At 37.5% G+C, this 121,896-nt stretch overlaps 4 protein-coding genes across 7 annotated transcripts; 2 read left to right on the top strand and 2 right to left on the bottom strand.

The window, feature by feature from the left end:
• Positions 1–214: 214 nt before the first annotated feature.
• LOC146000025 (ribosomal RNA processing protein 36 homolog) lies at positions 215–24,621 on the bottom strand. 2 transcript variants are annotated; one of them, XM_083137334.1, is made up of 7 exons: positions 24,524–24,621; positions 21,011–21,240; positions 18,689–18,834; positions 14,922–15,039; positions 12,634–12,762; positions 8,053–8,170; positions 215–916 (listed from the first exon to the last, which is right to left on the bottom strand). In XM_083137334.1, the coding sequence occupies exons 2-7, from the start codon at positions 21,212–21,214 to the stop codon at positions 789–791; spliced, it is 843 nt and encodes a 280-aa protein (XP_082993460.1). In that variant the 5' UTR covers positions 21,215–21,240; positions 24,524–24,621; the 3' UTR covers positions 215–788. The 2 variants fall into 2 exon arrangements, with proteins under 2 accessions (XP_082993460.1, XP_082993461.1); XM_083137335.1 differs by having other exon boundaries at positions 21,011–21,235; positions 24,524–24,599.
• A 48-nt stretch (positions 24,622–24,669) lies between these two features.
• On the top strand, positions 24,670–54,692 carry Wdr92 (dynein axonemal assembly factor 10). The gene is made up of 8 exons (XM_083137332.1): positions 24,670–24,962; positions 30,577–30,677; positions 33,405–33,535; positions 37,544–37,645; positions 39,370–39,485; positions 43,203–43,337; positions 46,058–46,155; positions 54,088–54,692. The coding sequence occupies exons 1-8, from the start codon at positions 24,786–24,788 to the stop codon at positions 54,293–54,295; spliced, it is 1,068 nt and encodes a 355-aa protein (XP_082993458.1). The 5' UTR covers positions 24,670–24,785; the 3' UTR covers positions 54,296–54,692.
• A 5,189-nt stretch (positions 54,693–59,881) lies between these two features.
• Positions 59,882–60,331, bottom strand: LOC146000555 (uncharacterized). Its single transcript, XM_083138301.1, has one exon. The coding sequence runs from the start codon at positions 60,329–60,331 to the stop codon at positions 59,882–59,884; it is 450 nt and encodes a 149-aa protein (XP_082994427.1).
• Positions 60,332–96,767: 36,436 nt separating this feature from the next.
• LOC146000023 (uncharacterized) lies at positions 96,768–116,373 on the top strand. Of its 3 annotated transcripts, none has more exons than XM_083137329.1 (4): positions 96,779–96,873; positions 99,901–99,941; positions 112,383–112,614; positions 115,991–116,373. In XM_083137329.1, exons 2-4 carry the CDS (start codon positions 99,909–99,911, stop codon positions 116,110–116,112), a joined length of 387 nt encoding a protein of 128 aa, XP_082993455.1. In that variant the 5' UTR covers positions 96,779–96,873; positions 99,901–99,908; the 3' UTR covers positions 116,113–116,373. The 3 variants fall into 3 exon arrangements, with proteins under 3 accessions (XP_082993456.1, XP_082993455.1, XP_082993457.1); XM_083137331.1 differs by lacking the exon at positions 99,901–99,941 and adding an exon at positions 109,105–109,202 and having other exon boundaries at positions 96,782–96,873; positions 115,991–116,372; XM_083137330.1 differs by lacking the exon at positions 99,901–99,941 and having other exon boundaries at positions 96,768–96,873; positions 115,991–116,369.
• Positions 116,374–121,896: the final 5,523 nt, after the last annotated feature.

The raw sequence follows: 121,896 nt of genomic DNA, 5'->3' as shown, positions 1-121,896 counted from the left end.
GCTCAGTGGCCGCATTCCACGGCTGATTTTCGTCTGCTGCATAACATAAAACCATAAATTGAGTTACATAAAGAGAATTTCTGTGTAATTTTTTGAGTGTCACATAGAAGAAGAGTTGCTTTCATGTTGTTGTACTTTTCATATGAATACATAGCAGTACAAGAAAGTTATAAAAGTTTTAATAAGTGACAACTCTTTATTTTTTTAGCAGTGTATTTAAAATCTGGCTTCAGTTTCACTGACATATTTAAAAGTCTTTTTCACACTAGATATCTAGGATGATGATAACCTATAATTGATATGCAACGTTAATTGGCTATTATGCATTGTCTAGTGCTTTTAAATATACATGTTTCGAGAAGCAGCTTTTCTGGAGATTGAACCTATTACAAGTTTGTGATTACTACAAATCTTGTGCACTAAACAACTACTTCACAGATCTCCCTAGAATCCTGTCCTAATTCTTGCTGCACTCATCCTGAATGCCGATTTTCTCATTTTTGAGGAGAGGGGACCATATTTGCTTGAATTCTACACTGCGATGACTTATAGGTTTTGGGGCATTGCTATGAAGGCTCTGGTTATTTGGTTTCTAATATAATTAAAAGCAGTAGACACGTGGAAATGCCCAATTAACTTTGCATGCTAATGTAGAACCCTGTCAATTACATTCAGAGAAGTAACATATAATTATGTTTAGCACTGCCGTTTCATTTGAAATGTCAAATTTCAAACAATAATAAAAATAATTTATTAGCCAATTAAAGTTTGTACACAAGTCTTAGATTTCAACTTGTAAGCTTCCTGTTAATTTTCCCCATTTGTCTTTTTCTGTACTTTTGCAAGTGCTTTTTCAATTTGCCAGTCTGTTTCAACTCTTCATACTTGTTGACTAATTCCGTCATCCTCTTCTCCGCTGAAAGACAAAAGAATGCATGGAATTAAATGAGAGTTAAATTTTCAATATGCTGTTATCAATTACGAAAACTTGCAAATTTTTAATTTCAACATGTACTTATATTTTTACTTTTGACCACATGTAAGAGATTGTAAGTAATTACTCTGAGTAAAATAAGTATACATCATGCACCTTTATTTAATGACATACATACGAGTAGGGCCCGGATAGTTATGCACTAAAAAGGTACACAATATTCAAATAAATATATCAATTTAAGAACACACCTTACTTTATCTAAATATTTTCCATGAGCTATCACAAAAACCCTACATGTAAACAGATATGTATCGTTTTTTTTCCCAGCTGATACGATTTAGCAAGTAATATATGTAAAAGTTCGAGTTCTGAATTCTTCCACACACTCTTGTTTAGTTTCCACTGCTGTTTTATAAATGAAAAAAATTACATCCCTTACAGATCATGATTGCACTTAATTACAACATGATATCTCAAATTTCAGCCTTGAAACTTCTGTTTTCGGCAAGAATATTTTCATACTCAGAAAAAATTTGCTCTACTTCACAAGATATAATTGGACAATATTTTAAGGTACAGTATGTGACACATTAAGTTCCACATCATCTATGGGCAGTCCATTGCATTGTTATCATTTCTCTCAAAAAGAGTAGTTGTCGAGTGTTACTGCAAGGATGTAAAGTAAAAGTAAAGTGCTCCCCTGTGCTTTGCACTACACCATGAAGGAGTATAGGGGGTGTGGCGTTAGGGACCCACACTTTCTTGATCTCGGCCAAGCTGGGGGTGATGTGATCAGCACCATGCCCCTGCCTGCCTTTACCCCCCAGAGTTTCCTCCAGGTACCCACTCTATACGACGCTGGGTGGACGACGGAGCCGCTTGAATAGGTTGAAAAAGTCCCAGTTCTCCCCTGCTGGTGATCGAACTGGGTCTCTCGCATGGTAGTCAGACACCCTAACAGCTGAGCTACCCCTGCAAGGATGACAAAATCTTATCTCCTTTTTTTTAAAAAAAAAAAAAAAAGTGTTGAATAAAAAGCAGTGACAGAAGGAAATTGGAAGTTCTTTTACTAGGCAGATCGGAAAGTAACGCACAATATTTTTTTTCTCCCCAGATATTGCAGCTGGAATGCTGAAATTGTACGACGAGAGAGTTTGAAGTTTGCACCACAGAGGGTATTTTTTCCCCTCTGCAGCTCTAGCGAGAGAAGCCTGAACTACGAAACAAACATGGCGCGCATGTTACTGTCGTCCACGTGTGAAGAGCAGCAAAGTGTGGTTCGATTTTTGTGAGCCAAAGACCATACACCGAGTGAAATTCACAGGGACATGCGTGGGGACGACTGTCTGGACCGTAGCAATGTCTGTGCATTCTTTCAAGAGGGCCGTGTGAACCTTAGTGATTCGCCACGCTCCGGGCGGCCAGTAACAGCTTCAACTCCGCAGAATATCCGCGCCATTGAGGCAGCAATTGTGAAGGACCGGCATGTGCACCTGCGAACCTTATCGCATACGTTCAACATTTCCTATGGTTCGGTGTACCACATTGTTCATGACACGTTGAAATTCCGTAAAGTTAGTGCTCGCTGGGTGCCTAAGATCCTGACAGACCACCACAAGGGCCAGCGAATGATGACAAGCATGGATCACTTAATGCGTTACGCCGCAGAAGGGCATGACTTTTTGAAAGGAATCGTCACTGGTGATGAGTCGTGGGCGTACCACTACATGCCCGAAACCAAGCAGGCCTCTATGGAGTGGAAACATGCTGGTTCCCCAGTACGAAAAAAATTCAAAGTGACTCGATCTGCTAGGAAAGTGCTTGTGACAGTGTTCTGGGACATGTTTTGTGTGTTATTGGTGGACTTTGCTGAACACGGGACCACTGTGAATGCTGCAGCCTACATTAAAACTTTAGTTAAGTTGCGTCGTGCCCTTCGTGACAAACGCCGCAACATTCATGCTGATGGTGTCAAACTTCTTCGTGAAAATGCCCGTCCCCATGTTGCTGCTCCTGTTCGTGAGAAACTCATCGAATTTGGGTGGGAGGTGCTCCAGCATCTACCATACAGTCCGGACCTGGCACCATCGGACTTTCATCTGTTTGGTCCCAAGATGGAATTCCTGTCCGGCCAACACTTTGTGACAGATGCGGAAGTGAAATCAGCAGTCCGCAGATGGCTAAACTCCAACCAAAAGGACTTCTACGAACAGGGCATATTGAAACTGGTACCACGATGGGAGAAATGTGTTGAGAAACTTGGTGACTATGTAGAAAAGTAGGTCAAATATGTCAGTTCATTTGTGATTTGTTTGGTTTTTGTTACATATTAAACTTTTTGCGAAAAAAATTATTGTGCGTTACTTTTCGATCTGCCCACGTATTAAGAAAATATGCTCAACACACAGATGTAAAATACAATTTCAGTAGCAGTTGTTGGGTCTATGCAAGAAGTTCATATATACAGTCAGTAACAAAAAAAAATAGCACCACTGCGGTGCTCCGCCATAAATTATGTGATCTTCTGGCAACTGGACGATACAGAAAAAAAAAAAATGTTTTGTTCCGAGCCTGTGAACCCGACAATAGCAAGGGTGGAGCCATGGTTGCATACAGGGTGGATAAAAATCATGATTTTTATTAATTCATGCTAAACATGTTTTTTTAAGAATGGTGCTATTTTCTTGTGGCGGACTGTATACGATTCACATATACATTTGCATATGCAATATGCAGAACTATCCAGGCCCTACATATCACCTCTCTCTCTATTGTAGTTATTTGAAACTTCCACTTTTAAAATGGAGAACTCATATGCTATTATCTAACGTATCCAAATTATATTAACAGGAAAAAACAAAACCAAAGTTAGCTAAGCATTAAAATACAGGCTTTTCAAATGCAAGTAATAGCTTTTAAAAATTCATAGAATGAGAACTATTCATTGTAGTGTGTTCATGTTTGTTTTATTTTGTATGGAATGGTTAGGCCTTTCACAGGAGGTACAACATTGACATGTTGTCTCTATATACGAGGTGCAATCAGAAGAAGAAGGGTGATTTACTCAAGAAATCCCTTTTCAGAGAGCCCCTGCAGCTGCCACATTAATCCAAAGTGAATAGATAAATTACAAAATGTAGCACTACTATGTATGGAGATTTCATGCTAAGTATAGTTACAAATTAATTGTCCAATAATTTAACGGGGGTGAGGGGAGTATTATACAACCTTAGTGACAATGAAGTTCGACCAGTCACAAATATAGGAGTGCGTTGTGAAAGAAGGAGAACACATGCATATGCTGAACATATTTTTTTCCAGCAGGCTACATGGAACAAAGGAAAACATAAATTTCCGCTGCAACGCAGCAATGTGTGGTGTCCACACAAAATAAAACATTTTCGTCCATCTACACGTGACATTGAAGTTCGACCACTGTTAGAGGGGATCCTGCTTACCATGGTGCGACGACGCCCCGTCGGAGAATAACTGTGGCAATGCGTCGGGGCATGCTGCGGACGAGTCGTTCAAGGTATTCCACATCGATGCGGTGCCATTCCTCCTGCAGGCAGGCGATAAGAGCAGACACTGTCGTGGGTCCCCTCTGTTGCACACGCCACACATTCTTAATGGGCGAGAGGTCGGGACTCGATGGTGGCCATGGCAGAGTTCGCACGTGATGGCGAGTCAACCATTCTCTTGTCAGCCGCGCTGTATGAGGCCTGGCATTGTCGTGTTGAAAGATGAGATGCCGCCTGTGGAACAGGTGCCTTCGCACTGTGGGAAGATGCCGCTCCAGTATGCGTGTATAGGCGTGTGCATTCACAATGCCCTCACAGACGTGTAGTGGGCCAACCCCAGATGCCGTCATGCATCCCCATACGATCACTGACGCAAGTTTCTGTACCCGAAGTGCATAACATTTTGCTTCATTCTGTTCCTCCTTCCGCCCGACCCTGTGGCCGAGTGGTTAGCACATCGTGCTGCGACGCCAAGGGTCCCGGGTTCGAATCCCGGTCGGGCTTGGTTGTTTGTGAATGTCCATTCATCAATTTCATCATTTCATCACTCATCCCCATCTTCGCAAATTAGCCAAGAGGCACAAAACGCGAAGTAAAATAAACTAAATCAATCAATCAATCAATCAATGTTCCTCCTTCCGACAAATGACTGTTTTCCGTATTTTCCCGTACACAACATTGAAACTGGATTCGTCCGTCCACAAAACCCTGTTCCACTGCCGAAATGTCCATCACCGGTACATTCGTGCCCACCGTAGTCGATTGCCTTTTTCAACATGGAAAGGAAGGGTTTACGTTTCGCCTTGTACACTCGGTAACCGCATCGCTGTAGGTAACGGCGAATGGTTCTGGTTGACACTTCAATGTGAAAGCGTTCTCGAGTCCACAGTCGTAATTCGGCCACAGAAACATGATTGTTGGTCTGGATATAGCACCCAAATATCCGTAGGTCACGCACGCTCAGCAGGCATTTTCGACCGGGGGCCTTACCTGGCTCTGTAGTACCCGTATTTTGGTGGTGTTTGATGATGCAGTAGTCGGTTGACTTGGATAAGTTCAGTTGGCGCCCTATTTCCCGTTCACTGAGTCCATCCCGTTGCAACTCCACCACTCTTCTCCTCACGGTGTTGTCACTAAGTTTGCCCCTGGCCATGGTGATGATGCACTGCGGTTCCTCGGTGCACAGCACGCGTTTATATACTACGGCGGACTCCCTTATCGTGTCCGTGACGTCATGGTTCCGTCGAATGCGCCACTATCTGGAATTTACCGTATGGGTCTGGTGCCTGGTCGACGTTCAATGTCACGCATATAGTTCCCCATTTTCGTTCTTTACGTGACCTTGGGTGCAACATGCTGGGATCACGATTCTTGCCTGCTCACACGTCTCCTCTTACACACATGCGTCACTTCTGCGGGTCACCCATTCCACCGCCTATGCCTCTGTGCATTTAATCACGTATACCTTTCTGGTCGAACTTCATTGTCACCAAGGTTGTACAATACCCAAAAATGTAAACTTACATGTTTAAGTATTTCTAAGTTAAGTATTGGCATCCTAATTTCTTGAGTTTACTACAAATGACACTCTCTCAAACTTTTTTTTCAGTTCCAACTACCTATGGAAATTTTATATTATGTAACACGGTATAAGACGTAAGCGAGTTACTAAAGATATATCCGCGAAACTTACTTGTAAATGTTCTCTTAATTTTGGTGGCCTCTTCCACCATCCACATCGAGTTCCCAAGTGGATGGTGGCTGCTAGTGTCATAGAGGCTTGAGCATTTTACTTTATGCTCAGGAAATAACTATTCTACTTCACAGCAAATTATGAAATAAACTAATGTAAATAGTTCAAAATCACAACACCATTCTCTGGTGAATATACTTGTTATTTGCACTAATGAATACATTAGTTTATGCTTGATTTGAAGTGATTCGAACTACTCACAAACTTTCTTGTTATCTCCTAGTTGCTATGCAACAAAACAGTATGCTATAACATTTCTCTCTTTTTCTTTTACACAAGAAGTGATTATACATTTTACAATTTGAAAACAGTCACGTGGCAGAGGCCACCGAAATTAATAGAACATTTACAAGTAAGTTTCGCGAATATATCTTTAGTAATTCGCTTACGTCTTATATTATCAACCGCATTGTTTATTCCCCTCAACATTAAAGGAACACGGTATGTTGAAACAGACCGAGAGAGCTATGGGAAAATATCCTTGTTAACAAATTTTTATGGTTATGCTCTTTAGAAAAGGCTTTGAAAAAATACAAGATTGTAAATAAAATCAATGAACAAGAATAAAAAGAAAAATTAAGGAAATTGGTAACAATTAAATGCTGTCACATGTTCATTGTTCTGATGATCAGAGTAATTTGTACTTTATTTGCATTTTAGGGATGCAATATATCTTTGTATATTGGTACTTTATCGGTATCAACAAAAATGTAATATCTTATTTTATGAGTACTTTCTAGATTCATTCTGTGTAATGCTGTTGACCAGTACTGTTTTCCCCTTCCTAGCATATTCACAGCTTGTTTCTTGCCATGAGCATTCTCATAACTGCAACTTCTTTAATGTGCATTTCAGATATTTTTTGATGATTTTAGGTGCTTGATTACTATTTTGTAGCGATGGGCAGATATTAAATTTTGGCCGATACCGATAATGTACTGACATAAAATTTACCGATACCGATATTCTACCGATCTGATATAAAATAAGAAATGGTCCTTGAAGAACCTGAAAGGTTCATTGACACTCTTAATAAATGTGTGTTTCAAGGTGACTGCAGTGCAAAAGAAATTGCATATTTAGACATTTACTTTTTTAGAAAGTAGGGCATGGAGCTTATCCATAAAAATTACAACAAAATGGCAGAATTTTGCACTAAATTAACAGATATTTATCAATATATCGGATCAGTAAATTAATCGGTAATTTTACTGATAAACCGATATGCCTATATCGGCTGATACCGATAGAGTACCGATTAAAAGGTCCCATCCCTACTATTTTGCATACTTACTGCATTTTGCGTTGTCTGCTGTCCATGACTGCGAAAATAATAGCATTATCTTCACGCTTGGGGAAAATGTGACTTTACATTTATGCCAGTGCAGTGCTACATTTATTTTTCAGTCTACTTGAAGCTCACATAGCCTAATCAGGACTGGAACTTGAGTTTAAAATAGAATCTGAACCACTGTTGAATGTACCATCACCATGGATGGAACCTGGAACCTCCGGAATACAGGACACCAGTGTTACCACATGCCAGAAAAGGCTGCAGTGTGGCATACATGTCCAGTAAAAAATATATATAAAAAAACATGCTACCTAGTGAAAACCAATTAACATTTTCAATGATTTTAGAACTGGGTATACAACTTCAGTACAGTAGTACAATGAAATTTAGGAAATGGAAAATGCATAAATGAAAAATTACCACCTTACTGTCCACTGTAAGTGATCATATAGCTACAGCACCTCATCAAGGAGCTAAGTTATTCATAGTCAAAAATCTAAACAAGAAGATTCTACATTAATTATGCATGTATTATAAGATTACTCACATTTTTTGGGATAGTAGGGTGTCTTTCCTTGTTTCATCATTTCAATTCTCTCCTTCACTTCTTGCTGCTTCTTCTCTTCCATTTTCTTATGGCGTTTCTCCTCTCTTAGTTGATTGTCCTATAAAGGGACCACATTGATATGATATTCAACTTAACTCAATTATTCCATAACACTCTTGTTATAACAAGAAGGTACACACAAACCCACTGTTATTAAATTATTCAACTTCATGTTTATCTACTAATATATTACTTGTGGGACTGCATTTTAGGGCCAATCAGATTCTCAGGATTTGGAACAGGAAGAGAGAAGTAGGACATTTTAAAAAATATCTTGAACTCAATCTAGATGTTCATTTAACTCTGTGTTTGTCGCACATGGTCTCTAGTTCTGGGTGTGTGGTTTTAACATCGCCATTTATCAATTAATGTTTTGACAACACTCTTCCTCTGTCTAGCCGAGTTTCTAATCTTCATCCATTATCCCACGATTTTGTTTTGTTTAGTCAGATCTTCAAGCTACTAACTGCAATGCCCTGGTCTCTGTGCACGACTGACTGTGCCTAGTTTTGACTGAAAACCTGGTCAGCCTTTTCGTGCGTGACTAACGAAGAGTATTTTTTGTTTATTTGTATGTTTGTGATTTCTATTAAACTGTCATATTTGTGCAACTGTACTGAACAGTTGATGTAATAAGATGGACAGAAGGGAAGACTGGAAATTCCGACAGAAAGTGGCTCAATATATGGACAGTTTGATTCAAATGATCAATGTGACCCATCAACATAACATTTGTAAGAGTGCCGAGATAAATAGGAAAGACTTTCAATCACCAGCTATTTTATTTGAAAAAGAAACTAATTTTTCCAATTACCTGCCTGATATCACAGCGGCAATATTTTTGCCTTGAAATCAAGGAGTCCCAGGTTCGATGCCCAGTGCAGGCACATATTGGTTCAGTTCTCACTTTAAACTGTAGATCAAGTCCTGATTAGCCTCTCTGCACATAAAGTTGACTTAAAACAACAACTCAATTTTACAATTATATGATACCATGCAACATTCAAATTTTCATTATGTGAAACATTCCTTATTTTGTCCTGTGTATATATTTTATTAACTAAAATGTACATTTCATAGTTTTATACAATCTCAATTGTTTGCAAAAAAAAGATTTAATCATAATAATTGACAGTTTGGCATTTTAGGCCCTTAATTTATTTCGTGTTTTAGGCCCTTAATTGAACACTGTGTGTGATCCCCAGTAAAAGCCCTATCCTTTCCCCACAACAACCAAAAAAAAAGAAGGATTTCATCTCTCTACAACAATTAGTTCTCACACTACGATTTTTTTTACATCGTGCCATGTTTGAAAAGTGCACACCTGGAAAGTGTCGTCCAGAAGAGGCTTTCAAGTGGGACAGGTTCTCGTCCTCTAAAGTTTAATGTGTTTAGAGAACATGATTTATACACAAAATTCACAATAACGAAATACTAAACAGCAAAGACATGACAATGAAGGGATGAAAAACAATTACATTTTTTTAATATATCACACACCAAAATTGCCAAATTGTAGAAATTGTTACTGTAGATTGAAAGTGAATCAGAATCAAACAAATGAAATATTAGATATACACTGTAGAATTCTGAACAGATTTTAAACTTCAGGCCTCTAAAAAACATTCGAGGGCAGGTTGAAAAATTCGCCGTCTATGCTGGTTCGAGTAAACTAACAGTTGGGCTGAAAAGTTCATAGGCTGGCTCAGAGATGGCGTTACTAGAATTAAATCCATGTGATTTTTAGTTAGTACTAACCTTCAAAAGATACGTGTATAAATTTCACAGCTGCCGGATAATTAGTTCGTGAGATATAGCATTGTGAGTGAAGCAGCTTTTGTTATTGTGAAAAAATGGATAAAAAAGAATTTCGTGTGTTAATAAAGCATTGCTTTTTGGCGAAAAAAATACTGTTGAAGCCAAGGCTTGGCTTGATAAACATTATTTGGACTCTGCACCAGGAAAATCAACCGTTGAGAAGTGGTTTGCTAAATTTAAACGAGGCGAAATGAGCATCGAAGACGATGCACGCAGTGGATGCCCCAAAGAGGCTGTTACCGACGAAAACATCAAAAAAGTCCACAAAATAATTTTAAATGATCGTAAAGTGAAGTTGATAGAGATAGCTGAGACTTTAAAAATATCGAAGGAACGTGTTGGACATATTGTGCATGAATATTTGAACATGCGAAAGCTGTGTGCAAAATGGGTGCCGCGCGTGCTCACAATCGATCAAAAGCAACAACGTTTTGATGATTCGGAGCAATGTTTAGCGATATTCAACCGTAATAAACACGAATTTTTCCGTCGATATATTACAATGGATGAAACATGGCTCCATAACTACACTCCAGAGTACAATTGACAGTCAGCCGAGTGGACTGCACGTGATGAACCGAATCCAAAGCGTGGAAAGATGCAACAGTCGGCTGGCAAGCTTATGGCATCAGTATTCTGGGATGCGCATGGTATTATATTCATCGATTACCTCAAAAAGGGCCAGACCATCAACAGCAATTATTACATAGCGTTGTTGGAGCGTTTAAAGGATGAAATCACGAAAAAACGGCCCCATTTGAAGAAGAAAAAAGTGCTGTTTCATCAAGACAATGCACCGTGTCACAAATCAATGAAAACGATGGCAAATTTATATGAATTAGACTACGAACTGCTTCCCCATCCACCATATTCTCCAGATCTGGCCCCCAGTGACTTTTTCCTGTTTGCAGACCTTAAAAGAATGCTCGCTGGAAAGAAATTTAGCACTGATGAAGAGGTGATCGCCGAAACTGAGGCCTATTTTGAGGCTAAAGAGAAATCGTACTATAAAAATGGCATCAAAAAATTGTATGACCGCTATAATCGTTGTATCGCCCTCAAAGGCAACTATATTGAATAATAAAATCGAATTTTGTCAAAAAAATATTTTTTACTATGTTAGCCTACGAACTTTTCAGCCCAACTGTTAGTACACAAACTAGCACCATCAAATTGAATTTGAATTTAAAATTTTGGGTGCGTTAGCACTTAGGTTACCTTGCAGCCATCACATTATATGGGGTCCAGCCCCTTACCATAACTAAAATAGCATAATTGCAATGTCGTGTTTCTGAAATATTAAAATATTCTGACTTTTGCTAACAGCTGAGGCTGTAAAGAGGCCCTCAGCACACATAAGGACAAAAAACAGGACAACACACAGAATTATACTGGCAATAAGGCCAGACGCCAGAGCCTCATTAGTCTGCAAAATGCAGTCCAGGGTGTAATATGTGGAAGTGAGGTTGACAATTGGGTGTACTACATGGAAGATCGATCACCCCTTACACCCCACCGTCAAATTGAGGATGTCAGCCCAGATTCCAGTCATTAGTAAATTTGAACAGCATTTTTCATCAAGTACCTTAAGGGGTTCTTGCCAAAAGATCCATAATGACCTGACCACGATATTGAGGGTTAAGACACCACTGTGCCTTCACCTCCGTGTAGAAATGGGCAGGAATTTTCACACTTGGGCAATTTGAGCTGGAGGATGACCAAGGTCAGGCTAACCACACCTGAGATGATTATGCCATCCACAGGATGATTCCTGACGATCGCCAAATCTTACTCAGACAGATAGAGGAGGAACTGCACATCAGCCATGAATGGTTGTGGAAAGTTAGTCATGAGGACTTGGGCATGAAGGTTGCGGCAAAATGGATTCCAAAAATTTTGAAAGCCAAAGCGTGAACGGATAGAGAAGTGCAAGAAAGTTTTGGCCCGATTTCAAGTATATAGCTCCAGTTTTGTGCAAAGACTGGTAACAGTGGAAGAAACATGGTTGTATTGCTATGATCCCATGACAAAACAGCAGTCAGCAGAATGGAACCACAGTGGTTCTCCATGCCCACAGAAGGCCACAATACAGTGATCCACTGCAAAAGATCTGGATGAGGTCTTCTGGGATTGTGAGGGAATCCTGCTAGCAAGTACCTCCAATGTGGCATAACCATCAACTTATTACATATCTCTGCTGAAAAAACTGAAGGTGGCAGTCAAGGAAAAGAGACACAGAAAGCTGACGAAAGTGGCCTTCTTTCTGCATGACAGTGCATCCGTCCATAAGGAACGTCGAACAATGGACAAACTGGAGCAACTGCAGTTCCAGATACAGGAGCATCCCCCATATTACCCAGACTTTGCACCATTGGACTAATATATCTTTTCAAAATAAAAAATGGTTCTGAAGGGTATGCATTTTGATGGCGCAGAGGCCATCATTAATCACATAGAGGCAGAGGCTTGGTTTGCAGAGCAATCTTCGAACATCTATTTGCAAGGTTTGCGAGCATTGCAGCAGCGATCTAAAAAGTGCATTACGTTAGGAGGAAAATATGTTGAATAAAACCACCAAGTACTGTTGGGCCTGTCCTTGTCTTATAGAGGAGGCTGCAAATTTATCAACCTACCCTCGTATAATCAAGATTCTGTTCTATTCGAAAGTCTCCATTCTAGAAATACACTTGAAAAGTTTCTTACCATCCGTTGAACTACGAAGCGAATCTTTTGTTTTCTTTCTGGATCAGTTTCAGATTTTAATTCCTTTTTGAGTTCATCTCTTTCTTGGAGCCGCATATCATTTAAAAAACTATAATTTGATTTCCAAGCCTGAAATGATACAAAACTCAAGCTTATACATATATATATATAAAAGATGCTTAGATGCTTGGTTATAAAAAAAATTATATAATGAAATAACAAATAATTAAAACCATATTTTTTTCATGAAAATAGCAATGTATGTCCAATATATTGTAGTATTATACTTGTTACAGGTACAGGGGTAGTTTCAGAAATAAAAGGTCAAGTCAGGTTTTTAACTTCCTTGGTTATCTCTGCCCTGAATGACTGTTCTGTGAAGGAATTATGGTAGTAATAGGTGTTGGTGTTAAGTAACTCACACCTTACCATGATATGTCTCTGAGACTGGTTCTGCATGCCCATCACCTATCTGGTGGTAGGAATCTGGTTTCTCACTGTAGTGTGGTGTGGCCCTGGTGCAGTTGAGCAGGATGTGTGAAGCACATGAAAACTCCTTGAGATCGGTAGGACACGGAAAGTTATTCAGTGTTGCTTTTCTGTCACTTTTGGCATATCACAATATAATTTGTACGTAGGATATGGCAAGTTGACAAATGATATGCACAGGTCAAAGTCAAAAAATTTCCAACTGCAATGTCTAGTCCATACAAGTGAGAGCACTTGGTTTAGCAGCTTTTCTTTTACTTGCTACCCTGACTTAAAAAAATTGACAAGCAATGGCTTGCTTTGTTAAAAAGTGGGAATCCAGTAATTTATAAGATCAGGCTTACACCTATCGCTTACCAGTTTGCATAATGACATTTGAAAGCATGAGTGAGATGTCAGGTAATAAAATGTTCGATCCAGAGTTACAGATGTCTACACATGATTTTTTACAACCCAATGACTGGGATCTTATCACAAGCAAGATGTGTACAGACCTAAGCAAAAATTCCAAACAAATTCCATTTGAAAATGTTAATAGTGGAATTTCTCATCCTTTCAAGGGATTACTGTCTGTCAGGGTGAAGGGAAAGGTCAAGATGATGATTTCCTGACGTGAAGTCAATATTTTGTTCATTGTGCATTTGGTTACTGTGCAGTAGAACCAATGCCAGGAAAGAGTGGCGAAATTTGCTATTTTATTTCAGTATGTAATTCAGTGTTATTGGAGCTACGGTGGTCTATAGTCAGTAGGGTATCTGACTGCAATGTGGGAGACCTGGTTCAATTCCCAGGGTGGGTGATCAAAGGTCGGAATTTTTCTGGCCTTGTCTCTGCATAAAGTGACTCTAGGGTTCACCCAACATAAAAAAAAATGGGTACCTGGGGCAACCCGTTGGCAGAGATGGAAAAGGTGTGGGGCCCTATTCCCACATCCCCTAAATGTGCCTTCATGCAAAGTAAAGTAAAGTGCTCCCCTGTGCTTTGCACCATACCATGAAGGCATATAGGGGTGTGGGGTTAGGGTCCCACACTTTCATGATCTCGGCCGAGCTGGGGGTGATGTGATGAACACCATGCCCCTTTCTGCCTTTACCCCCCAGTTTCTTCCACCCACGACACTGGGTGGGTGCCGGAGCTGCTTGAACAGGTTGAAAAAGTGCTGCCGGGATCGAACCTGGGTCTCACAAGGTAGTCAGATGCCCTAACGACTGAGCTACATGGCATGGTGCAATATGCATGGGGAACCTTACCTTTACGTTAATCCTATCAGTGATTAAGAAAATTCTTTCGGTTCAGTGTTGAAATAACAAGACAAAGGCCTCAATGATGGCACAGTGGTAACGTCATCATCATCACCTTGCAATCAAGTGATCCTGGGTTTGATACCAGGTGGAGGCACATAGTGGTTCATATTCAACTTTAAACTGTAGATCTAACCCTGGTTAGCCTAGGTTTTAATTTAAAAAAGACAAAGACAATTCTCTATGAACATGAGGTATATAATCTTATGTGTGATGCCAAAACCACAAAATAACATTAAGATTAATCTACTATAATCTGTGGACAACAGCAGAGAAATATTTTACACCAAAGTAAAGTTAACACCAAATAAAAGGACAAAAAAAAATGATCATTTACATTCTTCTTAATGGTGCACAATGTTGCTCATAATCAATAACCAAAATTAAAAATAAAACAAAAAGTCTTATTTTGATTTACATTTTGACTATTCAATAAACTATAAGTGAAAGACAAAGCTGAATTCACCAGGATTAAGAAAGAGGAAAAAAAATACTTGCATGTTCCTTGAAGTCTCCACACAAACTGTCAAATCTTGGATCGCGAATCGTGGGTTTTTTAACAGGAACAACTTCCCTATATGCAGATACATGAACTTTGGAAGACATCTCCCTTGGTCTACAACGAAAAAATTGAAACAGTGGAAATTGGAAATATATTTTACTGGCTGCAGGTATAAATTAGTGCTCTTGCAAAATTAATACAAGGGACGTTCAAATGAAACATAGACAAGCCTCGAGAAACCAACACTTTATGTATTGGTAGAGCCACATCTTTATGGTAAATAAAAGATCAAGATATATCAGTACAAAGAACTGGGCACATTTTGGGATCAAAAGCGGAATATAAAATGATGAATAAAATCCTAGTTTGATTTAAAAACTACACTTGTTACAGAAAATTGACATTTCACTTTTAATAGTACATCACTGTATTAAGTTTATTCCTGTGTAAAGGAATCCATTTTTCCTTCTCAAATATTTACAACACAATTAATCACTTTTCCATGATTTACATAACTCACAGGATAATTCAGACCTCAGAAGGTGTCATGTCAGTAAATAAACCCTAACTTTCGTGTTTTAAGAGTTTATTTCGCATCATTTTGTGACAAAACATGGTAGCAAAATGCACCTCACATCTTTCAAAAACTCAAAAAATTAACATCACAATGTGTTACTTCACATTTTGTGTTTTCGTCAAAAACTAAATATGCACGCCCCAATGTATTGGACATCATACACTATATCATAATGACACCATACTGAGAATAGTTCCAGTGAGTCATAGGCACCCTCCACCATTTTGGCAGTGGTTCGAATGTTCAACAAGTTTCTGTTCACCCACTGCAAAGAAGGATGCTGGTGTGAGATTCTGGGGTATCCATTGGGCACTCCAGATATTTCTGAAGGATACAGTGAATAGACCCAGCGCTAAGGATCAAAGCTCATGTATGGATTAATGACGATTTTTCTTTACCATGTTCACAGCTTCAATTGTTTCTCGAGGTGTAAGGGGTGACCTGGTAAGCCACCCAAAAGTCAACCTCCCTTCCACGTAGTACACTCTGGTAAGTGCTTCTTGCAGGCCAAGGAGTGTCTCGCACCTGGACCTATGGCCAAGGTGGGATCATGTTGTCCTGTGTTTGTCCTGATGAGTGCCTCTTTACAGCCTCAGCTTTTAGGCTAGGTAAAGAGTAGTTCTTGCTAAGTAATGAATGAATTAGTTAATTTTAAAAACTGAGTAAGGAAGTTTTCCAGAGACATGTTTTATTTTCTTGATAGGGATCTGTCCTCAGTTTTACTTTAGTTAAGGGGGCTTATCTCTGTATTGTGTGATGGGTGCAAATATGTAGCCTATACATGTGCTGATGTGCCCATACTATATAAAAAACAATCAATTGTTTCTTGAGTCATCACAGGTGCCTGCCCCTAATGAGCGAGATCCGTCATGTTTAGCAATCCTCCTCGAGACACCATTTCAACACAGTATTATGTTTCAATTTCACATCCTCATATCCCACTTGCATTCAGCAAAATACCTGATGCAACCAGGGGCGGATTAAGACGAAATTGGGCCTGATGCTTGAAATCTTAGGTGAACAATAAACACAACGATGTTATAGTTACGTCACGGTGCAAAGAATAATAGTAACTGTATAATAAGTAACGCTGTGTCTAGGCATCCGAAATTGGGGCTCCAAATTTCATTCTAAGATTTATTTTCAGGTTAATATAACAAACAAAAAAAAAAAACTGTTCAGCTTTTCGAAAATTCTCGTCTGTTTCCATGTGGGCCTATTTCAGGAATTGGCCTAATGTTGCAGCATCAATAGCACCCACTTTAATCCGGCCCTGGATGCAACACCTTATTTGCACAGGAATTGGAGCACGACATGTTGTGCCCGCTTGGATGTATTCATTACACACCCCTGTGGCAACAACATCCTCCTCTACTTGACAGACGTTTTACGGAGACTGACAACGTTCTGTATTGTTGCCATGCCTACAGTGCTGCCACTATCTATCCACCCTATCAAATGTTTGCAATCTTACCAACTCAGTCTATGTTTTACTTGAACAACCCTTACATATCAATGGGAGACTGCACACTGCAGTGACAGGCACCCAAGTGTTACGCAACATGTGCAGCATGTCATGCCACTGAGGTGTGAAAGGCTGCAATTCTTTAAGGTTTCTTGTGACAAGTCTCTCGGATGCTAGACAGCATGTTATGTGATACTTCTGTGTGAAATTTCCATAGAATTTAGCACACGTGTGTAAGATATCTTTGTAACCCACAAGAACATTATGAAATACCCCTTAAAGCTAATAATTATTCACAAAATATAATTTGCTACACAATTCTAGCCCAGAATTCATAGATATTGTGCATTTGGTATCATGCACAGAACCTTGCATATGCTGACACACAGCATCTCTGATTAAAGATGAAACAATCTTGTCTCCTGGATACAGGTACCAATAACATTGACTGATACTGACACATCAGTATACACCCAGCCCTATATACAGTCGAACCTAGATATTGTGTTTTTCAGGGGACAAAGTTGAAAAAACTTATTAAAATGCAGGAAAATGTAAAATCGAGGAAAATATTATGACATTATACTATGTTGGGACCATCAAGATTGAATGTATAATGCAGGAAGATGTAAAACCCTGAAACATAAAATCAGGGTTCCACTATGTATATATATATGAGGGGCGTACTATAAGGATTTAGACTTTACTTATTTCGAGGTCGCATGGTCCACCATTCGAGAAGTGAGGACTGGCATATGAGCTATGAGTCTAGTCTACAGATTGCAGGCAGCAGTGCCCAAAAAGGATTCCCGGTGTTCACACAGCAGCACGTTCTGTACGTCATTGTCAGCGGACTATTGGACAACATGGAAAGCGATTATAATGGTCAGCGTTGGACAAGTTGGTTTGTATGGAGATAGGGTGTGAACACAGCAGAGATTTGCAGACGATTGGTATCAGTGTGAGGTGAACATGCACCTTCACAGAAAACAGTTTATAATTGGGTGGAAGGCTGGAAAACAGGATGCACGTCAACAGAAAAAGAGACACGTTCTGTAAGGAAAGTGACTGTGACAACACCAAGAAACATTACACGGGTTGACCAAGTCATTCTTGAGAACAGGTGCATCACGTTTTCTGAAATGGAGGTAACCATGGGCCTGTCCAGAAACACCCTGCAGCGAATCGTGCACCATCACCTTAATATGGGGAAAGTGTTCGCCAGATGGGTTCAAAAAAAACGACCAGGAAAATGGGCAAAAGGAGTGCTCCTGCAACACGACAACGCACGCTCCCACATCAGTCGGGAATCAACCACAGCCATTGCTGAAATGGGGTTTGAGGTCCTGCCACACCTCACATATTCTCGTCTGTAAATATCTGCTGTGGTCACACCCTCTCTCCATAGAAACCAACTTGTCCAATGCTGACCATTATAATCGCTTTCCATGTTGTTCAATGATCTGCTGACAATGATGTACGGAACGTGCTGCTGTGTGAACACCGGGAATTATTTTTAGGCACTGCTGTCTGCAATCTGTAGAGTAGACTCGTAGCTTCATACGCCAGTCCTCACTTCACGAATGGTGGACCATGGGACCTGAAAAAAAAATAAAGTGTAAATCATTATAGTACGCCCCCTCGTATTATATGAATTTTTAAATTAGAACAGATTCCTACCACTACGCATGCAAATTTCTTCATCAAAGTATATTACGTACCTGTTCTTGTTAGCTCGTTTAAAATCTACTTTCTTAACATTCGTGGTTCCAAACATTGCTTCATTATACACCTTAGCACCAAGTTTTTCCTTGAGTTTTTGAAGGTCCTCAAAACTCATTGTTGAAAGTTCCTTCCTGATGGCTGTCTGAAAAAAATAAAATGCCAATTAAATATTATTATGGACTAATATATGCACAATGATAGAATAGTAATGGACAATTTACTTTTATTTTCCAAAAATCAGCAAAAAGTCAGGAATTTCTAACACGTGTAACAATTCTGCAAGCATTACTTTCGACACAGAATGCTTACTAAATGCACAACTTTATGATCAAAATTACCACACACAATAGTTTCTTATGCTGCTTTTTAATGGTATTAAGTAAGAGCATGTTAAAACAAATAACTAGATAAGTGAATTTAATATTAAAGTAAATTACTTAAATCTTCTAAATTTTCTAGAATGGTTCTCAAATCTTCTACGGGAATGGAGAGTATATGTATATTGTAATTCAACAACACTGTCTAACTATCCTGATTTATATATTTCACATCCTCCCTCTCAAACTTTAAAATAATTTGCAGAATCTATACACAGAATCAGAAAACACTGTTAAATATTAGGAAAATAGTTCCTTTCCATTATGTGTGCCAAAAGTTAATTATAATTCAGTGGAAAAAAATTACAATTTCTTCCAGTATGTTCTTTTACAGACATGTGACCCAAGTACTTTTGTGTACAGATCATTACATACAAACTTCTAAACCTCACATCTTCCAAATTTTATTGAATTTATTAAATGTAGGCAGTTGGTGAGGAATGTGAAGTAAAGTAAATGTGAAAATTTTCAGAGCTCTGAGACCAACACATTTCCAGCAACAGGGTTGCAAACTATGAAAAATGAAATGTTTGAACATGAACCCAAACAATAAAATAATCATTAACATTTGTCATCAGTAACAGAAGTCACATGTTAGGCTTGTTTTGAAGCTAAAAGTGCTCTTCTCACAGAAATTGGCAATTCAGAATAACTATATTGCACATTGTTATGACGACCAGTGGTGTATTCTCTCATGTTACCTGGTATACTTGCGGTAAACCAACTTTTTTGAAATATATAAAAAATGCTGCAAAATTTGAAATTGTCAGACTTCTGTTTTTGTTTTTCTTACGTGCCTGCACTGTCCTTTATTTGTATTATATCTAATTAACATATACAATAAATAAGAATTGTTGTGGTAAACCATGTCAAACTTTCAGAATATGCATTCTTTCCTATTCATCTCATTTTTGGAGACCTATGGGAACTGTGATAATAAAAAAGTAATGGTCAAAATCGATGTGAACCTGCAACAAATAGTGTAAGAATGGCTATAAAGTATGCTCTTTCTTTCAGTCAAGTAAAGCTATTCAATTTTTCCCTTTAAGTATGCATAAATATTACTCAAATTGGCATATATGTGCAAAATAACTATACTAACTTAACTAAAAAAGTAACAATGGAAGAAAAATGTCCACCACTTTGGTCCAAATTATGAGGTTATGTTTATTAGTCGTCATGCTGTAAAATATATTGTATACCTGAGTACTTTGAAAGTAATTTTACAAATTATAATGACTAACATTTTACAGAAAAAGTTATATAAAATAATGAGAAATTTTACTGTTATATCATTAATTATAATGGTAAAACAACCCATTAATTCTTTATTACAGTTCTATTCTCCAGCATTTTCTACACATTCTGATGTTAGCACTAGATGCTGTAGAAAATAGGTACGTTGTGGAACTTTGTTCTGTTAATGTGGCAACACTGCTAGTAGTAATAAAGTAGTGCTGGCTTTTATTTTAGTGTCCTGGATCTCTCTCAAGCCACCTTATCTGTGCATAAAGTGAAGTTAAAAGAAACTTCTTTCTCCATGACTTTATAACATGTTGGTAATACACAGTATGTAGATTACATATCGCCGGCTGAATTCTATTTTGTCTTATGTCCATCTGCAGGAGAGCTGATTATGTGGATTTTGATGCACTACAAGATTTGTGAAAACATTTTATTAATGCTGATAATTTACACCACTTCGCCAGATACATCGCTATGGAACATGTCATAGTAACACGTAAGGAACATGATAATGTCATCAACTTATCTACCATGAAAAGTAGAGGTGCGACAAAACAGCATTCGTTCAACCAGCGATATTTTAAGTGACACATCATCCATTATGAATTCAACAAATTTAGCTGTTTCTCTGTTCTCTTCAAGTTCCTATCACACTTACACTACTTCCAGCAAGATAGGAAAAATGTAATACTTTACCCTTTCAGCATCTTCAGCATCACAAACATTTTCATTGTCTGCAAGCTGTAATGAAGTGTGTTCCTTTTTTTCTGTAGACAGTAACATTTCACTGTCTGATTCTGAAGAATTGTTCTCTGACAGCTCGGTTAATTCCATATGTTTCTGCTCTCTCGTTTCCTCACTATCATCAGAATCGTAACTGTCTTCAAGATCTTTATCCATTGTAATGTCTTTTCTTGTACTCTTCTCTACAACAAAAAGAACATACACATTAGAAAGACTTAAAACTTTTACATTTTATGTAAATTCAATGTAATTGGACTGTGGATGAAATTTGCTTCAAACCAAGTGATAATTTTCCGACCTTGTTAGGTATCATGATAATAGTAATTATAGTTATTCTTCAATTTTCCATGTGTTTTGTGTGTGTATAAGAAAAATTAATTTTTAAAAACTGGTGAAAGTGGTCCGGTGCAAGAAATTGAACGTGCCGGATGTGGCCACATTTCAGGATTAAATACTATTTGCAGTTTCCGCATGTTGAAAAAAATTTTAAGGCATCGTAAACCATCAAAATCTGTAGACTCAGGAAAACAGAGTTGAAATGTTCGAAGGTGTACAGCTGGTCACCAGCCCCTAAATTGAAATAAAATACCATTACATCATGCTGCTAGAATATAGGTCAGAAAGGATTTGTGCCTTGTACTAACTTTTTTGTGTACTACTACTAACGATGTACATCTCTTGCAACTGAATTATAAAACCCTTACCGTATTATATATTTCGATTTGATTTATTTGGATTACCAAATTTCAATATTCCTGGCATGACAGAAAACTGCCCAAGAAGAAAAATTTTATGCTTGTTCCAACAGGATAGTTCTAATTTTTACTGACCCTATCAACTGTGAGTTGATCTTAGTCATCTTGTCTGAAGTGTTGGTTCACTTTGTATTTGTTATCCACAGAAAGAAAAGAAAGGGGGATACTGTTCAGTGTTCACTAAATCGTAAAGTTACATCTTCTGGCATATCCGTAAAGAATCCACATAATAGAAGGATTGGAATCCGTGAGGAGGGTAATTAGGGATACAGGGAATGGAACACCATGATGGGGCAAACCATTATATAGTTTGTCTCGTTCTCTATCAAATTCTGGGCATTGTAGAAACAGATGTGTGGCATCTTGATTAATTTGGTAACACTTTTGTATAGCAGAAATGGATTTCTTACTTTTTACATAAGAAAGTACGGCCCAAGTTCCTTTTGTTTTATTGCAATTTCATCATGCTATGAATGCAATTTTTACATGGTTCGATTTCGATTTATGTCTGGTAACACATACTGCAGAGTTTTAGCGATCACTTAATATTTTGTTCAATATATGCTTTTGTGGTTAGGTTAGGCAGGTAAGGTTCGGTTCCCTTAGCATTACAATAAAGACCCTAAATGCATTGTACTAAGGTTCTGATTTACTTCTACATTCATTCCAACTAGTCTATGATACTTACAGTCGATTGTCAACAGCAAAAACATTGTCCATGGGAAGCGTGCATGCTTGCGTAAGGTAATTTTTAAGCTTTTTGTGTCAACATAAATAACTTTTTTTGAAATCCAAGCAGTACACATTTACTTTAAGGAAGGTTCAAATTTCGTGTGACAATGATTTCCAAAATTCTACGATAATTAGTCTTCCTGCTAGGAGAATTTAAAAAGATTCATAAAACAATCGGAACCGTTACCGAAATTACTTAATTACGCAAATCATTTTCTTTAGCGTTGTTGAAGTTCGGTAATGTAGTTGTGATCGATTTTAATGCAAAATCATGTGTTTATCTGCGAAAATATCTCTCAGACACGTTATTGCTGCTACCGCCATTTGCTTTCTGCATGTGAGCACAATGTTCCGTGTGTTCCCAGTAAGTGTTTCAAACCTCGCCGTGTTTTCACTATAACATGACGTGTCAAGTATTTTTTTTTTTTTTAAACTATGCTTGCCTAACCTAACCTTAATGGAAAGGGTTTGTGGGACTAACGTCAATGGTTTGCGAGGTATTAGCATAATTTCAAATCCGGGTACGAAAGTAGGGGTAAACTTTCCATATCCGGAAAACAGATTTTTTAAAATTGACAGGAGAAATTACTTACCGAATGCAGTTTCTTGTGGAAGTTTAAGGAAGTGTCTTCTCGCCTCGTTCATTGAATTTTGCCAGTAAATCATGTATTATTCGATATAAATGTGTGAACGTTGCACGAAAGCTGTTGAATCCATTTCCTTCCAGCCAAATGTTGCCTGTGTGTGATGACGTAATTCCGGTCAGTGTTTCCAAACACGTGTTTCTGTATCTGAAGAAGGTACGTTTTCGCAAATGGTTTGTGGGGCTATGTGCCAGTGGTTTGTGGGGCTAAAAACAACGTTGATACACCTTAAGGAATGTTCCACGAAGCAGATACGTAAGTACGAATGTCAAAAATTGACGAAACGAAAAAATAAGAGGTGTCCGAAGGATAGTAAATTTTTCCCGAAATTCCTTACCGAATGCAGTTTCTTTAGAATTGTGGTAGTTCGGGGAAGTGTTTTCTCGCATCGTTCATTCAATTTTGCCGGTAAATCATCTATTTTTCGATATAAATGTGTTACCGATGCACGAAAGCTCTTGCATCCATATACTTCCAGGTGGATGTAGCCTGTGTGTGATGACGTAATCCCAGAGTCAATCCCGGCCAGTGTTTCCAAAACGTGTTTTTGTAACTGAAGAAGGTATGTTTCCACAAATTGTTTGTGGGGCTGTGTGTCAATGGTTCATGAGGCTATGTGTCGATGGTTAGTGGGGCTATGCGAGAATGGTGTGTGGGGCTACACATATTCTTTTTGAAACCAATTTTTAACTATTGTAACCTATACGTGACCCTAGCTAACCTAACCTTACCGGAAATGGTTCGTGGGGCTATGCGTCAATGGTTTGTGGGGCTACGTAGGTATTTTGTGGTGGAGTGGGGTTGAAACACTGCATGCCGACTAAGGAGCGAAACTGTGACCGCTATTTAGCGTCAAAACTTACTTCATACGTCGAAAATATAGATTATTTCAGTGAAAAAAAACGAAATGGCACCTTCAAGAATCCTTAGGAATGCAGAATACGTAAGTACCAATGCAGAATACGTAAGTACCAATGTGAAAAAGAAGAAAATAAAGGAATTTCAGGCGTTTCGGGGATACTTAACATTTAATAAAGATTATAACAGATTTTGCTAAATTATATGAATAGAACCAAAGTTTGATTTGTGAATTTTCTACAACCCATTTATGACTGAGAAAAACAGAGTTGAAATTTTCGAAGGTGTACAGCTGGTCACCAGCCCCTAAATTGCAATAAAATACCATTACATCATGCTGCTAGTATATAGGTCAGAAAGGATTTGTGCCTTGTACTAACTTTTTTGTGTACTACTACTAACGATGTACATCTTTTGCAACTCAATTATAAAACCCTTACCGTATTATATATTTTGATTTGATTTATTTGGCTTACCGAATTTCAATGTTCCTGGCGCGACAAAAAACTGCCGAAGACGAGAAACTTTATGCTCCTTCCAACACCAAGACAGTACAGATGTTCGCGTAATTGAACGTCAACTGTTTTTACAGTGGAAGTTGTTTACAAACAAATGAAAACTAGGTCGCGGATCAAGGATGATTTTATGCTACAAAGTACCTTGTTTCAGTTGATTGAAAGTAGTTATTTTTACCCATGTGACTGTTTTATTGCATGATTATTTTATTCCGTGTAACATATGATGGATAAACCTCAAATTATATGCCACATTGAAAAATCAACTAACTATACTGTGTTTGATGCCAAGTGGATACCATGTTCCGCTAAATTTGTAGTATTAGGTTCACAACCTCGAGGAACCGGAATAATACAAGTGTATGAAATATGTGAAGGTGAACTGAAGTTAATTTCAGAGGTATCGTCAAACATTTTAAATTTATTCTCTTGAGTGTACATATATTTTTCTGTATGTAAGATCTCTCAAGTTGTAGAGCCCAACTTTCGATCGCTGAATGCATGGCGTTACTACCCCCCGCTCCCCCCCCCCCCCACCGATATAACTAAATTATTTTTTTTAAAAGAAACTCTTAAATGTACATTTTTTGCAACATAATTTACATTAAGGAAGACGTTTTTCATTTGGAAAATCGCAGGGAGCTCCGATTTTTCTTTTTAGAAAAACTATAATCTTGGAGAATTATGCTTGAAAGAACTTGTAATATTACAAGTTTAGAAATTTTTGTAACAGTTCCGAGTGTTTAATGATTTTTCGCAATTTTTATAGAAGAGTACTGGAAATAATTTAAGAAGTAAGTTCCAAACTGACAGTTAAAGGCTTCACTAAGTATCATTTACCAGATAAATTATAGTTGGAAAATATGTTTACGTGAGCATCCACACTTTGCAGCAAGCAGTTGTTCTTGGTTTGTGGTTGTTTTCAGGTACAGAGTTCTAGCAGATTTTTATGTCGAGGCTCAATGCTGGTTTTGTGCTAAATACCAAAATATCAGATGGATATATTAAGGGACACTATTCTAATGTTAAGATCCTATGCCTGACCCACCTAACCTAACAACAGAAGGATTTAAGGATGGGTCAATCCCTGTCAATGGTAATAATTAGAGCCTAGATAGTTATGCACTTAAACTATCTAGAATATGCATGAAAAATGTACAAAATATGCAAATAAATATGCACTTTAGGAAAACAACGTACCTTTTTTATGTTTTCTTTCAGTTACTTTAAAAAACCCTACATGTAAATAGATTTTTGGCCTTTTTTCACCTTGTATACGATTTAGCATGTAAAAATTGCAGTTCTGAATTCTTCCACACTCTTGTTTACTTTGCACTGCTCTTTTATAAATTAAATAAATATTACACTCCTTTCAGATCATGATTGCACTTGATTAGAACACTATATCTTACCGGCATTGTATTTAACAGTTTGAAAGTGGTGGTCATATTCATATACCGCATTCCTAATTCAGATTTAAGGTAAATGTCTCGTATCGGACAAACGGCTGAAATTTGCTAGTTCATTTAATTTGAATATTCGTACTTACGTATTCTGCATTGAGAAACATTGCTGAAGGTGGCATTTCGCTTATTTCACGGAAATAAGCTCTATTTGCGACATATTGAGTAAGTTTTCTTCGTTTCTTTTTTGCCTTCGGTAACATGCAAAATGGCGGTCACAGTTTCACTACCGTACTCGGCATGCAGTGTTTCCACCCCACCCCACCGCACCAAAATACCTACGTAGCCCCACAAACCATTGATGCATAGCCCCACGAACCATTCATACATAGCCCCTAGAACCATTTCCGGTAAGGTTAGGTAGGGTCCCTATAGGTTACAATAGTAAAAAATTGGTTTCGAAAAAAAAATATGCGTAGCCCCACACACCATTCTCGCATAGCCCCACGAACCATTGACACATAGCCCCACGAACCATTGATACATAGCCCCACAAACCATTTGCGGAAACGTACCTTCTTCAGTTACAAAAACACGTGTTTGGAAACACTGACCGGGATTATGTCATCAGAGACAGGCTACATCCACCTGGAAGTAAATGGATGGAAGAGCTTTCGTTTATATCGAAAAATTGATGATTTACCGGCAAAATTCAATGAACGATGCGGGAAAACACTTCCCCGAACTTCCACAAGTCTAAAGAAACTGCATTCAGTAAGTAATTTCTCCTGTAAATTTGAAGATATCCATTTGTCCGATACGAGAAATTTACCCAGATTTAAATATGTTTTTGTTACAATAGGAAAAACTTACAAGGTTCATTGATAAGTATAAACAATTTGATGTTGTTTACTTATGAGATATAAACATAAATGTTGTAATTGATAATGCTGTAAAGAAATCATTCTGTGATACTCTCAGGTCTTATGATTATTATTATGCTAATGATCAAGTAACTAGAATGAAATCTTGCATTGATAATGTGATCACTAATGTTAACAGAAATATGATATCCTGTGGAACTATTGATCCCTGTTTATCAGACCACAGCGATCTGTGGCTTATTTTACCAATTTTAATTTATACCCCCCCACCACAAAAACTACAAGTTTAAGATTGCTTGCTCAAACTAAGATAAGAAACCTTAGAGATAGCCTTAATGAAATAAATTTTTATGAATTGTTAAGTACTTGTAATAATTTGACTGAAGCATGGAACAAATTTACACATGCAATTGTTGATATTTATAATGAGTGCTGTCCAATAAAATACAGAACTAGCAGCACTGGTAAGAAGAAAATGAGAACACATCTAACATGGTTCCCTCCTAAATTAGCGAACCTTAGAGCTATTATGCTCAGACTACATGATAATGCCAAAAATGGCGATCAAACTGCTAAATTGAACTATAATGAGATTAAAAAAATTTTAGAAAGGAAATAAAATTAGCTAATCTAAAAGCTAATGAAGAGTACATAGCTAAGGCAAGTAATAAATGCAAAGCTGCCTGGTCAGTAATCAGAAAGGAAACTAAGATAACGTACGAAACAAAGTTGCCAAATATCACCCAATGAGTTTAATAGTTTCTTTATAAACAATGAAGAACATTCAAACAAAATTCCTGTGAACTATGAAGACAATGTCAACAATAACCTTAATGGCTATCTTGGGAGGCAAAGTTTCCCACAATTTAATCATATAAACCTTAAGTGGATACAGATTAGTAAGGATGAAATTTTAATTATTGTGTCGAAAATTAAAAACTCCTATAGTGAAGATTTTTCGGTCTATCAACATTTATTATAAAGCATATAATTGACATAATAGCACTTCCAATTACATATCTTATTAATGGGACATTAAATGATGGTATTTTTCCTGATAACCTAAGAATATCTATAACAGTCCCTATCCACAAAAAGGGTGATAGAGATAACCCTGGTAACTACCGGCCTATATCCCTTGTTCCAGTGTTTTCTAAAATTATATAGGCCTAGTATTATATAAAAAAGTAATTGACCCCATATTTTGAACAGAATTCACTTATTAATGTAGCCCACTTTGGATTCAGATCGGAGCTATCTACTATTAATGCGATAGAGACGGTCGTAAATGAGATAATTAATGGTTTCGAGTCTGGCTCATATACATGTACTACTTTGATAGATTTAAGTAAGGCCTTTGATACAGTTGCGCAAGAAATCTTGCTGAAAAAACTACAGTATTATGGTATAAAGGGTATTGAATTATCTTGTCTTAAGTCTTACCTCACTAATCGGCGACAGATAGTAAAATTTAATAATAAGAAATCTGAAGAGCTAGACGTTTTGTCTGGAGTCCCCCAAGGATCACTATTAGGTCCATTTTTGTTTTTAGTTTATATGAATGACCTACCTAATTGCCTACCGTATAAAACAGCTATCTATGCTGATGACACTACCTTTATTACAAATGATCATAGTATTCGTAACCTTAGTATCAAAAATAAAGAAATGTTAAATGCTTCCTCTTTATGGTTTAAAACAAAATAGCTTGGTATTAAATACGACAAAAACAGAAACTCACTTTTTCTACTTAAATAACCCACCATGCACCTTAAATAAAATCAGGATTATGTAAAATTGCTTGGCATATATTTAGATACAAAATTAAACTGGTCAGTTCATACCCAGGAACTTTGTAAGAAACTTGCCCGTGTCTTATATGTATTGCGGAAATTGAAAAGGTCTGTAAGTGAGGAAATGATGATCTCTATGTACTACGCTCTTTTCCATTCACACTTACTGTATGGAAATTTACTATGGGGAAACTCTACAGGTGCAAAGGAAGTCTTTAAATGGCAAAAGAAGGCTATACATTGTATTAAAGGAGTACAGGATATGGAGTCATGTAGGGAATTCTTTAAGGAATACCGTATTATGACAGTGCCCTCTATAAATATTTATCATAGTTTAATGTACCTAAAGGAAAACCTCCCCAGTTTTAGGTTGCGATCTAACGTACATGACTATAATACAAGGCACAATCTGAATATTGAAATGCCGTACGCTAGACTATGCAAGACTCAACAAAATTTTAAACATAATGGAATGAGATTATTCAATTTGCTACCAGCTTCTATACGTAATTTGGAAAACAAGCAGTTTGCTAAATACATTAATAATATATTAGTACGATATTGTATATATAGTGTCACGGAATTTGAAGAACACTTCCGTCAGGGCCTGTAAAATGTAAATGTCTACTCATAATACATCACAGAGCTGTAAAATGGGTTTTTGTACATGTTTTGTATTGTAATCAAAATAGAGTACTATTTTCCAATTGCTTTCGCTGTAATAAAACATGTAGTTTAATTTGCAAACTGTATTGTTGAATGTGTATTATTTTAATATGTATTTTTAATTTTCTTCTCTTTTGTATTTTTTTATATTAACATTTATATACTTATTAGGACGAAGTCCATTGCAATCATGTTGTCTAATGACTAATAAAGTATTCTATTCAAATTTTCAACCTTGAAACTCCTACGGTTTTCAGCTAGAATATTTTTATAAGTACTAAAAAAAAAAAAACTCGTTCTACTTCACTAGATACAATTGGACAATATTTTGAGGCAACAGTATCTGATGCGCCAAGTTTTTATTTTCTTTTATTATACTTCATTTTAAAATGGTACCATGTTTGTACACATTTTTGGCCTTTGCACATAGTTATGATAAATTTGATAACTCAGCTGAAGAAAGTTATAGATAACTAGGATAAAAAAAAAACTTTGTTTTCAGTACATTTCAAGCTACATTTTATGTAGTGTGCTTTTTTCATTTTTAATCATCAATTATGCAAATAGCAGAAATTAAGTGCCAAAACTGATATTCACCTTTCATCAAAAATGTAAGTTTAAGGTTTTTTTAAGCAGGGAAGTAGTGTAATGTGTATAGGAAAGAAAGTTTTAGCAGAATGTATTTGAGCTCTGTTACTGGTTTTCTCTTTTAGTTGTAGCTGTTTGGAAATGTTTGCTTTTTGTCAATCCTGACAATGAGAATGAGAATGAGTGATGATATGATGAAATTGATGAAGAGACATTCATAAAGAAAACCCGTTCCCAGCCTGGACTACTGGCATCATGTTTTCAATGTTGCCACATCTTTGTCTCATCACCATAAAACATTTAAGAAAATGATTGTAAAATTTTGTGCACAATAAAACTAAATCACTTTCTTTGCAGCCTTCTCATTGTTAGTTCACTCTCTTCATTTGAAGAAAACAGAACTGGTCAATTATAAGCAAAATCACTGGCATTTGTTTTATATAGAAAGATTAAGAATTCACTCACAGGAACAAATAGACATTTGAAGCAAAATATGAACTTTAATTATGAGGAAGAAGTTTTACTTGAATGTGGTGGAAGATGTTATCTTGATTGTTCTAAACTAGCGTGATTTTCCTACCTTTGTTACTGTACTGACTGCACTGTACAATGCTTATTTGTTACAAACTATTTTTATTCATCCTGTTGCATTTCTACATGTACTTTTATTAATATTTCAGACAGAAAAGTCAAAATCCTTCAAGTGTGGAACTTTTGGTGCTTCTAATTTAAAGGAGAGGTACTTAGCTACAGGTGATTTTGAAGGCAGATTAAATATATGGTAAGAATATATTTTATTTTAAATGCCTGTATGACAGGCAATTGTAATACAAGATAGTACGTTTGAGTGGAGATAATTTTAAAATGCTGTGGTTATGTAGTGTAACAGATAAAATAGATAAATATGCAGCAAGAATTACTTTTGATGGGACTTTCTCTAAGACTCTACAGGGTGTCCCATGTAACTTGACAAATTTAAATATCGCGAGAATTATGCATTGAACGAAAAATGTTTCATATGAAAGTATAATAGTATTGTCACCTATACTACAATGAACCCACCCCACCACCCCCGGCGAGGTGGGGCAAGGTGCAACCTTGAAATGTTAAAAGGGAACCCCTATTTTTTATTACAGATTTGAAGTCGACGTCGGAACATACGTCCAACACATTTTGTTCCACTTGTGATACATAGATGGCGCTGTCCGTTTGTCTCTCACCGTTGGGGTGCTTGTTTTGGGTGAGTCCCCTTGCCTCTCTCCATCAGGGTGCTAGAAGCAATTATTCCATGCAATACTCGAAATGATGTCCTCGAACTTCAATGCATTTGTTCATCCGTTGTTCAAATGATTGAACACAACACAGAAATGTATCTGCATTAATGTGTGCGCAAGCATTTCTTATTCATTCGATCATGTTTGCACGGGTTGTTAGCACATCTTGATATCTTTAATATCCCCACAAAAAAAAATCCGGCAATGTAAGGTCTGGCAATCTGGCAGGCCAATACACCGGACCACCTCTACCGATCCAACGAGCATTGTACATGTGGTTTAATTCCTCCCGTGCTACTATTGCATTATGAGCTGGACAACCGTCATGTTGGAACCACATGTGCTGTCACAGTGCAAGGTTTACGTCGTCAAGCAATGTCGGTGCAAAAACATTTGATATTTGTGCCTGTCCAAGGTACCGTCAATAACATATAGACCAATCAGTTTGTCGCCTATTATTCCACACCACACGTTAACTGACCAAGGACGTTCACGTTCAACTTCACGCAACCAATGTGGGTTTCCCACACCCCAATAATGCATATTGTGACGAATAACCTGACCGTGGTTTGTGAAGGTTGACTCGTCGGAGAAAATTACTCTACGAAAGAACTGCTGGTCAACTAGTATTTGTTTGTGTGCCCATTCACAAAACACCACTCGATTGTGAAAATCGTCACCATGAAGTTCCTGATGCATGGACACATGATAGGGATGAAATTTGTGACATTTCAATATTCTACAACCACTATTGCGAGAAATTCCTGACTGCGAAGATATTACTCGTGTACTCGCCTGGGGATTATGAGCCACCGCGGCTAGAACTGCAATTTGATTATGCTCTCCAGTGGCAGTTGCTCTATGAACCCTTTTTTTAGGTTGTACACTTCCTTCGGCATGAAACTGTTTGACAACTCGAGCAAACGAAGAATGTGATCGTAGCCTGTCAGGAAAACATTCCGCATAAAGGGTCACAGCATCATCGATGTTCTTTCTGCATTCACAATAAACTAGGATCATTTCAATTTTTTCTTCTACGGATAGATAATCCATGTTGTTGAATAGCCCACGTAACTATGTCGTTCGACTCTTTGTGGCCACACTGCACTGATCATATAATCACTGACTACTGAGAGCATGAGCACAATGCTTCTAGGTCACAGTATCCCTCCTCACACACTTGCCAGCCACTGCATTTATGAGACACAACCAAGACTTGCGCTTCTATCTATCACGAGTGGGAACAATATGTGTCGGACAAAACCTATGTATTGGGGCCTCCCCGATGGTGCAGTAGTTGTGTCCTTGCCTTGTAATCAAAGGGTCCCAGGTTCGATACCTGGTGGAGGCACATAGGTGTTCGGATCCCACTTTAAAACTGTAGGTCCAGTCCCGATTAGCCCTACTGTGCATATAGTGGACTTAAAAACACCAAATCAATCCAAAACCTACGTATTTTCGGACGTCGAATTCGAATCTGCAATAAAAAATAGGGGTTCCCTTTTAACATTTTAAAGTTGACCCCTCCCCCTCAGGGGGGTGGCAAGGTGGGTTCATTGTAGAGTAGGTGACTTGCCCCCACAATACTATTATACTTTCATATGGAACATTTTTTGTTTGATGCATATTTCTCATGATATTTCGATTTGTCAAGTTACATGGGACACCTTGTATATGACTCCCCTTCTGGTAATAATAGAGTTCATACTGGGTGCTCGCTGACCTTCCGTGGCACAGTGGTTAGTCACATTGTGCTACGACGCTAGGGGTCCTGGGTTCGAATCCCAGCCTGGGCATTGATGTTTATGACTGTCCCATTCATCAATTTCATCATATCATCACTCATCCCCATCTTTGCAAATTAGCCAAAAGTGGCACAAAAAGTGAAGTAAAATAAATCCAATCAATCAAACGTACTGGGTGCTAAGTTCTTTTAACACATTTTCTAGCATTTCCAAGGTGTTATTTCATGATATACATCAAATGAAATATGCGATTCCGAAGCATTATGTTATCATACTTCTTTCATGCCTTTAAGATTGATCATATTAGTTTACATTATCATAGCATCAAATACAATAACTTATGCAATGGTTGCATTATATGATACTTGTTATTCTATCGCCCCTCTCCTTCTCTCATTAATTAAAATTGTAGTTTCATAGTGTGATATTTTCATAATTGGATGAGTTTTTAATGATGACCAACTCTGACATTACCACTTTGTTCTCTAGGAATTTGGAAGACACAACCTTTCCTGTGTATTCTGCAAAAGGACACAAAGAAATTATCAACTGCATTGATGCAGTAGGAGGATTAAGTATAGGGTGTGGAGCACCAGAAATTGTAACTGGAAGTAGAGATGGTGAGTTTGCTATTTGGTGCTGTTACTAACTAAAATTAACTTACAGTTCTTAGCTTGATCAGGTGCTTAAATTAAATTTAAGTCTTTTTGTCACTTTTCCCTGACCTTTCTTTTAGCTTTGCAATGGACCTCTGAACTTTCACTCTCTACTGTATTTTTTTAAAGTTTTATCTGATTTTTATGTCATATTTTACATTCTAATTTTAATGTTTATATAAAGCCCACATTCTTCTAATGTGTGCTATTTGTCAGTGGCGAAGTGTGACATTCTTACGTAGTCATCGCAAGATTTGCCAAACGCCAGGGCCGATCTTTCAACGGAGGTGGAGGGGTCACAATATTTCTTTGCAATAAACGCCAAGGTCATTGCCAATTCAACGGAAAAGCTCATACCACAGACCTTACAACTACAAAAACACATAATTCTATCCCATACGACGAGAATTATTAAATATGAAGGAACCTGAAATGCAAACACCTCAATTGTCATGTTTAAAGGTAAGAAGAATCAGCTTTTTAGGCTACTTTTTGTTTTCTTTCATACTGAACGTGATGACGCTTACTTCACCTCGAAGCGATGGCCCACGCGAATCGCATGAACCTCAGCTTCGAGGTGAGGTAAGCCTCACTGAGCTCTGCTTCATTTACTATCAACGTGCCATGCATCTGGGACTTGTTTAAGCTCCCCGGCAGGTGAAGACAAGCTTAGTGGTGAGTGTCCCGTTTCTTAACACCTGACGTGACTGGAGCATGGTGATGCTTACCTCACCTCGAAGCTGAGGTCCACGCAAACCATGGTTCACCGCAAATTCTTTTGATAATGAAAAGCAGATTTCATATCGTTCCATGCGTGTTTTTCCTCTTAACAAGTGGATTTTCGAAGGGGAAGGGGTTACATGTACTTTTTAGTAGTCATTCCTGAATTCCTCATTTTGCCATCTTTTTCTGCCTTTTGTTTGTTCCTTTTTTTAAAAAAAAAAAATAACATTGAGCGTAAGCCGGGATTATGACCCTCACCAACCCATCCTTGAGCACACCACTGGAAACTCGGAAGAATCTTGATGACTCCAGAGAAGCTGTGGCTGTAAACTGTAATCATGGGGGCTGAAAAAGGGCCTGTTATGACCCAGACATTCCAGAGTGAGGGAAAGTACAGGTCGTTGGACCTTGTAGGGTGTCTGCCTGTTTGGAAGGGTTTGGCTGTTCTCGGCACCGGCAGAGACCAGGGAGATTCGCACCATTCTGCGATCAGCTGGGCCATCGAACACCATTGCCTTCAATAATAAACTTGGCAGGAGGGATCGGGACGAGAAGTAGTACTGGGGGCCTCATTTCGATGCACAACAACAAGCGAATCTTTTGCGTATTTCGAGCTGTTTCATGCTGTCGCTTGGCTTATTTCGCACAAATATGGTAGTATTCTGACTTACTTTTTTACTTCTTCTCTAAAATATACAAAATGCAATATTTTTATTATTTTGCTTGGTCATCGCTGCATCTCCCGAATGCCTCTGGTATTTGTCATGTTTTAATGCAATCTGATGTGTTTAGTTATTGTAATTATTTTTTATTAGAATTTTTTTTTATCCATTTCTTGCAATCGTAGAATGGAATGTGCATGCTGCACATGTGTTTCACATAAAAAAGTAAAGTAAAGTGCTCCCCTGTGCTTAGCACCACACCATGAAGGTGTATAAGGGGTTTGGGGGTAATGCCCCACACTTTCTTGATCCGGTCGTGAGTGGGGGTGATGTGATCAGTATCATGCCCCTGACCGCCTTTACCCCCCAGGGTTTCCCCTACGTACCCATGTCATTCGATGCTGGGTGGGTGCCGGGTCTGCTTCCAACGTTAGAAAAGTTCCCGGATTTGAACCGGCCAGGATTGAACCCGGGACCTCTAGCATGATAGTCAGATGCGTTACAAACTGAGCCACCGTGGCCACTATGTATTTCACATTATTGTTATAATTATATATATATATATATATGTATATATATGTGTGGGGGGGGTTTCATGTTCTTATTTCTTATCAATTTCAAATTCATTGTACACACACAGGTACGAGGTGTGGCTAGAAAGAAACCGGACTGTTGCTACAGATTTTTTTATTGGTTATTTTGTACAATACGAACATTATCCCCTTCAAAGTACTCCCCTGTACTATCGATACAATGCTCCCTACGAATCTTCCATTGCTGGAAGCAGTGCTGGTAATCATTTTCTGAAGTCATGTTCATGACCTCAGTCGCTTTTCTTTTCACAGATCCTACGGTCATAAATCTGGTTCCTTTCAGTGCTAATTTGACCTTTGGGAATTAAAAAAAGTCGCACGGAGCGAGATCCGGCAAATAGGGTGGATGTTCTAAGACTGGGATCCCATGATTGGCCAAGAAAGCCTTGACTGACAATGCCGTGTGGGCAGGAGCATTTTCCTGATGAAGAATCCATGACTTGCTTTTCCACAAATCAGGTCGTCGTCGTCTTACTCGAACACAAAGGGTCGTCAGCACAGTAATGAAATAATGTTGGTTGACAGTTTGACCTTCGGGTACCCAATTCGAATCAATTCACTGACATTTGCAATGTTTGATTCCGTTTTTGACGTGAAATGCCGTCCAGAATGCAAGTCGTCCGCGGTCACCTCTCGTCCCTCTTTAAACCTTTGAAACCCCTCAAACACTTGCGTGCGTGATAAACACTCATCTCCGTACACTTCCTTCAACAAACCATAAGTTTCTGTGGCGGATTTTTCGAGTTTCATAAGAAACTTCACATTGATACGCTGTTCCACTTGCACACTTAACATTTTTCCAACGGAGCACAGATGTACGGTTCACTTCGTCCACAAGCTACAGCGGCACTGACTTCCGCACACCCTGGGCAATCACACAGTCGATAGGCAGGATATCACGTTATACACTCATGCACCGCTTGAGCTTGATGTGCTTGCCGTTTGTCGACAGCAATATCAATCCGGTTTCTTTCTAGCCACACCTTGTATGTCAATGGATCAAAAGTAATATCTTTGTTTAACAGTTAACTGCCATGTCGATCATAATGACCGAAACTGGTGAATACCAACTACACCATGTTGGTCATTATGACCGAAGCATGTGTCTTGACTGGCTTAACTTTGTTGTTCCTAGGGAGTCGTTGGTCACGAGTACTCATATAACAATGATGCGCATAAGGCTTGGAAGTTGAGTGCACATTAAAAGTTTTTTGACTGTTCTATTTTTTACAGGCGAGAAAGCAAAGTTTTTTGAATTTGTGAAATAAAGTCCAATAACCACTTTGACGCGGGAGGCAAAATTGGTGAAATCACTCTGGCAGTTAACGCGTTAAAAAGAAAACTAACAATTTCTCTAATTGACATTTTCCATGCTCTTTCACCAAAGGTCTATGTCTATGAATATAAATAAATATTTTGTCAACCTTTATCAGGAGTATCTTGCTTTCATTTCTCTTTCGATTACTGTGTGAAGCTTTTCGACCTCGGGGTAATTGTGATGCAGTGGATGATGGAATAAACACATTGATACACAAGCCTTACCCAAGGTCAAACTGGGCACCTCCTGCTTCGTAGCATGTTGCACTGACCATTCTGCCATGGAGCACTGAGAGTATTGGTTGGGATTTAATCTACTAAATTTCACAGGAATTATGCAAAATATTACATTTTCAGTAAGTTTGCACCAAAACTGTGTGGAGAATTAGTTTTTTGCACTGTAATGGCAGCAATTTGTATGTTATGAATTCTCATGTGAACATTTTAAAGCAAAGCTCCCTGGTAGATACATATATAATGTCAATAGAATATTTGAATGTTAAAATGTTGAAGCATCATTATTGGTGGGAATAAGAAAGAATATAGGCATCAGTATCAGCTAAGCCCTAATAATAATATAATGGTAGTGTTATTACTATATGTAGATTAAAAAATGGGTACTTTATGCCCATGTCATTGCTAGCGCAACCCTTCATCATTCCTGTTTATTTTTCTAGGTACTGTGAAAGTATGGGATCCTAGACAGAAAGACAAACCTGTTGCAACAATACAACCAGAAGAAAAGGAAGCTGGCAGAGACTGTTGGACAGTTGCCTTTGGTAATTATAGTGTAGGAGAAATTCAGTATTTCCTCCTACATGGTGAACGTAGATGTAAGTGTTCAGCATAAGAGTTCAGTAGGTACCTGCATATTGCCTCATTTGTGTTCCATTCTCATGGCAAGAATTGCACTTACTGCTGGGAGAAAAAATATTCTAATGTAAAAACTGTTTTTTGTTTTTCTAAAATTCCCTCAAGCTTTTCAAAGCAAAAAATATATACATATATATAAAACCTAATTTTATATATAAACCTATATAAAAACCTAATTTTCATTTATCAAGTAGAAGTAGATGAAAAAGATCTTATTTTTTTTACGAAATTTATACTTCATCAGGCCCCCACATATGCAACGCCAAGACATAAAGTTTTCAAAATGGTACTAGCAATTGCCTGTTTGATATATGTTCCATTCTTGTGGCAAGAATTGTTCACATGCTGCTGATACATTCAGAGAAAAAAATATAATGTAAGAGCCATTTTAAATATTTTTTTTGCTTCTTCTAAAATTTGGCCAGAACCAAATTTAACGTTACCAATTACTATTAGGATGCCTCAAGGCTCGTGTAGGATGGAAATCATGTATCTTCAAACATTACCTAAGTCACAGTACGTTCCAAACCAAAAGCATTATGTCCATCCCGGCATTATCGACCGTACCTAAATGTGACATCACATCTTGGTATTTAAAGGTTAAACACCTATTATCATTTTTCTTTATCATTAATTAGGGTGACCATGTGTTCAGTTTCTCATTTTAAAGCTCTCTTCTTGATAGTTATGCACTAGAAAAAAATGGGGCGGGGACAAAGGATAGGAACTGTGAAAGTGATTTGTATTTTGGGAGAGGCAGTCACATTTTATTATCGCAAAAAATATCACATTGAAGTGGGTATGTGGTGTAAAAACTCATTTAACCCCTTCTCTGCGGCGACATTGAAGGGAAGTGCTTCCAAAAGAAAATAATCTATGTATAGATCAACTGGAAATTCGTTTCATCATAAATAATAACTGTAAAAAGACTTGCTTCATAGTGAAGCTAAGGATATATATATATATATATATATATATATATAAATCAAATAAGGTAAAAGGAAACACTCACCGGACAGTAGGAAAATTCAAAATGCTATAAATTAGCGAAAATTTTGAATTTTCCTACTGTCCGGTGAGTGTTTTCTTTTACCTTATTTGATTTTTACTTAGCCCTTTGGGCCCTCCTTGCTTTTATCCATTATATATATATATATATATATATATATATATATATATATATATATATATATATATATATATATATATATATATATATATATATATATAGATATATATATATATATATATATAGATATAGATATAGACACACACACACACACACACTCTGACGCAAATTGTAAAACTTATGAAAACATATGTTCATCCTTTGCCAGACTCGAATCAATGGTGGTACCGGGTTCGAATTCCAGCCTGGACATGGGTGTTCTTTGTGTGTTCTTCATCAATTTTATCATATCATCACTCACCCTCATCTTCGCAATTGGACAAAAGTGTCAGAAGTTCAAAGTAACATATACCAAATCAATCATAATCAGTGTTTTGTAGAGCAAACATTGTGACAATTTATGATGCACTTGTGCTTTTAGACTATTAGGTTATGTACTGTACATATTTAATAGAGAAAATAGAGCACTTCATTGTTGTTTTTGCCTTTCTTGATTTGCAGGAAATGCACATAACATGGAGGAGCGCATGGTGTGTGCTGGCTATGACAATGGTGATATCAAGATGTTTGACTTACGGACAATGGCTCTGCATTGGGAAACCAACATAAAAAATGGGGTCAGTATAGTGAGCATTATTTGGTATAGCATGTGGTTATTTTTGTTTGATGGATCTTTAGAATATAGCACATGAAATATGTTAAAGCACCCACTGTATTTACTTGTTCTGTAGATAAACTTTAAACTTCAGTAGACAATATTAGTTTGATACTTCATTGATGCTGATACCCTTAAGTAAGACCTTTTGATCCTTGAATATTTCATTAACGTAAAATCACTATATATTGTGTTTTATACTACTACACTGGATTGTTACAATGCCAGTTTACCAATAGATTCTGGCACCAATAAAATAAATCAATTGATAAAAGAAATGTCATGTTCCAGAGGCACGTTGCACACCGGTTCGGATTTCACTTAAACTGTAGGTCCAATCCTGATTAGCCTATCTGTGCATAAAGTGGACTAACTAACTAACTCTCTAGCCTTCTTAAACCCGAAGGTTCATGGCTGCAGCAACACATGCCTTTCATCTGTCCCTGTCCTGAGCAAGATCTATATACTCTTTTCCATCCCTACCAACTTCCTTTAGGTGCATCCCAACATTATCCCTCCATCTTCGTCTTGGTCTTCCTACTGGTCTCTTACCATCAGGTTTCCCAACAAGAATCCTGTAAACTCTTCTTTCCTCTCCCATCCATGCCACATGGCCTGCCCACCTAAGTCTTTTTGATTTAATCATTCTAATAATATTTGGACATGAATACAAATTATGTACTTCTAAATTATGTAACCTTCTCCACTCACCTGTCTCCTCATCCCTTTTAGGTCCAAAGATTTTCCTAAGGATCTTATTTTCAAATACTCTCAATTTATGTTCCTCTTTCAATGTAAGGGACCAAGTTTCGCATCTGTATAATAATACAGGCAAAATTACTGTTTTGTATATTTTAACTTTTAGTTTCTTAGATATTAAACAAGAAGACAAAAGTTCATGAAGAGAAAAGTAACATGCATTTCCTGAATTAAGCCTGCCGCGTTGGCTCAGTCAGTAACGCGTCTGACTACCATGCTAAACGTCTCGGGTTTGATCCCCGGCTGGTTCAAATCCGGGACTTTTCTAACGTTGGAAGTGGCCCCGGCGCCACCCCAGCATCGAATAACATGGGTACCTGGGGGAAACCCTGGGAGGTAAAGGCAGTCAGGGGCATGATGCTGATCACATCACCCCCACTCACGACCGGATCAAGAAAGTGTGGGGCGTTACCCCCACACTCCCTATATGCCTTCTTGGCATATTGCTAAGCACAGTGAAGCACTTTACTTTTTTTATTTCCTCTTTCATATCATTTTCATTTGTTAGTATTACTCCTAAGTACTTTAATTTGGAAACTGGCTCAAACAGGTTATCAATAATTAGATTTTGATTATTACCTAACACTTGGTTTCGGCCTGTAAGCATATATTTATCTTTGCTAACTTCCAAATCTATCTCCTTATCTGCTTTGAAAAATATTTTAGTATTATTCTTTATTGTATTTGCATCATTCCCCAGTAAGTCTACATAAGTGGACTTAAAACCCAATTCAAACAAACAATGATGATTGCTTCACCCAGTAACAGCTCATGATCTGGATCTCTGAGTGTACATGTCAGCAGGAATTTCATTTGAGGGCATTGTGTGTGTGTGTACAACATTTTTCCATTCAGGTATACCAGCATTGATTTTTAGGAAATAGCACTGATATAGCAGGACAGGTACAGTAGGATGCACAAGTATTGCTTGGCAAATTGTCCATGGCTGGCTTCATTATTTTTTTTCATGCATCCTATGTGGTTTATACGATTGTATTTTTCATGTGATGATGGTGCAGAAGATATCAGCAACTTGTTTTGCATTTTGTTTCACTTCTTGAAGCTGTCATCGAGTAAAAGAAAGGAAATGAACATGGCGATGGACAATTTGCTTGGTAATACTTATGTATCTCACTGTACATGCCAATGGATCTTTTATCATGATTTGCTCCAGTTGTTCTAAAAATTGTGATACATGAAAAGATTATAATATCTACTTCACTTTCTACTAGAATAAAAAAATCTCCACATACTGTGTAATAAGTATTAGGATAGATTGAAAAATAAAAATAAACTTGTGAACAAAAAATCTTAATTTATTAATCAGTAACACACTTCCAGACTTGCCTTGATTCAAAGACACTGTTCAAAAATACACTTACTATTTTACAAGTAAAATAAGTATATAAACCACCACATAAAAATTACATTCTTACGTCAGAACATTTAAATGTATCCAACATTGGTAGAAAGTATTACCCCTACTAAACAGCATCCACAGAAGAAGCCAACACTACATGATCACAATCTGAATTTGAGGTTATTAGTAGTGAAATAATGACATTATTAGACACATAAAGACATTTCTAGTTGTATTTGTAGTTAAAGTAATAAGGAGAGGAACTTATTCAATTCAGTATTATGTAATTTGTAAAGGAGCGAGTCCAGTTGAGGTTTGTGGCTATATGCACAGTCCCAAAAAAAAAAAGTCTGCAATTTACTTAGTGCGTGGCTGTGAGGTCTAAGGCATCAGGCTTTGGGCTCCATCTAATGGCCATGCACAAGTTCGAGTCTCCTGGGAGCAAGTGTAACAACTTTTCTCCTGAGATTTCGACCTTGTATGGGACCGGTGGCCATCCACCATCATGAGGAAACTGGGGAGCTATGAATGTGTAGCATAACCTGGTCATGGAAACCTACAACAACGACTGGGGGTTCGTCGTGCTGACCACACATCACCCCGTAATTGCTTGGATGATCTCCCACCTCGGTAGGTGGGAGTGAGGCCAGCAGTCGGTAGTTAGGCCCTGGCCCTCACCAGCTGTTGCACCACGGGTTATTTATTATTTCTTAATAATTGACTTAGTTCCGAGATTCTTCTTCACTGCAATAATGCTTCCTTCATATATTTCCAAGCCAACATAGCTACAACATGAGTCCCAGATAGTTTGCTAATGGTACTCAAATTTAAAGGAAATCACAAAATCTCTTTTAAATCATGTTATATTGCTTTTATTATCATTTAAAAGTCACAAGCATCCTTATAATGAGGCAAAGAGATGCAACCCCACCCCCTCCACAATAACTCAAAAGTAACAATGCTTATATTAAATAAAGAAAATGCCATAGAGGCATTCCATCGTTACGTGTGTGACATTCACACATAAAATGTAAGGTTCTAGATATGCAATTGGATTAGAATATTCATACTGAACTGATTTAATTGAATTATGAAGTACTTTGAGTAACAAATCAAAAGAACTTGGGTATGGTGACATAGCCTGAATGCATGAAATGCATTAACGAAAATATGTTACATGTGTGGCGATTTAAGAATGTGGCAAAGTTTGACTTCATTTGGCTCAGAAGCATATAGGCTACAGATGTTTGTTGGTGAAGTATGTAAATTAAATGCATTCACAAACATTTATACCTTCATGCAATTATAAACAATAATAATTTCCAGGTTAATGCAATTTGTTATATACATATCGGAATGAATTATGACCACTTTTTGTGGATTGCACCATACTTTTTTTTAAAATTATTTATTTATTTATTTAGTTTGAACTATTGGTTTTGAAGTTCATTGACCACAAGTGAATTTTTGTATTTATTAAGAATTGCCATAGCTCCTAGGATTTTTTTCATAAATGATGCATCTCTCAATTCTCATAGGTCTTTATTATGTGTTTATTAGGTGTGCAGCCTTGACTTTGATAGGAAAGATATACAAATGAACAAGCTTGTGGCTACATCACTGGAGTCAAGATTCCATGTGTTTGATTTGCGAACTCTGCATCCAGAGAAGGGTTTTGCTCACTTGACTGAAAAGGTGAGGATTCATATTTTACATCTCTCTCTATTGTTGCCTGTGCAATTGTCAACAAATCTGGAGATAGTAGTTGAGTACTGCTGATATTTGTTCTGTGTAATATAGAATTGTAAATAAGCCAGCTTTTTTTTTGATTGTTTTGCTAAAAATGGATGATGATTATTATTATTATTATTATAAGGAAATTTTAACTTCTCTTGCCAACCTATTTCACTTTCAGTTCTTAGTTTAGAGGTTCAGAAGGCCATATTTTTAGACCCACATATTTATTGTGAATAAAATATCAAGGTTTTTGGCACAGAAACTAGGCATATTTTGGGATCAAAAGTGGAATATAAAATGGCATCATGGTGTTAAAATGGTGAATATAATCCCAAATTTGATTAAAAAAATATACTTATTACATGAAGTAAACGTTTCCCTTCTAATAGCACATTTAAGTAGCTAACAGAGTATTAAGTTTATTCCTGTGTAAAGGAGTCAGTTTTTGCTTATCAAATATTTACATCAGAATTAATCATTTTTCATGATTTACATAACTCACAAGATATTTCGGATTTAAGGAAGTGTTAAGTCAGTAAATAAACTCTAATTTCCTAAAATAATTTCCTGTTTTGTTTAAGAGTTTATTTTGCAGTTCATTTCGTGATTAATCATGGTAGGAAAATGCACCTCACACCTTTCAAAAACACGAGAAATTAATATTACACAGTGTAATTTCACATTTTGTTGTTTCTCTAACTAAAATATTCATGCCTCGTACATATTTTGCAACTTCCTCAATAATCTTACATGACATAGCAGCTACGAGACAGATATTGGCCAGTGCTTCTAGTTACTGCTTTGTTGTGTGTGTGCCTACCCTATGCCATTATCAAGGAATACTGGACTGATCCCCAGTGGAGATATATTGCATACTGGTTCGGACTCTATTTTAAAACTGTAGGTCCAATACCAAATATATTGATTGATTTAGTTTATTTTACTTCGCGTTTTGTGCCTTTTGGCTAATTTGCGAAGATGGGGATGAGTGATGAAATGATGAAATTGACATTCACAAACAACCAAGCCCGAGCGGGATTCGAACCCGGGACCCTTGGCGTCCCAGCGCGATGTGCTAACCACTCGCTCACAGGGTCCGGCCAATACCAAATAGACTATCTGAGCATGAAGTGGACTTAAAAAAACATTCACATGTCAAATTTTAATGGTAATGTCAAAACAACTGTTCATATCAACCCATTAGATGTTTCAGGATGATTAAAAACATTACTAATTGCAATATGTATGCAGAAGTACATGTATTACTTGAATGCATATACTCGTACTACTCTACTTAATAAGATCAGTTTGCTAATACAACGAAGATTAAGATTGTTTTTTGCTTTTTTTAAGATTATGAATCCCAAATATCCTCGGGCAATTCAAAATCATCATTGCTTTCACAGAGATTATTGATGTTTCCCGTTATATTATATGTATGTGAAAAAGAAAACTCCATAGTGGGTCTATGTTACCATTTTCATTATTTAATTTATTCCAGTGTTCTTCTGCAATTAATGAAGCTTCCAAGACATTCAAATCTATGTTTCCCATTACTGTTTTTAAAATCCTCCTCTTTTTAATCATATTCTTCTCGTCGATGACGTGAGCTGACAAACCTGTTCTTGGGTTTAAATTTGTAATGTCCAAATCATGTTCGTGCCATCTTATTGCCATTTTCCTTGTTGTTTGTCCTACATAATCCTTTGAACATGAACAACTTATATTATATATTTCTGTCGTTTCCACATCTGGTACAGATTTCCTCATTTTGTATTCATTAAATGTACATTCCAAACTGCTTGGTGATATGAAAACAATTTTGAAATTAAATCTTCTAGAATTTTTTGCAATTTTATGTGAGAATCCCTTGTGGAATGGAATACAAACAAATTTATTATCAACAGATTTCTCATCCTTGTCCTCCATTTCTTTTTTCTTTTAGTTTTCTTGTAACTCATTTTTTGAATTGGTTTATTCTGTTAGTGCTAAAGCCATTTTTTTTTTTGCTATACTGAAAAGCTTTTCTTCTTCATTTTTGATATCCTTATTAAAAAATCATTTTGTTCAAAAAATTTTATCTGAAATTATATATAAAAGAGACTGCTTATTTCACAGTTAAGTAGTTATATTACAATATAACATTGACAACATCCATTGTATAACTGATTCTTTTTTGTTAAAAAATTTTAACCATTGTTATAACTGTATCTTTAATCAAACTAAAGTTAAATGTCTGATGAAGGGAGCGCGTGTTCTCCTGAAACGTCACAACAGAAAAACTGTTTTTTGCTTGTAATAACTGTAGACTACAAGAGAAATAATTCTACAATGCAAGCAATGCGTACATACAAGAAAAATATCTTTTTTTTTTACTGGAAGCAGGCAATGGATTACAATACAATGCAAGCAATGTGCACATACAAGAAAAATCATTTTTATTTTACTAGAAGCAGGCAATGGATAATATATAAATTCAAAATTTAAGTTTCACGTGCAACAAGGTGTGTAAGAAAGTTTTGGAGTTATGTGCAGTGATGAAGAAATTTAAATTTCTTCATTTAATTTTTGACTAGAGAGAATTTTGCTTCAAATCAGTAATATTTGTGTGATAAATTCACATTTCTTATTATTCATTATTAACATTAAAACTGTGGTTTTCTCTAACAAAATTTCAGGCACATAAATCTACTATCTGGATGTGCCGGCATCTCCCTCAGAACAGAGAAATTTTCATGACTTGTGGTGGAGCAGGAAGTTTGTGCTTGTGGAAATAGTAAGTATATATGGTTTATATCAAGCTCCATTTTTTTATTTTGCTTACACATCTGGTGGTATTACCAACACGTAGATAATAATAAGAGACGAGAGTCTGCATGGCCGAGTGAACGTGTGTAAGTTGCGCTCCCAGAATTTCGTTATACAAAGGCAGGTGTAAAGAGGATAAGCGGTGTTGTTTCATAGAAACTGTTTCGTAAGTGATAGTGTGAACGATTTCTGTATAGAGATACTTTCCCACCCCAGTCACTCTATAGAAATATTGAATAGTTTCTCTCGCTTGTGAACGCGAACAAAGCAGCCAGCAGCCATGGCGCCTAGAAAACGCGGAGCATCAGCAGCAGCTGGAGGTCAGTCACCCCTGCAGGACACAGCGGCCTTCGTCAGGGAGATCTGCGAGCAAGTGAAATCAGCGGTGCAAACCCCAGAAGTGCTAAAACTGATCACAGATTCCATAATTGAATCGATCACAAAAGCTGTGGTGGATCGTTTGACAGAAACGATGAAGTTCAATTCGGAAGAAGTCAACTCCCTTCGCGCGGAACTGGCGGACAGAGACGAAAATATTCGAAATTTGCAGGAAAAAACAGAGGATCTGGAACAATACCAAAGAAGAAATAGCATACGTATCTTCGGAATTCCAGAGACCGAAGGGGAAAGTACCGACAACATCGCCCTGTCTCTTTTTTAGGAGCATTTAGGGGTTCACGTAAGCAACGGTGATTTGTGCCGCACCCACAGGGTAGGTCCGAAGTCTCCCGGGTCGCACAGAGGCATCATCGTGAAATTTACTAATTACAGGGCAAGGTCGCTGGTTTTCAGGAACAAAAGGAAACTAAAAAACTCTGGAATCTCCATAAGAGAAGATCTCTGCAGTGCACGGCTGCAGCTTCTCAGGAAGTCCATCGAGAAGTTCGGTCTCAAACAGGTGTACACGGAAGATGGGAAAATAGTGGTCAGGAAAGGTAACACGAAACACTATGTCACATCGTGTAGACAACTGTCAAACCTGTAAAACAATCTAGCCGTAATACGTGAAAAAAACAAGAAAAAACTCTGGGATAGCAGCAAGTGCCTCCTATGTCGCTCGTAGGAAGTGTATTCTACAAGAGCCATGAAAACTAATAATCTAAATATGTTTAATTCTATTTTGCCATTAAAATATTATGTGTTTGTGTCTTCGTCTCAAGCAATAGTGTGTGTAAATGTGTGTGTGATTGTGTGTCGTTGTTTGTGTACTCGTTTCCACCCGATGAAGAGAAGAAATAACCTGGATATGTGTCTTAGAAATTTTCGTGTAAGTCAGGTAAGTGCTTGCCTTGATATATTGTTCGCTTTTTCGATCAAAGAATGTCCCCACAGCTACGTATTCCGATCGGCCGCAGAGAGAGGGGAGGGAAGGAGAAACAGAAGCGCCTTTTTCTTTCAAGAATGGGTGAAAACGTCATGAGAGGGAGCGACCCCTACCCGCCTGACCATCAAACAGTCTCAACCCCCGTTACTCGGTCAAAGACCCACGACACCCTGGTTCGGAAGCAGAGGTTGCCAAATTTATCCGACCTCAGCATAGCACACGCAAACGTTCGTTCTTTAATCCCGAAAATAGACGAACTGAGGTTCGTGGTACGCCAACGTGCTTACGATATCGTAATAATAACGGAAACGTGGCTCTGTAGCGCAGACGGGACGAACGAAATCAACATCCCCGGTTACTCGGTTTTCCGTAACGACAGAAACAAGAAAGAAGGCGGGGGCATTGCCATATTTATCCGCTCGGCGCTGGCAGTAAAATTCGTAGACTTCCGACCATCCGAAGACAATGATATTGAATATATTAGCATGATAGTTAGTGTAAGTGACTTAAAACTTGGCATTTGCGCATTTTACCGTCCACCAAATGTACCCTATACAAATCTCGCCATCATAGAAGAAATTATTTCAGATAACTATGCCAGTGTAGACACTTTCCTTATGCTAGGCGATTTTAATTGCGACATGCTCAGCACACAAAAAGCGGAGACCCTGTTTCTTAAAGATATTATAAAATTGTATAGTTTAACACAATTGATTGATAAACCCACTAGAATAACAGAATCTTCCGAAACATTGTTAGATTTAATAATTGTTGACAACCCCAACATTGTATCTTCTTTCGAAATCGCGAGTCCAATCGGAACTTCAGACCACTGCTTGACGAGCGTGTCACTGCATTGAGCAAAACCCAGGGATAAAGCCAAGTATGTTACGAACCGAGATTTTAAGAAATTTGAATATGAAAATTTTTGTCTAGATGCTGTAAACATCAATTGGAATGAAACGTTTAAACTTGGAAACATCGATTCTAAAATAGAATTTCTTGAGAAAAATCTCGTCGACCTGTTTAACGTTCACGCCCCATTACGAACGGTTAGGGTGACGAAAGAGCCAGCGCCGTGGCTAACAGATAATCTTAAGCTGCTTATGAAATTGAGGGATGGTGCGCTGCGTAAATACAAGCGAAGCAAATTAATTTTACATTGGGACGAATATAAAAGATTAAGAAATTTTACCACCTCTGTTACGAGGCAAGAGAAGAAAGCTTATTTTTCTTTTATTGTAAATAACAATAAGAGAAATTCAAAAAATATGTGGAATAGCCTGAAAACAATTGGTATCGGTGGCAAACGGAACGCGGGAGAACTTCCGCCTCACCTGAGCAGTCCCTCTGAAATTAATAAACATTTTGCAAATGTCTACGACAGTGTTCCTCGAGACAACGCCATTATTGCAAAGGAGTGCAAGTATTTCTTAGAGAACTGCTTTCAAAACGATGCAAAAGAATTATCCTTTCGCCAGGTTCAAGATTCTGAGGTTGAAAAGGCAGTGTACAGTATTCGATCAAGTGCTGCAGGAGTGGACAACATTACGTGCAAAATGCTTAAACTGGCCCTTCCCTTCATACTTACGGCACTCATGCATACCATAAATTTTTCTCTGAAAACCAGCCAATTTCCAAATGCATGGAAAGAAGCTCGAATTATTCCGCTCCCCAAAAAGCAGACGTTAACCTCTCTAAGCGATTTAAGACCAGTCAGCATTCTATCAATATTTTCAAAAGTCACAGAAAAGATAGTATCTATACAATTAAAAGAGTACATTGCAAAATATAAAATCTTACCTGATTCTCAATCAGGTTTCCGTACTTCTCATAGTACAACCACGGCATTATTATCTGTCACGGACAATATTTTACGTTCGATTAACGATAAAAAACTAACTATACTAGTATTATTAGACCTTTCTAAAGCTTTCGATCTTGTCAATCATAACCTTCTCCTAGCAAAAATTAAATACTACAGTTTTTCGAAGCCTGTAATAAACTGGTTCCAATCATATCTACACGAAAGAAGACAAAGGGTTTTTTACCCTGCCGACACCGGATCATCACCGATAACATTAAATGGAGGAGTCCCGCAAGGTTCCATTCTGGCCTCCCTTTTATACACCTTATACGTCGCTGATATATCAAAGACCATCAGCCATTGTAATATACATTGTTACGCAGATGATACGCAGTTGATGATATCGTCATCACCATCGGATTTGTTAAACAAGATAGATAATCTAAACAATGATCTACATACCCTTAACAAGTGGCTCACTGCAAATGGGCTCGCAATTAACCAGAATAAATGCGTATACACAATTTTAGGCTCTAAGTATTATCTTGAAAAAGTAAATTATGATACAATTAACATCAAAATTAAAAACCAAAACATAATTTATGCACCAACCGTTAAAAATCTAGGCCTTACTTTCGATCCCAAACTTTCCTGGGCAGGGCATATTTCAGCGCAATGCACAAAAGCGCTAAAAATAATGAGATCACTCTACAGGAGGAGAGACTTTTTCACTAAAGAAAAGAAATTATATCTCATCGAAACTCTAATATATCCTATTTTCGATTACTGTGATGTGGTGTACGGCACGAATTTACAACGTAAAATATCGAACAGAATACAAAAAATACAGAATTCTTGCATTCGTTACGTTCTCTCCATCAGGAGAAATCAGCACATCCTACCCTTGCTCAATACATACAAAATCCTTAACATGTCTAGGCGACGCCTCCTGCATCAGTGTTCTACAATATATAACGTATTAAAATTGCAAACACCTAGCTATCTCCACGAGAAATTGATATTTAGAAATTCCATACATCCATACAATACTAGAGGTCGGCGAAAAATAGACATTCCCCGCCACTCTGCTGTCAGTTTCGAAGACTCCTTCTCCCTCTGGTCTGCAAAGGTTTGGAATGCCCTTTCTTTTGCTACAACACCCAAAAACTTCAAAGAACAAGTCGTATTATTTTTATTGCAAAGACAACAATTGAGCATTAGCTCGTACGGCTAAGCAACAGGAATCAAGTAAAGTAAAACCATGTATTTCGCAAACACTTATCTGACACAACAAATATTTATTTCATCCTGTGTGCATGCTATTTTAGTATCGATTTGGAAATTGCGTATGTACACGTGTGTGTGTGTGTGTGTGTGTGTGTGTGTTAATGTATCTGTCATTGTATTCTCTTATAATTTTATTATTTTTCATTTATGTCAAATTCATTCATGTTATGTTATCTGATTTCAGTATTATTCAGTATTATAAATGTATGTATTGTAACTTTTATTCACCAGAGTTAGGTGGTAGAGCAGCCCAGGGCTGAATCTCGCTCTGTAGTAAATAAAAAGACTTTTCAATTCAATTCAATTCAATTCAATTCAATTCAATTAAGAATTAAAACTATAATTTTAAAGTATATAATTAATGATAATCATTGAATATGTGAAGTGCATTGAGAAAGTAAAAGGAAATTGCACGTAGACCAAAAGGACATTTTGTTATGTGTATGTGGCTACATTAATTTTGAATTTGACCCTTATGGTTTCTCCCTGTGCTCATTCGGCAGTGCATTGTTTGAGTAATATGAATTCCATCCTAAAACATCTAAATGTGCTGCATTTACCATTGTCACAAAACTAGTGATGCCTCCATAAGTAACTACTATATTAAATATTATAAAGTTTTCATTAAAACCATACAGTTCAAGTGTTGATATGATATTGCTTGGATTTTAATTTATTATTCTATTAAAATGTAGTCTAGAGAAAAATAATCAGAATTTTAAGCTGTGGCAAGATAGAGAAAATTTTACTTTTTTCTACAATCATGAATGGGTGGACTGATTGTGTTCAATTGCAATAAATTACCAATACGTTATAAGAAATTCCTTAAGCCAATAAGGTTTAAGGTATTAAAATGTCAGCTTGAAAGCTTTTAATCTACTACCCATCTTATATTAAAGGTAACCAAGAAAGTTCTGTCGGATTTTCACCAGACATTTTCAAATTCCAAAAGTGAAGTGAAATGTACCCAGGGTTGCTACGGTTTTTTGATTGATATTTCCCAGTTTTCCAGTTCAAAAATGAATTTTTTTCAGACATGTTTTGTCATCATGATTTTTGCTTTTGAACCTTGGGTTTTTCAATTAAATATATAATCCGTTAATTATTATGAATATTCACTTTCACAACTTTCTTGTTAGCAAATTTCATTCTACACACACAAGAACACGTGAAATTTCGAAGACTAAAATGTAAAATTACAATTGGCATCAAATGTATTGGGTGCTACAATCACTTGCATCTAGCCTTTAGGCTAAGGTAACAGAGGTACATTATTTCACCTTCATTATTTCACTATAACAGATCTCCACAATATAAAAACAACAGAAAAAATTCATAAACCATACATAATTTTTCATTTTCTGGCAGATTTATAATGTAGAAAATGCTGCTTTTTTGCTTATATAAGTACAGAGCATCTGCAGAAATTTTTGTTGCATATTGGAATTCTATAGGAAATTCCAACAAGACTAAGATCTATAAAATAATAGACGATAACCTCATCTTCACCAACCTTTCCGATAATTATGATCATATTGTCAATATACTTTAGTTATCAATCAGATATCTGGACTGAAAGTTTAACTTTGATATTCTTTCTAATATCTAGTATTATAAAACTGAAAATTTATTACAGAAATTCGAAGGAACCATAATTTTGCACAAGACTGAGAATCATAAGAACAAAAGAAACAAGTTTCTAAACTGAATCTTTTTTGGGAGTGGAATCACAAGAACCAAATTCAGAAGTGGAAGTGGACTGCTTGTTCATTTTGCAACTTTTCTCGTGCAGACTCCAAAATGCACGTAAATTCCAGACGATCTGCAAAATTCACTGACATTTCCCTGACAAGCCAATTTCCGTGACATTTCTGTTTTCCAGATGCATTGCAATCCTGTGTACCTGACAGGTCAAACATATTCCCATATAACCTGTCTCAAACAACTTATTGAATGGTGTCACAGGTAACCATAGCCACATGTGGCCTCCCATTATTCACCAAGTAGAAGATACCTTTGTGTTTCACGAGTGCTGATGCCACATTTTGCAGTTTCCCATGAATGTGTTCCAGCTGCCGAGAGTACATAGTTGCATTGATTGTCTGGCCAGGTGGCAGAGGTTCCCGATGAATGTTACCTTGAGCAGGCCATCAAACATAGAGTCTAACCTTCTTTTGTGCCATATATATGATTGTTTGTTTGTTTTGGAACAGGTTCATGTGATGCTTACAAAAAATGACGACACCATAGAGTATTGTAAAGACCTTACTTCTCATCTCATGTCAGCACTGTCCAGAAAGGGTTCCTTCTCCAGATGTGACAGGAAACACAGGCATCTATCTGTTCATGTTGCCTTCTGAGCTGCAGTTAAAGCATGTGGGTCCCATCAACCCATGTTATACTGTTTTTCAAGTTCATAGAGGTGGTGTCAAGTGGTCAACTAGATGTCTCATCATGCGTGGAGGCAATTTCATCCTCTATTCTCTTCCCCCCCCCCCCTCTCATGATTGATTTGCTTTATTTTACTTCGCTTTTTGTGCCACTTTTGCTAATTTGCGAAGATGCGGATGATGCTAACCACTCTGCCACGGGGGCTCCCCTAATCCACCCATGAAAAGGTATGAACAGCGTGGAAACATTTGTGATAAAATAGAAGTACCTGCCAAAATAGAAATTTATTTGTGGTCCTCTCATCTCCCACCATAATTTAGATAACAGGAAGAATAAACGGCATTAAATAAGTCAACAGACCATCAATTCTTTCTCTTGTAGTCTACAGTTATTACAAGCATAAAAACACAGTTGTTTTTTTCCCCCCGACGTTTCAGGAGAACACACCCTTCCTTCATCAGACATTTATTTTTAGTTTCATTAAAGATGCAGTTATATCAGAAATAATTCTACAATGCAAGTAATGCGTACATGCAAGAAAAATTTAGCATAAATTCGCTGGTTATTTTATTTATCACTGCTTGTTTGTACCATTATGTTAATCAGAGCAGAGAGGAGCAAGAATAGTATGGAGTGGGTTACATGTGAACAAGTGCCATCACATCATTGATTGGAGAAATTACCAGAAAGCTTATTTCTTTGTTGGAAATGCATATATAATGAACATAATAAAAAAATGTAGTATCAAAAAACATATTATAATAATTACAAAAAACAGATCTATGAGGAAAAGAGATTGTAAAAATCGGTTGTTTCAAAATATATGTCCATCTCTCTGTGTGTATTTAGAACTAGGACATACAAATTATATGTTTATATATATTATAAAATAATAATAAAATGACAGAACTTTTCACTAAATTACAGGTTATGTATACATATATATCAGATCAGATAATTTTAGTGATGTGCCTATATTTGTTGTAACCCATAAAGTAGTGACAAGTCTGCCCAACCCTACTATATTTAAATAGGGAAAAACAGTATTTCCACTCTCGACTGCAAGGTGTTTTTTTTTTTTTTTTTTCCAGCAATTATCCAGAGAGACGTGTAACAAAGGACAGCAGTGGTTTGGAAGCTGGAGTTCCTGGCAGTGTTGATTTGTTGCAGAACTGTACAATGTCTTCACAACCTATATCGAGTTTTGACTGGAGCTCAGATAAACAAGGACTGGCTGTGTGCACTGCCTTTGATCAGGCAATCCGTGTTCTCATTGTAACGAAGTTAAATTTGTATTGAAATAAGATTAAGTACATGTTTATACTTAGTTTCGTCATCTGCATGTACCCAACTAATAATATTATAACGTTAGCCAAGAACTTTATATTTATTTGTCAATGAATGGCAGAGGTATGATGTTTATGTATCACAGAATGCTTGTGTGTGTGCAGGGCAGGTGATGTGAATTTTGCATAACAGATATCTTGAAACTTCAGCTTAGATAGTCCAGTATATGCAGTACGTCTTTCACAAATGTTGTAAATAATTGTAAAGGAAACAGGTTTTGTGCTGCACCATAAGAGAGTTGTGTCAATGTGTCAGTGAAAAGATAAACATGTTAGTAATGAATGTGATGTCATTAAGCTGCATATCTCATGTGTAACTGTACAAAAAAATGTTAAAACAATAAAGAATTTGTATTTTGGAAACATATTGAGTTCAAGTTTGTAATACCAATCAAGAACTCTTAATTTCTCAATAGATTCGTCTTGTGTAATAAAATTCATTCCACTGCCACTGTAAACATAATTGGAAATGGTAACTTTGTGATTGAAAGAAATGTACGAAGTTCTCTGTGGAATTAGATATGTTTAGATCCAATGCTATTTAGGCTGATTGAGAACATGAAACAAATACTGATTGCTATGAGTGTATGGTGTTTTTTTTTGTGTTTTTTTTTGTCGTCGTCGTCGGGATAGAATTGTTACAGGAAATTTTTACAATTGTAATGTTGGCACCACCGTGATTCTTTGTGTGGGACCCAAAAGACAATAAATTTGTGCTGACTCCCACTCTATTGGTTAAACTGAGAATGGCTGACAAGAAGAGGGTAGACCGTGGCAGGGAAACTTGTCCCGGTTGGCATATTTGCTTTGGCGTGGAACAAATCCACAGTTAAAATAGAATTAAAGAACTGGAGATACTTTTATTTTTACTTCCTCAAAACCCAGAGAAGTGATTTACCGATTATTTCAGATTTTACCACTATGTCAATGTGCCAACAAGTTTCAAGTTATTATTGTTTGAAATAGTAGTGCATGGGGCTTCCATACAAGTATTATATTTGTAGTTTACATAAAAAAATCCACTAATAGTATGAATAACAGTCACAAGTACTGAAATCAGTATCTCTCCTTTGAAATTAATCAAGACATATTGAGAACTAATATGTGTTTTGAAAGATGTAAAAGAAGAGTGCTCATCCAGGATAGTATTTAAAGAGGTGTGATGGGAAATCTCCCCTCTGGTTGCTAATTTTTGGCTCAGAAAGTGGGGAAACTAAGTATAATTTACATAAATGTCTTGATGCATCAGGAATAGTGAACTGAAATCCCCTTCTTCCAAAGGATTTTTTTCCAAAAACACACACTCTCAACAGATTATCGACAAAAAGTGATGTGGTGTAAAAATTCAATTTCAAGGGCATGATTGTAGTTGTGTGTTCTCTACATTAATTTCCCTATACGAGGGTCACTATTTATATTTTGAGCCTAACAATGAAAAACAGGAATTTGGCATTGAAAACTGCTTTATTGTTTTTCGAAGTATTTTCCTTTATGGTCAATACACTTTTGCATTCGTTCGAACCATTTGTCAAAGCAGTTTTTCCAATCTTCTTGAGACACCTCCATAATATGGTTTTTGAACGCATCAACGGCGTCTTCCGCCGACGAAAATCATCGTCCACGCAATTTATTCTTGACATTCGGGAACAAGAAGAAGTCATTGGGTGCCAAATCAGGACTGTACGGCGGATGACCCATCAATTCGATTTTTTGACTGTTCGTAAAGTCGGTTGTTAGACGAGATGTGTGACAGCTGGCATTGTCTTGATGAAGAATGATCCGACGGCGTTTGTTTGTTTTCCGTATTTGACCGAAGACCTCTGGCAAACAAATTGTTGTGTACCATTCAGAGTTGACCGTTCTACGTTCCTCTAAAGGCACAGTTGCCACATGACCAGTTTTCCCGAAAAAACAGGCGACCATTTGTTTCGATGTGCTTCGAGCGCGAACAACTTTTGTTGGATTGGGTTAATCTTGAAACACCCATACAGTCGACTGCTGTTTACGTTCCGGCTCATATGCATATATCCATGATTCGTCACCTGTTACAATCTTATATACGTCTTTTGAAGCACCACGATTGTATTTATTGAGCATTTGTTTGCACCAATTGACGCGAGCGTCTTTTTGAGTTTTTGTCAAATTGTGTGGGATCCAACGAGAACATACCTTTCTCACAGCTAAATGATCATGTAATATTTTATATATGCTGGTGGAACTAATGCCTATGGTTGCCTCAATCTCACAGTATGTCACATGACGATCTTGCAGTATTAGGTTTTGCACAGCATCAATGTTTTCTTGAACAACAACTGATTTTGGACGACCTTCGCGAATCTCATCGGTGAGCGAATGGCAGCCATGATTAAATTCGTTATACCAGCGTTTCACAGTGGCAAAGGATGGGGCTTCATCGCCAAATGTGGAAGTAAGTTGATCGATGCACTCTTGTCTTGATTATAATCCACGTCGAAAATCGTAAAAAATCATCGCACGAAAATGTTCACGAGTTAATTCCATTTTATTGTTGTCGTGCAATCTCCAAGGCAACATAAACAACACAAATGAAGCTATTGACAAAACATTTGAAGTACGTTATGGTCAATAATGCCAGACAATTTCGTGCAAACGTCAAATCGTGCCTAACTTCAATCAGTGTTGCCAAGGCTCAAAATATAAATAGTGACCCTCGTACCATATCATATGAAATGTTCATACACTTTCACAAAACCAATGTGTAAAACTGTGCTTGAAGTGAAAGTTCGTAGGTAGAGTATGTTGTTCAAGCCCCAGGGGTAGCCTAGGAGGTGCAATTTGCATAAAATAGGGAAGTACCATGTCCATGCACCCCCCCCCCTTTCCACTTAAAGCAACTGTAAAGGTTTTAAGTAACACACATATATATGGATATACTTGGTGTCTCCGTAAGACAATGACGAAATTCACAAATGTAGAGAGCATCAATGTGAATGATATTTCTTGATAATATTTCATTCATTGAGGTTTCATTTCAACTACAAGTCCCCAAGAAACAGCATTTTTATCCTGCATGCTTGCAGTCATGCATTACATTCATGGTTGCGACTAGCATTTTCTTTCCACCAGAAAGTGAGAAAATCTTTAGTATGTGACAGCATCAGAATATGAAACATTTCTGAATAAAACTTAATGAACCTCTAATGAAAAGGTATAAAATGTGCTAAACAACAATGCATGAAGTGAACTAAAGTGTTAATATGAGCTGGTTTCATTCTAATGTCTTCTCTGCTAGCATGACTGATAGATTGAGGTTTCATTTTAAGTCCACTTTATGCACAGTAAGCTAATCGGGACAGGACCTACAGCTTTAAGTGGAGACCAGACCACTATGTGCCTCCACCGGATATCGAACCCTTGATTACAAGGCGACGATGTTATCAATATGCCATCGGGGAGGCCTGCTAGCGTGATATTCTTCTATAAAGTACTAACGTTGGTAGTATGTTTTCTGACAGAAATAAATTGCAGTGACAACAATAAATCTCTAGTATATGGCTATATACATGGAAGATTAAGTATATTTTTCAAGGGCTGGTAGTGCCAAACTATCAAAAAGTTATGAAGAAAAGTTTATCTCGATGTCCTTTATGCTAGATTACAGTTCATTTTCAAACTTGACAATAAAAATACTTCACATGAATAATTTTCTTTCTTTGTCAAATGCATTTTCAAACTGATGGTCATTGTGGAAACACAAAGCAATGGAATCGTAAACATCACGGATCATTTTGTTCGGTGTTTGGGTGCATTCTCGTTCAATGGTTGACTTCCATAAGACAAGTCTTGCCAGTTTTATACACTAGTGGCATGAGGTCTGGTATTCTTCTGAAACTTCATCCAATCCATCTGTTTGGCACATTTTGCCACTCACAAGACTACACTCTCCAGTCAGGATCATCTGTATTCAGAGCATGTTGTCTTCTTTGGAATGTAACCCTTCCAATTGCAGTGCTTCAAAATGCAATGAGCCAGTGGCGTTCCTAAGCGGGATTGGTAGGAATCATACTCTCCTTTAGAAAACTTCAAATGCAAGGAAAAATGGCAAAATGAAAATGAAATATATACTTATATATAAGAGTTGAAAGAGTTATATATATATATATATATATATATTATATATATAACTCTTTCAACAACGCTTGGGTGCTGGTAGAAATCATAAAAAGAAGTAACTTTTCCCTATAAAGTTTACCTGGAAAGCGCTTAGTTTCTGCGCTATAAGCGCTTAAAATCTATCCTGTACGTATGCAACCCAACACAGCAAACGCTTGCTCTGGCATAACTACCAGGGGCACGTGGCAGGGTTGCCACTAGCATTCCTCGTTAAGAGAGACGACTTGAAAACAACAACTTGAAAGTCTTGCCTGAGCAAAATCAGAAACATTAATGGTACTTGCGATGTTGTAAGAAGCATTCACAGTAGGGGAGAGCGGGGTCAATTGTAACAATTTTGACAAATGATGCATTTCCTATGGAACTATTTATCTTTGCAGCGTGAAAATCGGCATGGAAACACTACAATATGTTGTTATTGATATTATGCAGTCACGATCCCACCATATATAATATGCTAATCATAATTAATGTTTTAAAAATGTGCGACAAATGTTACAATTGCCCCTTGCTCCGGGGCAAATGTAACACACTACAGGGGCAAATGTAACATACTAACATTTACCAGAAATACAATTTATTTTTTTGCTGGAAATAACATGTACCCTCACACAATGATTAACAATTAGCTAACTGTGCTTTTGTTAATAAGTAGGCTAATCGAACCATACCAGGTCCCAAACACTGTTTCTAACAAAGATATATCTGATCATTCTGACTGACAGTTATGACAAATGTAAAAGCTGTCTCCTTTGGTACATTTCTCATGTGACCAGTTGTCACAAGTTAAGCACTGCACCCATTGCTCACCAGATGCACTATTGGACCACTTCTCAAGGCAAACTAAACAAAAAACATTCGTCGCCTTCAGAGCTGCTTTCCTGACACCTTCTTGCGCTTCTGCTTGCAGTTCTCTTCTTTGATTGACGACTATCACTTCTGTCGAACAACCTCTTTTTCCCTTTGCTGTTTTCTGGTCTCGATCTTTGCTGTGCCATAAGTTGTTCTTTTTCAGGTGTATCTGTCTATATAGCACTTTTCTTTCTTTACCTTCGAGGTGCTGATTCCTTAGATTCTGCATGAGGCAGAGGTCGAATGTCAGCCGGAGAAGCAGCTGTTGAGGTGGACGGAAGAGGTTCATTGCAAGGGTTGCATTGCTCTTTGTTCTGGGTACAACAAGTTTCTTCCAAGTTACTTGATTGTTCTGTTTCATTAACTTCATTGTCATCATTAGTAGGTGCCTCGTTGGGGGTTTCTGTTCGTGCCGCAAAATCAGGCCTATCAGTGACGCTGGAAGGGGCAAATTCGTGCTCTTGAAATATGCATCGGTTGAAGGGGAATATTCCTGTACATTTGAAGCCTGCTTGAACATTGGATGGTGTAATCGCTAATGGCAGACAACAATTCCTGGCAAGTTGTATATTGTCATGCGAGTACCGGGATGGGTTTTTCTCCAGCCGTCAGCAAAGGTGTTGAAAAACTTTTTGAACGGACCATAAACACTTCTGTCCAGTGGTTGGAGCTTGTGCGACGTGTGAGGAGGGAAAGAAAGGAGAACAATTCCATTCTGTCGGCAAAAGTCTATGACTGGAAGTTGAACATGCGAGTCATGGTTGTCCAGAATAACCAAAACCTTTCTCTCAACACTCGGCTTGGCATACTTCCTAAAATGTTCGAGAAATTGTAAAAACTCTGGTGCCTGCATCCACCCCGAACCATTTGCTGCTCCTGTGCTTCCTATTGGACCATTCTGGAGAAAATGATCCCGAAAGTTCTTCCGTGGAAAAATGAACATGGGTGGAATGCTGTTGCCTATGGCACTAACGGCTAAGCACATCGTTACCAAGGTGCCCCTCTCATGAGAATTAATTCCTCCAACTTGCTTGCTTCCCTTTGGTGCGACTATCTTGTCTAGCTTGGGGGCTGTTGATATGCCTGTTTCATCGACATTGTAGATGTCTTGAGGTTCGAATTGATATTGCTCCAAAACCTTCGATAGGTTTTCAAAAAAAAAATTTAACATTCTCTTTATTAAAGTTCATGGCACGCGCTAAGGATGTTGACTCTGGGGTCCTTATTGCTAAAGTAGGATTTCTCTTTATAAATGCGGTAAACCAGTCTGCACCAGCCATTTGACGATCTGCCCAGGACTCTGGAAACTTACACTGATTTTGGTTTGCATATTGGTAGGCTAGCTGTCTGACTTCTTTTGGGGTGAGTCCATAAAATATATTTGCACATCTCTTTATATACTCAGTTAACTGGGTCTCCATGTAGGCAGAGAACACTTTATTGTGTGGTTTATAACCCATTACAGGATTCCCTTTTTCTTGTCTCTTCTTAACAAAACGGGTCAATGTCACATGACAAATATTGTGCGCTTTTGCTGCGTGTCGGATTGAAACATTGAATTCCAAAACTAACTTTGCAGCTTATTCCATCTTATCTTGTGAAGGGCCTCGTTCGGTAGTTCTTTTTCTGTCTCTCACCATTCTGAAACATACAGAATGTAATAATTCAGGATGGTTGAACAATGTTTTTTATTTCAATGCAAGTGAATATTTTACATAAGAAACGCATAAGGGGCAATTGGAACAGTGTTACAACTGCCCCGGTTACATTTGTTACATTTGCCCCATCCTGACGCCATATTGTTTGCTGGCTTGCAACTACTAACCCCGACACCAGAAATTGATCACAACTATCTTAACAAATACATCAAATATTGTGTATTGCGATGATATATACAAACCTTGATCAGACGACATCGCGAAATCACTATTAAAAAATAAAAAGGAACCTTATGTTTTTACTTACGTGTTGAAAATTTGAAAAACTACCAATAATAGCCGGAACAATCGCTACGTAAGCACCACCGCCACATGAGTCACTCCCAACTGACGTCTCCTTTCTACAGGTTTGAATAGTTTTAAAAAATACCTCACGAGAGCAGCATAGTAACGATTGTTACATTTGCCCCGTGTTACAATTGACCCCGCTCTCCCCTATTTATAAACTGACCAAGACAAATAATGGGCAGACTGAAATTCAAGATTACTCATTCTAAAATATCTCCATAATTGATACATTGATTTGGTTTATTTTAATTTGCTTTTCTGCCACCTTTGGCTAATCGCGAAGATGAGGATGATATGATGAAATAACAAATTACAACAATGAATAGATCAGAATTTAAACCCGATACACCTGGCGCCGTAGCGAGCTGTGTTAACCACATCAGCACGGAGTGTTTTGTGTATCAGCAATAGCAAGGGACATGTGAGGTACGGGAAATCCACGAACGAACAAATGTAAATAAGACTCAAATGTGCAATACGAGTGCCCTTTACAGTTCAGCGCTTGATATAAGTATGCATTTCTTGGCTTTGGTTTTCAATAAGCACTCGTTTTAATGTGTGAATTTATTTATGTCTAGACGACGTTTTTAATTAAATTGAAAATCGAGGTTCGTGGCAGAGTGGTTAGAACAACGATGCCAGGGGTCTTGGATTCAAATCTCAGCTTGGGTATGGATGTTTGTGAATGCCTAATATAACCAAAAGTGACACAAAAAGCGAAGTAAAATAAAGTAAATCAATAAATCAATCAATCATTAAATTAAAAGAGTTTCATTATGAGACGAACACGATTCGCAATAACGCTAGCACAGATAGGAATAATTTCCAAATAAATTGTAATAACATTACAGTTTGCATGTTCGAAACGAGGCAGCAAACACATCATGTTTACATTTGTTCGTTCGTGGATTTCCCTATTTCACATGTCCCTTGCAATTGTTGATATTGCATGATACACAAAACACTCTGTGGTGACGTGGTTAGCACAGCTCGCTATGGCGTCAGGTGTCTCGATTTTAAATCCTGGTCTAGACATTGGTGTCTTTGTTATTTCATCATATCATCCTCATCTTCACGATTAGCCAAAGGTGGAAGAAAAACGAATTAAAATAAAGCAAATCAATCCATTATGGACATATTTCAGAATGAGTAATCTTGAATTTCAGTCTGCCCAATATTTGTCTTGGTCAGTTTATAAATACTGTGAATGCTTCTTACAACATCGCAAGTACCATTAATGTTTCGGATTTTGCTCAGGCAAGACTCCCAAGTTGTTGTTTTCAAGTCGTCTCTGTTAATGAGGAACGCTAGTGGCAACCCTGCCACGCGCCGCTGGTAGTTATGCCAGAGCAAGCGTTTGCCGTGTTGGGTTGCATACGTACAGGATAGATTTTAAGCGCTTATAGCGCAGAAACTAAGCGCTTTCCAGGTAAACTTTATAGGGAAAAGTTACTTGTTTTTATGATTTCTACCAGCACCCAAGTGTTGTTGAAAGAGTTTTGTGACACCCTGTATATATATATGTGTGTGTGTGTGTGTATATATATATATATATATATATATATATATATATAATGGATAAAAGCAAGGAGGGCCAAAAGGGCTAAGTAAAAATCAAATAAGGTAAAAGGAAACACTCACCGGACAGTAGGAAAATTCAAAATTTTCGCTAATTTATAGCATCATCGGTGTGAGAAGAAACAGAAGACGGAACCGGAAGTTGGTTCCGTCTTCTGTTTCTTCTCACACCGATGATGCTATAAATTATATATATATATATATATATATAATGAGAGAGTTCCACCAGGCCCAATTTTTTTAGAAAAGGGCATAAAAGCCGTGCGAAAGTGTACGTGGAAAGTGTCCTGGACCCTCTCGTGACACTGTTGAACCAAACAATGTTTCACAATGAATACTGGATGTTCAAGAAATATTCTGCCTCAGCTCATAAGGCAAGGATGACTGGAGACCAGTGTACTCGATTTCATCTCCACTTTTGATTGGCCATCTATAGCCATGATCTCAGCCAGACTACAAACTGTGCCCAGAGCTAGAGCGGACTATCTGCAAGAAGAGGAACCCTATAATTGAACAGTGACGTGCGGTGATGTCGACACTTGGGGTAGCAATCAGTGGAGTGTCCAAGGGAGGTTGTTGTGGGCATAATCCCCTCCCCCCTTTAGGGCCCAGTATTCCTAAAAATAGAACGTCAAAGAAAGGAAAGGAATGCAAAATGAGGAAGGACTACTGAAAAGAAGCAGGTGTTAATCCCACCCACTTTCAAAAATCCAAAACATGTTGATTTGACTATTAAGCCAGAGATCCCGGGTTCGAACCCCGACCTGGACATGGACGTTATTTGTGTTTGTCCCTTCATCAATTTTATCGTACCATCTTGACGATTAGCCAAAAGTGGAGGGAAAGCGAAGTAAAACAAACCAATTGAAACAATCAATCAATGATTTGATTTATGCTACTTATATATAATCGTACTTCCAGTTCCGATTAGCCTATGAGTCGATAAAGTAGACTTTAAAATGCATTTCTTATCACTAGGTCTCGGAAGTTGATGGCAGATCTTATTTTTTTCTCTCAGCCATGAAAACAATGCAAAACCTCATATCAGTCCGTTTCCCATAAGTTAGAACTAGAAAACATGTATTTTTCATTTTTCAAAGCAATTTTTTTGTATTTAGGTCATTTTTCAGATTTTTTTGCATTTTCATTCATTTCTTAGGTTTATTTTTCTTCTCTGTTGTTTCGTGAATTTTAAATGCATTTGCTAGCATAATTTATGTATTTAAATTTCCTGGCATGGTCTCTTTAGCAAGTTAGCCATTAATCGAAAATGCGGTCAATGGAAATACACAAGTTTACTTCTAACTGAAAGTTTTGCAATGCATTAAATAATTAAATTTGTGGTACATTTATTTTCCCTACAACATTTAAAATACTTTGTCAAGCCTACCTTGAAGTTCCCTTGCTGGCGCCTATACCTGATGTATGCGAAACACAGGTGTATTTTCAGATGCTGACCGGCTAATGTATCGTAAAAGGCCTATTCTGAAAGGAGGCGAATGATATAAGCCGGCTTTAGACAAATGCATTTCCTTTAACATTTTTTCTAGCATAAATGCTACGTAAATGCTTCCAAAAAATCTTATGACAGATAGTTCTTTACACGAGAGCATTTTATGGAACATTTCGGTTAGCTGTTTGAATTACAATGTACGATACATACAGCACGTAGAGTTACACCGTCAATGCAGTGTGCACGGTGTTTATAATTGAAAAAGCTAAAATATTCTTCCATACGAGTAGTGTGATTTGTGCTATTATAAACTCGAGAAATGATGAACCCTCCTCATGCAGATTTGGCTACACTTAAAACTTGCTCAACATGCCCATATGAGCTTTTTGCTCAAGTGTGGTACTCTGTCTAATCCAAGATGTTTGTAAAAATGCCCTCAGGAATTTCCTGTGAAATGATGAGCCCCCTCAGATTGATTTGTCTACACTTACAAAAGGCACTTCTGTGAGATTGTTGTCCATAAGCTTGTTAAAAATATGCCCCTCTTGATATTTTTTTTGGCTACATGTAAAACTAAGCCAAGATACACACACACACACACAAAAAGCACATTGCTGAACCCAACTGATATTTTTTATTAAATATAGAATTTTGATTTGAACCCCAAGAAATTTTATATAAATACCAAAGCCAAAAATATTAACACACATACGCACACACACACACACTAAATATACAAAACACACTGCTGAACCCAACTGATATTTTTTTATTAAGCATAGAATTTTGATTTGAACCCCAAGAAATTTTATATAATAAACATAACAAAATTCTAATATTTATTTTTGTTTAACAGGTACAACAAGTTCTGAGCACATAAGCAGTTTCTGAGGAATACAAGGCAGCACCAAGCAAGTAACTTATAGAAGGCAGTGTGTATTCTATCTAATTGCATGGATAATCTTGACACAGGATTTTTTGAGAGAAGATGTATTTCAAAATACATAAAATCTAAGTCACTTGTTGATGATTTAAAGCTTAGATTCTTTGGCCTGTCCGAGTATGACTTGTTTACAGTGCAAAATGAAACTGAAATGCAGTGGGTGCTTGCCAGTGATAGGCCATTCCAATGCCTGTATCTCAACTTTATCAGCAAGTTTGAAAAATTTATGTACAACAGGTACAAGAGAATTGTTGGATTGTTTGTTAATTTTTATACAGACAGGTGCCATTATAATTTAAGGTTGAAATTGTTTGACAATTATTGGTTCAACAATTGCTATGAGCATTGTTTTGAGAGGATGCCCATGATTGCATCTCAGAGTTTAAATTGGAGACATTATAAATATTCAAATAAAATTATTAACAGGATATCTAAAGATAAGAAGATTGAATTTGTTACAACTGATAATGGGAATTTGTACAGTGGTGAAGATTTCAATCCAGAGTTTGTATCATATTCCAACTATATATATTTGAATGAGCTTGTCATGTATTTTATAAGGCAAAAATTTAGAGATTGCACTTATGATTGTATTGTTGAGGCACTGGGGCAGAATAATTTGCATGACATATGCAACTGTGGGAGAGTTTTATCCAACATCTTAGTGTGATTTCAGGCACAGGAATCTAGCAGTTGGGAATCAACCCGCAGCAGGCAGCCCTGATTATTTCAGCAGAGACAGCAATCAAGGTAAATAAATATTTGCTGCAAGTGTAAATTGCATGTTTTCCGACAAGATAGCCTGAAAAATACAGAAACATAAAATCAATAAAACATCTTATACACCCAGATTATTGCAGCTTGTCATATATTATAGAGGTAAGTTTTGAGTATAATTATATTCTGTCAATAATGTCTGAGTTGATTACAACAACAAAATTCAATTACCCAAAAATATTAAACCGTGAAAAATATGTATATCCTGTAAATCCCACAGATGAATGGGTTATGACTGACAGCCTAGATTGGTCCCACATAGGCCTTGTGTATCAGGAAGGATCACCCACTGTGATTTGTAGCAGGAAAAAATACAATGTTGTAACCAACTCGGATAATTATGCAGAAACAATTCACCCTGCAATGCAGAAACTGTTCAAACTTATCAATGCCGGTCTGGGAGATACAATTGTTGTGCATGGTGAGGTGATAGGACCCAACATCAAAGGCAACATATCTTACATTCCAGAAGGTTCACAGGTTTATGTCTATGACATTTGCAATGCAACAACAGGGCTGTTCCTGAGACCCTACACCAGGACCCTTGACATGTTGAGAGAGGCAGGGTTTCATCACATTGTTAGAGGAAAAATTGTGCACTCTGATGATAAATTCTGGGAGAGCATAGAATCTGAAAAATCAATCCTGTTCCCACACCTGAATCAGATAAAAGGATTTGTGTTCTGTCACAATACTGCCCAGCCTGTTGTATTGGATTCAAAATTCCATGAAAACATGTTCAAATACAAATCACAGTGGTTTATAAATTAAGTAGTGTGATTTGTGGTATTACTGGCGCGATAAATGATGAGCCCCTCTCAGGCAGATTTGGCTACACTTAAAACAAGCTCAACATGCCCATATGAGCTTTTTGCTCAAGTGTGGAACCCCGTCTAATCCAAGATTTTTGTAAAAATGCCCTCGGGAAGTTCCTGTGAAATGATGAGCCCCCTCAGATTGATTTGTCCACACTTACAAAAGGCACTTCTGTCAGATTGTTGTCCATATACTTGTTAAAAATATGCCCCTCTTGATATTTTTTTTGGCCACACTTAAAACTAAGCCAAACGTATTAACACACACACACACACACCTACACACCCACACCCACCTACACCCACACATATTTACTTCCGGTCCACTTCCGGTTCACTTGCGGTCCACTTCCGGTCCACTTCCGGTTTGCCTACTTCCGGTCCACTTGTGGCCTATTTCTGGTTTATTTATATTGCATCATGTTTTGCAACAAATTATTACCCAATATTAAGCAATAAACTATTAGACATGTGTTGTTTTCTGATTGGTTGGTTATGACATAATGTGATGATGTGTTATATTCTGATTGGCTTATTGTTTCAGATGCTTTCAATGCGGTCTGTGCTTAGGCTATATAAAGAGATTTTGCATTGCATATCAGCCAGTATTGTGAGAGTTGTTGAAGAGTAAGTGTGTGTTGTTGCAGTGTTGATCATATTTTTTTAAACACAAAAATATTGCAAATTTATATAAATTGAATTACAAATCTATTTGATTTAATAGACAGAATTTTTGACAACCTGTCATAGGTTTATTAAGTATAGAGTTTTGATTTGAACCCCAAGAAATTTTATATAAATACCAAAGCCAAAAATATTCACACATACACACACACACACACACACACACACACACAAATCACACTGCTGAACCCAACTGATATTTTTTATTAAGCATAGAATTTTGATTTGAACCCCAGAAAATCTTATATAATAAACAACAACAAAAATGCCAAATCAAAAATATTGTAATCAATGCAATAAGAATATAACCAGCCCCAATTGGGCCAGGCATCAAAGGAATTGTAATCCAGACAAATGCAGAACTCCCACAAAAATATGCCCTAAATGCCATAGAAAATATAGCATGGAATACTTCACTTATAAACATAAAGGTACTTGCTCTGCACAGTCATCAACATTGCCCCCTCAACCATCTACATCTGGTCTGAAAAGAAAGCATGAAACACCTGTTAATGCTGGACCGGCAAAGCAGCCACGCTATGAACCCATCCATAGCAGCTTTAATGGCCAACTTAGGGATTACCGGTTTGTATCAGAGCCAAAGTGTGACATTAAGAATTTTTTGAACAGTATAAATCCAGATGTGCAGGCAATTCTAAATGCACAAAATGGCTCTTATAAGCTGTCCCTCAAATTGTTTACACAATATAAGAAGCCAAATGGCACAAAATTTACACAGCCCCACATAACAGAAACTGTACCGGTATATTCAAATGCAAATTCAGACAAAATAATAAGCAGTTTGATAGATCAATTGAATATTAAACACTGAATTTGCTGCAAAAGAGTCTGGATGGAGCCTATGCGGATCTTCACACAAGTTATATGTTAATATTTCTGAATTCAGCCCATTACAAGGTTCCACTTATGTGCCTTTACCTGCCAATATTAAAAACAAACAAGCCGTGATTAATATAAAAAATAATGATGAGAAATGCTTTTTGTGGTGTATTTTAGCTGCTTTGTATCCAGTTTCAAGGGATCCTGAGAGAATAAGTTATTATAAACAGCATGAAAATCTTTGCTTCAACCAACTTCATAGTCCCCCCCCCCCATTCAAGGAGCAGTCCAAACTCCTTCCTCGACTTGTAATCCAGCATGAAAAGGAAAACACGCAACTTGCAATCTGTTTTCACCTAATGCGTATTCTAGGACCAGCATCGCAGTCGATAATCATTCGGGTTTGGAATTGGAATTCACTTTAAACTGTATATTTAGTAGGGATGGGCCGATATAAAATTTACCGATAGCGATAACCGATATTCTACCGATCCGATATAAAATTAGAAATGGTCCTTATCGGTGGTGTGTATGTAAGTGTCTTTTGTTGTAGTTGTGCTGTCTAGTATGTTTGTGTAGTAGTTGTGCTGTCTAGTAGGTTTGTTTTGCGTAGTAGTTGTGCTGTCTAATTTGTATGTGTTCGTCTTGTGTAGTAGTTGTGGTGTGTTTGTGTTTATATTGTGTTATAGTTGTGAAGTGTTTGTGTGTGTCTTGTGTAGTAGTTGTGCTGTCTAATGTGTTTGTGTTTGTCTTGTGTAGTAGTTCCTCCATTCATATTGGGGGTTAGGCGTAGAGCTGACAACTCTGCACTGTAAAAAGCCATGTCAAGAATCAGCAATATAAGGCCATGGATGTTCCCAAGGTAAAATATTCCGGAGGTAAAATAGTCCCCCGTTCGGATCTCCGGGTGGGGACTACTTTGGGAGGTCCCTGGACTAAGGATAAGATCTACGTTAGGAATAAGAAAAATATTAAATTAGGCACCTGGAATGTTCTGAGCCTTTACCGGCCTGGGGCATTTCAGTGTACAGTTAATGAGATAGTTAAGTATAAATTAGATGTAGTAGCTGTCCAGGAAGTTAGGTGGCCAGGACAAGGGAATTGTAAAACTAAAAATTATACTTTTTTCTATGGTGGTACTGAAAATCATAATTTTGGAACAGGCTTTTTCATAAATAATAGAATTATCTCGGCTCTTAAAGCAATAGAATTTATTAATGATAGGATATCATATGCAGTTTTACAGGGTAGGTGGTGTAAAATTATTTTAATAAACATACATGCACCAACGGAAGATAAAGATGATAATACTAAAGATGATTTTTATACAGAGTTAGAACAGGTCTTTGATAAATTTTCTCAGTATGATATGAAAATTCTGTTAGGTGACTGTAATGCACAGATTGGGAAAGAAGAGACATTTAAACCCACGATTGGTAAAGAAAGTCTTCATGAATTAAGTAATGATAATGGTATAAGATTGATTACTTTTGCAACCTCAAAGAATTTAATTGTGAAAAATACCACTTTTAAACATAAAGATATCCATAAATATACCTGGTCTTCTCCAGATGGTAAAACTCATAATCAGATAGATCATATTCTCATTGATAAGAGAAGGCATACTAGTATAATTGACGTTCGTACATATAGAGGTGCTGACTGTGCCAGTGACCATTATTTAGTAATTGCTAAATTAAGAGAAAGACTCTCAGTGATAAATCATAAGCAACAAAATCTAAAAGTTCTAAAATTTGATACAGGAAAGTTTACTGATGAAAGAATTAAGAAAGATTACCAAATTAAACTGTCAAATAGATTTGATGTTTTGCAGGATTTAAATGATGATGAAAATATAAATGAAACAGACGTAAATAAGAATTGGGAGCACATACGTAATGCAATAGAATCAGCAGCTAAAGAAAGTATAGGATACCATAAACCGAGAAAAAGTAAGCCATGGTTTGATAATGAATGTCATAATCTAATAGAAATAAGAAATCAGGCTAGACTTAGGTGGTTAAATAACTCTGATGATACAAATCTAAACAATTATAATAGAATAAAGCGAGAAGTTAACCGCACGTTTAGAAGTAAAAAAAGAGATTACTTGAAAAGCAAAATTAACGAAATTGAAACAAACAGCAAAAATAAAAATATCAGAGATTTATATAAAGGTGTAAATGAGTTTAGAAAGGGGTGGCAACCTAAAGTAAACTTGATAAAAGATAAAGACGGTGATTTTCTAGCTGACCCAAGCGATATTCTAAATAGATGGAAGAACTACTTTAATGACCTTTTAAATGTCCATGTAAGAGATAAATCAGAAGTGAATGAAGTACACACAGCAGAACCTTTAGTCCCAGAACCTAACTTGACTGAAGTTAAAGATGCTATTAAAAGGCTAAAGAATAACAAAGCACCTCGCATTGATTTAATACCAGCTGAGTTAATTAAATATGGTGGAAATTCATTAATTTGTCAAATTCATAAATTAATTTGTTTAATATGGAATAAAGAAGAAATCCCTCAACAGTGGAAAGAATCCATAATTGTTCCTGTGTTTAAAAAAGGTGATAAAATGAACTGCAATAATTACCGTGGAATTTCTCTACTCTCAACAACATATAAAATATTATCTAACATTCTTTTAACAAGACTAACCCCATATGCTAATGAAATTATAGGTGATTAACAATGTGGATTTAAACGTAACAGATCAACTACAGATCAAATTTTTCACATCAGACAGACACTTGAGAAAAAGTGGGAATATAATCAAAATGTCCATCAGCTATTCATTGATTTCAAAAAAGCATATGATTCGGTCAAAAGAGATAAATTATATAATATATTAGTAGAGTTTGGAATACCTAAGAAGCTTGTTAGTATGATAAAAATATGCACCAGTGAAACAGAAAGTAACATTCGTGTGGGTATTAATATGTCTGACAAATTTACAATTCATGATGGGTTAAAACAAGGAGATGCATTATCTCCATTGCTCTTTAATTTTGCCTTAGAATATGCTGTTAGGAAGGTAAACGAAACTAAAGAAGGACTAAAATTAAATGGTGTGACTCAGTTGTTAGCATATGCAGATGATGTAGACTTACTGGGGGATGATGTGAATACAATTAAGAATAATGCTAAAATATTTTTCAAAACTGCTAAAGAGATAGGTTTGGAAGTTAACAAAGAGAAAACTAAATATATGCTTACAGGCCGAAACCAAGTGTTAGGTAATAATCAAAATCTAATTATTGATAACAACTCGTTTGAACCAGTTTCCAAATTCAAATACTTAGGAGTAATATTAACGAATGAAAATTATATTAAAGAGGAAATAAAAAGTAGGCTTAATTCAGGAAATGCATGTTACTTCTCTCTTCATAAACTTTTGTCTTCTCGTTTAATATCTAAGAATCTAAAAGTTAAAATATACAAAACCGTAATTTTGCCTGTAGTATTATATGGGTGTGAAACTTGGTCCCTTACATTGAAAGAGGAACATAAATTGAGAGTATTTGAAAATAAGATCCTTAGGAAAATATTTGGACCTAAAAGGGATGAGGAGACAGGTGAGTGGAGAAGGTTACATAATTTAGAACTACATAATTTGTATTCATGTCCAGACATTATTAGAATAATTAAATCTAGAAGACTTAGGTGGGCAGGCCATGTGGCACGAATGGGAGAGGAAAGAGGAGTTTTCAGGATTCTTGTTGGGAAACCTGATGGTAAGAGACCTGTAGGAAGGCCAAGACGAAGATGGAGGGACAACGTCGAGATGGACCTAAGGGAAATCGGTAGGGATGGAAAAGAGTATATAGATCTTGCTCAAGATAGGGACAGATGGAAGGCCTGTGTTGCTGCAGCCATGAACCTTCGGGTTTAAGAAGGCTAGAGAGTTAGTTAGTTAGTTAGTTAGTTATATATATATATATATATATTAGTATAGGTAACTCCCTTCCTTTCGAAAATCCTGTGCATGCCTCTGCAATGAATGCTTCATTTTCCTTGTCGCATAGATTGTCTTGAACTCTGGCGATACATTTCCATCAACCCTTCTTGCTTGTGGAGCTTGTCCATGTTCATGGTATTCTGGAGTTTTTCTTGTTTACATTCTGAACAGTTCCATCTGCTTCAATTCGAGTGGAGGTAAGATGCTTAGGTGCATCTGTTTGAAACTACTCTTCAACTGTCTTTGCATTTCAACTGCATTTTCAGATTTCTATAGAATAAATTTCGTTTGTTCAAAGTTTACTCTACCTTGAACACTTCAAACTGATTACACTTGAAAAGATCAAGAAATTATGTGAATTATCAGCTGTTCAAATGTGTATACAATTTTGGGGGGGACACTCTGTATAATGGCGGTCATGATCAGTGGCAGTGGCGTATTCTGAAAATTTGACTACCGCAACCTATTTATTGTATGCCTTTAGTATATATTAATTATATATAATAGAAATAAAACACCAATGCAGTCATGCAAATAAAACAAAAACTAAAATCCGACAACTTCAAATTTTGCTTTGATTTGCCACGTGCGTGTTAGCAGTAAGAATAAGCGTCAAATTTGCTCCTGCCACGTAATTCGTCTGCTAAGAGGATGTTACAAATCTTAAGAACAGATGAAGACGAGAAAAGTGCAAGTTTATGACTAGTGGGAATGAATGTACAGGCAATTTAGAATATTTTTTTTTAGAAAGCATTTAGCGATATTATTTTAATGCTAACAGAACCTAACCTAACTATGAGAGCATGCTAAGGGACCTAATCTTAAAACATTTTTGTGTAAGTAATTGCTAAAACTTCACAGTATGTAACAAACGTAATTGCATACATACAGTATGTAACATTCTTATTCATACACACAGATTTTCAAAGAAAATGCTTTAATATCTGACAGGAAATACACTCTTTTGAAATTGTTTCTTTACAATTCAATAACTAATATCATTAGGAACATAAAATCTTCCCCAAATTCTGTATAACCAATGACAATAATAAATTAAATGAAACTGAAAGAGAAACATGCCATTTTTTGTAAAACTTTTCTATTTGTACACTTAATAATATAAAAGAAAAAAGTATATTCAGAGCAAATTGACTGACAGTTCTAATACTTTGATGCGTATCCTTTGGCTTTAATTACTGCTTGACACCTGTTCTTCATAGAATTAACCAGTTTCCGACATGTTTCAGAGCTTATTTTATTCCACTCGATTTGCACAACAGTTTTCAACTCTTGCTTGGACTTGACGCCTGCTATATGGACTCGCCTCTTCAAAATTGCCCATAAATGCTCAATGGGATTTAAGTCTGGACTTTGAGGTGGTGTTTGCAGTATTCCATATTAGGCAAATCATGTTAACTCGCACCTTATGCTTACTGTCATTGTCTTGTTGGAATCTGTAGATAGGCGGCATGTCTATTTTTTGGGCACTCTGCTTTACATTGTTCTTCAATATGTCCAAATAGACATATGCATCCATGATACCATCAATTAACCGGATGGTACCAACACCTTTGGATGACATATAGCCCCAAATCATTAATGACCCACCACCATGTTGGAACTGCGTTAATGTGATAATTGTCTTTCTTTGATTTTCTCCAGACCCTATTTATCCCATCTGGTCTGTATATATTAATCTGGGACTCGTCTGACCATATGACACTATCCCAAAATTCTTGGTCCTTGTGGATGTGCTCTTTCGCGAATGAGTCTATTCCTGTGATTCACCTTATTTACATACGGCCTCTTTCGTGGTATTCTGCCATGATATCCATGCTTCCACAAGGCATGTCGGACAGTTTGATCGGACATCATCCTGCCAGCAACATTTTCTACTAATGGTCGTAACTGAGGAACACTTAGTCAGGGGTTTTCATCACGTTTATTCAACCGTCTCTCCTTTGATTTTCTTGGCACATTCTGTGTTGAACCTTCCTCTCTAAATTTGTTTACTATGTATTGAACTGTGGAGTGATTTAGACTGTTTGTCCAATTTTTCTTAACGAATAACCTCTAAGAGGCAAATTTATAACAACATCCTTCAGATCGGAACTAAGTTCCTTCACCTTGCCCATTTCGAACACGCTGATATATAGACGATAGGCCTACAACAATACCTACACCAGCATTCCGCTTGACGGGGAGCGTGCCTGCATGTTCAAACTTGTTACGAAGTTGCAAACTGCACGAAATCGCCCGAATAGCGGTGTCGCTGTATGCGAGGAAGATTGAAACTCTTGCCTGTACGAATAACAATGGGTGCGTTCCGAAAGTCTTAACGAAACGAACGCATTCAACGAAAATAACTGGGCTCGTGAATCTGGTGAAACCAGTTATTTTACAGACTTATGGGACACGCTAAGCGAAAGCGCAGGCGCAGCGTTTTCTTTAGAGAAAGTTTCCGCATGGCGTCAGCGGAAGGAATGTCCTTATGGCAAAAATAAACTCTATTATGGCCACTGTTACTCATTTTAATCACATTCTAAGAACGGTCAAGGCATACTTATCTTGTGCATGTTGCTTCATATCGCTATCTGTTAAAATTATAATACATTTTCCGAACTAGTGCAGTTTCAATCCATCAGCACGCGCTTTGTCTGCAAGGAGCAGACGATTTTCACGGAACAAACCAGCATCCTGGCCCGTGCGTTTGGTGAATCTCGTTCATCCACGAAACGCACGGAATGCGACTTTTGGGACAGCATAATGAAACTCACGAAACGCACGGAAGCACTTATGGAACGGCCAGTTACCATAACTCGTTTAACGCGTTAAACTCGTGCGACTTTCGGAACGGGCCCAATGTTGCATGAAACAGCGGGTGTTTTTCTTTTCACACACATTATATGCTCTGTTTATTCACTTTGAACATACATTTTTATTGACATTTGTTGGTGAAACCTTCATTAACATTAATTTCCAGGTACATATGAAAATTATTATATTTACTAGTAGATATGACATTTTTTCCTCAGAAATTCTATGTGTACGAATAAGAATGTTACATACTGTAGCATGATGAAATCACGATAAAACAAATACCGATGCCCGGTCAGGGTTGGCAAAATTTGTGTTTTTTTAAAAAAGAACAAAACAAACTGTTTTTTTTGTTTAAAACATGTTTTTTTGTTTTAAACATAGTTTTAAACATGAGTTTAAAAAAACATGTTTTAAACATGTTTTAAACAAAAGAAAATCAACCTTTTCCCAGTTAATTATAGTTAAAGTCGTTAAAGAAAAAATACTCATTTTTATGAGTACAATGGCGACAAGGACAGTTTATTTACCTTTGGAGATAAAGTTTACCATACTGCAGGGTGTGCGGGACACAATTTTTTGGGTCGGGACGGGAAATTCTTTAAATCCCGACATTCGGGACGGGGAAAATTCTCAATTTCCCGACAAAGTCGGGAAATTTTCGGGACGGGATATGTTCGAAATTTCCCAAAGCTCTTGAAATCTCCAATTCTACCCGTAATTTCCATCTTAAGTGCTTGTTTTTGCACTTCTGGTACAAAACTAACAATTTCCGATAAGTTCCAGACATTTACAATGCAGAAAACGTCGAGAATTGACGACTTTTAAAATGACCATTCGGTATTTCCCGACTGTTTGGGGTCCCGAAAAGTCGGGAAGTCATTTCACGAAGTCGCCATCGGGCCGGGAATTTTTGCCCCCAGGCACGTAGCCAGGAATTCTTTGTAGGGGGGGGAGTCAATCCTAGAGGGGTAATTTCTTAATATATTGTGTCACATTGGCAGATATAGCAGGGTACACAGAGGCACTTGCCCCCTCCCCCAAAAGAGATAAGTGGATGATATCTTGAAACTGCAACGATCAATAAAAACTTCGAGCAGCATCAAATAGCAACATTTCGATAATGATCTTTCCAGATTGTCAAAGAATCAGTGGCGTGCCCAAGGGGGGACTAGTGGGAGTTATACCCCTCCCTTTTGGTCCAATATTTAAAAAAAAAATAATGTCAAAGGCAGGAAAATATGGCAAAATGAGGAATGACTACTTAAAAATGTAGACATAACCCCTGCCTTTCGAAAATCCTGGGCACGCCACTTCACTATAAGAATAGCAGATATTGCGAGCGAAGCGAGCAAGAACATTTTACGAAATGTATTGTTATTTGTATAAAATTTAAAATGGAGGGGGGCTATTGCCCCTTGCAAGTCCCCTTGGCCGTCTGTAAGAAAAATGCAAGGAACACGTAAAAACTAATTCCATCATGAATATCCAATTGTCCTGCTATTCTTAGATTCTCCTAGTCTTGTTTCTTACTTCAATGTTTGTTTCCCATAGAATGGACTTCCGTCCAAGGTGGAACCCATGCCCCCTGTGGTTTCGGCACTGTTTGTGAGTGTCTCTTCATCAATTTCATGTCATCAGTCATTGTTGCCATTAGCTAGAAGTGGCAGAAATGCAACGATACGTAACAAAACTCAAATATCCACTCCCTCTCTCTATCACATGAAGCAAAAATTTAAGCAGTTCCAAGTTCATAGCAACACATCCCAAGAAAAACATCCGACACCTTTACGCACTTTTAATACAATACTACTCAAAATGTCACAACTCTTCAAGATACTGAAAATTGCGAAATCATTTTCCGAAGTCTGAATCTGGAAGGGAATTCCCCCCTCCCCCCAATCATGATACGACATTATACGGAATCCCACACACCCTAATAAATCACAAAATCAATAAGAGTAGTGTAATTGGGGCGTTTCAAAGTAGTAGTTTGTAGGTATCCCTTTTTTTTATCAATTGAAAATCAGTTTTTGACATATTTTGACAATTTTTTGTCGATGTTTTAGCGTTCAGCGATGTTTTAGTACACATTTTCACTGCATTTTTTTCCCCCACTCGTACTTGGTAGGTATATCACGATCTTACGTGATATAATTTAACCTATCTTTTTTTCTTACGATTTTTTAATTTTTTTACGATCCTACGTGATATAACTTAACCTATCATTTTTTTTTATTTACGCACCGAACTAACCTACAAGGGACTCTGTTTGTTTTATTTATTTCAGTATTTTAAGGTTTTTTCACATATTTTTTATATACCCTAAAAAATGTGTAGATTTTTTTTAGTATGTGGCAATTTTTTTTTAAAAAAACTGTTCCGTCACCCTCTCGTTCTTCACGTCGTACGCGAAGGACTTCTCTGCGACGAGGATGACGCTGCACACGGTATCGGCGGGCAGCGCGTCGTGGAACTCGCAGACGACCTTGATGTTGGTGCGATCGTTGACCACCACCTGCTTCCTCTTCGTCGTGTTGATGACGAACATGGGTCTCCGTGCTTTGAATTCGCTGGGTGCGTAGTACACGTCGACGCTTCCCTCGGTCACGCGCTTGTAAGAGGTGTAAACTTCGTAAAGTTTGAGGTAATCGTCTTTGGTCATGTCGAGGTTGTAATTCTCGCGCGGGAACACTTCGTTCCTGCCATTCTTCAGATAAACGTTCTTGATCTTGCAGTCGTCGAATTTGCTGGAATCTTTTTCCTGATTGTTATCGCGCCCGGTCTGAAAGAGCACTACGACGAAATCTGGCATGTCGAACTGTATGTTATTGAACTGAGTCGTCACGTCGAATTCCATGTGACTTCCCGACGCTATCTTCTGCACGCACTGGTAACCGTGAAAGTGAATCGGCACCTGCGGACTTTTCAATATCTCCGCTTTGTACTTGAGGGCGTAGTTCGTTTCGTATTCCACGATCGGCATTCTCAACTCCATGCTCAGGATGACGCACTTGGCTGCTTCGGGTAAAGTGTTGGCTATCGGCGTGCCGTCGGCGTTCAAGTTGGTGTATCGCATCAGTGCGTCGTTGTCGTTGGCCGCCCTTCGAAATGTGACTCTCAGTCCTCCCTTCCACATGATCTCCTTGTAGTCCGAGAAGAATCCCGGAAGCAGACGCATGGGAAAGAGCACCGTGTGACTTCTCGTCGATATTTTGGTCCCCGCTTCGAATCCCCCCTCCTGATAGTATGCTGCGTCCGTTTTGGATAATTTCAATATTCCCACTGCCGTCGACGTGATGCCTGGATAATCGATTCTGTCGATGACGGTGTTGTGTTTCCTCACTTCCACCTGCGAGAACAGGTGAGGCACGAAGTTGTCCACGAGTTTCAAATTGGCATTGGGCGGAAACGCTTCTCCGCTTTCCTTCTTCACCACGTCGAATTGAAGGTAGAGGTCCGCTCTGTGAGGATGAACGAACCCGTCGCCTACGTCCACGTCGTATTCGATCTCCCGGTTCGCTTCGTTCAAATTGGCGAACGTGCGACGGTTGGGAGGAAAAGATTGCAATTCGTAACTTTCGATTTGTTCCATTTTCACTATGTGTATGGTTATTTATTATACGTTGATCTCCACGATGGCCGTCGTCGTGGCACCTGCGAAATCCACCACCTCTCCTTTCTCGTTCGTCACCACCAACTCTATGTCGTCTATGCGGTTGCGACATACTGGAAAATAGATCGGCGAAGAGGGCGTGTAGATGATCGGTTCCATGAATTCGGAACTGGGTTTGAACGTGGCTATGATTCCCGTCTGCTTGTGACTTCCCAGCAACCCCCCGTCGGATTTCGTGATCATGCCTTCCGCTACGTTGCAGTGAACGTTCAAAGTCTCTATGGCCAAGAATTTAGGAATGTTTGCTGCCGTGTGCTTGATGCCAGCTTCGAGTTTGGTGTCGTTCTCGAAACCTAAAAGTTCTCCTATGGTGCCCAGGTCCACGGTCTCCGACGCGGATACGATTTCGACTCTGTGCGTGACCGAATTTTGAGAAAGGTACGTGCCTTTGGGTAATTGAGCTTGCAAAGTGGAAAGATTGTATTGGCCTGGCGTGACGACGATATGTTCGCTTCCGACGCTAATTTTGTTGTTGTACTGCGTGACGTTAGGTATGAGGTACGTGCTGTAGAATGCACGCAGAGCCACGGATTTAGGATAGACGATGTCGTCGTGCAGCGTGAGTTTCAAGATCGAAGATTCGCTCGTGAGATGGAACACGCCCATCGTGTTTAAGTTTCCACAATGCTTTCTGGAAATCTTCCACCGATGGCTTATTTATTTTAGAGAGAAACGCGAGCACGGAGAGACAGAGATGACCGCAGTTCACGTCTCCGAAATTTTGAATGCGTTCGTCGTTGTAGTATATTGGATTGTTCGTTTTCAGATAATGAACTAAATTTGTAGGTGGAACACCTCCGAAAGAATCGAAAACGAATGCTTTCTCATCATTTTTGTGGTAACATATCCAATGCGTGCCTGGATTTTCTTGACCGTCCAAGTTGACTACGCGGCATTCTTTTCTTTTAACGGTTGAAGGTAACGAGTCGGACATGAAAACTCCTCTGAAGTGTTTGATTCGTAATGGTTCGATCAGAGATTCAATGTCTCGGTTGGTGAGTGCTGCTGTTTCTTTTTTTTAAACTTTTTCATCACGCCCTTCCCCTCTTTCTTCTCCATGGCCAGGTTGTGACGTTTCTGTTCTTCCAATTCCGCCTTGTTCTTCTTCGAGTCGATCACGGTTTTCGCGATGGCGGCGCTTCCGCCAGCCAAACTTCCCACGGCCCCCAATGCTGCCAGGATGGCCGGGATGCTGAATATGAAACCTCCGATCTTTTGCTGTTTCCGCGAACGCTGCAATCTTTTCAATTGAGGTGTGCTGAGAAGCAATTTCATTCCGTGTCCTTTCGTCAAGCAAGAACGTTTCTTCTCGCGTTGTTTCTTGGTGAGTAACCCATCGAGGGCACCCAGCGTTTTCAGATTCGAATATGGTATCTGGTACACGACACCTTTGGGCTTCATGTTGATGCTCTATATGTTATTTTCACGGTATGTTATTTATATATATAAATGTTCTGAGATTTTTTTTGTTTCCCTCTCGTGTAATTTTTTTTCAAGGTATGTTATTTATATATATATGTTCCGAGATTTTTTTGTTTCCCTCTCGTGTATTTTTTTTTCAAGGATATACTCCGCGCAGCCCAGTTACACAAATTCTATTACGTGCTTCGTTTTCTTACCAAGAAGTTCCTTTGTCCCCTTGTACACGATTCGAGTTTTGTTCTCAATTAAAATAGATAGCTTCTCGTCGGATAACATGATAGCGTATCGATCTGGTAAAAATAGACTGTATTGTCCGTTGAGCAACAGACGCACCTTGGGACCATACTGCGTAGAAACGATTGAACCGGAAGTTATCGTGTAAGGTTTGTCGACTTCCAATTCCTGAATTTTTACATACTCGACTGACAAATTTAGCATTTGTTTTAATGCTTGGAGATCACTCATTTTTTCAGTCGTCATATCGAAGAGAAATTTCAGGGTGTTAGAGAATTTTAATTTTTCACAATGTGTGTTATTTATATATACCGAAGAATTTTTTTTGAGATCTCGTAGAATTTTTTTTCACGATGTGTTATTTATTTAGTTTTTTTGTTTTGACTTGTACATTTTTTTGGCACGTACATTTTTTTTCTCTTGTACATTTTTTTTGACACGTATATTTTTTTGACATGTATATTTTTTTTTGACACGTACATTTTTTTTGTCTCGTATATTTTTTTGACACGTACGTTAAGGCAACTTTTTTTTTCTGACGATGATAATTTTTCCACGTCAACTTTTTTTTTGACACGTACATTTTTTTGTCTCGTATATTTTTTTGACACGTACGTTAAGGCAACTTTTTTTTCTGACGAAGATAATTTTTCCACGTCAACTTTTTTTGACAACAATTTTTTTTTGACGATAAAAATTTTTTACGATAAGGCAAGGCAACTTTTTCTCACGATGATAATTTTTCCACGTCAACTTTTTTGACGAGACATTTTTTTTGACGATAAAAAATTTTTACGATAAGGCAACTTTTTTTCTGACGGTAATAATTTTTCCACGTCAACTTTTTTGATGAGACATTTTTTTTGACCATAACAAATTTTTACGATAAGGCAACTTTTTTTTTCTGACGTTGTCCACGTCAACTTTTTTTTTTTGACGAGAAATTTTTTTTGATGATAAAAATTTTTTCCATGGCAATTTTTTTTTGGACATGTACATTTTTTTTTACGTATATTTTTTTGTCATATTTTTTTTGACACCTACATTTTTTTGACGTTTATATTATTATTTTTTTTCACAGTGTGTGTAAGAGGAAGAAAGCTTGTGCTTCGGAAAACGAGATGACGTGCGTTACAATATCTGCCGCCTTCTGTTCAGACTTGCATCAATCGTCCGTGTCCATCCTTTCGTTTAATTTTTTGGCTGCGGCCGAAAGAAGAGTGGTGAGATCACCGCACCTCAGGCCGCTGATCTCCCGAAGATGGTCCTTGAGAACCATTTCACAAGGGATGCGAAATTCAGGCGTCGTTCTTGCTATGATTACAAGTTTATGTACATCCTCACAAGTTGCATGTTTGAATATTTTAGATAGTAGCTCGGGTGGTAAGTCGGTTATACGAGACATGTTGTTTTTTACTCTATGTTATTTATATACCCCACCCCAATTTTTGTTTCGTGTTCATGGCGATGGTGGTACCCAGTGCGGCGACCCGTTCACCCAACGATGCGTCTCTGCTCACGAACCTTTCGAAAGCTGCGTGTTCCAATTTCTTGTCTGCTTCGTGACGTGCGTCCAGATCGGTGCGAGTGGTGTTGTAAGCGATGTCGTGATCTTTGCATGCGGCGTCCAACGGATTCACACCCTTGTCTCCTCTCTCCAATCTTTTCTCGAGTTTGGTACCCGGTCCGCAGTACTGGTAGCCAGGTAAATGCATCTCGAAAGGTAACTTGTTGATGATGTCGTTCACGAGTCCCTTTCCTTCGGCCACGTTCCAGAATCTCGGAGGCAGCGTGTTGATAATTTTGATCAGGTAACCTATACCCTTGTCGTCGTTCACGATGAAGTTGGAAAGTTTCGTGCTGATCATGTCCACGATGCCAACCTTCTCGTTGTAAAAATTACGATTGCCTGCATTTTCTTCGCCGGCTATCACCAACAATCGGTCCACGAGCTTCCTCACGTCGTCCACCCAAACGAATTCTTTGGGTAACGTGTTGTAGCGTTTGACGCCGCTGCCTGTTTTGACCTGATTCCAAATCGGTTTGATGAGATTCCTGTACTTCTCGCCGCTACTCGATTTCACCCTATTCTGCGGGACGTCGTTGTTCTGGTACAAGGCATCCGTCATGATCAAAATTTCCTTGTAACTCTGGTAATCTTCGTCGGTGTAATCTTTCGGCTGCTTTTTGGCAACAAGTTCCCACAGTCCCACCGTACCGGGATACCTGGTCCAACTATTCTTGTCGCCTAAATTAACTTTAATGTCGTTGCCTTCGAAGGTGACTTTCGATTTCCCAATCTTCCAAACCACACCGCCACCCTCGTTGGTTTCCATGCTCGGATACAATCCGAACACTTCATCCTTGTCGAACTTCCCCGTGCTCAGGTAGTCTCGTGCCAAAGGTCCCAACTCGATCTTATCCGAAGACGACGTGCTGCTTATGGCTCGACGTCGTGGTACGTCCTTCAGTTCGAACGGCGTCGAAGGAATGCTCGAAATGGGCGTGGGTACAGTGTAACTTTTAGCTGCGAGCGGCACGAGTTCGTTGATCAAATTTTTATTTTGTTCCGTGACACTTTTAATTTCTTTACCTAGACCGCTGATGGCGTCGATCACAGGTTGATCTTGACGTTTCTTCTCTTCGTAGAATCCGCGATTCTCGGATTTCCAACCTTTGAAGCGTTTCGCGAGGTAATCGCGAAGCTTAAGATTTTCGTCTTCGATTTTTCGTTTCGTCATAACGTTATTTTATACACGTCGTTTCTCACAACGTTGCAACGTTTAGAAAGTCGTTGATTTTGTTTCTGTATTTTCCGTCGTTGGGATTCCTCGTCATGTCGATCGTCGCGAATCCGAAATCGTCACTGTTCCAGCAAGAAGAGCAGCAGCGTTCCGAAAATTGATTGTAGTTCATGTCTCCGCCTACGTAGTCATCGTACGCGTGCTTGAGGTTGGTGTGATCTTGACGAAACAAACATATGAAATTAGCGTTGTCGCGTAGTAACTGTTTTGGAATTTTGGAAAACGTTTGAGCTAGGTAACAGCAATCCATTCCTTTGTGACGACCTTGCGTGAAAAAGTTGCGAATTTCATTTTGATTTTCCAGGATGACATCGTCGAACACAACGACTGAATTCTCGAGACAATCGTCGAGTGGAATGATTTCAGATGCGAACGTTGCAATGTCCAGACCATCGTACAGTTTCATCAGTTGCTGGTATTTGGTTTGCTCCAAACTTTTCGAGAACACGTACAGGTGCCTGTTCTTCCAATCTAACCAATTCGGTGCGAGGAGAAAATTGTCCACGAGCAGTGTCGTTTTCCCACACCCCGAAGGACCTACGATCAGACAGCGGATGCTGTCGGGAAGCAACTCGCCGTTCTTTTTTTTGTTTGACTTTCCGGATCCGGTAGACGCTTCACCACGTTCCACGTACTCACAAGATCACCTCGTTCGCGTCGATCCAACTCTTTTCCGGAAGTCCCAGCCATTTGACAAACAGTTTGTCACCTTTCCTACGTAATACTTTCTCGATGAGGTACGTGTCGGGGTGTTTCGTTTTAGAGAGTTCCTCTTCGTAAAATCTTCCTTTCAAAATCTCGCCGCTACTATCTTTTATTATATACGTGTGTCGGTTTCCGGGTAAAACTCGAACCACCGTAAAAAGTTCCGTGCTCCAATTTTTTGTGAATCCCTTCTCGAAGGTGCGTTTGAATTTGCTGATCCTCACCTGGTCTCCAATTTTGTATTTAGCTTTTTTTGTCGTGGGCGTGTACTTTGGACAGTAAACGGTAGAAATCAAACGCTGCTCGTCAGACTTGGTAACGTCAGCTGGCTTCATGCCTATCGTTCTGTGTACCGTATCATTATAGGTGTCGACGAGTTCCGACAGGATGTCGACCCATTTGTAATTTCCCCGAAGCGTGAATCGTTTCCACATGTGTGTTTTCAAGGTTCGATTAAATCTTTCCACGATGCTGGCTTTGATGTGACTGAAGGTCGAATAATGTCGGATGTCATGTTTTTGAATAAACTTTTGGAATACGGCGTTGTAAAATTCTTTACCGTTGTCTGTTTGCAAAAACCGTGGTCGTCTGTTGCTTTCGCGAAAAATTAATTTGAATGCTTCCGTGACGCATGTTCCCGTTTTCGCCTTCAAAGGTACTGCCCATGCGAATTTCGAAAATGTGTCTATGACGGTGAGGAGGTACTTGTTGCCCTTGTTCAATTTATGTACATTTTTCAAATTGCCGCTGCTCATCTCCACGAGGTCACTTTGCCAGAGGTCGTCGATGCCCTTGGTTACCACCGCCAAACGTTCGTAGTTGCGACGTGCAGGTTTATGCAATTCTTCGACGATGGCTTGCCTAGACATTTTGAAGATTACGTTTGAAGAGAAGCACCAGCGTGATGGGATTCAAAGAGGGTGGCACCTCGCTCGTGTTTTGAATGATCAGCTTATCGCCGGCACTCACGTCGAAAACGGTAAGATCTTCGTCTTCGTGTATCTACATGCTTGGTGTTGCCGAAAATGTCGTTAGGCATTTTGTTAACGGTTATTTATTAAAGGATAGACGATTCGTAATTCTACGAAGAGAGGAACGAGTTTGTCGTAATCTCCGAGGAGTTCCACGTATAAACAATCTCCTGCAGAGACATCGTACGCCATGTTAGAAAGTACCTTGTCGTGCTTGATTCGAAAAATGTTCTTGCCGGTAGATATTTTGATTTCGCCTACGTTCTCGGGATTCACGGTGATCCGAAGTTTCCCACCGATCGGAATTTCGTAAAAATGTAAATTGTTATTGAAGACGTAAAAAGTTTTGCCGACGTCTTCATCCAATTTCGTCCAAATGCTGTTGAGGTGAATGATCAACAGACCGTTGAGTTTAGGTAACACGGAAGGTAAGACTTCATGATCTGGTATGGTTTCCATGATGATCTGTTTTTTGAAACCGAACAAGTTCATAGGCATGCTGGTTATTTAAGGATACGGTCAAAGTTTTATTTTGTAATGACAGTCAAAGTGTTTTTTTTTACTGAGTAACAAAATGTTTTTTTTTTTGAGTTAGTGAAAATTGTTGTGTGTGGTGGTGAGTGCTAATTATTTGCACTGTGCGCAATTCTTATTTATTTCTAAACGACGATGTCCCCAAGGCAATGTGTGAATACCACACTCGAGGACGCACCTCTTATCGTCATCGGGATCCAGCGCAATTTTTCTAACTTTGTTTGTGGTGATGATATGGTCGACGCTCTGGATTCTTTGTTCTATACTTAGTATCGTCGATTGTGAGTAAAGGCAATCGATGTAATCGTGGAAGGTGAGTTTGTTCTCCACCGTATTTTTGCCCACACCTTTTGCTTTCTTCGTGACGCTACTCTCTGTTCTCATGGCATACATCTTCGAACGCAAACCCGCGAACTCGACAATAATATCACCGTTACATTCATCTTTCAGTTTACCTAGGACTTTTTTGTTACGAGATGGAATCCCAAATCTGTTGGGTTGAGGATACGCAGAAGTATCGAAATACTCGAGCATGGAAGGATTTTTTATGTCTTCATAGAGGTTAGGTGTTTGTATGCTGTAAATGAAGCTGTCGGTGTCCGTGTACAAAAGTAACATCTTATCATTGAAGAAGGGTTTCATCACGTCGTAATGAAATTCGAACATGTAAAGTTTCGACAAGTCGAGAACCGTTGCGCCAACGTAAATTGGTTTTCTGAATTTCATCAATTTTATATCAAAGTTGAAAAGTGCCAAATTCTCATTGTAAATTTTTCTCGACTTGAATCTAGGATCGGCTATCCACTTCCGACATTTATTCTTATCGGAAATTAATTTCACGTCTACGTGCTTTCTAACATTCTCCATGGTCTTTCCGTACACCGCATTGTTCATTAATTTAAAGAAGTCCTTGTCTAAATCGGAAGTGGCAGCTGTTCTATGTTGTGTGTTAGTTTCTATGTAAGGTCTTAACCACGTCGAATGTTTAAACTTTAGTATTCTTCTAACATTTACTATCTGAACACCCTTCCCAATCAAAAACCGGAGATTCTTGTAGTGGACGACGTATCTCTGTTTAGGGTCCAATGTTAACAAAAGCTTGTCTTGAACCGAGTCGGGTGGACATTTGATTTCGGGAGTCGGAGGCAAATCCGAAAACGTGTCGTGCAGGTGGTCGGAGAATTGGAGATCTACCTCTGCGAAGAAACCACACTCGCTATCGTCGAAATGAATAATGTCTATCGAAGTGGGATCTAACCATTCGAATCCCCCGTAAGGAAGTTTTTGAACCATGGCATGTCCGTAGAGATTATTAACGTCGGCGTAGAAGATGTAATTCGATGCTCGATTTGAATCGTAATCTTTTTTCATGTGTACGTTATTAGCTTTCGCATGTCTCTGTACGCATTGCACCATTCCACCTCGTATCCCTCTTTCGATGAAAAGTAACATGTCAACGTCCGATATCAGTTCCAGCTCGACCTTTGTCTGGAATAACATTGCCGACCACGCTAATCCCGGTAGACTGTAGAAATACGCTGGATCTAATTTATAAATATTCGTTGCCGTTTTCCTGAACGCTTGAAAAACATCCGCGAGTATCGTCACGTCTAATTTTAAGTATGCGCCGTGGTAGTCTCCGAGTGTCCTACATTCTAATTTCTTCCACATGAGTTGCGCGTGTTGGTATTCTTCGTCCGTGATTCCTTTCTCTCTGAGTCTGCTGTAAAATTCTCTTGGAAGTGGAAGAGCGTCGTCGTTAAATTTAGAACCATCACTAACATATTCGTAAGGATAAACCCCTTTACGTCTAACGAGTTCTATGTCTACGTTGGGAAAACTAGCTCTTGTTATTTTAAATTGATCGTCGGTGAGTTTGTTCGCCAAAGCATCCAGACTTGCAGAGAGAAATCTAGACGAATCCAGGAAGCGCATCTCGATTGTATTTTTCGTTCCCGGAATCGACACTTGCTTGCTGAGACTAATGTAGCGTTCTTCATTCTCGGCCAAGACACCTATACGTTTCGGATCGTAGCCAAGATGTCTCACCAGGTGGTGAAAATCATATCCGCTTCCGTTGTGAAAGAATATGGGGATGAATTTAGGTTTCTGGATTTTAAGATTGCACGTGTTGCAAATTCCACCTACGTAGTTTCCGCTGAAATGATCGTGGTGGAATATTTTTTTGTTCTCATCAGTGAAACTTTGATCACATACCGGACACACCTCAATGGAATTGTAATTTTGAAGTTCATTTTCAGTTAAAGGTGCCATCGGTTTTGATGTAAGCAGTACGCTACCAATTACCTCAACCTCCTCCACCATTTTTTCCAGGAAGTGTTCGATTACATTTGGTCCGCGGTATATATATGCTTCATTTATTTTATCACGTCGCACAACAACATAGCCGAAACTATTAGGTTGATGAATCTGGTACGGCGTTGTGGAGGAAATTTCAGGATCCGGTTCGCAGTAGGAGAGTGGTTTCAGGAAAGACTCGAAATCTGCGACGATGATTGCGGGATGTTCCGACAATGCCTTGTGCATTTTGAATTCTTCGACTTAGTTCGTTTCGGGCATCAACATTCTAGCCGGTCTGTTGTCGCCGCAATAAATTTTATGTTCGGCAAGTTTCTCGATAGCAATTTGACGACTATGAAGATTTTGATGAACACGTCGGTCACGATCGTCGAACGTGGTTAGGCATCTCGGGCAAACTTCGATGCAATGTTCATGCTTGGTTGTTTGACTTTTGACCAAACGTGATAGTGAACGAATTAGCGTGTAGTGATGAACATCCTCGTTTGAAATTAGAAGAAGATTAATCACACGAGCATCGTCATCGTCGATATCGCTTATCCTGACGGGATGCACGAGATATTTATCTGACGTGAAGGAATATACATTAATAGCGATGCGTTTTCCTGCACGATTTTCGAACTTTGTTATATCCGACAATGTCACCGGGTATTCAATGTCAGACATTACACTTTCAAACTCGGACTCGTATTGCTTGTAATTAGAAACCTGTTCTGGATTATTTGACCAATGAACAGGATGCAGTGCAGCCAATATACACCAAAGGAAACACTTTTTATCGCTGTTCTGTATATTTAACACAGCCCTCTTGTGTTGAATGTTCGGTGGAAGAGGAACGTAGCTGGAAGCGCGAAGAGGCGAGAATCGGTTCACGTAAACGGTTAACGTGTGAGGACTTCCACACAGAGACCATCCCGACCCTTTAGCCTCGAAATCGTCATGTTTCTTAACCAGCTCGTTGGAAACTTTATAATAGAAGTTGTCCAAATTTTCGACGTCGGCAAAATAAAGAGTCTGGTTTTTTGTACGATGATAAAAAATACTCGTTGTGCCATCAACTTTCTCGTATTCGGAAAACAGAACAACGTATACTTTTATAGAGTTGTTTTCAAGTTTATATTTTAAAATATTTAGTACAGATGTTTTCGTTTCATCCAAGAAACTAAGGATGTCACGGCCTGGTTCTGACTTAATTGAAAAATCCTGGAGTTGGTCGTTGAATGCAGATCTAATTGGTTTGCGTTCATTGGATAATTTAATTTGCTTGGAAGTGGAAGCTTCCGTATCTGCATTATCGATTTTCCTTTTCGATGCTTGTCCGGTCCATGGTTTGCAAATTTTGAGGTGTTTACTTAAATTTGTAATGCTGATCATCTTTCCGCATCGAGCACAAGACTTAGAAGGTAAGGAACGATTAATTCTCGAACCTGTTTCGCTACATCTTGCCCTGTGTACCGATAAATTGTTCCTTGAGATTAGCTTCCCACAAGTAACACATTCAGTTTTATCATTTTTACGATTGAAACTGCTGGTGGATGCCATTGCTTTTTCGAAAATCACAGAAATCAAAAAATCTAGTATATAGCGATACAATTTTCAGGTATGTTATTTTATATAGAATTTCTTGGGGTGAATACAAAACTCAAAAAATTCAATCTACTGTGAATACAATTTTCAAGTATGTTATTTTATATAGAATTTCTTGGGGTGAATACAAAACTCAAAAAATTCAATCTACTGTGAATACAATTTTCAAGTATGTTATTTATATAGAATTTCTCGGGGTGATTACAAAAATCAAAATTCAACTTAACGTGAATATAATTTCCAGGTATATTATTTTATATAGAATTTCTCGGGGTGATTACAAAAAATCAAAATTCAACTTAACGTAAATATAATTTCCAGGTATGTTATTTTATATAGAATTTCTCGGGGTGAATACAAAACTCAAAATCCGAGACAGTTCAGTTTTAACATGTTCATATTTGAAAAAAAAATGCAAAATACGCCTTGGAAATTTCAACCAATCCACTTTACTAGATTGGAGAAACCTCTAACTATTGTCATTTCGAACTTTTAATTGCCCCCCTTGTTATTTTTGGATCAATTACCTTAACCAAATTAACAACAGGACTGAGGCGGTTCCTAAATGACAATAGTTAAAGACATATTTTAGCGAATTACGCCGGCATAAGCTAAGTACGTGTTGCTAGAAGGCCTTCGTCGTTGCAAGTCACCTAACCCATTCACTAAGAAATAAGAGAGAAAAATGTTGACGTACTGAAAAAAGTTGACTTGTTCACCGAGTTCAGATGTTTACTCATACATGGCTCTGTCGTTGTCGTCTATCAAAAACCTAAAATCATAAGTGGAAAACAGTGAGAGATATCGAAAAATCTCTCCAAACACCACCTCCCCTTGTCGATTTTTTTTTGGTGACGTTAAGTACGCGTAGAGAGGTCGGGTTTAGTGCGTCGGTCGAGTCTCGGTGTCCTCTGTCCTCCCATACCAAAATAAACATAGGTCGTCATGGAACCAGCAATCGAAAATTTTCTAAGTCCACAGCGTTAAATTGCAAATATCTCGAATTTTTGACAAAAACCTACAAAGACAGAGACATGGACATTACACATAGACATTAGACATAGACATAGACATTAGACATAGACATTAGACAACTTAACCTAACTTAACCGGGAACACGAGCCCGGGAACAGGGACAGGGACCCCGGGAACACGAGCCCAGGGACAGGGGGGGGAACCCCCGGGGACAGGGGGTGGTCACTCCACCGCAGCAGTGGTTGAACGCAGCTAATGATCGAATATTGTTTCCAATGTGCTTTGGATACATACATGAACATCATATATATATATATATATATATATATATCAAGATCAACATATACATTAAACAACCCCGTTCAGAATCCGTGAGAACTCAACACAGAGAAGTCAATATACACGCTGATCAAGACTCCTAGACACGCTGAAAAACTTTCGACCACGACCGGGTTCGAACCTATAGGCCACACGTAGAACGAACAATGACAAGAACGAGTGAACGCCTTAACAAGCACGGCTACGGAGGAGAACCGAAAAAGGTCGTGTAAAATTGTTCTTTTATGCATCCACGCAGTGTTGCCACATGCCGAGATTTTTAGCCAAAAGAGAAATTTCGATTAAAAATACCACAATACCGCAACTGCACCACCGCTAATAATGCTGCTTTTTACTACCACAACTAATTATTATTCTATTATGTCATTTGCTTAGGTGAAGGGAAAAAATGGTCCAAAAAGGGAAATTTTGACCCCTTGGGAAGGCCCTCATAGTGTGGCAACACTGCGTCCACATCGCCGGTGCCGAAATCTAGTAGCAAACACTAGAACTATTTCCTCAGGTATCGTCTTCATGTTCTCGACTGAAATATTAAAACAAACAGAATCCAATGTAGGTTAGTTCGGTGCGTAAATAAAAAAAATGATAGGTTAAGTTATATCACGTAGGATCGTAAAAAAATTAAAAAATCGTAAGAAAAAAAGATAGGTTAAGTTATATCACGTAAGATCGTGATATACCTACCAAGTACGAGTGGGGGAAAAAAATGCAGTGAAAATGTGTACTAAAACATCGCTGAACGCTAAAACGTCGACAAAAAATTGTCAAAATATGTCAAGAACTGATTTTCAATTGATAAAAAAAAGGGATACCTACAAACTACTACTTTGAAACAACAAGTTTACACTTATTCTTGGGGCCATTTTCTAACATTATTGCCTGATATTAAAATAAGCGAAAACACACTGCTATGGTTAACAAAAAAAAAATTGAAAAAAAATGCAAAATACCCCGACAAGGTTTCAGCTACTAGGACCTCATTACCATGAGCCTAATCCTAGTAAGCCACATACACACCTGTTCTTCGTATCGCATATGCTAGTAAGTCAGATGACATCATGGGAGAATCACATTTCCCCCAATGATCCCACCACAACAAACGTCGCACATGCTAGAAGAAAACAGGATCAGGATATTTTATGCTAAATTTACGGCTGCCTGTATGCAGTTATAGGCAAATCATTAAAAGAGCGCTCTAATATACAATGATTTCTCCTACAATGTACCCTAACATACAATTTAACATAACAAGAAAAATTTCGATTCGTCTATATATACCCAACAAAACTCAGAAACTGTCATACGCGAGAGCTTATATTTTGCAACAACTATAATTACCCAACACTAGCAACAAGAACAAAAAAAATATATCAATTAATTGTATAATATTAATTAGTAACTTTAGATAATATTAATTATTAGTTTTCAGTTGTAATTAATTTTAAAAAAACAATTAATAACATGTTAGGTGATGATAACCAAGTGCAAAAAGCATTGCATTTTTTTTTTTACACTCAAACAAAACACCACTTAGTTCACAAAACCTCTAACAGATGGCAGATAGTTACATGGTTCTAGTTAGGATGATGATTGTTTGGGTTGTTGGATGGGGTTGAAGAAGACTATTTGTTGTAGTGACCACAGTATTGTTTTTTTTTGTGTGTGTTTTCTGTTCTCTTACGAGAATTAATATAGGTTGTCATAGAACCCTCCAATTCATGACTTAGGATAAATCAGTTTGGTGATTCATCATGTACACCTGTATGTGAGAAAAAATATGAATAGAAGCTATGTTCGGAAATCCAAAATGGCGACCGGAAGTGGGGTTATCTTGGAAACGGTAAGACTTAGGAAAAATCTGTTTGCGGATTCATCACGTACACCTACACGTGAGAAAAAGTATGAATAGAACCTATGCTCGGAAATCCAAAATGGCGACCGGAAGTGGGGTTATCTTGGAAACGGTAAGACTTAGGAAAAATCTGTTTGGTGATTCATCACGTACGCCTGTATGTGAGAAAAAGTATGAATAGAACCTATGATCGGAAATCCAAAATGGCGACCGGAAGTGGGGTTATCTTGGAAACGGTAAGACTTAGGAAAAATCTGTTTGCGGATTCATCACGTACGCCTGTATGTGAGTAAAATGTGAATAGAACCTATGTTCGGAAATCCAAAATGGCGACCGGAAGTGGGGTTATCTTGGAAACGGTAAGACTTAGGAAAAATCTGTTTGCGGATTCATCACGTACGCCTGTATGTGAGTAAAATGTGAATAGAACCTATGTTCGGAAATCCAAAATGGCGACCGGAAGTGGAGTTATCTTGGAAACGGTAAGACTTAGGAAAAATCTGTTTGCGAATTCGACGACTGCAAGATCAAGAACGTTTATCTGAAGAATGGCAGGAACGAAGTGTTCCCGCGCGAGAATTACAACCTCGACATGACCAAAGACGATTACCTAAAACTTTACGAAGCTTACACGGCTTACAAGCGCGTGACCGAGGGAAGCGTCGACGTGTACTACGCACCCAGCGAATTCAAAGCACGGAGACCCATGTTCGTCATCAACACGACGAAGAGGAAGCAGGTGGTGGTCAACGATCGCACCAACATCAAGGTCGTCTGCGATTCCACGACGCGCTGCCCGCCGATACCGTGTGCAGCGTCATCCTCGTCGCAGAGAAGTCCTTCGCGTACGACGTGAAGAACGAGAGGGTGACGGAACAGTTTTTTTTAAAAAAAAAATTGCTACATACTAAAAAAAATCTACACATTTTTTAGGGTATATAAAAAATATGTGAAAAAACCTTAAAATACTGAAATAAATAAAACAAACAGAGTCCCTTGTAGGTTAGTTCGGTGCGTAAATAAAAAAAAATGATAGGTTAAGTTATATCACGTAGGATCGTAAAAAAATTAAAAAATCGTAAGAAAAAAAGATAGGTTAAGTTATATCACGTAAGATCGTGATATACCTACCAAGTACGAGTGGGGAAAAAAATGCAGTGAAAATGTGTACTAAAACATCGCTGAACGCTAAAACGTCGACAAAAAATTGTCAAAATATGTCAAAAACTGATTTTCAATTGATAAAAAAAAGGGATACCTACAAACTACTACTTTGAAACGCCCCAATTACACTACTAATAAGTGTCTTTGTTATGTTGCTAGAGTAACACGTGATATAATTGTAAAGATTATTGAGAATTTCAGGTAGGAATGTGTTCTGTATTTTTCACAGGTGTGCCAAAGCAGGCTCTCAGGGAGGGGCAGTTGCCCCCCTGCCTCCCTCTAGCTACGGGCCTGTTTTGCCCCCGATCCCGGTTCCGACTTTTCGGGATCCCGCACACCTCTACTGCTGGGACAAAGATTGGGGGTAATAGCCCCCTTTTTCCGTCACTGTTGAAGTTGGTTAGGATTCATATTCATCTAAATTTCAAGAAACTAAATATTATTGAATTACTATCCTCGTCCTGGAAAAATCAGGGTGAAATATTTCCTGCTGCGTGAACAGTTTATATAGCAGAAAACAACCTGCAGTGTCATAATAAATTCTCCAGATCAATTTATCTTTCCAAGTACAAAATTATGTTACCAAAAGTAACCATCTGCGCTTCATTCAGTTATACAAACCGATGAATCGTATCGCAAGAGAAATAAAAATCACGTCATGATCAAAATCACGCATTGTGTATTCAGATATTAGTTTCCAGCTTCCACCTGTCTCAAACTTACAGGACGGTAGGAAACAAAGAACTGAGAAGTTTCGATTTCTACAGTAAAGCACGGACGTTTAAAACATTTGTAAAAAAAACAAAGCCTTGTGTTTTAAACGTTTAAAACAAAGTGTTTTAAACACTTTTGTTTTAAACATGCCAACCCTGATTATGTTAATTGGAGTAGGTGGATAATAATTTGAAAAGTTCGAAAGAACAATTCCCTACTACTTTGAAAGATTGCAAGTTACGTTGTGTAATGTCACAAATTTATTTTGCACTAAAGAAGAGTACAGGACATGTATTATCTATTTCTAGGACAGTTGCTTCATTTTAATTTTATCTCTTACGTTTTCTGACATTTTTCAGTTTAAAAAACAACATAAAATTTGAATGGTAGTTATAAGCAGACATAAGCATAAACACAATAAACCACGACTTTCTCCAGTTTCTATGTGATCCACTGGAAAACGGCGTGGACGACGACACCGAATATTTTGGTGAATAACTTCACCTTATACAAATTGAAATATGCAAAAGGAGGTTACATTATTTTAAAAAGTCATGCGATATTTTGTGTTTATGGTTACAGTGCATTAAAGGTGGAAGCCCAATATGCATTTTAAAAACACCACGTTCGTATAATTCCCCGATGGCGCAGTGGTAGCGTCGTCGCCTTGTAGTCTAGGGGTCCCGGGTTCGATACCCGGTGGAGGCACATGGCACAGTGGTTCGGATCCCACTTTAAAAACCGTAGGTCCAGTCCCGATTAGCCTTACTGTGCATAAAGTGGACTTAAAACACCAACTCAAACGTTCGTATAATTAACTATAAGCATATATTTTTGGCTCGACAGGCAAAATTAATAAAATTTGAATAATGTGTGATGATCACGATGCCATTATTGACAAAACTTTAAAAAGTATATTGATACAATATTTCTCATTTAACTTACATGTGATTTCTGATTTGCAGTACGAATTTATAATATGAAATACGAAATGGGAAAATTATTTTTGCTGTAGAAAGACATGGTATGGAAATAATGTGTTCAAATCGGTTTGGGATAACATTTCAACACAACAGCTGGCATACGCAATTTCTCCATCTTATTTCCGACACAACACAACGCGCTGTTAAGCACTTTCATGAAGCAAAAGAGTGCCTTTAGATTTAACGACGACATTAGAGGTCTGTTAGCCTTAACGAAGGTTGGAGAAATGCCTCAATGTGCTAATGTAGCGTTAACTTGATTTAACGCTTCTTTAAAATTTAACGCGCGTTGAGCGAACCGGGCACGAGTCTGCTGTCTTGCGTATGTCTCTATAAGAATTTACAATATAGAGAATGTCTCCAATTTCGTTAATATTTAGTATACTAACTAATTTTGGCCTTCTAATCACGAATCTGTTGTTAAAATGCGAGGGTTACGTATGAATATTGTACATTATGCACTGGTAGCCCCACGAACCATGCACGGGGGTAGTCCCACAAACCATTCACGGATAGCCCCACAAACCATTCACGGATAGCTCCACGAACCATTTCCGGTTAGGTTAGGTTAGGCAAGCTTAGTTAAAATTTTGTTCGTAAACAATGCGATACAGTTCTTAAAAAAAATTGACTTATATCCCGATTTCCACACGTGACTCCCGCATTTTAACAACAGATTCGTGATTAGAAGCCCAAATTTAGTTAGTATACCAAATATTAACGAAATTGGAGACATTCTCTATATTGTAAATTTGCTCCGATGTCTCTTTTGAGGTTACACCAGACAAAGAACCTGGCAGCAGCAGTCTTATCGGCGTTAAACCAGATAACATGGGATAATACGCCACTGATCAGCGACAAATAGACCACTTCTCCGCACGCCCTTGTCTCAATGTCTAATCGTGAAATATATTCATGCCCATAACAACAACAAATTTGCCAAGAGGCACAAAACGCAAAGTAAAATAAAATCAATCAATAACCATAAAAACAACTCGAGTTCTGTAGGAGGACTGTGGAATTGCTCGTCAATGTCGTCTTAGCCTGCTTTTCACAACCAAAAGTCAAATTGATATTTCAATTTGATCAATACCGCAGAGTAAACAACGACAAGTTAATTGAAACTTCATATCATACGTCATTTTGATTCGTGTCAGTATTTATACTGTTTACGTGAGGCAGCCAGAGGAATTATCCTAACAAAAATAATCACTTAAAAATGTAAACATTTGCACCTTCGTTTTTGCTGTACGGTGTTGGACAATTAGCAAGACACTCCAAGTATGAATTATTTCTGAAAAAGAGAGAAATCCATAGAAAAAGAAACATGTAAAGAATTCTCCTAAAATTTCCTGTTTGTAGAATTTTCCGGTACGTAAGGGTTATATTACCTTATCCATACATGTGATTCTGTCAATGTTGGGTAATTAATCAACATGAGTTCTAAATAGTTGCTGGAAGAACTTTCTCCCTTGCATTTATAGACACGGTTTGTAAACCCCCCTTCCCAAATAGATGAATAAAGCATAGACGGGCTTCCAAATGTTTACATGATACTCTGCCCGATATAGATCGTATCTGTCATCCCATGTGAAACTAACCAATAAAGAGGCACTTTTGAGGGGTAATAGTATGGTATAGGAAAACACATTTCACTCGTCCATTTCGTCATTTTTTACATTCGTACTTACCTATTAACCTATTATGCATTACGAAACATTGTTTATGGTGGGATTTTGCTTCTTTCACGAAAATAGTTTCAATTTTACACATGTCGAGTAATTATTGTTCGTTCCTCTCGCACTATGGCGGAGAAATGTTGACCAGCGTTGTCGATGATCAGGGGGTTTGCAGTGTTGCAACCTTCTTCACCGAAAAATACCTACTTTCGTGTTACTCATTTTGTATTTTTTTTCCGGGTTTGAAAACCCCACGAACCATGCACGCATAGCCCCATGAACCATGCACGTGTAGCCCCACGAACCATGGACACGTAGCCCCACAAACCATTTTAATAGTCCCACGAACCATGCATTCAAGGTTATGTTAGGCTCTGTTAGGTTAGGCAAACATAGTTAAAATTGTCATGTTCTGGCAAAACAATGGCGAGTTTGGAAACACTGACCGGGAGTTACGTCATGGAAGAATTGGTTCACATAGTCGAACGTAATGGAGGCAAGAGCGTTTTTTCATCGGAGAGACATTAATGTCGAAAAATACATGATTTACCGGCTGAATAAGTTGTTCGAAGGGAGAAAACACTTCTACGAGCTTTCAGAAGTCTACAGAAACTCAGCTCCGTAAGTAGTTTCTCCTGTAAATTTGAAGAAATGTGTTTTCCCTATACCATACTGTTACCCTTTTCAAGTTCACATATTTTGATTCATTTGACATACGCTACACTGAAAGAGGTAATGCTACACTGAGGTAGGAACGTATGCCAAGTTGGAGATCTATATTTTTTGTTTTCCGAAATTGCAGATGTGCAAAATGTTCGATTTCGGACAATTTTTTTCACCGTCGTGTTAATTTTAAATTACAATATTTCGGCAATCAGAGCACCCGTAGAAGTTATTCGCATGCTGTTGGAAAGGTCTTGAAGAGCTCTTTCATGTGATGTATTGATTGATTTATTAGCATCCATTCAACTTTACAAAAGTTTGGAATTGTCACATTGTACATGTACATTTGGAATACATTTATAAAATTATAGGCATAATATAATATAAAATACAATAGATAGCATGAGATACAAGATATCGTATAAAGAGAATAAACGCATGCTCAATGTTATTTTCTTGAGACATATTGCCTAAAAATATGTTTTCTATATTCAATGCTTGCTTAATTTGCTATGACATTATGTACACACACGTATATATATATATATACATACACACAAACATAAATTGAGCATTAAATAGTCACCTATACTTACATCTAGATAAATTAAATCGAACAGCAAAGGAAAAATAAAAAAATAATGATGATTGGGCAGTCCTACTTTGTTATATTATTGTTGCTATTCCTGTCACTTACGGTATCAATGTACTCTTGCACTGTGTAAAAACAATGTTCCTTTAGGAATCTTTTTAGATGTAACTTGTATACTGGCAATGACTTTATATTTTTGAATGCATTTGGTAGCATGTTAAATAAGCGTATACCATTATATGTTACCCCTTTTTGGTAGAATGTGGTATTGTGTAATTCCATATGTAAGTCATTCTTTCCCCTGGTGTTGTAGGTGTGGTAGTCCTTATTTGCTGTGTGTGTATTTTGACAAATTTTCATGCTTGTTAGGATTTCATATAGGTATATGCATGGAACTGGCAATATCTGTAATTCTTGAAATAATGGTTTGCATGGTGCATCTGTTGGAGCATTTGCCAGAATTCTAACAGCTCTCTTTTGTAGTCTGAATAATGTAATGCTTTTGTTCATGTTCCCCCAGAAAATGATGCCGTACCGTAATACAGAGTGAATGATGCCATAGTATAGTGTTTTTGCTGCTTCTAGATTTACTACATTTCTTACTGTTCTTATCGCATAACAAAACCCACTAACCTTGTTTGCTGTAGCTTCAATGTGTAGATCCCACTTTAAATTTTCAGACAGTTGTACGGCAAGAAATTTTATGTTAGATACATATTCTATGTCCTGATCTTGAAAGTTAATTTCTGGAGTTTCACTGCTACAGCTGTTGATTTGAAATCTAATTGCATTTGTTTTTTTAGTGTTTACCACAAGACCATTTTTTTCTATCCACTCTGAGATGTGAGTGATTGTATTCTTTACGTTGTGTTTTAACCGTTCTGTGTTTGTTCCTGCTATAAGAACAGTTGTATCATCAGCAAAGAGAGTTGTGTTTGCATCTTTACAGTTTTGTGGAAGGTCATTGATGTAAATTAAAAAAAGTAAGGGTCCTAAAATGGATCCTTGGGGTACACCATATGTAATACTTTGTTTCTTTGATCGATAATTTTCCTTGTTATTATCCTCATCGATGTGAGTTATTTCTACTATCTGATTCCTGTCTGTTAAATATGATTTAAACCATTCTTTTGCTACTCCCCTGATCCCATACTGGTCCATTTTTTTTTACCAAGAGTTTGTGGTTGACAGTGTCAAATGCTTTTGTTAGATCAAGAAAGAGCCCTACACAGTGTTCTTTTTTATCCAAAATTTCTCTAATTGCTTCTGTGAATGTGTGTATAGCAGATTGTGTAGATTTTCCTTTGCAAAAACCATGTTGTTGTTCTGAAATGATGGAAAATTTGTTGAAAAATATTATTAATCTATTGTACATAACCCTTTCGAGTATTTTGGAGATGACTGGGAGAAGAGAGATTGGTCTGTAATTACTCATTTCATTTTTTTACCCTTTCTTGTGCATAGGTTTTATTATGGCAGTCTTTAGCTGTTCTGGATATTTACCGGAAAGGAGACTTAGATTAACTAAATGACGTATTGGGCCACATAGGTGTGCGGCACATTTTTTTATTACAATGTCAGGTATCTCATCTATGCTGGCAGAATAATTGTTTTTCAAGCGACTTATTAAGCTAAATATTTCCTTCTCGTCTGCTGGGAGTAAGTATATACTAGAATCTACTTTAGTTATATCACTAGTTTTATAATTTTGTTTTTGGATGTTTTTTGTTATTTTTTCTACTATTTATTGAAAGTTGATGCTACATCTTGGGGATTGACCACGATTTTGCCTTCGTGTTTTAGTGATATGTTGTCTTTGTATTTTTCTTTCCCTACCATACCTAATTTGGTTTTTGCAATATGCCACAAGGTTTTTTGTTTGTTTTTTGAGTCTAGGATCATATTGCTATTATAGTCTTTTTTTGCTTCCTTGACTGAGTTTTCAAACTCCTTTCTTTTTTCCTTTAGATATGAATTGAATGTTTCACTTTTGAATTTGTGTCTGCATTTATTCATTATGATGAAATCTTTCCAGTTTTCTTTGATGTCGGGTGTTATCCAATTTGATTTTGTTTTAATGTATATTTTTTTTGTTATTTTGGGAAATGCTAAATTAAATGAGTATGAAATGGCAGACTGCAATGTCTCGTGTGCTTCATTCACATCAGTTTGGTAGTATAGGCCATCCCACGATTCTCTACTTATTAAGTAGTTAAAGTAACTAAAATTAGCTTCATTAAATTCTCTTTTTGTGGTATTTATGTGTCTATAAGGTGTGTGTGTTTGGTTTGTGTTTTGTGCTGCAGTAAGTTTTATGCATTGTGCCTCATGGTCTGAAAAGCCAGTACTAATTGTATTGACACTGTATACAAATAAGTTGGTGTTTAAGAAAACCTGATCAATTGCTGTTTTTGAAGTTGATGTGATTCATGTGGGTACTCTCACAACTGCTGTCAGATTGTGAGCTTTCATGAATATTTCTACCTCATGTTCTATTTTTTGACTCAGGAAATCAATGTTAAAATCTCCTATTAGTATGGATTTGATTTTTCTTTTGGAATAAGCATCTAATATTACATCTAGTTTCCTAGTAAAGTTGTTGATATTACTGTCGGGTGTTCTGTATACACAAATAAATACTAGCCTAAGTGGTGGAAATTCAACTATGGAACTTTCAAATTCTTTTTCCTCATTCAGGTAGTTGAATTGTTTGCTCCCTTTTGCCTTAATGTTATTTTTTATGAATATGCATGACCCACCCCTGATTTTATTTTCTATGGAGAAACTGGTTGCTAGGGTAAAATTTGGAAAGTTTATGAAGTTCATCTTTTCGCAGCCAGTGTTCTGTCAGACAAATTACATCAATGTTACATAATTCATTTGTAGGGTGTTTTTGTCAATAAACATATAAAGTATATAAACGAGAGATCAAGAGTTAATATACTACATAGGTTGTAGTCTGTGCAAAGCTGCACTATCGATGTTCTACTGTTTTGGTTCTCGAATATTTTTTTTTGTAGCACTTGTGTTCGTCCGAGTGAGAAGCACAATAAAACTTCTCGGAATAAACTGTACGTGTTCTTTTATTACACCAACATAGGTTATGGGCCCAGAACGCCCAGAACACGTCTAATGCAGTTGTAATAAGGAAAAACGAGGAAGTGCGGCTGTTCATGTTTGAATACGGACTGTGAAAATGGAGTCGGTGAAATCGACTATACAGAAGTTAAATAACAGGAACTATCAAACGTGGAAGTACAAATTGGAGTTACTACTTCTAAAGGAAGAATTGTTGGATGTAGTGACGGGTGTGCAGCCAAAAGAACCGGACGAGGAATGGAAGAAAAAAGACGGAAAAGCTAGGGCCACCATTGGACTTTTGCTGGAAGATGATCAACTCGTTCATGTAAGAAAGCAGGAAACAGCGAAAGGATATTGGGATTCTTTGAAACGGTATCATGAAAAATCAAGTCTCACAACTAAAGTGTATTTATTGAAGAAATTGTGCCGCTTACAGCTTAGTGAAAATGGCGACATGGAGCAGCACATTAATGCAATGTTGGATATTGTGGATCAACTTGCAGCTTTTGGTGAAAATTTAGCGGAACATTTGCAAGTAGCAATGTTGTTGTGTAGCCTGCCGGACAGTTACGAGACGCTAATTACTGCACTGGAGACGAGACCGGAAGAAGACCTAACTTTAGAAATGGTGAAAGGGAAGCTCATACATGAATATAAGAGAAGAAAGGAAGCCAAAACTGACAGTGGTGTTTATTCAGAAAGTGCTCTTAAAGTGAAATCCGATAATGTGAAAAGTGTCTGTTTTTTTTGTAAAAAGCCAGGTCACTTTAAACGTGATTGTTTTAAGTACAAGGCACATAAAAGGAAAATTGTGTATAAAGCAAACCAGGTGAGTAATGTTGAAGAAAGTGAAAAAAGAGATGATGAAAGTGGTTCTGATTGTGATAATGTTAATTTTCTGTGTTTTGAAGCAAGTGAAAAAGGTACTGGTAGAGACAAATGGTACATTGATTCAGCAGCCACATGTCATATGACCAGTGACAAGGAATTTTTTGCCACATTTAATCCAAGTATAACAAATGAAATATACCTTGCAGATGGAAGTTGTTTGAAATCACAAGGAATGGGTGAAGGTGTAATACAATGTATACATGATAAAGGTATACAGAATGTATTAGTAAAATCTGTGTTGTATGTACCTGAGTTGCATGGTAGTTTACTATCAGTGAAATGTCTTACTGAAAAAGGTTTAAATGTTGAATTTCACAATAACACATGTATCATTAGTAAAGATGGAAAAACTGTTGCATCAGCAGATCTGACAAATAATTTATATAAGTTGAATACTATTTCAAATGTAGAATCTGTAAATCAATTGCACAAGGTAAGTCATGAAAATGACAGGAAATGTATTCATCTTTGGCATCGTAGGTTAGGACACAGAAATGCAACAATTGTTAAAAATCTTGGAAATATAGTTAAAGGTGTTGATATTGATGCATGTAATGTAACTAAAGTTTGTGAGGAATGTATTCAAGGTAAAATTTCTCGTAAATCATTTCCAAAATTGAAAACTGAAAAATCAAAGGAATTATTAGATATAGTGCATTCAGATGTATGTGGTCCGATGGACGTTGAAACTCCTAGTGGGAACAAATATATACTTACATTTATAGATGATTTTAGTAGGTTTACTATGGTATATCTAATGAAGAAAAAGAGTGAAGTTGAAGATAAGTTACAGGAATTTGTACAGTATGTAAAAAACAAATTTAAAAGAAAACCTAAAGTAATCAGGACTGATAATGGAGGAGAGTATATGTCATTACAATTGAAAGATTTCTTCAAAAGGGAAGGAATAGAACATCAAACTACAGTACCATATACCCCACAACAGAACGGCGTTGTGGAAAGGAAAAACAGAAGCTTAGTTGAAATGGCTCGTTGCATGATAATTGATGCTGGCATGCACAAGAAGTACTGGGGTGAAGCTATAAATACAGCAAATTACTTACAGAACAGGTTACCCACAAAGATATTGGAGACTACTCCATATGAAAAATGGTACGGAAAGCAACCATACATGGGTCATGTGAAAGTGTTTGGCAGTGTTGGATATGCTATGATTCTAAGTCATCGACACAAGATGGACGTTAAAGGAAAGAAACTTGTCTTAGTTGGATATGAAGGATATAAAGGATATAGGTTACTAGATATGACATCTGATAAGATTTACATAAGCAGAGACTGTAAATTTATTGAAAACTCAAGTCATGTAATTTCAACTTTGAAACCTATCCAAAAATCTGAATCTAATCATAATACTGATTGTGAATTATCCGTGGACATTCTTGGAGAGGAACCAGAAATGCATTCACATTTTGGTAAAAAGGAAGTGAAGAGTGATTCAGAACTAATTTGTGATTGAAAAACTGATGAACATACAGATATCAAAGTAAAGAAAAGGACACCAGATGTTATCAGAAAATCTACTCGTACAACAAAAGGACAATTACCAGCTAGATATCTACAAAAGGTCATTGTGGAAAGAAAGTTACCAACATCTTTTGAAGAGGCAGTTACAGGACCTGATAATAATAAATGGGAGACGGCAATGAATGAAGAAATGAACTCATTAAAAGAAAATAAAACTTGGGAACTAGTTCAACCAGTAAATGGAAGAAATGTAATTGGTAGTAAATGGGTGTATACCATTAAAGAAGATGCACAAGGAAAAGTTACTCGTTACAAAGCCAGACTAGTTGCTCAAGGATATTCACAAATCTATGGTGATGATTACGATCAAGTGTTTGCACCAGTTGGAAAACAAGCAACATTCAGAGTTCTTTTAACAGTTGCAGGACAAATGAATATGGCAGTCAAGCATTTTGATGTAAAGACAGCATTTTTGTATGGTGATTTAGATGAAGAAATATACATGAAACAACCTGAGGGATATCATCAACCTGGAAAAGAAGAATATGTATGCAGATTGAAGAAAAGCATATATGGGTTAAAACAAGCCGCAAGATCATGGTATAATAAAATTGATGAATTTTTGGTTAACAATAATTTCAAAAGAGGTGAGGCAGATCCGTGTCTTTATACAAAATCAGTTGATGGGAATATGATCTATATTCTAATGTATGTAGATGATCTTGTTATTGCATGTACAAATGTTGATTTAATTAATGATGTAGCAATGTTAATGTCAAAGAAATTTCAGATTAATTGTCTTGGTGATATTAATTGTTATCTGGGAATTCAAGTTGAGAGAAGTAAGGATGGAATTTTTGCTCTTCATCAAAGTAATTACATAGGAAAGTTAATCAAACAATTTGGACTGGAAGATGCAAAGTCATCAAAAATTCCAATGGATCCTGGATACATTAAATATGCAGAAACTTCTGAACCATTACCAAGTAATGAGCAATACAGACAAGCTATTGGAGCATTATTGTACATAAGTATAAATACTAGACCAGACATATCGGCAAGTGTGTCAATTTTGAGTCAGAAGGTCAGTTGTCCTACTAAAGCTGATTGGATTGAAGTTAAAAGAATTTTTCGTTATTTAAAGGGAACTCAATCATATAAGTTAAAATTAGGAAACAAATTTGAATTTGAAAATGATTATTTGTTAGGTTACGCAGATGCTGATTGGGCTGGGGATGTGTCAACTAGAAAATCAAACAGTGGTTATGTATTTATGTATAAGGGAGGTATGATAAGCTGGGCTTGTAGAAAACAATCTTATGTTTCATTATCTTCCACTGAAGCTGAGTATGTGGCAATTGCAGAAGCATGTAAGGAAGCAAAATGGATAAAATATGTGTTAAATGATATGGAGAAAAAATGTGATTATCCAATTATCATAAATGAAGATAATCAAAGTTGTATCAAACTAATTAAAAATGAAAGGGTTAGTTTGAGAACTAAACATATTGATGTAAAATATCATTTTGTTCGTGATCTGTATTATAAAGGTGAAGTAACATTTAAGTACTGTGCTTCAGACGACATGATTGCAGATACATTAACAAAACCACAAACAGGTATAAAGTTAAGAAGGAATTGTAACTTAATGAATATGATGAGTGAGTAATTATGATGATACACACTTTATTATTCATTGAAAAAAAAGGGGGGTTATATGTAGGGTGTTTTTGTCAATAAACATATAAAGTATATAAACGAGAGATCAAGAGTTAATATACTACATAGGTTGTAGTCTGTGCAAAGCTGCACTATCGATGTTCTACTGTTTTGGTTCTCGAATATTTTTTTTTGTAGCACTTGTGTTCGTCCGAGTGAGAAGCACAATAAAACTTCTCGGAATAAACTGTACGTGTTCTTTTATTACACCAACATCATTTTGCATAAATATTTCTAAATTAAGCTTTTTTTGCTGTGGTAAGGCCTTGTATGTTTTGATGAAATATATTTAATGTGTTTTCTTTTGCATTTACTTTTTTATCATGAGTACCTTTCCCTTCTTTTGTTTTTTTATCATCACTCTTGTCACTAGGTTCTACAATAAAAAATCTTCATGAAATTTTTGTGGTACACGTTTTTCCCTTCTTGACAGTCTTAGAGCTCCGTCACTTGTATTCGCAACTTCAGATGTTTCATTTTTTTCCGGTAGTTTGTCACTCACTTCATCTTCACGGTGAAGCACATTACACAAAGATTCTTTACTCACCTATTTGGTAGTGTTGTTTGTTACCTTTTCCCTTTCAACTGCATCTTTTTCAGTTATCTTCTCGAGATGATTTTCACTATTCAGCACTTGCACTAGGATTGTTTCCTTCTCCTTTCCAATAGATTGAGGTGCAGGGAGGACTATGGTAACATTGCTGTTTTGTGGAGATGAATTGTTCAGCAGTAAGCAGAGTTTATTACACAGAACGTCTTTGCCTCTTCTGTTCAGATGCTGACCATGCGTAGTATGCCCATCTCTACCAATGTCGTTTACACTCAACATTTTTACTGTGGGGAAGAATTTGCACACTTTCGAGATTTTTGAGTTAACCCTTTCAATTTCCATGTTTACACAAGAGGTTGGAATGAGATCATACCTATGTGGGATTCCTGTAACAATGACGTTTGTGTTTTGTACACTTTCGAGGCACTTTTTTAGTACTGGTATCACATTTTTTGCCTCGTTTTTGGCGACATCGTTTGATCCACCCATTATGATTACACAGTCTTTGCTTCCGTAGTTTTTGCACATGGAAGCTGCTGATTTCACTACTTCATTCAGTGGAGCTCCTGGTTTAGTGTATCCAGTTATTTCGTACTTATTGCATTTTTCTGACATTTTTGATGCAATATCACGACTATGGCTATCGCCTAAAATTAAGACCTTGCATTTGAACTCTTTATTTTGGTTAAAATTGTTTTGCTTTTTGAGTTTACCAGTTTCGTTACCATTTTCTTTTTTGCTTGGCCCCGTTAAGTTGACAGATTTTGTTGTTGAAGGGTTAGCTTCTGCATTGTATAGTACCTCATATGGATTTCGATGTATAAATTGGTTTGATACCTTGTAGTTTTGTCCGTTTGTGCTGGTACGCATTAGTGGTTTTTTGCTTACATTACCCTTGACTACTTCTGTCCACACATTTTCCCCTTTTTTTCCTTTTTTCGTTTTTAGCAGTTCAAGTTTGTCTGTTTCAAGCAGTTTTATGATTTCGTCTTTAGACGACAGCTCCAGTTTCAGTCTTTCCATTTCTCGTATCATTCTGTTGCAATCACAGCAGCCCGGCATTTTTCTTATATCACGTTTCACTCACTCTCACGTTATTTTACCTGTTATTTCAGCTCTGTAGTATCTTTATATGTTCGCAACGAGTATGTAGTATCCCAGACGGACTTTTAGTGTGTATTTCGATGAAGATTTGGATTTTTTTACACGCTCACTAACGACGCACAACAGTACCGGCCGCCATTTTTATATATATATATATATATATATATATATATATATATATATATATATATATTTATTTATTTATTTTATATTGCCTAACCTATATCAGGAAGAATCTTTTGAAGGTAGTCTAATCAAAATTTGAGGAGTCTTTCATTTCTTCAAACTTTGTATGTATATGCCATATACATAGTATTCGGTTAGGTTAGTGTAGGTTATGTTATGCATGATACCTACCATATTTTGATAGATACATTGGCCCAAGTTCCATTTGTTTTATTGCGATTCCATCATGCTGTTTACTTCTGTTAATACATACTGCGGAGCTTTAGCATTTACTTAAGATTTTGGTTAATATCGTAACAATCCCTAAGATTATATGTTTATTTTATAAAGCCTCTCTGAATGCTTCACGTTGACCAGGGCATTCACTTGTTTTTCTCAGTTGTCTCAGCCTCTGAGGCATGTAAACAATGCACAGTGTTGTGCTGTGCAAACCTCCTGAGCTATTCAGGAAACAGGTAGTTTCTTCTGCCTATGGAGTCAGCGGTTTGCATAGTGGCAATTAAAAACACGATTCGGCATGGAGGAAGAGCTCCATGGCCTAGGGATATAGAGAGGAGACAAGCTGAGAGGGGACTGATTTTGGATTGGAATTGAGAAGGGGGAAGAGGTTAGGAGAGCAGTGGAGCAAAAGTGAGACGACGCTCTGGTCAACCGAGAGAGAAGCCAACAGAGGACTTCGTATCTTTTATTCATCATAATTATCTTCATTCATCAGATAGACAGGTAACTATCCTAACACCCAGCCATGATTCAGGTTCAAAGGTTCAGAAAACCCAACAAGTGACCATTGTCTTTTCTGCAGTTTAGTTTCTTAATCTTATTTGTACCTTTCGTATTGCCAAGCGTTAACTCGTCATGCCAATGATGAGTGCTCTCATCAGAGGATGAATGATGAATAACTTACATCACTTACATCAGTGACTGGTTCTGATCCCATCATTCTTTAGAATGATACGTGGTGGAGGTGCGGGGCATGTAATGCATTCCATAATTTTCCTTTTTATAAATAATTTCATATTCGGAAAATGATTTCGTGGTAATGCAACATTGTAACACTTGGTAAATCCAAGATGAGAGCCTCCTATGGGTGAAGCGTGGAGTGTCTCAATCACAGAATCACGTAACGTCATTGGAATGCATAACAATTTCCTGGTAGTGGCTCCTAATTTCTCCTGTCTCTATAATAAACCATTTTCCAACACATGATGATAAACCTGCCTCTGGATGGATAAAGGTTGTGTTCCATCGTCCCTGTCTGGGTCCTCCAAAATTTTAATAATTGGGCCAAAAAAAAGAATCCTGTCTCTGATGTTCCGCGACATCTGTGGTTGCATCAAATAACGTAAGTGTCCTGGGTTCGGGAATGTCCTCTTCAGTGTTGCCATCCTCTATATTTTCTCCACATTCTCTGCTGAGGGGATCGGCGATGTTCTCCGTAGTTTTGACATGGATAGGCGTGAATGAAAAATCCTCCAAAAGGTTACTCCATCGAAGAAGCTTTGAGCTTAAATTATGGGATGTCCTAATATACGTAATTGCTTTATTGTCCATGTGCAAATCAAAATGGCGTCCCACAGGAAAAAATCTAAATGATTTGAGAGCATATAAAATTGCTGTTAGTTCTTGTTCAATTACACTCAATCGTTTTTCAGTGTCCGTCAAAGTTCTACTACAGTATGCACATGGCAAGTACTCTCCTTCTGCATTGGGCTGCATCAATACGCGACTGACAGCATGAGATGAAGCATCGGTAAATCATTCTTTAGAATGATACGATATATGCTTTCGTAGCTAGGTTAGGCAGGCCAGATTTGGTTCTCTTAGCATTAAAATAAAGTCCATAAGTGCATTCTGCTAAGGTTCTGATTTACTTCTACATTAATTCTCACTAGTCTACGATACTTACAGTCCCTTGTCCATGGGAAGCGTGCATGCTTGCATAAGGTATAACTTATGCAAATAACTTATTTTGGAAATCCAAACAGTGCTCATTATTTTAAGGAAGGTTCAAATTTCATGTGACAATGATTCTGAAATTCTATGGTAATTAGGCTTTCTGCTAGGAGAATTTTTTTTAAAAAATAATAATCATAAAACAATCGGAACCATTACTGATGCATTTCTGTAATTCAAAGGTAAATGTCTCAACAGAAATGAAAATTAAATATGAGCACAATATTGTTGGAATTAATGTATGATGCTGATATTTACATTTGCAGATCTTAGAAATATATTGCCGCTTAACTGCACGCTGGGAAACATTCCTTCCTTTCCTTAAACCCTTCAATTCTAACGCTGCAATATTTTGCAAAATGATCTCTGAAAGTACCACAATGTCTACAGTGGTGCAAGAGTCTTCCTTTGTAACAAGGAGGATCTGAAGTAGACTCCACAAGACACATGTTTCAGCAGACAAATAATTTCTAGCGTAACAATCATCTACCATCACAGTCTTAAGTAAAACATGACCATATAATTTATTTTCTTGCATTCTCGTTAGATTTATTTTTGTCTCTTGAACTAGCCTACTAGAAACTACAGGAAAAAGTTATGAAACTCAATTTATTCAGTTCTGCAGTGGATCTCCACCACTTTTCTGTGGGTGTGCATTAATTTTATAATCATATTATTTATGTTACTGACGTAATCAAGATGTCCCCAACTTGATTTTCAGTGGCAGTATATTTCAGTTTCAAATAGATCCAGTACCAATTAGTTTTTTTTTTTTATCAGTGTGGAAGAGAATATTATTTGAACGATTCTATTTGTTGTTGTTTGAACTTCTTTGTTTATTATGATATATGTGATATCTGCCCTTGAGGAATTTTGGGGAAGCAGAAACAGTGTTGGGATTCAGATATCCCACTGGATATATAATTATATAATTTTGGACTCAGATCTGAATGTCCGTCCCTACTTAACCCTCTGTTAGGTACATACAGGTGTTCCCTATCAATATTCATTGCAAGATTGCAACACTGAATTATACTGCACATTGGTGCTTTTGTTGAGCTGAATGTTCTTTCTTTATCTGTGTTCTAAGCTCAGCTGTGTTGTTCTGTTTCACTTCTAAGCCATGTAATAGTATAAAGATTGTGTCAGGTGCGTGCTTAGGACACTAAATACATAACAAGAAAAATATCAAATCAAGAAAGAGAGACCACACAGCAGATTCAGATGTTATATGGAAGTGGGTTAGTGAGGAAGGGGATAATTGTAGGTAAGTGTTAGTGAAGAAAGTGAACATGACACAGTTTCGGTTATTACATATTTATGTGCATGGGGGATGACAGTCTCCCAAGCATGCAACTGACTTTAATTTTACACAGGATACATTCTGTCAAATAAATACTGGGAATTGTTCAGTAAAACTCAAAATATTGGTTTAATCATCTAAATTTATTTTATCACCTTCAAAATAGGCCCCATTTGATGTGATACACTTTTTGCCAGTCATCAAGACACTTCTTATAGTGTGTTGTTCTGTTTCTATTATATTGTGTGTTCAGGTATGGCCTTCAGCTCCTGTGAATTTTGTTTTATAGCTTCAATGGACCCAAAACGTCTTCCACGAAGTGGTAATTTGAGTTTGGGGAACAAAAAGTCGCACGGGGCCATATATGAAAAATATGGTGCTTGATCGATGACATTCATTGAGTTTTTGGTCAAATATTCGCATATAGGGATCGATGTGTAGGACGGTGCATTATCATGTTGCAAATTCCAAGAATTCTTCTTCCACAAATCTGGCCTTTTCTGGTGAACATTCTCTCTCAAACACCTCATAACGCCTAGATAATAGTGTTTGTTGACTGTTTGCCCCTCTGGAAGGAATTCCGACTGGATAACCCCACGATAGTTATTCAAAGAAAACAGTCAACATGACTTTGATTTTGAGTGACTTTGACATGTTTTTTTTTTTTTTGGTTTCGTCTCATTATCGAAGTGTCTTTCTGAAGCTTGTTGGCTGGTTTGCATGTCAAACTCATAAACCTACGTCTCGTCACCCATTATGATGTGTTTCATGAATGTAGGGTCCGAATTGGCTCATTCAAGCATGTCTTCAGAAACTTGTTTGCGGTACTCTTTTTGAAGGAAATTGAGCTACTTCGGAACAAGCCACCCCGTGATGCATCTCATGCACAAAACATCAACTAAAATGGTGCGAACGGATTCGTGATACATGTCCAGATCCTGAGCCATCTCCCTTAAGCTTGAATCACGATTTTCCATCACCATTTTCTTCACTTTGTTGATGTTTTCGTCAGTCGAAAGCGTTGAAGGTCAACCAGAATGAGGCAAGTCTTCAACCACTTCTTATCCTTCTTTGAATGCTTTGTACCACTCATATGCTAGTGTTTTCGATAAAGTTGACTCGCCGGAGGCCTTTTCCAACGTTTTCAATGATTCAGCACAAGAAATTTCGTTGGCAACACAAAATTTGAGGCAAACTCTTTGTTTGATATTTTTATCCACTACAAAATAGCAGAGTACACTTGAGGTCAATGAAGTTAACCAACAGCTGTAAACAAACTGGTTGATAGATCACACCAAAACTCAACGTGACAATTAGGTACATTGTTACAAACTTAGAGAAAAAAAAATGTACCTTTTACACAGGCTTTTTAAATGAACAATTCCCGGTATTTATTTGACAGGATGTAATTTGCGATGTATTTCATATCTTAAAGGTAGTTGATGTGTTGCATCTGTGCATGTTACAGAAAATGACATGCATAACGCAGGGTTAAAATGGTTAAGAATTATTAACTTCTACTAAGAGTAGAAATACAAAGCATCAGACAATAAGCAGTTGTTTTGAAATATTTGTTATAGCCTATTTACATTTTAGTATGGCAGTTGAGCTGTGTGAATGGATTCTTGTGAGAAACTGTATGCCTCAGCTCAAACTTATGTTTTATCTTTTCAGTATAATATGTTTGGGCTTTTTAAATGGAGATGGCTCCGGCGTTTTATGCGAAGAAGAATGTCACCTCTTCCAGAAGATACAGCAGCAGTCTGGAAACGGAGATTTGCCCTCTTGTACATGCTGATAGGCTTTAATTCCTTTATATATGTTTCTTATTTAGTATTCCATGGACGTGGTGATTGGGTGAAGACTCATGGCCTCAAATCAGAAGAAGATGAAATGCTATCACCAGGTACTTTCATAGACTTTCACATTTCACATTTTTTTTGCTCCAGTTTTTGCACGAAAATACAGCATGTCAGGTTTGTAAATTATCTCCTATGATAAAATTATACTTACAAGGAGAGACTACAACTTGGGGAATTGAGTTTGGGTTGAGGCTTCGTGTAGTGGCCAGGTACCCAATAGGTATTAACATGCCAGCAATTTCTGAGAAAAACCACTTCATAATTTTGAAGCTTTCCAAGCATACCTCATGAGACAAGTCTGAGAAAAGATTTTGTCCAACTTTGTTTTCCCTGTTGTAACTTTTTTATAATATCAATGTCAAAATTCTTTCTACAGGTACCTCTCATAGAGTACTCTGTATGTTGCAAATATCAAATGTTGATCAGGTCCCCCACCAGAGATATAAAAGATGAAAAACGAGCATTTTCAAAGAGGAATAGGGCCTCCCCAATGGTGCAGTGGTAGCGTCGTTGCCTTGTAATCAAGGAGTCCTGGGTTCGACACCCGGTGGAGGCACATAGTGGTTCGGATCCCACTTTAAACTGTAGGTCCAGTCCCGATTAGCCTTACTGTGCATAAAGTGGACTTAAAAAAAGCATGAAATCAATCAAAGAGGAATCCAGTAACAGAGCTAAAATATTTTCTGCTAAAACTTTCAATGTATATGTTTCCTCTAAAAAAATATTACAGCTCTGATATTTTACATTACTTCCCTACTAAACAAGATCCTAAACTTTGATTTTTATTCAAAATTGAATGCCAGTTGTGGCCTTAAAGTTCAGCCACTTGAATTAGAGATAATGAAAAAAAGGTACAGAACATAAAATGTAGTTTGAAATGTACTGAAAACAATGTGTTTTACCCCACCTTTCTATCATTTTTCTTAACTGAGTTATCATAATTATTGCAACTGTCTGCAAAGGCCTAAAATGCCACAAATCACGAAACAAAAATGGTTGCCATTTTCAAACAAAGTCAAGTTTTAGAAAAATAATGCCTGTTTTGAACTACCCTTGCATAGGAGTTACAACAACACAAATTTTAAAAATTGAAAATAATTGAGCAACCAATATTTTTTTTGGTGGGGGGCGTTTTCTATGGATTAACCGTTGGTAGATAATTGGTAGATCAATTGGATGGTATGCCAGAGAACCTGAGCTTGAGTCCTGGTTGAACCTGCATGTTTAATAAGATTATTCAATGAACCTGCTGCAATGTTGGGATGCTGCACAAGCCAGAGATTCCAGACCGAAGCAACAAGAGGCCTGTGTCAGTTGGAAACCAACTATCAGAAATAAATACAACCTTCCAAACAGAAGTGACACGACAAGTTGCATGTGTCGCTTGCTTGTGTGGTGAATGGTTGCTTATAGATTGAAGAGGCTCATGTTGCTTGTTGCTTCAGTGTGAAACCCATGTGCATGTCGCTTAGGTCTGTAAGCTCTCTAATGGTATTAAACATGTACATACTGTGAATGCTGTACCAGTCTTTTCTACAAAGTATTCCAAATTTTGTCAATACTGTATGCTTTTGTACAAATGTATTATTTGTGATAATTTTTATTGGTAAACTTATCTTTACACTAGTTAATTTTCTTGACCACTGCAACCCTCCACATAAGAATCTGTTACTTCATAATTTGACAGGCTTCCAGTTTAGACTATTTTGCAATGATTCACTAGGTGTGTTGTCATAACTAGTATGTCTGTTGTCTTGTCTGCAGCCATTAGGTTTTAACTATTGCAGTAATGGTATCCAAATATGATGTTTAACATTAACATTGCATTAATATTGCATCAATACCATCTGGGTTTGATCTTCCATTGTTTTTTGTATAAGATCTCTCATTTCCTGATGTATACAATGTCATCCACTAGTGCCATCAGGAAATCACCTCAAAGATGCTAAAAAAGAAACCAAATCTGAATTCCGACAGGACCCAATCCGTAGTAGACAATCCATTGCCTCCACTGTAGTCCTCTACAAAACTGACTCCCTCATCAATACAAAAGTATCACATACCACCCTACTGAATCAAGATAATGGACAAGTCTACACCATCTGGTATCCTCTACTGTGGACAATTCTGTACAGTAATAAATCAGGACAGAGTCCTACCCACCCTCAACATACCTAACTATCCATACCTTGGAACTAACATCAGCATTCCAGACATGTTAGGAGACTGAAGATAGTGAGTCTTTGAATTAAGGAGTTCCTAGTAAGCACCAGCATTGGTTTCATACCTACATGCATATTTGCAGGGGTGGCCTGCAGTATACTATGTGTCAGTTTTATGTGGAGAACAGTGTTCCTCAAGAAAAAGAGTGTGAGTTTTGTAGAGTGGCCAGTGGCCATGGTCATCTGAAAGGGAAGTAAGGGAGGGATATACGAGGGTTGGGGAGTAAGTCATTGCAACCCAGTAATAATTCGACAATCGAAGGATGTATTAAAAATTTGTTATATACAACTGAAAGAGTATCCATTAAGGATATTTTGTTGGTAGGAATCATGAAAGAAAATCCAAGCAACCCTGTGACATACACATGTAGTAATGTACAAGATACAAAAACCTGTCTGGCCCTGTAACATACACATGTGCACATGTTACAAAAACTTGTCTGATTATGACAAAGCTTCGAAATAATCTCCCGCATTGTCCACAGCATGCTGCGCAGTAGGTCCTGTACGCAAGCTGCCTTATGTGGCCTTGCATTATTGTGGAGTATGATTGCATTATGCAGTAGATCTGGACGCTTCTCCCTAACGGCACGTCGTACATGTCGCTGCAGGAACTCTTCCACATCGATGGCAGCGTGCTGTGGACAATGCAGGAGATTATTTCGAAGGTTTGTCATAATCAGACAAGTTTTTGTAACATGTGCACATGTGTATGTCACAGGGTCAGACAGGTTTTTGTAACTTGTACATTAATACATGCGTATGTCACAGGCTTGCTTGGGTTTTCTTTCATGATTCCTACCAAGAAAATATCCATAATGGATACTTTTCAGTTGTATATAACAAATTTATAATACATCCTTCGATTGTCGAATTATTACTGGGTTGCCATGACTTACTCTCCAACCCTTGTATATCCACCTGAAAATGTAGTTTGCTGAATGGTAAATTTCTTCATGTAATTTAATTTCAGTGTCAATGTATTTCATTCATTGCATTATATATTATTTGCATGTGCCACTTAAAAAATGGCAGCATGTTTGCCATGGGTTGACCACCTTTACTTTTTTCCCCCAAAAAATATTTGTTAGATATTAAAGGAAATATTACTTTTGCAAGTTTTTCACTAATATTGCCTTTACATTAATAATGCTTAGGTTGTCTTTTATTCTAATCATCTTTTTCTTTATATTCGTAGCTCAGCAATTTGCAAAATCCCTAAATGTAAAAAATGCTAAACTCGTAAGGATTTCTGGTTTCAAAAAAGAAGCGTACACTTTAAAAGATGGAGACATTGTTAATGAAGAAAATGAAGTGTGAGAACATTGAGGACCTTTTTCAATTTTTCTACAGTGGAGTTTGATTGTAGTGATGGACATTCATTGTAAATATTGTATAAAATAATGCACATGTGGAATGATCAGAAATGTTAGTGGTAGTTATTTGAATGCTACTAAGTACAGCAGTCAAGATGGTTCCTCATGTACCTTGTTTGTTGGTTAGTATGAAAAATAGAAGTAGGATGAAAGCCTTCTGGTTATTTATTTTTGAATATCTAGGGAATGGAGTTTTAGGTGCTAAAAAAGAGGGATTTAGGACTTTATTTTTGAATTTGATTTTAACATTTTAAGCTTAGGCTATTTTGCACCCATTACATTATACGGGGTCTAGCCACTTAGCGTTACAAATAACAACTCTAACGTTGCATAACTAAAATCTTAAAAAATATTCTGTCTTCCGTTGAGGCTGTAAATGGGCACTCAGCACACACAATTATACTGGTCAAAGGGTCAGTCGCCAGAGCCTTGTTTGTCTGCAAAATACAGTTCAGGGTGTACTATGTGGAAGTGAGGTTGACAATTGGGTGTACTACGTGAAAGGTCACCCCTTACACCCCATTTAGGACTTTATAAACTCCATTTTAGAACCTTTAGGTGCTTATGATAAATTTATAGGCATAATTATTAATTAGTAATATTTTTATAAAACAACTGGTTGTAGATGCAATTCGTATGCAAAAGTTACAATTTTTAGCACAATGAATGCTATTCTTTGATTATAAAAATATACAACTTGTTCAATGCAAAAACTTTATCATATTTTGAATCACTGCACCACCATATGCTTTTCAATGTTCTCCGTGACGAAGTTCCTCCAGTCATCCATAATGGGCACTTGTACAGTCAGACACTTCTGGGGTGTAACAATCCCGTTAACTTTCAATGTGGTAGTAACAACCCAGAAGCATCCATGAAGAACCTTCTCTCCGTGCCACAGGAAGTTATTGGTACAAAACTTCATAAATGCAACTGCTCCCAATTCTCAAGGCAGGTTTGGTTCCCCCCGAGGTGCAGTGGTAAAGTCGTCACCTTGTAACAAAGAGGTTGTAGGTTCGATATCCATTGGAGGCACATAGTGGTTAGGATCCCACTTTACACTGTAGGTCAAGTCCCGATTAGTCTATCTGTGCATAAAGTGTGCTAAAAAAACTCAACCTCAACACTCAAACTGCATGCAGGTTCACTTCTCTCCTTGATGAACAACCTCTATACTAGAACAGTTGTAGTTTCTGGCACAATCCCTCCCTTTTCACCTAACCGTTGTGTCAATTGGGGAAATAGACGACGTGATTGGCCACTTGGAGGCTTGCCTTTCCTACTCATCACAGCAGGCACTTGAAACAGCAAATCAGATAGAGGTATTCTTGGAATATTCCTGCGCTCTTACACTTTTGGAGGCCGGGAATAATGCTGGCCCTGTTCTAACAAATGAATGATTTTGTAGCTAGGATTCTGACCCAAAACAGCCTGCATTTTTGTTTGGTATGGTACATCTACAGTCCCTTTAATTGCCTGAGAAGTACAACGTTTAACAACGGAGACGACTGCTTCATCCAGTCAGTTCGCTCCACATTTTTCTAATTTTATGAGGCAAACTGGAAGATGAGGGAAATTTGCGCAGATGTTGATACTCCTTGCTGTTGCATTGTTTCTTTTGCCTCTCAGATTCTTTTAGGGTCTCAACGGTTCAAGGGTCTCAAATGATTGTGGTGGAAATTAAGGATCATTCTTAATAAAAGTTATATTTAAAGTTAAACAAATTGTTTAAAAGGCATTTTTCAAGTCAAAATAAGGCTTTTAGGCATTTATAGGAATTTGTAGTTCATTTAGGCATTTTTAGTCCTATAGAATTTCAGTTGAGGGGTGCTGTGTACATGAAATGTAAAGATGTCTAAATAGCATACGTCTAAGACATTGCAAAAAAATAGGTATGGACCTAAAAATCCATTCCCTAATTATGAAAAGAGCTGACGAGATGCAAATACCTACTATTGGTGGCATTAGTACCAATCCAAATTTAATTACATATCTGGTCAGTACTTTTCCAACATTAAGGCATCCTGTGGACTAAGTAAAATGTAGACCAACACTTTAGTGAAGTGGATTCTAGTAAATACAAAGAACACTCAAACAAGTGTTCTCTGGTTATCAGGCAGGTTATTCGATGTTAGCATCCAATGTTTTGAGTGCATACACATTGGACGAATGCATAAATGGATGCTCAACATTGAATTAACCAGCCTGATAACCAGGTTATCACCCAAGAACACTTGTTAGAATCACGTCACCAGGAAAGCTACAATTTCGATTGTTGAAGATGCTCACTTTTTAGCGATTCTGGACCAATTGTGTAGTAAAAGTAGACTACTAATTTCGGATCCTGAATATGTGACATGTTCTGGGTATGTATTAACGCTTCAATGCCAGGATGTAATACAGGATGATTCTAAAGTCACTATACATTTTAGTGATATCGTGACAAAATACATTTCTTTTGCATGTTATGTGAAGCAATGCTAACAGTAGAAGAAAGAACAGCCGTTGTTTGTGCTCATCTGCATATCACCTAAACGAAGTTTTCACCGGTAGATGGATTGGTCGTGTCTCACAATGGGGAGTTGGGCCACTTTCGATCTGACCCCCTTAGACTTTTTCATTTGAGGGTTTATCAAGTGTAAGGTGTACGAGGTGAAGATCCACAGCATAGCCCAGTTGAAACAATGCATTACAGCTGCAGTTGCTGAGATTACACCAGCTATGTTGGAGAAGGTGTTTCAGGCTGTGACGGATTGTTGGCATATGCACCTAGACTTGAGGGGTGGTCACATTGAGTTATACTGATTTTGTGTCCTACTGTGATATGTGTTTCAGTACATATTGTATTTTGTACAATAAATCCTGTTCATGCAGAAATGTGTAGTGACTTTAGAATCACACTGTATATGTGCCACATTTAGGTGAAGTTGATATTGCTGGGATGTGACATGTCACATTTATTTTTTAAATTTTTGGAACATACTGTGACTTGGGTAATGTTTGAAGATACATGTTTTGAGTGCTACACGAGCCTTGAGGCATACTATTAGTAAAATTTAATTTGATTATGGCTATATTTGAGAGAAGGGGGATGGGTTTGCTGCTGAAAAAGCAAAATTGCCAGCAGCTGCGCAATTCTTGCCACAAGAATGCAACCCCTATCATGCAATATACAGGTAACATTTTGAAACTTCACCATCCCAGCAATTATTATATTCAGGGTGGCTACAAACAAGCAGAAATGAAATTCCCTGACTTTTCCAGGTTTTCCAGGACAAAATTTACATTTTTCCTTGACAATTACAAACTAAACTAAATCGATGTTTTTGCAAATGGAAATAATAAACTCATACAGATCCATGTATGGTTTTGTTAAGTACCAATATTATCTTCTATGAAATTGACTTAATTTCTCTATTCTCTATGATTTGAATTCAAACAGCAAAATAGTGAATTTGGAAAATTATTACAATTCACAAGCTAGGGAAGGATTACGGAATTTTGTCATACGCATTAAGTTTAAAATAAAATACTTGATTACTTTTAAAGTTACGACTAAATGAGATAAGAGTGATTAAGAAAAAAAATGTAATTTATCAGTCTCCTTATACATTCTCGGTATTATATGTTGATATTTCCACTGAGGTTTGGAACCCTCTGCTTGCAAGAACCATGAGTGAAGACTCATTTTTCAATGCATAAAGCTACTTCTCCCTTCTCTGTAAAGCAAACAACTTAACTCTTGCATATAAGTGAAACAATTGAATTGAACAAAATAAAGTGTCAAATTTCCTTACATTATCAATGGGATTTCTGCTTCAGTACAGTATTCCCAAGTGAAGTACTGTGAAAGTTACAACATGCAGTTATACCATTATTGGTGACGAAAAGGGTATGTAGGTTTTAGAAATTTAACGCAAGGAATTTATAAAATTGCATTGTATAGGTACCTGATTTAGCTAACCACACATTAAAACTGGAACACTCTAATAATAAAAGCTTCTGAAAGTTCATATACGAGGGGCATCCTGAAAAAAGCTCCAATGGTGCCTATACGCATTACTAGTGGTCAGAGAGAGACACACATGCATGCATACCAATATATTATGGCACCAAAAATTAGTATTATCTTTTTTTGACTTGTTAGTATTATGTTTCCCAAAATTCGCGTTTTTGTTTTAGAACATCCATCTGCCAAATATACCGAAACTTAATACTCCATTGTGCTTTTAAACTATTATTCTAAATTGTAGGTCACATGGTCTACGTATTTTCGTGACAGTTTGATATGTTGGAACAGATTTTTGAGGAAGTAAAAGTAAAGTGCTCCCCTGCACTTTTCCATGAAGGTGTATAGGGATGTGGAGTTAGGGCCCCACACTTTCTTGATCACGGCTGAAGGTGGGGGTGATGTGATCAGCACCACACTCCACACTACCTTTATCCCTCAAAGTTTCCTCAAGGTACCAGCTTCATATGGTGCTGGGTGGGTGCCGGAGCAGTTTGAATAGGTGGAAAACATCTCAGTTCTCCCCCGGAGGGGATCGACCCGGGACTCTTGCATAGTAGTCAGATGCCCTAACGACTGAGCTCCATTGTTACTCGCTCGACAAATGCCGATGGTGCGCACTTAGCTTGGTAATTCAAAACATATCTCGTGCGACAAATATGAAGATGTGGCTCCTGTGTGACGGTAGATACGCACTCGATCTCCTGTTAGAACCCTGCCACTTTGCTCTGTGATGCAAATGGTTTTGATAGAAGTTGAAAAAATCGTGGGAAATATATGATTTAATGTGGCTGTCGGAATTATTCCATGTACGTATAACTCTATAGTTTACTCTTGAGTAAAATGTTGGAAAACTTGCATATTCTATGTACACAAACATGGCCTAGAAGAGACAAGAATGTTGGATTTCATGGAATTTTTCGTTGTTTTAGGATATTTATTTTTTTTAAAAATCGCTAAAAATGCCGACAATTTGCATTTTATGTCAAATTCGCATTATTTTGATATTTTGAACGGGCGAAAAATGTGTCCAGACATCACTGCACATTCCTAAACATAACATCGCAGCAATTACAATTTTTCACGGTTTTGGCGTTTGCGAAAAATCAATGTCCCTACTAATCGGAAATCACTTTCCACCCCTCGTATAAATCAGGAGATGGAAAGTGAAAATTTAGCAGGGCTGGCAGAGAAAAGTCAATTCTTGAAGAGAGTGATTTGCTTTTATGATTGAATGATTCGAGTAAATATGATATTAGAATATTTACGTATTTATTATTAGTATTTTATTTCATAATATTGGATATTAACCTGACTCAGTGAGATATTAATGACCATCTCTCATGAGTTTAAACAGACAAGACAGAGAGTGGCATTAATGTCATTGCAATACTAGTGTTGCAGTAAATTTGAGGTTGGGAGCATGCACTTGCCAAGTTTTATAACGTTTACCAATGCAGATTTATGTTTCACTTTTTCGTGATAGTATTCAAGATATGTATATCCAGTTTTGTTGGATTCTTCTTGATATCTAAGAATAGTGCAATGTCATTGTAAACTTGTGCGAAACCAGTAATACGTCAGGATGATGAAACAAAACCTTCGTAAGCACTGCTACATTAAATAAGGTGAAGTGAGCCAGAAGAGTAATAAAATTCCAGCAGCACATTTGCAGTCTAAAGCTTTTCTTGTTTATGCATGCGATTGTTGTTGTATGTT

Source organism: Lepisma saccharinum, chromosome 16 (genome assembly GCF_977018435.1).
Source record: "Lepisma saccharinum chromosome 16, izLepSacc3.1, whole genome shotgun sequence".
Taxonomy (NCBI): domain Eukaryota; kingdom Metazoa; phylum Arthropoda; class Insecta; order Zygentoma; family Lepismatidae; genus Lepisma; species Lepisma saccharinum.
This window is presented reverse-complemented; position numbering and strand designations above follow the sequence as displayed.

Bases quoted from the DNA above. Each gene is read 5' to 3' on its own strand.
- LOC146000025 (XM_083137334.1), bottom strand. From the start codon at position 21,214: ATGGATAAAGATCTTGAAGACAGTTACGATTCTGATGATAGTGAGGAA. The intron at 8,171-12,633 runs GTAAGAAACTTT...GTCCCTTTATAG, and splicing joins GCTTCGTAGTTCAACGGATG to GACAATCAACTAAGAGAGGA. The intron at 917-8,052 runs GTGAGTAATCTT...TTTGTCTTTCAG, and splicing joins ACCCTACTATCCCAAAAAAT to CGGAGAAGAGGATGACGGAA.
- Wdr92 (XM_083137332.1), top strand. From the start codon at position 24,786: ATGATGGATAAACCTCAAATTATATGCCACATTGAAAAATCAACTAAC. The intron at 43,338-46,057 runs GTGAGGATTCAT...ACAAAATTTCAG, and splicing joins TTGCTCACTTGACTGAAAAG to GCACATAAATCTACTATCTG. The intron at 46,156-54,087 runs GTAAGTATATAT...TTTTTTTTCCAG, and splicing joins AGTTTGTGCTTGTGGAAATA to CAATTATCCAGAGAGACGTG.
- LOC146000555 (XM_083138301.1), bottom strand. From the start codon at position 60,331: ATGTGCTTAGCCGTTAGTGCCATAGGCAACAGCATTCCACCCATGTTC.
- LOC146000023 (XM_083137329.1), top strand. From the start codon at position 99,909: ATGGCAGTCTTTAGCTGTTCTGGATATTTACCG. The intron at 99,942-112,382 runs GAAAGGAGACTT...TTATCTTTTCAG, and splicing joins GCTGTTCTGGATATTTACCG to TATAATATGTTTGGGCTTTT. The intron at 112,615-115,990 runs GTACTTTCATAG...TTATATTCGTAG, and splicing joins AGATGAAATGCTATCACCAG to CTCAGCAATTTGCAAAATCC.